The 121,896-nt window shown below is 45.3% G+C and overlaps 1 protein-coding gene and 4 long non-coding RNA genes across 5 annotated transcripts; all 5 read right to left on the bottom strand.

Annotated features, from left to right (window-relative positions):
• Positions 1–1,301: 1,301 nt before the first annotated feature.
• On the bottom strand, positions 1,302–68,468 carry LOC121143308. Its single transcript, XR_005880518.1, has 3 exons — positions 68,322–68,468; positions 68,116–68,200; positions 1,302–1,409 (listed from the first exon to the last, which is right to left on the bottom strand). It is a non-coding gene; the product is annotated as an uncharacterized LOC121143308 (long non-coding RNA).
• On the bottom strand, positions 50,081–54,383 carry LOC121143305. The gene is made up of 2 exons (XR_005880514.1): positions 53,288–54,383; positions 50,081–50,451 (listed from the first exon to the last, which is right to left on the bottom strand). It is a non-coding gene; the product is annotated as an uncharacterized LOC121143305 (long non-coding RNA).
• A 4,059-nt stretch (positions 68,469–72,527) lies between the features above and the next one.
• Positions 72,528–78,163, bottom strand: Socs2 (suppressor of cytokine signaling 2). Its single transcript, XM_005068014.4, has 3 exons — positions 77,964–78,163; positions 76,181–76,541; positions 72,528–74,384 (listed from the first exon to the last, which is right to left on the bottom strand). The coding sequence occupies exons 2-3, from the start codon at positions 76,317–76,319 to the stop codon at positions 73,927–73,929; spliced, it is 597 nt and encodes a 198-aa protein (XP_005068071.1). The 5' UTR covers positions 76,320–76,541; positions 77,964–78,163; the 3' UTR covers positions 72,528–73,926.
• Positions 78,164–86,233: 8,070 nt separating this feature from the next.
• On the bottom strand, positions 86,234–92,915 carry LOC121143106. The gene is made up of 2 exons (XR_005880217.1): positions 92,690–92,915; positions 86,234–86,924 (listed from the first exon to the last, which is right to left on the bottom strand). It is a non-coding gene; the product is annotated as an uncharacterized LOC121143106 (long non-coding RNA).
• Positions 92,916–96,117: 3,202 nt separating this feature from the next.
• Positions 96,118–101,577, bottom strand: LOC121143105. Its single transcript, XR_005880216.1, has 3 exons — positions 101,435–101,577; positions 100,984–101,345; positions 96,118–96,380 (listed from the first exon to the last, which is right to left on the bottom strand). It is a non-coding gene; the product is annotated as an uncharacterized LOC121143105 (long non-coding RNA).
• Positions 101,578–121,896: the final 20,319 nt, after the last annotated feature.

The following is a 121,896-nucleotide window of genomic DNA, read 5'->3' as shown; positions in this document are numbered from 1 at the left end:
TTTTTTCCAGGTTCATATCCATTTTTATTTATGTGTTTGTGTATGTGTGCGTGAATGCCCCATGCATGTAGGTACCCACAGGAGCTAGAAGATAGGATCAGATCCCTGGAGACACCTAACATGGGTGTTAGATCAGATATTGGGTGTTCTGGACAAGCAGCAAGCACTCTTTACGGTTGAGCCATCTCTCAAGTCCCAGACGATGCTAACCTGATCTTGTACGAATCCTCTGCATGAAGTACCAGTTGTTGGAAGTCCACATGTGCAGCTGGTCTAGCTCCACCCCCTGATCTCCAGGCAAACTTTATTTGTCAGAACACAAGCAAAATATCACACAACAAAAATCCCTGACAAATTCAATTTCTAAGTCTGCAATACTGCCATAGAAGATGTTTACTGTGAACTGGATAGCTCAGTTTGGAGGCCTTTGAGTTCAAGATCAAGGTACTCTATCAGTTCAATTCTTGGCAAGGGCTCCTGGCTTGTAGAGGGCTGACTTCTCACTATAGCTTTATGAGGCAGAGAGGGAGAGTGGCGTATGATGCATTTTCCTTTTCAGTACACTAACCCCTTGGGAAGGGCTTAATCTAGCAGGAGTTACTACCCCAAGGCCCCATCTCCAAATACCACTGCACCTGGAGCTAGGATTTAACACACAAATCTGGGGTTCAGAGGACATGAGCATTCAGTCTATAACATCAGTTTAAACTTATACTTAATTTGAATGTTATTATAAATGAGCAAGCAAGGCCAGAAACATCAGAGGATGGAGGAGGCTGGGGTTATGAAATATGATGATTTCTTTTATCAGCATATTTCTAGAATCTCTTCATTCACATGCATGCCAGGGGAAATGAATATTTTTCATCCCTAAGCACTTTGTAACTCTCCTCAGGTTGTCATTGCTGGCTCTCCTGTCAAGATGACACACGATTAAGGATGTCTGCAATTGATTAGGGAAGGTAGTAATCAATTCACAGTCCCGGCCTGGAATAGTTCACATATCTTTTATGTAAGTGCCATGCCAAGGTTTTAATTATTGCCACGTGTGCCGTGGGGAGGGGGTACTGATGCATCTACCACCCAAGCTGAAGAAAAAGGGATGAGGCTCGCTTGAGTTACCTGTTCACAAGCATGGGCTGTGAGAGGGGGACCTGGATACATTATTGTAAAGGTCAATGTAATCACACCATCAGTTCTTCCAAGTCCAAATAATCATGCCCATGGTGGCCATTATGTTAGCACAGTCAAGAAATTACTTATTGGCAGAGCAAAGAGTGAGTAATTATTTGTTACCTGAACGGCATACTGATGCATGTCTGTACTGACGAGGATTACTAGTCAGATAAAAAGAGACAGCACATTCATTCACTCCAGGCTTCCAGGAAGGCTGTTCTTAGTTTTCATCCCTAAGCCAAAAAAAAGTTTTCAACATTTTTATCACAAAATAAAAATCTGTCCACTTTCCTCATTCAGAACTTGAAGCTCAAGCCGGGTGGTGGTAGTGCATGCCTTTAATCCCAGCACTTGGGAGGCAGAAGCATGTGGATCTTTGTGAGTTCGAGGCCAGCCTGGTCTGCAAGCTAGTTCCAGGACAGCAAGGGCTATACAGAGAAACCCTGTCTCAAAACCAAACAAAACCTAACAAAATAAAAACAAAAAAGAAAGGAAGGAAGGAAGGAAGGCAGGCAAACAGACAGACAGACAGGAAGAAGAGAAAAGAAAGAAAGAAAGAAAGAAAGAAAGAAAGAAAGAAAGAAAGAAAGAAAGAAAGAAAGGAACAAGAGGAAAGAAAGAAAGAAAGAAAGAAAGAAAGAAAGAAAGAAAGAAAGAAAGAAAACTTGAAGCTCTTAGGTTTGTAAGATGAATTCCTCTGCTTCTCAAAGAAAATTTGAGACGCTTTTCTGAGGTCCAGTAAAATGCTAGATTCCAGCCAGTGACTCACCATATTAGCTCTCTGGCAACAAACTGATATTTCTTGCCCGTGTTCTCTAGCATTCTGTAATTTTATTCTTAAGAGACCATGGCAATTTCTCTTGAGAACTCACACTTGGTGTAAAAAAAACTTGGGTGATAATTATATGAGGGCTCATTAACAAAGGCATCACCCTGGTCCAGGTGAGCAATTCTCTAATTAATGTCTGGGTTCTAGTTTTACGAAGTGATAGGTTTTATTTTTTCCTCTGTGGTTCTAAAGGATGACCCAATAGAGGTTGTGCCAAAGGTGATTTAAACACTGGCCAATGGAGAATGCTTTGAAGAGAGGGGGAAGGCTAGGTTTGGGCATGACTTCCTGGCTCGCCCTTAGAAAGTCTCGATTTCTTTTTCTGGGCTACTTTGTCAGTTCCCCAGAACCTGTCAGTCCCTGGAGGTCAAGTGCATTTGGAACCACAATTCCATCTATTCTTATTACTAGAAAACACACTCTGAACTCTGTGTATGTATATGCAAGTACAGACATCAATCAATTCATGTGAAAAGTTTCCCTTGTGCTGTCTGGCTGATGGAGTCTGATGTTTTTTACAGAATTAAAAAAAAAAGAAAGGATACTTTCGAAAGTCATGATGCCTCATATTTGAGTCACAACAGCAAATCATACAAGAAATACAATGACCAGTGGAGATTTGGAGAGGAAACGTTTATATCTACTAGTAATCACAGAAATGCAAACAAATGCAACAGAGAGAGTAATTGTCTCCTAACAAGTTAACTGTCTGATTACATTTAATCAGGGGAGGGGCAGTGAGCACCACAGCACATGTATGGAGGTCAGAGTACAACTTTCAGGAGTCGGCCCTGTCCTTCCTCCTTGCGGGTACAGGAGTCAAACTTAGGTCATGAAGCTTGTTGGCAAGCCCCTTTCCCCTTGGAGCCACCTCAGCAACTCACCCACCTAAACTAGACAAGGGTTTCGTGGGAGAAATAGGGGGGAGAGGAAAAACATGATCAATGTATGGTGTATAAAAATAGTTTTTTTCAATTAAACAAAAGGAAGGAGTTTCATCTGTGAGTCATAATCCGGATGTATAGTCTCCCACTTTTGCCACAATCTGGACGCTATAAATGCACGTGATGTAATTCTGTGCTGTGGTGGTATCTTGCTTGTACAGATAAAGCCTGTCTGACAGTCAGAGAATGGAGCTTGCCACTAGCAAACCATAGAGGTCTGGAGGTCTGTACAGACAGGAACTGAAGTAGCTGGGCGGAAACAGGATATAAGCAGGGAGAATCAGGAACTTGCTCTCTTGTCTGCTGAGCTAAGGTGTGTCGTGGCTTGCTCCTTCTCTCTAATCTCTCAGCATTTCCGTCTATATCCGACTCTGGGTTTTTATTACTTAGACCAATGAAGAGCTCCATTTACACAGGAGGCATTAGAAGAGAACCACTAGAAAGGAAAAGGCAGGTTCTGGAGAGGTTTTCCACTCTTCCTTCCTCGCTTTTGGATCCTTTTGTACCCCCCTTGACTCTGAAATTTTACTCCTCAGAGTTTATCCTAAGAAGTAAAAGAACTGGGGAGACGGTTCAGAAGTTAAGAGTCTGTGCTGCTCCTGCAGAGGGCTTGAGTTTGGCTTCCAGCAGCCAGCTCACAGCTGCCCGCAACTCCAGCTCCCGGGGGATCCGATGCCTCCAGCCTCTGAGAGCACTGCACTCACACACAAACCCACAGTCGGGCACACATGCATACACCTAACTGAAAACAAAACAATAATAATCTTTCAAAATTACATCATCAGAAATGTAGGCAAAGATTTACATTCAAGGTTGTTCATCTCAGAATCATTTACTATAAGGAGATTTTCATTATAGTAAAATCATAACAAGAAGGCTTCATTCTTTGGTATGCTTAATAGTGGGATATCTACAAACAATTGCATACTTCAATTCCTATGGGCAAATAGAAAATCCTTCAAGACCTATAGTAAAAGGGAAAAGCAAGTATGAAAATTAAAGGGAAACTAAGTTGTGTGTGTGTGTGTGAAAATACCCCTTAGGTGACAAAATAATGGAAGATTGTGTTTTGTTTTGTTTTGAATACCTGAACATTCCAAAGTCTATAGCAGTGCATTAGTCAGTATTTACTACAACAAAATACTCGAGGCAAAATAGCTCTCAAGAAAAATGGCTCATTTAGCTTGCAGTTCTGGAAGTTCAGGGGTATGGTACCAGAATCAACCCAGGCCTGGTGAGGACCTCACGGCATAAGGACAGAGAGATCACACAGCAAGACAGAAAGCCAGAGAAGGGGGGTTCCCTCTTAAGGGAGCGACCAGCTCTCATCAATACAAGTTGGGGGAGCAAGCTCCCAGCCTACATACTCTTGGGGACACATTGAAACCATATCCAAACCCTGGGAATCGATTGTTTGCAGCTGAAGAAAGAAATGTTACTTTTCAAAGGAAGCATGTTTGTGTATTAGAATACAGCACAAAGGTCTAACCCTGAGTCTGAGCGCATTCCTAGAAGGCGCGTTGAATTGAGTTCTGAAATCATCCAGGATTAGCTGTTGAAGGGTAGTTGTCACTTCAGGCAGAAAGGGGAGGAGACATGCAAAGAAGTACACTCTGCCAGAGAACCTGGCTCCTATTTTGTTTGTCATACATTGTAGCTCGATCCTGGGGGTTATAGTGTAGACTTTCTTGTGCCTACCTTTCAATCAATGAAAGGGCATCACAAATCTTCCCACATAGACTCTTACCAGATCATGACAGTTCAACTCCAACTTCATGGTGGTATAAAAGGGACACATTCTGTGAAATGGTTTTTTTGTTTTGTTTTTTTTAAAGCTGGCTCTTTTCCTTGACCAGCAATACGGGGAATAAAAGTACCTTGGGATCTCTCGGTGACATTGAAGCAGACAATTACAGAAGTAACTAGTACTTCAGTGTACTATGATGCTCAGTAGGTTTGGTACTAACCTAACCAGACCCATAGGGGACATACACTACCTGCTTTCACAGTCCATTTGCCAAACTTCAGTTACATAGTTCCTCATCAACACAAAAATGGTGAGATGGCTCAGCAGTTAAAAACATGGACTGATCTTGCAGAAGACATGAGTTTGATTCCCAGCACCCACACCAGATGGCTCAAAACCACCTGGAATGCTAGAGAGATACAGCGCCTCTAGCCTCAGTGGGTGCCTGCACTCCTCTGCATGTACAGACACACAAACATCCACATAATTTAAAATAAAAATATTTTTTAAAAAAGACTAGGAAATCATTTCAAGTATTTTAGTTTTTGAGATTATAAGACGATTATATATTTCTTCCTTTCCCTTTCCTTCCTCCAAGCCCTCCCATATATCCGTATTCCTCCCTCCTAAATACATATACTTGTATGATATTTTCAAGGATGAGCATTTGGTATCGGCTAAGTAATTGATGTCTGCTTCCTCAGGTAAGTCCCACTCTCGGCGTCCTTTAGTTGTCTATAGCTCTCTGTGTAGGGTTGAGGCTCCAGACAACTGAGGTTAATGCTACAGGCACTTCCCTGTCCATATTGCACGTCTATTGTTGACCTTGTTCAGTTCGTGTTTAAGCAGTCATGTTGGTAATGGGTATAGCATCTGACATGAGGCTATGAAATCTTAACTTTCTGTGTGCCTACATGAGTAAGAACCAGATAGTAAACTCTGGAAGGATATGTTGTTTGTAGGGAGAGAACTTCTTGAGACTTCATTAGTCACAACCCATGTCTTTGCTGGCTCATGGACATGTCTGGTATCTACAACCCCTATAAAAATGTTAAGAAGTGACAAGAACCCCTTTCCAGCTACAAACATTTGATAAACTCATTTAATTTCTACATCAGTCCCATGAGGCTGATCTCACTACTTTCATTCTCATTTTGCCCAAGCTCCCCAGCAGCAAGTAGAGTCATGGCTGGAGTGAAATCTTCTGGGTTCCAAAGCTGTCCTCTTTCTACTTTATTGTATTCAGGAACTTTGCAGGGATGGGGAAATTAAAGTCCTGACCCCTAGTATACATCGTTTATTTGATCACTTGCAATTTGGAGAAAGAGAGAGTTACAGTGTGAAGCTACCAGTTCTTAGAATGAACTCCATGAAAGATCAGGGTAGGAGAGAGAAGGGAAGGGCAGGAGAAGAAAAGGAAGGAAAGGGAAAGGAAGGGAAGGGAAGGAAAAGGAAGGGAAGTGGGAGAGAGCAAAGGAACATCCAAGCACACCAGACACCTCATCTTCCTCTGGATTTTGTAGATGCTGTGGCTGAGATCAAGAGAATCTGAAAAAGGCATGTTGACTCAACTCCTGTAATCCCAGGATTTGGGAGGAGAAAGTAGGACCAGAATCTCAAGGCCAGCCTGGGCTACATAGAAAGTTTGAGGCTAGCCTGAGCTATATGAGATCCTGCCTCAAAATATCAACAAAAGCTGGGAGGTGGTATATACCATCCCGGGAAAGGTAGGTTGATCAGGAGTTCAAGGGCATCCTTGACTACTTAGAGTTTCATGCTACCTTAGCAATATAAAACCTAGCCTAAAAAAAAAAAAGAGCTCTGTGTGGCCCTGCATTTTGTGTGTGACATTGGGCCATATGCCAGAATCTGATGTAAAGACCTGAAAAAAGGCCCCTAAAGAGAATAAGACAAATGGCACCAAGATGAAAGGTTCTAGGTTCCCTCCGCCTAGGTGAAGAATAGGACAAGGATGAAGGAGGACACCATGGCGACCCTTGTGCACGATAAATGACATGAGAGTCCTGGATGACAATGCGCAGCTGCTCTGTTTCCTCAGAGCTCACAGCTGCTGCCGCTGCTGCCTTTCCATCACCAGCTCCTTTGACACTCAGGCTCGCAGAATTGATGGCCAAGGCTCGAGTGGCATTGATGCCTTTGCCAGGAGAAAGGTCTGTAAATGCTGCTAAAGCAAGATGGGAAAGTGCCCGTAGGAGCAACCTTGACCCAGTAAAGACAACCTCAGGAAAGAGGGCTCACGGGAAACTGGTGAGAGGATGTAGAGGGATCCCTTCCCTCAGCGGGTGGCTTTGTAGAGCTTTTCACTAGTCTTGGGCAGAGCAGGGAAAAAGCACTACATCTCTAGTTTCTCTTTTAAATGCACTCTGGTGGAAAGATGTTCCTTTATTCTAGGATGATTCCCTTCTTAGTTTGGATGTAAGCTATTCTTCTATGACACTGGGCTGTTAAAAGATGGTATCCCCTCACCCCACCTTTCTTTTACCCACCACAAAATGAAATGTAAGTTATGTTACTACCCAAGTTTTTTGTTGTTGTTTTGAGCATTTGGTCCATGAGATTTCGAGTTTGATACCCATTCAAAAGTCTGGAACTCTTTAAGAATTATTTACAAAGAAATAAAAACAAAAGACAACTTAGAAAACAACTGCATGTTATTTTCTAAAAACGCATGGATAAATTGAGTGGATTTCAAGAACAACTCAGGATCCAGAGGTGGAGTAGACACGAGCATCTTTGGGACAAGTCATTACACCAATCAGAAAAGAACTAAGCGGTCCATTTTTGTCTGTCTTAGGAGTTTGAACTCTCTGTCCCTTTTAAAGACATGATTAAAGGGAGGGAGTGACTCACAGAGCCCTGAGCATGCCCCATGACTATCTGGTACAGAAAGCACAGCTGATGTGAAAAACTAGGGACTGTAAAACTTTTCAGTTTTGCAAAATACTAGCCAAGAGCCAGCTGGGAAGACTTTGGACCAAAGAACCGTTCTCAGTGTTCACAAGAATAATAATGGCAGAGGCCAACAACAGCAGCTGCTCGGGAGGGGGAAGTACAAACAAAGGGCAGAGGAATATGAGATACAAACAAATACTGAAAACTCACCAGCAACTCCTAGGCTGGGAGTCAGGGATGCTCCTACACAGAGGAACATCCCTCACCCTCTGCCTGTGCTCTAGGACCCAGGCAGGAAACGAAGTGAGATCACTTAGAAAAAACAGAAAGTTTGTGCTTGAGTATATAAGAATAGGGTGAAAGATGTCTTGAAGGTCAGATAGGCATGATTTCAGACTTAGAAAAACCTAAGCATGAATAAAAAACTAACAAATGAATTTTAAAGTTATTCATGGTCCCTGAAGATTGATAATATTCATTTATTTGTCCTATATATATGATTTCCTGTGGGGGGAAAATGGTTGTGGAATAGTTAGGGGAATTAACTATAAATTATTAAACACCAATTATGGAGGCCAAGTAAGGTGGTACACACCACCTTTAATCCCAGCACTCAGAAGGCAGAGGCAAGCAGATCTCTGTGAGTTTGAGACCAATTTGGAGTATGTAGAGAGTTCCAGGCCTGTCAGAATTACCTGGTGACCCTGTCTAAAAATAAAAATCCAACTGTTGTCCACAAATCATGTCTGAAATCTGCATATTACCTCCTTGGTTTTAAACAACTGCATTCAGGGGCGGGGCTCTATTTTCCAGGTGACAGTACTGAAACTGAGTGACAGTGAGATTTTCTGTAGTTCCAATCTCAAATTCCCATGCATTGAGACCTCCAAAGTAAGTCACAGAGAAACCCTGTCTCGAAAAACCAAGCAAACAAACATTTCAGAGTGACACTACTGGAATGGGGAGGAAAGTTTAAGAGATAGGGCACAATGAGAGCTCTTTGGGCCATTGGAGGTGTGTCCCCAAAGTGGACTGCTGGTCTCACGCCCATCCTCCTCCTTTTCACTTCCCAGCCTTGAGATGAGCAGTGCTGCACTATGGACCATAGTGCACTGCCTCGCCACAGGCCAGCACACAATGAACGAATTAACCATGGACTGGAGATTCCAAAACCGAAAGCCAAAAGAAAATTTTTGTTTCAATAAACTGATTGATTGTCTTGGGGTTTTTTGGCATGAGAGATATCTAATTAATGCACAATACTTACTCAAGATACTTGCAGCTATTGTCAAGAGCTAAGTATGGGATCTGGGGAGCTTACTTCCCTCGAAAGCATGAGGACTGACACGACAAGTCACGGTACCCGTGTAAACCCCCACCTGCAATCCCAGTGCTTGGGATGGAGGGAGCAGACAGGGGCTCCCTGACTTGTTAGACTACCTAGAATTGGTGAGCTCTGCCTGCCTCACACATACACACACACACACACACACACACACACACACACACACACACACAGATACACACGCATTGCACAAAAGGAAAAAAAGAATTAAATATATATTTAACCACTGCTTTCACCTACCGGTTATCCTCTGCCAGAGGCACACTGAATGACTCTAAGCCTGAAGTGAGAGTAAACAATAAACACTCCTCTAACAATTCCTCCTATTGGTGCCTGTTTCATCACCTGAGATGTTGATGCCAAAACCCTGGATCTGTTCTTCCTTGTTCATTCAAGTGAACTTACAAAGTCATTTCTGTGTTAAGCAACCTTGGAGTTGATCGGATCAAATAGTACATGGAGGACAAAATACTAACTCTCCTAGTTGGGCAGTGGTGGTGTGCTCCTTTGATTCCAGCACTTAGGAGGCAAAGGCAAGCAAATCTCTGAGTTTGTGACCAGCCTGGCCTACAGAGTGAGTTACAGACAGTCAAGGCTACACAGAGAAACTCTGTCTCAGAGGAGGAGGAGGAGGAGAAGGAAGGGGAGGGGGGAGGGGGAGGAGGAGAGGGGGAGGAAGAGATGAGGGGGAGGGGGATTACTCCCTGCCAGCCTCATCTTCATTAACAGCCTTCTAAAGGAAGCCCCATCCTCTCCCAGGACCTGTTTCACCACTACTGTATCTACTGTGCAGGCTGTTGCTGGACGTTGGAAGAGAGATGTGAATCAAAAAGAACTGCTAAAAGAAAGACAGCGAAAGAAGAGACAGCTGTACTGAATTTGGTCAATAACATACTAAACAAAAATTAGAAACAAGGGACAATACTGGTTAAAAAAACAGAAGAAGACCTAAGGTAGAAATGGAAAACAAGACTGATTATAGACCATATGAGAGTCAAAAAACTAACACCCCCTAGAACACAGCAGTGGGATAGCCTGCTGAGCTGGGAGACCAAGTCTGGGGAAGGAGTACGATGCTGATAGGGTTTAGTGCCTGTTAAGAGACCTGGAGTGTGTCCATGTCTGTAACAGCAGCCATGGAAGGAAAACAAACAAAATAAAATGACAGAGGTCATACAAATGTTTACCATTATCAGAGAATTAACAGAATTAAATAAACTTCTTTTCAACTTGAAAATCCATATAAAATGACGAGCAAAGGGAGGAGGGGCCAGACTGCGTTCGACTGAAATTTATACTCAGCTAAACTATCTTTCCTACATTACATATAATGTAGAAAGTGTAAGAGTTGGGTTTGTAAAACAAAGATCCTTCAAAAAGTTTAAATGATGTTACCAAACATAGGAAGGTAAATGGCTTAGGAATATTTCACAGACAAAGTGAAATTTAGTACCCAAAAGCACTAGAAAAAGATACCAATCTTAATAACTATAGTAACTGTGTTTCACTAGATTAAGCACTATAAAATAATGGCAAAGCTATGATCATGAAGAGAAGACTAGAAAACCAAAGAGGGTCTGTTTGAAACAGTGAACAGAGCAAACACAACCTTCATGTATTAGCTTCTCATAACTGTGACAAATACTTGAAAAAAAATCTTCGTTCAGTGTGGGTGTCAGTGAGGAGGCCTAGGCAATCTATGGGGCCTTGGGTGGTAGATCAGTATTTATCCCTGGCACACAAATGGACTTTGGGTGCCCATCCCACAATGAGGGAGACTCTCTCAGCATGGATACTTGGGGGAGGGCCTAGGATCTGCCCTGAACAAAATGACAGACTCTGGGGATCCCCTGTGGATGGTCTCACCCTCCCTGGGGAATGGAGTAGGGATTGGGTGGGGGTTGGGGGAGGAGGGAAGGGAGAGGGAGCTGGGATTGACATGTGAAGCAAGCCTGTTTCTGATTTAAATTTTTTTTTAAATCCAAGTTCAGGGCTGGAGAAATGGCTCAGAGGCTAAGAGCACTGACTGCTTTCCCAAAGGTCCTGAGTTCAATTCCCAGCAACCACATGGCGGCTCACAACCATTTATAATGAGACCTGGTGCCTCTTCTGGCCAGCAAGCATACATGTAGGCAGAACACTGTATACATAATAAATAAATCTTTAAAAAAATCAAAGTTCAAAGGAAGAGAGGCTTATTTTAGCCCAGGGTTTTAGATGTGTCAGTGTACTGTTGTTCTGTCTTGCTTTGTGCCTTGGCAGTACACAGCATCATGGTGGCCTAACTCCCCCCCTCTGTTTCTTGAAGGTTCTACCACTCCCCTATAGAGCCACCATCTTGGGTTCAAGCCTTCATACACAGACCTTTGGGGGATACATAAGGTCCAAATTATAGAACCTAGTGAGACTGAGCAATAAGAAATAAGAGTGGAAATTACCTGTGGTCGAAGGAGATGGCTCAACCTAATTTTGATGCCCAGGACCCTCATCGTGTAAGTAAAAAACAGACCCCAGGAAGTTGTTCTCTGACCTTCATATGTGTGCCAAGGAACATGCAGTCTCACACACATGACACAAATAAATAAATAAATAAATAAATAAATAAATCATGATCTCCATGATTTTACCATTAAATGTCCATTTTATGCTTATTCTGTAGGGATCTATGCAGTTTTACCTGTACATTATTTAAGGACTCTCAACCATATTGATACGAGTGTCTACACTGTATACAAAAATGGGAGTGGGGTCTCTGAGAAAAGTAAGCCCTGTACATGAACGGCAGAGCCCCACACCAGTGGTGAATGGAGACAGACCACGGCGGTAGACAAAGGGTGACTTGTTCCATGATGTCTGTGACTGCGCCTTTAGGACAGATAATAAAGTCAAAGCTTTCTTTGCTCCCCGTAACACCTGTCATTTTGTTTTGATTACTTGTTGTTGCCAAGGAAGCCAGGGCTGGTGTGTGCTGAATTTCTGTATGCCTCACAGTCGGGAAGCAGAGGCAGGGAGGTTATGGGTTAGAGGCCAGCCTGGGTTGTGAAGGGAGACCTCATTTCATGAAGCAGCGGGAGAAAGGGGCTGGGGGGGGGGGGCTGGAGGGAAGAAAAGAAACAGATAACTAGGTAAACAGATGGCGACTAGTCTTGATTGATTCCAGGAAGAATTTTGTAGTAAAAATGTAATAAAAGAAACAGCAATAGAGGAAACTCTGGATGCTTTGCCTTTATTAAAATGAAATTTAAAAAATATATCTGTCTATCAAAGATCCATGAAAATTAGCCAGGCATTGGCAGCGAACGCCTTTAATCAAAGCACTCAGGAGACAGAGGCAGGTGGATCTCTGTGAGTTTGAAGGCAGCCTGGTCTACAGAGCTAATTCCAGGACAGCCAGGGCTACATGTAGAAACCCTGTCTCAAAAAAAAAAACCAACAATTAATAATAATGATTAATGGAAAATATATACACAGAGGCTGGAGAGATGGCTCAGCAGCAAAGAACACTAACTGCTCCTCCAAAGGACCCAGGTTGATTCCCAGGACTCACACGGCGGCATCTCACAATTGTCTGTAGCTCTGGTCCTGAGAGATCTGATGCTCTCTCTAGTTTCTACAAGCACCAGGCTCACATGAGGTACATGGACAAAACACTCATATGCATAAAATAGTGATAAAATATTTTTAATTGAATCCACAAAGCACATACATAAGAATATTTTCAACTGAAACCATAAAAGAGAAATAGGTACAATATATTATTCATGCAAATAAATACAACACAAAATTGATCTTATCGAAAAGCTAGCAAAAGGACAAAAATTTCATAATACAGAAAGAAAATACAATTGTCTAATAAATGTGGTATTAGATAGGGTTCTCTAAAGGAACAAATGAAAAAGCACTCGATCTCAAAGTAATATAAAAATGCAAATTAAAACTAAAATGTCCCATCTACCATGTTAGTGAGCATTCTTACACATGCCTCCTGGGAAAATAAATCAGTCCCACTTCTTAGAAAACAATTTCATGTCAAGAGTCTTTTAACTCAGTAACTCCTCTTCTAAGCTTGTATTCTTGAGGGTAATAATTACATATTCATCAAAATGGGATGGCAAATTTTTTTTATCCTTATGGTGTTGGTGACCTCTACAAGAATACCACCTCTAAACACCAGGGCCTGACACATGGTAAGGACTCCCAAACATCTGTTAACTGGTCCTGGAACCCAGTGTGGCAGCTTAAAGAAGAATGAGCTTAAATTACGGCTTGGAAGGATGCTTAGATATCCTAGAAAGTAAGAATGACCTGAATGATGTAAGGCCAAAACCATGTCTGCCTCCTCCCTCCCCTTCTGTTTTCCCCTCCCCCTTCCCCTTCCCCTCCCCCTTCCCCTCCCCTCCCCTTCTCCCTCTCCCCTCCCCTTCTCCCTCTCCCCTCTCTCTTCGTGTAGGCAAACACATGGAAAGACAGATGAACTGTGATGGAATTTGAGAAGGAGGTGGGATGGGCAGGAAAAGCCACTTTGGAATGGGATTGTGGGATTGTAGGAATTGTTTCAGATGTAAATATCTTTTAAAATTACTTGTGCATCAGAAGGAAAAGAGGGCTGGCAAGATAGTTCAGCGGGCAAAGGAGCTGCTGCCAAGCCTGTGGTACCCAGAAACCACATGGAGGAAGGAGACAACTGACCTCAGCATGTGTGTTGTGCCATGCATGTACCCACATACATCATGGACACACACACACACACACACACACCATAATAATAATAATAAAAACACATTAAAAAGGCAGAGGAGAACAACGTCAGCTGAATAAAGTAACACACAACTATAGGCCAGTAGGGGGCTGCTTCTAGGAGTACAACAGGAGTCTGGGAAATATCTAGATAAATAAGAAAAAGACATATATGTAAACTTAGCTTGCATCATGTGTAATAATGGAGAACAATCTCATGAAGATATTAATTGGGGTTTTTGTTTGCTTGCTTTGCTTTTTGAGATAGGGTCTCTCTAGTAACTGTGCTAGAACTCTCTATGGTTCCAAATTCACTGAGATCCACCTAACTCTGCCTCCCAAATCCTGGGATTAAAGGCATGCATCACCATGCCCAGCTTTAACTCACTTTTGTAAGTTGAGAAGAAATATTAGAAGTTGTTAAATGGAACAAGACTCAATGCAAAAGTTGTATATTATCTTATAAGAAACATGAAAGAGAATGATTATTTCTGATGATCTGAAATCTGGGGTCTAGTGGCTATAGGGAGAGGCTACCAGTTTCTATACCTAACAAGTTTTGACATGTGCCAACTAAACAAATCCACATCCCATACTACCTTCAGCCAAACCCAGGGTCTTTGGCGCGCTAAGTAAGCACTCGACCCCTAAGCTACACATCCCTAGTCCTGGGCTATCTTCTTCAGTCGTAATCATGGCAGGCCCAGGTACCACACAATTGATAAACAAACCACAGGTCCCAAAGACCATGTCCTAAAATCATTCCTACCAGGAAATCCTAGCCCTGCTCACCCTTCATCAGCTATTCCTCCCTCAGAAGCTGCAGTAAAGCCTCGTGCCCGAGTTTTCCCCTTGACTCCTTTCTCCCTGACTGCCCTGATATCTCCCCATGTGGCCTTTGATGTTTCCCCATGGCTTGGCCCTCTTGGGAACCATAAATAACAAATTTTCCTGTCCTCAGGCTTATTTCTTAATTTGTTGAGCTCACAATATTTGAATAATAATAAAAAAACCTTCATTTCAAGACAATGAATAATTTAATTACCTATGGATTAAAAACAAGCAAACAAATAAAAACAGGCCCCAATAGTCTTACTGGCAAGCTATGCAGATTTTTAAAATAATACTAATTAATATTAATTCCTCAGCAACTCACAAAAGGTATAAATGTAGGGACTGCCTACTTTTCTATGAGGATAGTATGCTGTTGAGATCCAAACAAAACAGAGATATCCAATAAAAGAAAACTTTTGTATATAGTCACAAAATCCTCAGCAAGTATAAATAACACTAAACCAAGAACAAATAAAAGGACTCATTAACCAGATGTGGTGTCACCCACCTGTGCACCTGTGTTCTCACAAGGTTAAAGCAGGAGAAACACAAAGTCCAGATGTTTAATAATTCCATTTATATGAAATGTCCAAAGTAGGCAAGTCTATACAGGCAGAAAATAAGTCAGTGGTAGCCAAGGGTTGGCTAGGGATAGGGTACAAGGGAAACAGAAATTGCCAAAGGGTATGAGGCATAAATGTTCACAAAATAATTGTGTGGCTAAACAACTGTATAGTAAAATTCATCACATTTATTATATAATTTAAATGGGTGGTTGTATGTGATGTAAGCTATAATAATATACCTGGTGTTTTAAAATGCAGAAATAGAGACTTTTAAAAAAAACTGTTTGTTATGTTGCTCAGACCAGCCTCGGGCATGTGACAGACACCCCCGTTGCAGCTGGGTGTGCAGATACGCGCCAACGTGTATGCCAGCTCAGAAACAAAATGCTAACAGTATCAGACTCTAGTGAGACTGCACATAGCTTGGGAGGTTTTTCTCCACAGGCTTCCTACATTTTCTATTATTGCATCATGACATATCATGAAAACTATATAAATATTGCAAAAGAATTTCTTACCAGTAGATCATTTAACTGACATTGAGGTCAAGAGGGTTGTGTAATAGAATTGTACATTAGGTACAGGGTGGATCAGACATTCTGGGGCTGTTTGGAGAGATACAGGAGGAAAAAATGCGTGAGTTGGGCCATGAAGGATAAGTAGGAGTTCTCCGGGGAGAGGGGTTAAGAACATGTTGGGAGGGAACAGAGTGTTCAGAATCTCTGACATGAGAGCATCCTGGCTTGCTCGGCAGCTGTGTGATTAGGAGGTATGCCTAGACTGTAGTCTTTTAGAAGGGTGCAGCGAAGTGGAAAAAATCCCGCAAGATAAGGTTGGGTAAGTGTGCCAGGCTGAGGATGGAGGGTCTGGCCTGCTGTGAAGTTGGCAGTCTGTGGTACTCATACCAGCACACAGCAGAGACCAAAACATCGCCTTAAGAACCTCCCAGGTCAGTTCCTGCTGACCCAAATGGCAGCCACAAGATTCGAAAGGGCAACAGAGTGAGCAAAACGAGGTTTGTTTCATTTTGAATATGCCTTAAGAAGACCCAGGCAGTGATCTCCAGCTCACCAGAGCCAAGCCTTTGGCAGAAGCTAAAATCCAGGCATTAACTATTCTCAGGGACCCATCCTGCTCCCACCTCAGGCTAATTACCCCCCAGGCTATTACCGTGGGGTCTTGTTCTCCTGGTCTCAGAGACACTTTTCAGAACTGCTTTAAGTCATAAAAGGGTTGTCCTGCTGCCTCTGTTAGTCTCATTATTGCAGGGTTTCGGATGCAAGCTTCGGATGTGAGAGTCACTCAGGAGGCAGAGCCAGTGGCCCAGCATGCCAAGCGGCTGGCGGTTTTCCCTCTACCAAATCGGCGTACTACTCCTTTCTCATCCAGAAAGTCTCAAGCTTTGGAGGGTCGAGCCCGGGGAGCTGCTTAAGGATGAAATAATTAGACCTTTGCTTCAATTGTATGGGAGAAAACTAACGTTCATGTGAAGGCATGCACAGGGAAAATTGTGTATTCTATGACTTTTTTGGTGGTGGTGGTGGTGGTGGTGTGTGCGTGTGTGTAACATCAACAAAAAAATAAATAAATAGAAGAACTACTAAGGACACATGAGTCACTGAGAATGTTTGAAACTATTTGTCTCCCCCAGGAGATGGCCAGATAGTCAGAGTGATTCAGCCTGGGAAATTACCAGCAGGAGAGAGGGCCAAAGAGGTCTAAGGAGCTCAGAGGTGGGGTGGGGGGCGGGGAACGGGGCCTTCACTCACAGCTGGGAGTTTTAAAAGATTATCTCAGGGGAGAGTGTAGGGTGGGGCTCCAACCTGCTTGCTCTAAGAGCAACCCAGAAAGTTGAGCTGGGAGGAAGAGCCGTAAGTGCTGGCCAGGACATTCAACAGCCAAACCAAGGCTTAGCCACCAGCAAACTCGTTGGGTCCAGTTCTGGGGTCTTGTACTTGGTTAGGACTGGCAACGACCTTGCTGGCCGGTGGAAGGCACTGTGCTCTTCAGCTCCACTGGGACTCTTCACCCCTTGCCTGTCCACTGTGGGCAGAAGGGCGGGATGGGGAGGTACGGGTTGCAAGTCCTGGGAGGAGGGTCCAAACCCGTCCATCTGCTGCCGGCAGTGTACACATACTCCACCACTGGTCTGCTTCTTCAAAAACAGCTCCAGGGTGGTTAGCAACAATATCGCCTGAGAAGATTGTCTTGGTTTATGTGCTGCTATAATAAAATACCTGAGCATGAATAATCTATAATAAAAAGTTATTGTTCAAAGTTCCAGAGGCTGGGAAGTCCAGATGAAGACCTGGTCTTCTTTTCCCAGCTGGCATTTGAGCTGTCACATGGTGGAAGGGACACAAGTACAAAAAAGGAACAAGCGTCAGTTCCCTTCAGCCCTTTTTAAAGTCACCAATCCTCTCCCGGGGACTCCGCCCTCATGGCTGGCTCGATACCTGTTGGTGGTCCCATCCCTCAATACGCTCACGCTGGCGACTAAGTTCCAGCACAGGAATTTGGGGAACATGCTCTGACCACAGTGAGGACCTAGAGGGTCATGCTGTGTCCCACTACACAAAGTCTTAGAGGGCATCCCCCATGAGCTCCTGCAGCCACCATAAAAAACTACCAGGTAACAGTGTTTGCTGTGCAAGCCCGATGACCTGAGTTCTACCCCTGGATCCACATGGTAGAAGAGAGAGTGATTCCCATAAGATGACACCACCCTCCCATCCACCCCACCCCACCCCCGAAAGCGTGCCCTGTGGTACCCACACGCCCATGTCCACAAGCAAGAATGAAAGATTCCAATGAATATCTTTTCTTTCTTCCTTCTCTACTTCTCTGCTTCCTTCCTTCCTTCCTTTGTTTTTGTTTTTGTATTTTCAAGACAGGGTTTCTCTATGTAGCCGTAGTTGTCCTGGTACTCATTCTGTTGACCAGGCTGGCCTTGAACTCAGAGAGATCATCCTGCCACTGCCCTCCCGAGTGCTGGGATTAAAGATATGTGCCTCCACCACCGACAAGCTCAAATGAATCTCAAACTCTAAACAGTGAAGTTCCCATAGCACTTCACCCTTTCTAAGGAACTCAAAGTGATTTTGGAAAAAAAAATCATTCCTCAAATTGCCTGTAAGCGAGAATTGGGAACTGCCATGTGTTAAAAGGTTACTGTGTGGCAAGCATTCTTCTTAAGCAATTATGTGTTGGCTTGAACAAATTATGTATCTTCTATGGCTTTTAATCTGGTTTAAAAATAGAGACAACTTCTCTCTTAGAAGCTGTATGTCCCCAGATAGCTAAGAAGCAGGAGCTGAGTGTGTCCACACTGGCTGAGAAGTGCCTGGCAATTGGAAGTCTATCCACCCGACTTGCTCCTTCTTGCCCATGGGCAGACCTTGTGTCTCCTCTTAAAGCAACAGAGAATAGGAGGCAAGATTGTCTCTTGCAAGTAGGGTGTTGACAGATGAGAGTAGGATGTGTGTATGTATGTATTTGTGTGTGTGTGTGTGTGTGTGTGTGTGTGTGTGTGTGTGTCCTTTAGGTGAGAGAGAGAGACAGACAGAGAGACAGAGACAGAGGCTTCTGTGGAACTGTTTCCAGTCAGGGCCTCACTATGTAACCTCTGCTGTCCTGGAACTCCTAGAGCTCTACCTGCCTCTGCCTACTGAGTGCTAGGACTAATACACCATAACTGGCATGTTTGTTTCCAGACAGTCTTATAATGTAGTCCATGATGTTCCTCCTTCAATCCCACCCAACACCAGTGTTGGGATTACAGAACTACTCAGGCTACTTCGCCTGGCAAAGTTTTATTGTCGTTTGTTTTGCATAAAGGTTTTCTTTCTTAGGGAAATGCATGTCTGCAGAAAACAAACACAAAACACATCATCAAGAAGGTATACCTTATCAGAAAGACATATAGTATGTACTCATAAATGGATACCAGGCATAAAGCAAAAGATACCCAGCCTACAATCAATAACACCAGAGAAGCTCGAACCCTCTTCCAGAAACAGTTAGGAGTAGATGCAGAAATCCACAACTAACCAATGGGTCAAGCTCCTGGAGTGCAATGGAAGTGAGGGAGGAAAAATAATATGAAAAAGGAGTCAAGACCATGATGGGAAAACCCTCAGAATCAGCTGACCCCAGCTAGTGAGAGATCACTGACTCAGGTCTGACAAATGGGGAACCTGCATAAGACCAAACTAGACTCCCTTAATACAGGTGACAGTGGTATGGCTGGAACAATATGTGAGGCCTCTGGCAATGGGTCCAAGATCTAACACTAATGCACAAACTGACTTAGTGGAGCCCATTCTATATGGAGAGATACCTTGCTCAGCCTAGACACAGGGGCATAGGGGTGGGGAGGTGCCTTGGTCCTGCCTAAACTAGATGATGAGACAGACTTAGTAGACTTCCTAGGGGAGGCCTTACCCTCTCCAGAGAAGCAGATGGGAGGGGGGATGAAGGGGAAGAGAGAGGAGAGGGGGGAGGGGGAACTGAGATTGGAATGTTAAAAAATAAATTAATAAAAAAGTGTAAAAAATAAAAACATAAAAATAAAAATAAAAGAATAGGAACAACAACAAAAAAGAAGATATGCCTTTCTTCACTTCTTATTGCTGTATGTGTGTGTGCCCTGTATGCATGTGAGTGTGAGCCTGTGTGTGTGTGTGTGTGTGTGTGTATGTGTGTGTGTGTAAGTATATGATATATGAGCCTGTGGATGCATTTTGCCTAACCAGTGAACAAAGTGGTAGCTACAGAGAAGTTCTGGGCTGACACCCTGTAGTGATCGGGGCAGCGTCATGGGATATTTGTACACTGTGTGAAGGTGTGTTGCTGTGACTGGTTTAAGAAAAAGCTGAGCAGCCAATAGCTAAGCAGGAGAGACTAGGCGGGACTTCTGGGCAGAGAGAGAGAAACTGGGAGGAGGAACCTAGGCCTATGACTTCACCAGCAGGCTTGGGGCAAAGTGGATGTGCAGAACAAAGAAGGGGTAACTGAGCCGTGTGGGAGAACATAGTTTTTTTAAATGGGTTAATTTAAGGCTACGCTTTCATAAGTAATAATAAGCCTCTGGATCATTATTCGAGGGCTGGCAGTCCATAGATAATATGACAAGAAACCTTGCTATAGAGCAGACAGTCGAACAGCGCTGATGAGGAGGCAACAGTTCTCAAACACACACTGTTGTTTTAATCCTACCCCACCTTGGGCATCTTAATCAAGATGGGAGTCATTGCCTCAAGCGATTGCTACAGTTTCTGTCACTCACCACTGATGTGATTTCCATGTGTTTGCTCGCTTGAAATGTAATATGGACCCGAGAGCCTTGCACATGCTAAGCAAACCCATCTCTTACCATTCTGCAGCACGCTGACAAGGAAGACTCCCATGTAAAGAAGTCAGTGGCATTTACCTCAGGATGGTTGCTTCCACCTGAGATTTTAGTTTTTTTCAAGAAAAGGCAGAAATCTGGGTCTTTTATTTAAAACTTCAGAAATTCAAGCATGAGATCTAACTGAAGGAAGATCTGCAGGCTGAGTTGAACATATACTTTTCCAATACCTGATCTGCCTCATAGTTACAAGGAAAAAGTAAAAACATTTAAAATAAGATGAGTGCTATGTTGGTGTTTTATGTCAACTTGACACAAGCTGGAGCTCTCTGGGAAAAGGGACTCTCAATTGAGAAAATGCTTCTATAAGACTGGCTTGTAGGCAACTCTGTGAGACGTAAAGACATTTCCTGTCCCAACCACTCTGTCCCAAATAACTGACTCAGAGGTTGAATATGAATTATAAATGCTCGGCCAATACTCAGGCTTATTACTAACTAACTCTTACAACTTAAACTAACCCATTTCTATTAAACTATGCATTGTCACGTGGCTCGTAGCTTTACCTGTCCTTTAGCATGTCTTGCTTCCTGGGCAGCTGGCTATCATCTCCCTCGACTCCACCTTCCTTCTTCCCATCATTCTCAGTTTGGCTTTCCTGCCTAACTTCCTGCCCAGCTACCAGTCTGTCAGCTTTGTATAAACCAATGAGAGTACTACATATTCATAGTGTAGGAAAGTCCCACAGCAATGAGGCCTTTTCTTGATTAATGACTGATGGGGTGGGCCCAGCCTATTGTGGGTGGCGCCATCCCTGGGTTGGTGGTCCTGGATTCAATGAGAGAGCAGGCTGAGCAGGTCATGGGGAGCAAGCCAATAAGCTGGCCTCCGCATCAGCTCCTGCCTCCAGGTTCCAGCCCTGTTTGAGTTCCTGCCCTGGCTTCCTTCAATGATGGACTATGATGTGGATGAGTAAGCCAAATAAGCCATTCCCCCCCCCAAATAGCTTTTGACCATGATGTTGTATCACAGCAATTAATCCTAAGCCAAGTGGTATATCGGATACTCACACTGCCTAATGTGCCCCAGACACTGATCTCCTTGAATTGTGTCCTCCTGTACAAATGGGTCATTTAGAGCTCATGGGGCTGTAAAGGGGATGGAAATTTTCCTTATTTTGCAGATAACGAAAGTAAGGAAGAGAAACTAAGGAATCTGCTCTGCTCATGCAGCAGGAAGTGGAGTCAAATCTCAAGCAGCGGCAGGGCCGACGGCCTCAGGCTTCACCACCCTCTGCCAGTGCGAGGTGCCTGCGAAACAAAGGGTACAGTCCCCAGCCACACTGACACTGATGCTCCACCAATGCAGTTCCTCTCTCACATCCCCTCCTGTGCCTTAAGGCATTTTCAGGGGACTTTCTGATGTAACAGGGGCAGTTTGGTATTTTAAATACAATGAAAGTTGACATTTCAATTTGACACCTCAGAAACTTCTGCAGTGTCCCACATAATAATGAAATTTACTGGTCTTGGCTGGGACTTCAGGCAGTTATAATGACATCTGGGCTTAGCTCTTGGTCACCAACAAACAAGGCTACACTAGAGATGGTGAAATGGTATATCTTTAGAGAAGACCATAGCCTCCAGGGAGATGGCACACCCACACCAAGGTGAATGGTGAGTGGGTGGGCAGATGGATGGGTGGAGGGATCAGGGGAGAAACACATGAATGGGTTTTACAAAGGTATTCTGCCACCTGTGTACACCAGGTGACACTGCTCTTTTGACTCTACCACAAGATGGATTAGATTACAAAACAAATTAGATTCTCAAAGCTGGGTCTATTTGATGTAATTACAGCTGTTGAGCCTAATCATGTTTTCTAGGTATTCCCTGGAGACAGAAGCTATCATAGAAGTAATTCCGCTGGAAGGAATCCAACTCCAAAATGTTGTTCCTGACTGAGTTGGTATGAGTGGAATGAGGGTACCATATATATATATATCCATCCAAGTTTCCAGCAACAGAACAAAACTTGAAGTGACTTAGATCCGAGGGTTACTATTGGAGTACCAATAGTAAGCTGGGTAGTATGGCAATACTCACAGCAGCCAGGTTGAAGAATCCACCTGGGTTCCCATCAATGAATGAAGAGATACAGAAAGTGCACTGTGTACATTATGGAGTATTATTCAGCCATGAAGAAAAACAATCGTGCCATTTGCAGGATAATGGATGAAACAGAAATCATCACCTTAAGTGAAGCAGTTCAGCCTCAGAGCCACAAACGTCACACATTTCCCCTCATGTGTGGAATCTAGACGCTATTTTAAAAGGCATAAAGGTAAAAGGAGTGTTATGTGGGAAGAATATGGACACTAGTGTCAGAGGAAAAGAGGGAATAAAAATGATCCAGGTACATTATAGACATGTACTCATTACTATGGACATATGCTAATAATTTTGGAAACACTGTTTATATAACTTGGGTAAAAAAAAATTGCTCGTGATCCAATATTAAATGGAAAAAAGGGTACAGGTTTGTGAAAGACACTGATGAACTGACGGTATTGATGGGTACCTGACAAGGGACAAAGTCTCTCTGAAGATTTAAAGAGATGGGACGCTCTCAAGTAATTGCATCATAAAGATACAGACGGTTTGTAATTAAAATACACTGCATCCCATCTTACTCCAGTCTGAATGACAGACATCAAGAAAATAAACAACAAACACTGGCCAGGATATGGACAAAAGTGAGCCCTTCCACACTGCTGGTAGGAATGTAAGCTGGTCTAGTCACTAACAAAACCAGTATAGGTTTCTCCAAAATCTAACAGCAGACCTAGCATGTGACGCACTTCAAGGTGTCTCCCTGAAGGACTTGAATCAACACACCACAGGGTAGATACTTTCACATCAGATTATTGCAGCTCTATTTTACTCTGCAATGGCTGACTATGGAACCCACCTAGGTTTCCAACATGGCCGCATGAATAAAGAGAATACGGCCTATATATACAATGAAACAACGAAGTTATGCTGTTTGTGGGGAAATGACTGTCTCCAGTTGCATCCAGCTTACATTCCTACCAGCAGTGGGGGGTGGGGTGCACCATGTTTCCTTTCATTTGTGTGGTCCCTGGATTTTATATAGATATATGAAATCGCAGATGTATGACCTGAGAGCAGAGGTAAAACTGTCTTGGGGAAGAAATGAAACTAACAGGAGGCAAGAGGTAGGAGAGAAGGGGGGGAGGTTAGAGGATATGCTCAACATACAATACATATTTATATGAAATTTCTATTGAAAAGATAAAAACTAAGGGCTTGAGAGATTTCCCAGTGGTTAAAATCATGGGCCGCTCTTGTAGAGGACGCAGGTTAGGCTCCCAGTGCCCACATAGAGTGACTTATATTGCCTAGAGCTCCAGTTCCTGGGAATCCAAAGCCTCTGGTCTCCATGGGCATCTGTATTCACGTGCACATATCTACACAGAGACAGAGACACACCATTATAGATAACAAAAATGAATTCAGACCCACACAAAGGAGATGAAGGAAAGCAATCGACGGAGCTAGAAGCGTGAATGGCATTAGGCTGGCATTACTGTCACTGTAATATCCAGCTGGGGGGAGCCGTCTTCCTCTGTGGACCCTGACCAGGCTAAGAGCCACAGACACCGCAGCAGAGGTGTCCTAGGATTCAGAAGCCTGGGGGACATTTCCCACCAAGACCGGTGCAGGCTCTCCGCTCACCTTGGCAGTATACAAACGTGTTTAACTTGATGCAGAGATAAAACTGAGCCTCAGCCAGGCAGTGGTGGTGCACACATTTAATCCCAGCAGATTTAATCGGGAGGCAGAAGCAGCCGGATCTCAGTGAGTTCGAGGCCAGCCTGCTCTACAAAGCTACACAGAGAAACCCTGTCTCAAAAACAAAACAAAACAAAGACCTCTGGGCCTCATTTGTAATCTCGGCTCCATGATTCCTCTTAGTGGTGTCTGTTAGCCTCTGAGGCCTCAGGATCTTTAACTACCCACAGGGTTGATGTCTCTCGAAGGTTTCCTGTGAGGATTAAAAATTACTATGCTTCCCCTTTTGTTTTTGAGATAGTTTGTAACCTAGTCAGTTCTAAAACTCAATCTGAGCCCAGGTTGGCCTCAAATTCATGGCAATCCTCCTTTCTTAGCACCCTGAGTGCTGAGAGTACAGCTTCCAGTCACTGCGCCTGACTGAAGATTTGTAGAGGATGCTAGCCTGCACAGTACAGACAATTGCGTAACGCTTCCTGAGGTATCTCTTTTCTCTTCGGCTTTGTTTCCTCAGTGGACATTTGCCCACGCGGGAAATGGCTGGTTCTGCTGGTCTGCTTCCATCCAGCTCCATTCGGGATTCTCCCGGCCCACTTGTACCCTAAGAAACTGGAGGCCATTGGCATTTATGAGCCATCCTCCCCCTGCACCCTTATTCCCTGGATTCCTAGAAACTGACGGGAGGGTGAGTAAACCAAGAAGCCTCTTCTTGCTCACTCCCTGCCACAGCCCCTCAGTGCCAGCATCCCTCATCCTAGACACGGTCTTGCTTCAACATGATTTAATATGATTTGAGTCGCACTCGAATGTATACACACACACACACACACACACACACTAGAATTTAATCCCCGTAGTGAGGTATTAAAATAACTTGGTCCCCCAAGCGTGCTCACAGGTGGGGCCTTCCCTTATGATACTCAGCACCATCTCTGGACTCGCCCAGCAAAAAGGCTATCAACTTGTGCAACCTTTCAGCCTTGGACTTCTTTCCCCTGTAAAGTTATCCGCCCTCGGGTGTTTTGTTATAGTAATGAAAAGCAGACTAATATGGCTGCCTTCTCTAGATCTTTCAGGCCTAGGGATGGGATGACTTCCAATAGCTACTTTGTTCTTCACTATGCCCCACTGGTTCCCTTCAGACTGCTGTCTCTGTACACAGTTCTTTTTCTAATTTCCTTTCAGTTAAGGTATTTTGAAAATGTTATCTGCTGCTTGTTGGGGCTCTGACTGATACACATCTTGTACAAGGTAGGCAAGGTTCATTTCCTGGGGTTCTCTATACTAGTGTTCTCTCTCTCTCTCTCTCTCTCTCTCTCTCTCTCAAACACACACATCTTGGATATAGTGAAAAATAAAATAAGGTCATGGAACCACTAACAGCTTGGGAGAGGCTGCTTAGGGTGACATTTGAGCTGCGTACTAAAAGGACAAGAGGCAGCTGTCTGTGCAAAGATCGGGAGAGCCGTTGTTCACGAGCACAGGTTAATCCTGAAGGCATGGATGCACGGGAAGCAGGAAGAGGCTGGGGGTGGGGCACAGGGGCTGGACATGGGTGGGACTGAGAAAGTAAGTGGCAGGAAAGGAGCAGGAACTGACCAATGGTGGGCTTTACGTGGGCTTCAGGAGGCTGTGGAGCAGGCCTTGGACTTTAACTTGCAGTGCTAGGAAAAAAATTTGAAGAGATTCAGGCTGGGAATATTGGAGCCAGGTTCTGTGTTCGGTTGATTTTGGTTTTGGTTTTGGTTTTTGGTTCCTGAAGACAGGGTTTCTGTGTGTAGCTGTCCTGGCTGTCCTAAAACTGGTTCTGTAGATCAAGCTGGTCTTGAACCCACCTGCCTCTGCCTCCCGAGTGTTGGAATCAAAGGTTTGCACCACCACTCCTGGCCTCCATGTTTTAAATCTATATTTTTTTACTGTGTGGACAATGGATTATACAAAGTGAAACCATGGAGGATGTTTACAGTTGGAGCCAGGATTACTGGCGTTTAGACTCCTCGGGAGGCCGTGAAGTGAGGGGTGGGAAGCTACATAACCTTCTTACACTGTGCACTGGTTACTTTTCTGTTGTGGTGATGGAATGTCCCAATGAAAAGCAACCCAGAGCCCCAAGAAAAGGATTTATTTTGCCTTATAGCTCCAGAGGGAAAAGCCTCACGACAGGCACATGAGGCCAGCCAATCACATTTCATCTGGACAGGAAGTAGGACAACACTATAAAACCCCAACCCCCACTCCCATGAATGTCTTCCTTCAGCAAGGCTCCACCTCCTAGAGGTCCCACAACCTTCCCAAACAGTATCACCAACTGGGGACCAAGTGTTCAAATCCATGGACCTATGGGGACATTAATATTCAAATCACCACCCCTGGGCTGGCCCAAGACTTCACGTGTGTGTGTGTGTGTGTGTGTGTGTGTGTGTGTGTGTGTGTCTGTGCTATGTGCATGCCTAGTGAGATGCCTGAAACTGGAGTTACAGGATGGTGGTGAGCCACCATGTAGGTTCTGGGAATTGAACCCAGGTCCTCTGAAGGAGCGGTGCACGCTCCTAACTACTGGGCCATCTCTGCAGCCTCTACTTTAGGTTTTGTTTCTTTTTAACCAATGTCTAAAACTCCTGGAGAGTTGTGAACATACCACTATATATTTAAACTTTTATATTTTCATTGTGATCATTATTTTCTTAAATACAGTCTTGCTTCATTTTGTTTCTAAGCCCTCCACGGTAACAAATGATTGCCTGTGGTGATAGCATTTAACACACTGTGATGTTTGTATTGAAACACAGAGAGAAAGGAAACCACTCACGGATGTGGAACTTAACTGCTTCTCCCAAACTAAACACCTCCATGGAACCTTCACAGTGTTGGAGAACTCAGCATTGCCAAGACCTGAGCCCTCTCTTACCCTCCCCATTTCCTGCTTACACTAATAAGGGGTAGCCCATGTCCTAAGTTTGGTCTTGCTTGATTTTGAGCTTTACAGGAAGGCATTGAGGACAGAGGACCCCGGGCTCCAGAGGGATTATAAATTCCCATCCGCACATGTGATCAGGATAGAATCGCCATCCGGGACAGACCCCCCAGTTTCACACTTCCTGCATATCACGATGGAGGACTGAACTAGTAAAGCAGTCATCCCCAAAGCATGAACAAGTCATGCCGATATGATGGCCTGCCCCGTCCCCAGCGCTGGCCCCGGCCTCATTCAGCTGTATCAAGAGCACCCAAGTGTACAGCATGTTTGTTTACTGTGGCTATGGCTGATCACCGAGCCTTAGTTGACTCATAAAATGTCAAGAACACAATGATGTCTTGGCTTTTGGCTTTGTTTTCCTAATCTGCCTTCCAGCACTTTCACCAATCCAGGCAAAGGGTGTTTTTATGAATCTAGAAAAACAAAAGCAACAACAAAAACACCACTGCAGTTTCTGGTTTCATGTACATACCCCCACTCTCTCTCTCTCTCTCTCTCTCTCTCTCTCTCTCTCTCTCTCTCTCTCTCTCTCACACACACACACACACACATACACACACACACACACACACACACATTCATTATGCTGCTAGGATCAAACAAGGAAGCAGGAAAAATTTGATCTTGATACTGTTCCCTTCTTCATACCAACTCTAACCCTTGTCCTTACCCCTCTCTCTGAGACCTCAGAGCTGGTCCCTAGAACGTCTTCCCTTGAAACACACATCCCTACCTATCAAGATGCAACCCCTTGGCCCTCACCCCAATTCTACTTTCTGTTAGGGCACAAAGTATGGCATTAGGCTAATCAAAGGACTTTCCAGCATACTTCAGCGGGAATGGGGGACTGGAACTGGGAGGGGAGGGGCCGGTTCAACTGTCAGTAAATTGAAGATGGCAGAACTTAATTTGGGCATCCAGAAGATTCCTTCCAGAAAATCCAGTGTGATGGTTAAGCGCACTTTAATTTGACCTAGAATCAACTAAGAGATGCTCTAGGCCACTCTGATAGAGGATTTCCTAGGTTTACTTGGTGGGGGGGGGACTCTCCCACTGAGAGGCAGCACTATAAACAAACGGGGGGGGGGGCAGGACTGCTTTTGCCTGCTCACCTTCACTCCGAGCTGGTGAATGCATCTACTACTTTGCTGCCACTTCAGCTGCTCTTCACTGCCTTCAAACTCCAGCGTCTTCAGACTTCTGACGTGGAATGAAGGCCAGCAGCTCTCCAGGAATATTCCAGCCTTCAATACCAGATTGGGACTACTGAGGCATCTGGTCTCATAGATGGAGCAGCTGTGGGGTTCTTTAGTGGGAGATGTATATATGTTTCTCTTATTGGTTGATGAATAAAACACTGATTGGCTGATTGGCCAGGCAGGAAGTATAGGCAGGGCTAGGAGATGAGAATTCTGGGAAACGTAGGCAGACTGAGCTGCCATGTAGGCCACCAAAAGAGTAACAGGTCCAGACCCTTCTCCGGTAAGATAAGACCACATGGAAATACTTACATTAATAGAAATGGGTTAATAATTAAGACAGAGCTAGCCAATAAGAAGTCCAAGTCACTGGCCAACAATTTTTATAACTAATGTAGCATCCGTGTGTTCATTTGGGACGGCAGGACCAGCTGGGACAAAGAACCTCTCATTACAGTTCTTAGTGTTTCCAGATTACAGCCAGACATTACTAGACCGCTGATACCATGCCACGTAGCTCAATCTAATAAAGAATATGTGTTCTATTTGCCTTATTCTAGAAAACCCTGGCTAATCCACCTAGTGATGAATGAGTTCTCATTGGAATCAGGGGTCAGCCATGACTGGATGATGTCACTTAGAGTGACTGCTTACCCTTCACGGCATGGCATGGCTTGTCACCACCTGCAGTGACAAGGTGGCTGTCAGACCCTGGTTTGTATCCTACCTCTCTGCAACCCTCTCGGTATTTATAAACTCTTCTTTCCCAGTGTTCTGAAATCAAACTGTGCCTGATCGCTCAGGACAAATTCATACGCTTATTCTGGAATTAAGGGTGAAACTGGCACAACCCAAAACACCAGGGCTGACTCACGCCACAGCCAAATGAGAAGGCTGGTGTCCTACTTTCACTTCTGTTGCTGTGGTTAAAAAAAGAATCCTGATGAAGATCAACTCAGGGGAGAAAGGGTTATTTCAGTTTACAATTCTAGGTTAGAGTCACCGCAGAGTAGTCACAGCAGCAGGACCTGAAGCAGTTTGTCACGTCACATCCACCAGAGCCGAGAGAAACGAATGTGCTAAGTCTGATGCTCAGCTAACTTTCTCCTACATAGTTCAGGACCCCAATCCAAGGAATGATGCTAGCCACTTTCAGGCTGGGGCCTCCCACATCAGTGAAGACCATTAGAGTAATCTGTCACAGACATGCCCACAGGTCAGACTGATCTAAACCACCCCTCATTGAGTCTCCCCCAAGAGATTCTAGGTTGTGTCAAGTCTACAGAACAACCATCACAGCTGATTTTATGTAGGGGTTACCAGAGAGATATGGAAGGATTTTGAGCAGGGGGATAACAGCGTTTCACATTTACTAAGGTGTGTGCTCCGTTTAAAGAAGGAGTGTCATCCCAGAATATAATTTTAGACTCTCTGGCAGCAGGAGGAACACTTTCTGTGAACGGAACCTCAAATCTCCATTCAGAAGCAAATTTATTGATTATACACAGAGGCTGTGTTTGGGGTACAACAAGTTTCTCATACCAAAGCCCCTTTGATCTATTCTATACATTCTCTGGAGGAAATCATTACACTCTACCTAATAATTCAAGACCTCCAAGTGTGCCTGGATGGTCTTGTGACCAAAGTCATGCAATGGATGGAAAACCTCCTTAGAAAAACCACTCTATAAATCATAGAAAACAATCATTGTTCTCTACTATGATTTCTTCAAGGTCTAGGTACCTTCAACAAACACTAATGCATTCCACCATTACCCTAGATGCAATGACTCTGCTGGACCCAATACACTGGGATCAATTGGAAGTACGGTAGCTAAGTAGAAAACTAAGACTAGAGCTAGGGATGGAGAGATGGCTCACATGCATGAAAATCGTGTTCAGATCCCTAACACCCATATAAAAACTGGGCAGACATTTTAACCCACCTGGAACCTAAGCTCTTGGGAAGAGATGACAAGGGATCCCCTTTGAGGCTGGCCAGATAGACTAGCCAGAATCGGTGTGCTCCAAGTTGAGTGAGAGACCTTGCCTCAAGTAAGTAAAGTGGAGAACAGTGGAAGAAGACATCCAAAGACAACCTCTGGCCTCCACATGTACCCACACACCTGTGTAGGCAGGTAAATGAACACACATACACACAAACATACAACAAAGTGCTCTAAGCCTTATTGTCTTCTTACCATCTTCATGGTAGAAGCATCACACAGTGTCCATCTCTTTGTTTTAGTGATGTTGGTGTCATGTGCCTCTGTGTGTGTGTGTGTGTGTGTGTGTGTGTGTGTGTGCATGCATGTCACAGGTCACTGTTTCACATAGAATATAAGGCTTAAATGCTGCAGGAAAATGGCGGTAGCTATTACAGTTTTATGACAAGTCCATCCCTGTTCCAAAACTCTTTACCATGATCTATAATCTCTGCTGAGAAATTGGCCACATACTCAAGTTGTCACATTTGATTATAAAGCAATTATAAGACCTCTGCAAACCATAAATATGATATTGCCACTAAGAGGGCAGCCCCTCAGGGCCTCTTCTGGCCCCTCATCCATTGGAAAGAGAATGGTCTGTTTGCTGCAGAAATCTGCTCTGTGCTGAGGACACATGACTTCCTCTACACTAGGATGGGAAGATGAGAGACTTTCCCTGTTGGTGTCAGTTCTCAGAGCATCACGTGTTTGGAGAAATCAGGGATGCCTCAGACAGAGTAACAGGAAAAAGACCAGTTGGTCCCGCACAATAACCAAGGCCACCATTCAGAGAGCAGGAATGTCCCCAGGCCCGCCATGTATCAGTGAAGATATGAGAAAGATGAGATTGACACAGAAGCCTGACATTTTAGGCATGACAAGGACATCTGACTCTTAGTTGTACTGCGAACAGGGACCTTAGCCAAACATCCATCCAAAACAAAAAATACTTTCTAGAGCTTTATATTGAAGTATATTTCTTTTTTTTCTTTGTTTTTTATATCAGCTTTAACTTTCAAGCTCTGTTTAACTGAAGATCAAGTGACAATTTTTTTCAGCATCTTTTGAAGTACTCAAAGGGTGCTCACACGCAGAGTGTGTCATGTGGACTCCATGGAGTGGTTAGCAAATGCCTTCCTTGGCCGATGGGGATACAGTCTCCCAGGCACCAGAGCCACGCTCCCTAACTCCAGAATGCCCAGGTGAGCCTGGTGCTTTCTCTGAGATGGACAGAAGGAGCCTTCAGAAAAAGACCCGAAGGGCTGGACTGACCACAGGAGGCTGTTCTCAGGATGAGACATTAACAAAGAGGCCATTTTTCACAGGAACTCAAAATGAGAGCTCTCTCCCCTCTATTTATACAGGAGCTTTGTTGCTTTCAAAGGCTCTTTCTTCTTATTCAGAATGGGAAACTACCTTCTGATGCCGTGCAATTAGCAGCACCTTGGGATATTGATTTCTTTGGAGCACAGCTTTGCACAAAGGCTCACACTGGCTTCAGAGGGAAGGTGCTGCAGTTACCAACGCCCAAACTTACTGAGCTGTCCCCCACTCGTTTCTCCACTTTCCTCAACTGCCTGAGAGCCAGAGCCAGAGCCAGAGCCACAGAAAGGGGCCTGGAGAAGAAAGCGGGGGAGGGAGGAAGAGGAAAGTCGTGCATATATATGTAACATGTATATATTTACATATGCATATATATGATAGCTGGCTTTCCAGATCTGTGATTCAACCATTGAAAGGAGGTGTGATCCTGGGCAGGGCAGTTCTCTTCAGTACAGGAGGCGCGATGGCAGCCTAAGATGCTGTAGCAACCAAGGCAACAACAGTATTCCATGTGAGGGTGGGACCAGCTGGCTACTGAGAGTCTACCCCACTTGCAGTCTGGTAGAGGAAACTGCCATAAACTAAACAGTGAAAAGATGCAGATGAGCTGTGTGACTGGTGTTACAAAGGAGGTAAACAGAACTGAAAAACAAAAGAACAGGAGTCCACACTGAGACCGGAAGGAAGGATTGGGGATAAGGCAGGGTTTGGGGTGAATTTGAGTGCGTTAGCATCTTGCAAAGCTCCTTTCCATCTAAGACGGGCAGGTCTTGGTTGACCACCTGTGGCATACACAGCAGCAGACGAATGCTCAGAATTTGAGCTACATTTCTTCACTGACTTTGCCACCCCACCAGGTAGGTGCTATTCCCAGGGTCTCATAGCAACTCCGGCATGTCACAGAATCAAGGACCATGTGGGAAAGTGACTACAGTGTGAAGTTTTGCTCTTTTGGCTTTTTGAGGGGCCCGCCACCCTGATTCAAATCACACACACACACACACAGGCATGTTCTTACTTATGAATGCCTGGCCTTAGCTTCGCTTGTTTCTAGCCCTTTTCCCTCTGGATTCTTACTTCTGTGTATCTTTCTTTCTGACTCCATGACTGGGTGGCTGGGTGGCTGGGTGGCTGGGTGGCTGGGTGGCTGGGTGGCTGGGTGGCTGACCCCTGACATCCTCCTCTCTTTGTTTTCTTGCTGCTCTTCCTTCTTTCTTCTTTTATTTCTCCTCTCTGCCTGCCAGCCCCGCCTATCCTTGCTCCTGCCTTGCTATTGGCCGTTCAGCGCTTTATTAGGACCACCAGGTATCTTAGACAGGCACAGTAACACAGCTTCACAGAGTTAAACAAATACAGCATAAAAAGTCACACAGCTTAAAATAATATTCCCCACGCTGGGCGGTGGTGTTGCACGCCTTAAATCCCAGAACTCGGGAGGCAGAGGCAGATGGATCTCTGTGAGTTCGAGGTCAGCCTGGTCTACAGAGAGAGTTCCAAGACAGCCTCCAAAACTACACAGAAAAACCCTGTCTCAAAAAAACAAAATAATAATAATAATAATCTCCAACAAGCTACCATCCCAGAAATGGCAATGCCTGGCCAGGCATTGAATTAGAAGGGTAACTTGTTGCTGGTGACCAGATGGTAGCAATTCTCTGAGCAGAGGAATAGCTTTAAAGAGGGTGGAGAAACCAGCTGACCTGGGTCTCCCCTATGGAAAAGAAAAAGGAAGATAATCACTACAAACTGCTTATCAAAGCAAATTTCAAATCTACCCAAGTTTGTGAAAGCCACTGCAACAAAACTGAATAAAACTTTAGGATGGTTTTATTCCTATGTTCATTTAGCAATGCTGCATTTGGTGCACTATAAAAATCAAGTAAAACTGTAAACAAACAAAATCATAATAAAATATGGCTCCTGGGCAGTTAACAATTACACAGTCATAAAAGAAGACTCAAAGAAATATTTTTGATAGACAATTAGGTGGCTTGGGTTTGTACATCTGATAATACAAAATTTGCTAAAATAACACAATCTGCAAAGCAAAAAACCTATCTTGACCTTTTCTTGTTTTTTAAGCTCTGAAGTTACTTTCCCGCAACTCTGTTGTGCCCACTTTAGGTTGGTTTAATGTATGGCCTGAAGCCTGTCTCCCTGGGGAACTGGGGCACCTCCCCACTAGGAAGAGAACTCATCCAAAACAAACTGAGCCAGCTCCTTTGTGAGTTCACAGGGGAGGGTGGAGCGGGGAGCTGCTGCTGGTATCACCTGGGTTAGAAACACTTCCTAGCTATGTGACATCAAGGAAACCACTAATCCCTCCTGAGTCCCCATTTTCTTGTCTAGAGTGCCAGCTTCACAGTGTGATGAGACACTCTGGGACTGACAGCTGAGTGTCCTTTGACCTTGAGAAAACCGAACCTGCCTTAGTTAGGGTGACTATCGCTGGGATGAAGCACCACTGTGGCAGACTATTTCTTTACACCGTGTGAAGATGTGTCACTGCGACTGGGTTAATAAACAGCTGACCGGTCATTAGCTAGGCAGGAAGAGGGTAGGCGGGACTTCTGGGGACAGAGAGCTCTGGGAAGAAGAAAGGAGAAGTCTACAGCCAGGCAAAGAGGAAGCAGGATGGGCAAATGGAGATGTACGGAGCACATGGAAGAAAGCAGATTAAAAAATACGGGTTAATTTAAGTTGTGAGAGCTGGTTAGAAACGAGCCTAAGCTAAGGTCAAGCTTTCATAATTAATAGTAAGTCTCAGTATCATTATTGTGAGCTGGCAGGTCCCAATGAAAAAATTCATCTGCACACCACAACCAAAGCAAGTTGGGGAGGAAAGGGTTTATTTGGCTTACATTTCCACAGCACTGTTCATCATCCAAAGAAGTCAGGACAGGAACTCAGACAGGGCAGTGTTGGGGAAGTCCTGTGTATATGTCAATAAAGCACTGTCTGGCCAATAGGAATCTAGATAGGAGGGGCTAGGAATCCAGGAGGATTCTGGGAAGGAGAAACACAAGAGAGTCGACATGTAACGCCATGGCGTAGGAAGCCCGGAACTATTCTCCGGTAAGAGAAATACTTAGATTAACAATTATGGGGTAATTACTTAAGTCAGAGCTAGCCAGTAAGAAACAAGCAAGGCCAACAGCTTCATAATTAATACAGCGTCTTGTGTGTTATTTGGGGACTACAATGTGGCAGAGCCCAGGCGACTGGCGGGTGATAAACCAAAGCAGCTAACAAGGAAAGCTTCTCATAACAGGGCAGGAACCTGAGGCAGGAGCTGAAGAAGAGGCCATGGAGAGGAGATGCTTACTGGCTTGCTTCCTATGACTTGCTCAGCCTGCTTTCTTACAGAATCCAAAACCACTGGCCCAGGGGTAGCAATACCCACTATTGGCTGGACCCTCCCATATCAATCACTAATCAAGAAAATGTTCTACAGGCTTGCCTATAGTCCATCTTATGGAGGCATTTTCTCAAACGAGGCTCCTTCCTCTCTAGTGACTTTACCTTGCGTCAAGTTGATATAAAAATTAACCAGCAGCCAGGCAGTGCTGGCACACACCTTTAATCCCAGCACTTGGGAGGCAGAGGCAGGTGGATCTCTGCGAGTTCAAGGCCAGCCTGGTCTACAGATCCAGGACAGGCTTCAAAGCTACACAGAGAAACCCTGTCTCAAAACAAACAAACAAAAATTTAGCCAGCACAGAGCCCAAGTATGAGCATCCATAGGACGCTACAAAACTGTTCCAACTAGGTGACTCATGCCATCCTGCTGCTAAAACAAAACTCTTTAGATTATAAACAACAAAATGTTCTAGGGGGAGGGGAGGGACCTATGAAACCTCATTCCTCTCTGAACTTCAGGTAGTTAATGTTTGCTGCAGGGAGGGAGGGTTATTTTCGGTGGCAGTGGCTGCTGGGAAGGTGCCTAGAAGCAACCCTAATTAAACTCATTGAGTCTCATACACTCAACAGAAGACATGGAAATATCTGAGGGACTGGCTGGGAAGAGAGAGACCAATGGTAATGGAAGGGAGACGGGTGAGGGTAACGAGAGTGGGCATGATCCAAATACATTATATACATGCACACACATATACATACCTGCACGTATATACATGATGCTGCAACGATAAATGGCATACTTGTTGAGGGTATAGGTAATTGTTTATTGTAGAAATTACTCACAAGAGAAAAACGAGCAACTCAGATGAGTCGAGTAGTTTTCCACCACCAAACTGGAAGCCGAAAAAAAGTGAGCGCTCTGCATTCAGTCTTTTATTCCTTCCTTGGCCTGGCTATAGTTCTGCGGCTCTGTCTCTAGTCATGCCCAAAGTGGGTGTGGTTAGCGGCGCAGTTCCGCCCTTTCATTACCACATCCGTATGCGTCTTCAAAGCGCCACATGACTAATGGCGGAGTCCTAACTTTCTCCCTACATATACACCCATTGTCATGTATAATTAATATATGCTAATAAAATATATTCTTAAAAGAACACAATTGTGCTGTTCCAGAGAGTCTGGAAGGGTCGAGATCAAGGTGGCAGCAGATTTGGTATCTGATGTGGGCTGGCTTTCTGCTCCAAAGATTGTTCGGGCAAAAAGAACTAATGCTGAGTCCTCACTAAGTGGGAGGGACGACGGCAAAGCACAGGCTGCCCTGCTCCCCAACCTTCGACAAGGACACCGATCGTGATGTCAAGATGGAGAACTCGCGTAACTTAATCACTTCCCAGAAGGCCTAATGGTAGTCTCTGGATACAAGGTTCCAACATGCCGGTTTGGGAGGGGCACATACATTCCAGCCACAGAACGTTACCAAAACCTGGCTGACCACCGAGGAGCTTTGCTAGGCGTGGAGATATCAGGCTCTACTTTGGCCAGATAGGCTGGTGAAGCATTTCCAGTCATGGGAGCCCAGAAATCTGTGCTGGAACACACGCAGCAGGTGGAGGGACAATTATCAAAGCTACTAAAACTGCAGTGCTTCTGGCAACCTGAAATCAGCCGATTCTCACATGGGCTGAGGTCCAAGAACCTCGGCTGTCATGTATGTGCATATGCATTTAAATTAACCTAACACACTGGGCAACATGCTTGCAGATATTTTTTAAGTATTCCTTCCAGACCAAAGGTTTGACAAGATGCTATTTTTGTCTCTGATCTTACAGCAGTTCCTGGAAGGTAGATATTTTTATCATTATAAAGAGCCCTGAGGCTTAGAGAGAAAAAAAAAACTGTCTGCCTAAAGCAGTGTTTCTCAACCTGCCAGTTATGACCCTTTCACAAGGGTTGCATATCAGATATCCTGCCTATAAGATATTTACATTATGGTTAATAGCACTAGCAAAATTATAGTTATGAAGTAAGTAGCAATGAAAATAGTTTTATGGTTGGGGGCCACTACAACGTGAGGAACTATACTAAAGGGTCACAGCACTAGGAAGGTGGAGAGCCACTGGCCTGATGGATCACAGACCACCCTGAAGACACCAGGGCCCAGGAGTGTCACCCTCCAGATTCTGGTTTTGTAAAACTCATTATTTCTCCAAAAGTAGCATGAATCTCAATAGGGGCTAGAGCATGGTTGTGTGTAGTGTAGAAAGTGATTTAAATTTTTATATCTTTTACTTATCTGGGAGAGGTGAGCATGCACATGTCATAGCACACATGTGGCAGTCAGAGGACGACTTACAGGAGCCAGCTCTCTCTACCACGATAGTCCTAGGAACTGAACTCAGGTTGTACAGTTTGGGTACAGGCAGTTTTACTCGCTGAGTCATCTAGCCATCCCAGGAATGGTTTGAAGGCAGAGCATACAGTATTAAACGAGGCATCGATTAATTGTGAGAAACAACACAGAAATCACTAACACACAGTTCTAGAATGAAACGTGGGCTTCCTGGGGGTTTGCTTTTGATTTTGCTTTACTGTTCTGGGACAGTGGGTCAAACCCAGGGCCTTTTGCTTACTTAGGCAAGTGTTCTAGCACTGAACTATATCCCTAGCCCCACAAAGGTCTTGAACCTTTGTGGACCCTGCATAGTTGTGGGATATTTGTACATGGTGTGGAGGTGTATTGCTGTGGTTGGTATAATAAAAAGCTGAATGGCCAATAGCTAGGCAGGGGATATGGGCAGGATTTTTTGGGCACAGAGAGAGGAAGTAGGAGGAGATAATCATGAGGCCAAGGAGACATGGAGGGATTCGGACGTACAGAATGAAATAAAGGAGGAAAAAAACCAAAAGATTAATATAAATGGGTTAATTTAAGTTATAAGATCTAGCAGGACAAGTCTAAGCTAAGGCTGAGCCTTCATCATTAATAATAAGTCTCCCTGTTGTTTTTTGGGAGCTGGCAGCCCAAAGAAAAGTACAACTACACTGCATTGGAGCCCCCAAAAAGTGAAAACTGTGTATTACAGATATACTCCTCCAAATAGCTTCCTTTATTTTGAACTTGGTGGGAAAAAATAAGAAAAGCTCTATCAAAAGAGTGACTCTGTAGAAAGCCCCCATACCAACCAATTCACACAACTGTCATTGCTCTAGTCCAGCCAGCAGAAAGAGGTGGAATCTGGGGACCAGAACTTGGGGACTCATGAGAAGTTAATATTTCCATCGCATGAAAACATAGGGCAGCAAAGCAAAAACAAACAGTTTGATTTCATTTAAAATCTTGGTATTTTCAAAGTCCATGGCTAGGGAGGCCACCAGGTCTGGGATAGGACCCGCTATTGTTAGTTTGCTATGTTCTTATTGTCAAAATGCTTTCTAAATAATTGCCTTTTACCCATAGACCTGGGCTATTCTCACCTGTGGTGGGAGAAGCTTCTTTTTTCCATAGGCATCAGTCAGTGTTGAAATGCATAACTGGTCCAAGTGTTTAGAATAAGAGACTGTGCACTCATCCTAAATGGGACATCTCTCTCAGCACACCGCTTATTGTAGAATATTAGTTTAAGATGTGTTACATTTGTTTATGTTGTGGAACACTTGTTTAATGATGCAAAGATGTGTTGCATTCTTTTATGTGGCATTTGCTTAGCTCTGTGAAGCTGTGTTCCTTTGCCTGCCAAAGACACCTGATTGGTCTACTAAAGAGCTACTTGACCAATAGAGAGGCAGGAGGAAGGTTAAGATGGGCTGTCAGGCAGAGAGAACAAATAGAATGAGAGATCTGGGGAGAGAAGATCTAGGAGCAAAAAAAGGAGAAAGAGAGGGGACAGCCACCAGCTACACAACCAGCCACGGAATAATAAGTGAAGAAAAGCATACAGAAAAAGGAAATATAAAAGCCCAGAGGCTCCCACTCCCCGCCAGCCCCCGCCGTGTTCCCAATCTATTCAGATCTTGCCTCATTCTTCTCTGGGGTACCATGCATATCTCTCTCATGTTTCCCAGACTCTCTGTCAGTGGAAGTGCAGACTGGCACTATCCTGATCCATGTCTAAAATCCATATATGAGAGAGTACATGCCATGTTTGTCTTTTTGTGTCAGGTTGGTTTCTTCTAGTACCATCCATTTACCTGCGAATTTCAAGATTCCATTGTTTTTTTCTGCTGAGTAGTACTCCATTGTGTAAATATACCACATTTTCTCTATCCACTCTTCAGTTGAGGGGCATCTAGGTTGCTTCCAGGTTCTGGCTATTACAAATAATGCTGTTATGAACATAGTGGAGCAGATGCCCTTGTTGTATGAATTTGCCTCTTTTGGATATATGCCTAAGAGTGGAATTGCTGGGTCTTGTGGTAGATTGATTCCCATTTTCCTGAGGAATCTCCATACTGCTTTCCAAAGTGGCTGTACGGAGTTGGCATTCCCACCAGCAATGGAGGAGTGTTCCCCTCTCTCCACATCCTCTCCAGCATAAATTGTCTTCAGTGTTTTTTATTTTAGCTATTCCATGAGGGAACAGGAAGGTTGAGTGGGGGGTAGAATAGGGGGAAGAGGGAATCATAGGTTAGAAGACAGATCTGGCACCAGTGAGACCTCTAGTGATCTAAAGGGATGACACCAACTGGCAAGCTAAGCAATAGTGGAGAGACCACCTCGAATGCCCATTCCTGATAATGAACTTGATGTCTATAACTATCCAGGAGCCTTCATCCAGTGACTGATGGAAGCAGAGGCAAACACCCATAGTTAAACACTGAACTGAACCCAAGGAACCCAGTGACAGAGAGAGAGGATCGATGAGCAAATTGGCAAAGAATGGGCTGGCAAAACCAGCAGAGACAGCTGATCTGAACAGGGGAGAGCTCTTGGACCCCAGACCGACAGTGGGGAGGCCAGCGTGAGACTGATCCAGACCCCCTGAATGTGAGAGTCAGTGAGGAGGCCTGGGAAACCTATGGGGCCCTGAGCAGTGGATCAGTGTTCATCCCTGGAATACAAACAGACATCGTGTGTCCATAACACAAAGAGGGATGTTCTCTCAGCCTGGACTCTGAGGGGAGTGCCTGGGCTCTGCCCTGAGTGAATTGACAGACTCTAGATATCCCCTATGTGGAAGGAAGTGGTGGTAAGCTGGGAGGCTGGGGGGGGTGCGGGAGGAGGGGAGGGAGAGGGAACTGGGATTGACATGTGAAACAAGCTATTTAAAATTAAAATAATAAAATAAAAAAAATAAAAATAAAAAATAAATGAAAACAAAGTCCAGAGGCAAAAGGTAGACGGGATATTTTAAGTTATGAAAAGCTGGCTAGAAATAAGACAAGCTAAGGCTGGGCATTCATAAGTAAGAATAAGTCTCCTTGTGATTTATGTGGGAGCTAGGTAGCAGGTCCCCAAAGAGTAAAGAACCAAAAAAGTTTAAAAAACAAAAACAAAAAGCCACCACACCCATCACCACCACCACCAAGAGGCTCAGGGAACATTGTGGAAGAAAGGTAGGAAGATCGTAAGAGCCAGGGGATGGGTGCAGGCTGTGCTGGGGGCTGGGGGCCGTAGGAGGGAAAGGTGGAAGTGAATATGATCGTGTTTCATTGTACACATGTATGAAACATTTAAGAATAAATTTAAAAATGAGTTATGATGTTTGCTCATTGTGACTTTTTTAACATTTGTTAAATGAAGCATTTAAATTAGCTTTTTGTTGTTGTTGTTACAAATGCTTTTTTGCCATCTTGGAGGTTTCTGCTACCAAAGGTGAGTGGCTCACCTGACTCCTGGCTGGATGATGCAAACGTGAGTTCTACCATTTCCAAAGGCAGATACCTATGGCATGTGTGGCCAGGGCCTCTTTCTGGGGTGTGTCCTTTGGATCTGGTACGCTAGCTTGGGAAACCTCAGACGCGGACTTTGAGGAACCAGGTTTCCCTGTGTAAGTATTGTTTCCAGTGCATATCATCTGTTGGGAATTGTGCTCTGGGTGGAGCAAAGGGTCACCCTCCTGCCAAGTTTTGTTGCACGGGAGATGCCAGTGGCTGGACGGTGTAGAAGGACATCTGCCTTAGATGGTGCTTCTTTTCCCCTTAAAACAAAATTCTTTCCAGAAAATCTGCCACCTTTTATTTAACTTTTTTTAGGGATTGTCTCTTTGTCAACATTGGTCTCTGGAAAAAAAATATTATGGAAACGGTGAATGTTTTATTTTATTAAAGGTTTTCTTCTCTTCCTTTTTGAAGTTGGGGTGGGTCGGTCTCATGTAGCCCAGGCTGGCCTCAAAGTTCCTATGTACCCAAGGATGACCCTAAGCTCTTGCTCATCCTGAAACCAGCTTCCAAGTATTTAGAGAGTGTTTCCTTCTTAGCTAAAAAGATTCTGCGGCCAGGTGGTAAATACCTGTAATGGCAATACTTGGGAAATGGAGGACAAAGGGTCAGGATTCAGATCTCTTTGGGATACCTGGTGAGTTCAAGGCCAGCCTGGGCTATATGGAACTTCGTACCAAAAAAAAAAAAAAGAGAAAGGAGAACATACAGAGGAAGGAAAAGAAGGAGGAAGGAAGGAAGGGAAGGAGATAAGGGATGAGGGAAGAATTGGAGAACAGGTTTTCTAGCCTGACTACAAGCCAGGTATAATCTGATTCAAACCAAAGAATGGTGTTCCCTTGGTCTAGTTCCAGGTTTTGATTAAGCAACACTCAAATGTACTACCCATTGCTCAACAAGCGTCACAGAATTCCTTGAACAAAATTAAACATGTGCTTGCTTTCAGCTGTAAAGGACCGGCCATGGGGCACCTTCCTGGATGCCTGTCTTAAGTGGTGTGTGTGGTGAAATCAGTACCGGTGTGCTGTGGCAATCCCAAGAAGGTAGAGATGTCCCCACCCCGATTCTAGTGCTGGAATGCAGCAAAGTAGACACAAATACAAAAGGGAACAAAAATAAAGTCACACCCAAAAGCCACACAAAGAACTAGCTGTTTCCTCAGGAAGGAACTTGATCTCTCTTTTTCTCAAATACTGAATGGGTTCATTTGTGCCCGTCTCCTAGTGCTGGAAAAATAAAGAGAAATCCATCCACAGACATCCAATTGACCCCAAATAGCCACCTCTTCTACTAGAATAGAAATGTAAAGGTGTGTGTGTGTGTGTGTGTGTGTGCTGTACTGTACCTAGTCAAGCGCAGCGTGTGCACACATATGGCCCAGACGTTAGCAGTGTGTATCTTCCTCAAAGGCTTCCTACCTTAATTTTTGAGACCACTGCACCTGGGCCTGATCTTATTCAACAGGCACTTCACTAACCAAGCCATCTCTCCAGCCCTGGAAACTTCGTTCTACAGTTGTCGAAACATGACTGTGCAGAATGAAGACTGAATTTCCCAGCTTTCCTTGCAGGCTGATGTGTTCTGGTGCTCCCATTCCGTCCAATGAAACGTGAGTGAAATCCAAAGGCTATGGCTGGCTAAGTGTGATGGTTGCTCTCCATCAAACCCATCAGTGAAGTGGGTGTGTTTATGACAGTGTTTCCAGAAAGGCTTAGCTGAGCAGAGAAAGGCCCATTCCCAGATGCGGATGCCATCAACCCCTGGACTGAGGCCCTAGACTGGACGAAGAGGAGAGCATGAGTAGAGAGGCCCGGCATTCCCCTTCCTCGGCCCCCTGACTGAGGCCACACTCTGACCAGCTGCCTCATGCTCCTGTGAATGATGAGACGAGACAGGAGGACCCTGGATCTTGACCCAGGTAAATCCAGGTATATTTTGCAGTTATAACTGTAAATTTTTGTTTGTTTGTTTTTACGAGACAGGGTTTCTCTGTATTGTTTCGGAGGCTATCGGTCCAGCCCGGCCTCGAACTCACAGAGATCCGCCTGCCTCTGCCTCCCGAGTGCTGGGATTAAAGGCGTGCGCCACCACCACCACCCGGCCTGTAATTTTTTTTTTTAAGTTTGTCTTTTTCAGTATTAGGGCTGAGCCTAGGGTTTCACACATGGTTAGACAAGAACACACAGCTACTTCTCCAGCCCTTTCCATACCTCTTATTTTCAGACATGGTGTCAGTAAGCTGCCCAGGCTGGACTTGAACTCACTCTGTAGCCCAGGCAAGCCTTGAACTTGTGACACTCCTGACTCAGCTTCCTGAGTAACTGGGATTATAGGCTCATGCCAGCAGCCCCAGCTAACACAACTTTCAATTATAGTCATTTTAATTGATTTTTGGTATGTGACCATTTAAAAACACTCAAGCATATAAATATTAGATTAGGTAAATCCTTTTTTTGTTGTTCTAGAGGATAAAAATGCAGATCACTGGGATATCGAATTTTTAAAGAGGCATGCCATCCTTCATGTGTACATATAGCTTATTCATGCAAGGACAGTATTAACTTCTCATGTTCCTATCCATCATGGGCAACCGTGACAGAAATTCAATTTCAGGTTTGGTTTTGGTTTTGGTTTTGGTTTTGGTTTTTTTTGGAATCTATCGGTTCAGAAGAACAGAAAGTAAAGAAAGTGCTTGGAAATTGAACTTCGAACAGGTACAGTCTCGGAGGCTGCTTGAGCCAACCCCTTCTGCATGCATTCTATGACCATGTTCCCTCCTTGCCACAAAGTAACAGAAGCTTTTAGAGGCAACAGGACCTCATGCAGAAACAGACAGCAACCATAATGTTTCCCCTCTGAGAGATGCCAAGTCCCACGTTGGTGTATTATGTCCACACGGGTGCTTTCTGTGTGTTTTATTTTGTTCTTCGAGACAGGGTTTCCCTGTGTAACAATCCTGGAACTAGATTTATAGACCAGGTTGACCTCGAACTCACAGAGATCCGCCTGCCTCTGCCTCCTGGGTGCTGGGATTAAAGGCGTGCGCCACCACTACTTGGTTGTTCTCTGTGATTTTATTCAGCAACTAAGCCATCAACAAGTGTTCTCCATATTCAATGTGCACAAGATCAGTAGCTCTGGTCAGCGATTTCCCAGATGGAGTTTCTCTGCTGGTGAGTGTCAATCATCTCAGCAAGCATGGGATTCTGTCCTAGGTCTTTGTGTTAAAGCAATCAGCAAGGATACTCTGTGGGTCTCACCTGTGCAGCGTGACCAGATTCTGCTAGGTTTCACTACCTGTTCTAAGACTATGCTCCACGTAACTGCTGGGAGACCTTTAAATTCTTTAGCAATTGCTACAAGCAATGCTGTGTTGGAAAAATACCTTGAGTCTCTCTGTAAAGAAATGGGGCATGATGAGATGAGCCGAGTAACTTATAGAGTCGATGACTTTTAAAAAAATCATATAAGAGGCAAAGAAGGATAAGTAACTTCTTGATTATGTAACTTGAATCTAATTTAGCAACTAAATACCTTTCAGGAAACTGGACCAGATCCCATGTAATAACAACCTCCCGTCACCAATGCCAAGATGGAATGTGGCAAGGTGGGAAAGAAATATGCTCAAAACGGAGAGCGATGAAGTCAGGCCGGTGACTGACAGAGCATCCTGGGCGCTGCTTGTGCAAGGCTGACTCGAGTAACCTTTTGTTTCTGAGCCTTCGTTTTCCCACATGAAAAAGGAACAGCATCAATGTGTACACTGTAAGACTAAACAAGGACCCCTGAGGAAATGCCAGTGTCGACTGGCATTGTCACCTCAGCATAGTGCCTTAAGCTGAAGGCTGTTGAGATTCAAACGTCTGGATTTCAAGCTATTTTTGCAAGCAACGATCTCCTAAAAATAGGACTGTTTACTCACATAGCTTTGGAGAACAGCTACGACTTGGTCTTTCCCCAAGCAGATTCAGTGGCCGAGAACTAAACAGTCTGGTAAGTGCCTCTCAGTTCAGACCACAACCTGGACCTCACTCACTCCAGCAATGTTTGAACGTCCTTGCAAAACAAGCCCCTCAGATGTAACCAGGCAGGCTCTCAGATGTTTGCCAGGAGGAACCAGTCTTGGGATCTTCCTGTTTTGACCTGGCTGGCACCCTGGCTATGAGCTGTAGGAACTTCCTGATTTCATGGGTCCCTCTCCTCACTATCACCACTGCCCATTCCTATATCACAGGTTTGGTGGAACCTACACTGTTCTGGAGGCTGAGCATCCATGGGGCTTTTGCCTTAGCTAGCCTCTATGGAGAGTCCTAGGCAGCAAGCACCATTCAAACTCCAACCAGGCTTCAGCTGAGGAATTTATCATCAGACATGCCCATCCCCTGAAATAATATCCTCCATGGTCTCTTACATAGCACATACCCTGGGACTCCAGCGCGGAATGGGTTCGTGAGCATGCCCAGTAGACAACCAGGAGTGCCCGAACATACACAGGACATGGAGCTGCTCCCAAATTTTGAGTTTTCATTTTCATGATGCATGTTTTCTTCATGGCAACAATTTATTTTTGTAGTAAAGCTGGTTTGTCATGAAGATAACACAAAAGTTGCTAAATAACTCATATTACCTTACACATCAACAAAGTGTGTGTGTGCATGAATGTGCTAATAGTATCGAGGACTATTATCCTTTACTCATTCTTCCCTGTCACATCTCCAGATTTATAATATGTCCAGTATGAGCCGGGCGGTGGTGGCGCACGCCTTTAATCCCAGCACTCGGGAGGCAGAGGCAGGCGGATCTCTGTGAGTCTGAGACCAGCCTGGACTACCAAGTGAGTTCCAGGACAGCCTCCAAAGCCACAGAGAAACCCTGTCTCGAAAAACCAAAAAAAAAAAAAAAAAAAAAAAGATGTCCAGTATGTGTGTGAGTCCACAGTCAGATACTGTCAGTGACTGGACAGTCGCACGCTAATTGGGACATCAGCAAGTGAGGGTTTCTAATTTTTAAAGATTTAAATTTTTACTATGTATTTTAAATTTTTGTTGTCAGGTGTTTAAATGTTAATAGTTAAAGAAAGTTTATAATGTACCAAGAATGAGTATCCATGTTTCACTTTTAACACTGCACATACAAAACAGTAAATAGAAACATAGATTCAAAAGTTTGGGAGGAACTTGCCATAAAACTGTTCACATTGTTTCTTTAAATCCAGCATTCTTCTAAACTATTAAGAGTTCAGCAAGTACCTAGATAAGAATAAATATCCCAAAATTAACAGTGATCTTATGTACAAGCAGAAAATTAAGAAAGGGTATGACTTTTAAAAAGTGTCTGTCTTAGTCAGGGTTCCTACTGCTGTGGAGAGACACTATGACCACAGCAACTCTTATGGACGAACATTTTTAACTGAGTGGCTTAGTAGTTCAGAGGGTTAGTCCGTTATCACCATGGTGGGGCACAATGCTGTGCAGGCAGACCCGGTGCTGGAGAAGGAGCTGAGAGTTCAGTTCACAGGAAGTGAACTGAAACACTGAGTGGTGTCTTGTGCATAGGAAACCTCAAAGTCTGCCCCACTAGTGACACACTTCCTCTAACAAGGCCACACCTAACTTCAATGAGGCCACACCTCCTAATAGTGCCACTTCCTATGAGCTTATGGGGACATTCAAACTACACATTTATGATAGCAATAAAAACTTTGCAGAGTTTGCAGATGGAGATAAAAAAAAAAAGGACTGATGAAAAGGACTCAAACTCAGTTGACACATAACACAGCTAAGTAAATGAAAAAAAAAACACCAACTTCACAAAGAGGGATGAGAAGACACAATGATAGGAATACTTTCTAGGAAATCTATAACTGTATTGTAGTTACAACCAACATCTACATTTCCCTGTGATATTTGACAAGTTAATTCTTAAGTTAATACCAAAGAATTAAGAACCAAAAGTCACCAAGATGACAGCATGACAAAGAAAGGCACCAGACAAAAAGGCTTATCATAAAGCTATGCCTTTGGCCAACACAACTCAGGACAGAGTAAAGGGCACATGACAAGCGTATGACTGTGGGAAAATGTGATTTACACCATCAGAGGAAGACGAGAATGTTCAATGAGTGATACTAGGTCAGCCACTTTTCCATTCGGAAAGAAAAGAGAAAAAGAAATCCACACTCTACCTCATTCACAAAACGATTTGTTGTATGGCCTCAGGGTAAGGAAAGAACAACATTGCTAAATCTGACATCAATGGGAACTTAAACGTAAGCCATGAAGACAGGGCTGGGGGAAGTGTAGGGGCGAATGTGCAGGGCCAGCATGGGCAACTACAGTCAGTACCTCACTGACAGAGAAGGTGGGAAAAGGGGACAGGACTGATAATTATGAAAAAAATTTCAGATGCCTGGTCCATGAAAGTGTTATTATCCTAAATGCATGAAGTTCCCCAAATTAATAAGAAAAAAAAATCAAGAGAATGAACACAAGCCAGGAGCAATGAATTCTCGGAAATAAAAATCTAAAGGGACAAAAGACATGGTAATCAGGAAATGCAAATTTAACATGATGTGATTTTTTTGTTTTTTTTGTTTGTTTCTTTGTTTTGTTTTGTTTTTTTTACAAGACAGGGTTTCTCTGTATTGTTTTGGAGGCTGTCGGTCCAGCCCGGCCTCGAACTCACAGAGATCTGCCTGCCTCTGCCTCCCGAGTGCTGGGATTAAAGACGTGCACCACCATCGCCTGGCCAATGATGTGATTTTTCAAGAGTTCATTTCATTTCTTTGATTGAGTCTCACTACATACCCCAGGCTGCCCTGTCTCAGCCTCCTGGGTACTGGAATTGCAGGCATGAGCCACCAATTTGAAATCTATCAGACAGGCAATGGTTAAACATGTGTAATTCTAACTGTTGAGAGTAAAGGAGATGAAGACTGTCATGTAGTTAGTGTCTATGAGTCTCTGTCTGTGAAGTACAGTTAGAGATTATCTGGAAAGTAGACAGAGTCTACTGAAAAGACCACAGCCACCCTAGTGCTAGGTGTACCCCAGTAGAACCCCACCCCACCTACAAACATCCAGATATAAGGGCAGTTCTGATAGAAATTTCTAATGTCTAATAGGAGCATAAACAGATAAAGAAACTTTGATATAGACTAGACTATCTTGAACAATAGTACAAATCATCCTAAAGCACAATATTTGACCCTGACGGTAAACTACAGGGTGATGAGACAACCCTCAGCCCTTTTGTTTGGTAGAAAGTGTCACCATGCCCTAGCTGATTTCATCCCTGGAAAACTGAAACTGACTCAGTACACCTCATTCTGGACCCTTCCCTACTCCATTCTTCATATAACAACTACCTCACATCCCACCTCTACCTTTCATTGGCTTCCCTCTGCAGCCTTATAAAGATCTAAACAGCTAGTGCTGTCTGATTGGCTCATCCTAATATCCCCCTCCCCCTACATGATATCTCTCTGACTTCCCCTCCCACCCCTGACCCGTGCCATCTTGTCTACAGCATTCCATCCACTTTGCCCTCCTCCTTGAATACACCAGACTCACTTCTGCTAGGGCATCAACACAGATTGTTCCTTCTCGTCACTAAGATTCATGTACCCTGTTGTATTAGTTACTTTTGAAACCTCAAAGCCTAGTGACACACCTCCGTCAACAGGGCCCCTTAATCCTTCTCAAACAGTTCCACCAACTGGGGACCAAGTAATTAAAGACATGAGTCTCTGAGGGCCATTGTCATTCAAAACACAACATTCTACTCTCTGGTCCTCATAGACTTGTGATTATAGCATAATGCAAAAATGCATTTAATCCAACTTCCACGGTTCCTATAGTTTTTTAGTCTCAACATCTTTTGAGACCCAAAGCGATCTCTTAATTATAGCATCCTATAAAATAAAAATCAAATCACATACTTCCAACATGCAATGGCACAGAATATACATTACCATTCCAAAAGAGAGACATGGGGGCATAGCGAGAAATTCCTAGTCCAAAGCAAGACTGAAGCCCAGCAGGGCAAACTCCAAATCCTGTAACTCTGTGTATGATGTTAAAGAGCTTAGCTTTGCCCTTTTAGCTTTGTTGCCTGCAAGATATATCTCCTTCTGTTTAGTGCTCCATCCTGTGTGCCGCTCCCCTTGGCAGATATCCTGGCACTGCCAACATTCTGGGGCCTACAATGCTATCCAGGCTTCATGCAATAGTCTCTGGGGCATCCATGCAGACTCCCCTGCCGCATGTCAGGCTTCAGTAGCTGTTTGAAGCCGTGAAGGAAGAAGCCACCAGTCCCTTACTCGTGTGTCCTTCATGACTCTAAATAGCACCACTTAGACAACCCCGTCAAGCTGGGTTGCCAATTTGAAAAGGACCCTGGTCCCCTTGAGTCAAATTTGCAGCAGCTTTGGCCATTCCTTTCTAGGAGTGGGAAATCCCTCAGGCCTGTCCCCTTCCCAGGCTGGAAGCTTGTCCTGAAGTCACCCTTCCCTTTATTCTACTGCAGATCCTCTGTCTCTTATCCCTTTCAGCACAAGACTAGGCTGCAAGATAACATTTCCTGGTGCTCTTCTTCTCTTCAAGCTGTATGTTCTGCATTTCCCTCTGTCACATTTGCTCTTTTTCATTGTAGACCTGCATCAGAGTCATTACTATTAACCATGACACAGAGTCAACATTAGGCTGTCTTGAACTGCCAAAGAATGGTTAGTCCATTGCTTTTTAAGTTAGCCTAGGTCAGATTCTTAGGACAAGGGCAGAAAGCAGCCACGTTCTTTGCCAAAACATCCCAGGAGAGGTCTCTAGCCCTGCTGCTGAGATTGCTCCCCTCCGGACGCTCTTAAGCCAAGCCTCCCCAGTCTGCATAGTTTCGGCACTACTGTCTTCCAAGCTTCTACTAGGATGGCCCATTCACCTCCACTTAGAGTGTCCAACCACTTTTCTAGTCCAAGGTCCCAAAGTCTGCCACATTCCTGCAAAAAGACACGATAAGTTCAGGCCCATCAGAAGAAATGCCCCTCCTTGTACCAACTTCCGCATTAGTTATTTTTTATTGCTGTGATAAAACACCATGACCATGGCAACTTACGGAAGGGAGGTTTTAATTTTGGCTTATGGTTCCTGAGGAACAAGAGTCCATCGCCATCTCAGCGGGAAGGGTGGCAGCAAGCAAACACAGTGGCCAGAGCTGGAAGCTGTGAGCTGAGCTCATCCGTTCATCCTTAACCACATTCAGGAAGCAGAGAGGATGAGCTCGGGATGGCATGAGGCTTTGAAATGCATTTGTGGGAGAAATGATACAATACTCTGGAGTGGGGATGTTTTATAAGAATCGTTGCAGTCTTCTTCGTATTCTCCAGGAAAGAAATTTCACAGAAGACTTGAAATTACAGGCGGTGCACACCTGTAATCCTGCTTCTCAGAAGGCTTCGATGGGAGGAGGAGCATGAGACTGTCTTGAAAATGAATGAATGAATAAATTAATTAGCAAGAAAGGGATTTAAGGGGCTGGAGAGATGGCTCGGCAGCTGAGAGTATTTGTTGCTCTTACAGAGAACCTAGGTCAGTTCCCAACCACTGTAACTCCCTGTAACTCCAGGCCCAGGGAATTTGACTACCTGGCCTCTTCCAGGTACCTGTAAGCATGTGGTACAGATAAATTCATGTAGGCACACGACAGACACAAAAATAAAAATAAATTAATATTTTTAAAAACAGGGGTTTGAAATGAGAAATTTAAGAAATATTAAATAAGTCATTGGTCACTAACGTTCAGGGACAGGAGGGTGACCCAAGTAGATTTTCGTGGTGACATCGGCCTGTGCTGAATTCAGCTGTTGTCACTGTGAGCTGTGGTGGGTAGAGCATTCTAGAACATTACACACGTTTTTATACCAGAGTCAAGATTCCAGTTTCCTTGTGCCCATAACATAAGCTGTGGCCATGGGGGAAACTGGACAAAGGGAGCACAAGCCAGGCCTTCTCTGTTGTATAACTTCATGGAAGATCTTAACTATTTAAAGTTAAAAAAGAAATGCAAAAAGATCACCTAAAATAACATCTCTAGTACACAAAAGAGATAAATAAGGACAAAAAAACATCATTTGTAGTGGGTGGGTTTTTTTTTCTTTCTGTTTGTTTTGTTTTAAAGAACACTGTCCTCTGATTGCAACATGGCAGGTGCCCATTTGAGCCCTCAAGTGCCATAATTACCCACAGGAGACCTGCACAAGACTGAGCCCATTAACTCTGTCATGGAGTGGAAAGGAGAATGTTCCTCCCTGGGGTTTTTAGCTGTTTGTGAGCAGGGCATGAGAGACATTTTCCTCGGTGGGGCAGCTTCCTGTAAGCTGCCTATGCCACTCTAAACAAACCTCATTAAACCCATTGGCTCACCAGTGGCTAGACTCACTCCTTTGGTCTGTTGTTAATGCCCTGTCTCTGTTGAAGAGACTCTTGCTGGTCTCTCCAAAAAACATTCCTAAAATGGTGGCATAGGGCAGAGCAGAGACGCCTCTGAAGTCTATAGTTGCTTTGAATGAGCCTGGTCAATAAATGTGTGGGTCACTGCCCTTTGACAGCCTTCTCAAAGGGCTCCCTAACAGAGACATTCTAGTTAGCTACCCCAGATGCAAGGCCTTGCTTAAGAGCCTAGATTTAATCTGATATTAAAATCGGATAACCTGGTTTCAAATCCCAGCTCCAAAACAGTAAATGGCTTTCTGTGTCACCTTCCCTTGAGCCCCAGTCTCCTTATCTTTGAGATAGTCATAATGCAATTATGTGCCGGAAATGGTGCTGTGGGGATGAGATCCAATAGTATATGGGACGCACTCTACAGAAAAGTTGGCAGGTAGGATGAGTTCTCCCAATGGCCACTTCTCCAAAAAAATCAAGCTGGAACGATGGCTCCATGGCCAAGAGCACTGGCAACTATCCCAGACGACCTGCATTTAATTCCCAGCACCCACACAGCAACTCATAACCGTCTATAACTCTAGATCCAGACGATCCATTGTTCTATTCTGGTCTCCACAGGCACCAGACCCAAAGCATAGGTGTGGTACACAGACATACATGCAGACAAAACACCCGTTTGTATAAAACCTTAAATTGAAGAAACAGCCTCAAACCAGGGAAATCAATTCAAATCTATCATTTGTCCCAACCTCCTCCACACGATGTAACTGAGGTTTTGTGCTGAGTTTAAGAAGTACTAAATCGTAAGGAGAGGGATAATCGTGGGGTGGGGGTTGGGGACAAACCCAGGGAAATCTCTACAATTGTCTGTGTCCTCTGCTGTTGGACAGCAGAGGAAGAACCATACTCCTCCAAAAGGAAAACAAACAAGAAAGGAAGACATTCAGAAAGAAACAAGCAAACAAGAGGCTTGTCTGGTCGTGTGGGCCTGCAAACTGTAAAGAGGTATAATCCCAAATGTCAAACGTAAAAGGGCCGGGGCTGGAGAGAAGGCTCAGTGGTTAAGAGCATCTGCTGTGGACAGTGGTTGTACATGCCTTTAGTCCCAGCATTCAGAAGGCAGAGGCAGGCAGATCTCTCTGAGTTCAAGGCCAGCCTGGTCTATAGAGCAAGTTCCAGGACAGCCAGAGCTACACAGAGAAACCCTGTCTCTATAAACAAAAACAAAACAACAAAAAGTACACCTGCTTCTCTGGCAGAGGACCCAAGTTTGGTTCCCAGCACCCAGGTCAGGAGCTCACAGTCACCTCTAGGGGACACACACTCACACACACACACACACACACACACACACACACACACACACATGCACGCACGCACGCACATACACACTCACACACTCTCACATGTATAAGTAAATAAAGATGGAGATAAATTTTTAAAAAGGAAGTAGACACCAGGTCTGGAATACAGCTCAGTGGGTAAAGTACTCACCCATGAAAGCATGAGGACCTGAGTTCAATCCCCCAAAAAACAGGTAAAGCCCAGTCATAATGTCATGACTATAATCCTGGTGCTAGGGAGACAGGGACAGGCAGGTCCCTTGAGTCACTGGCCAGGCTGGCTTAACCAAAGAGCATTGGGTCCCAGAGATACCTGTCTCAAAAAAAAAAAAAAAAACCTGGCCCCTGCATGCTGCACATTTACATACACACTCTCTCCACACAGAAAACCCCAGAACTCAAAAAAATAAAGTCACTGAATAAGAGGAAGGGGGACGGAGAAAAAGAAGAAAGGATGTGAGGGGAGAAGAGGAGGAGGAGAAAGCAGATTCTGTTAGACTAAGTCCAAAATTGCTGAGAGAAAGCCTACCGACTGTGGTTAGGGTTGGTTTTGACATTTTCTTTTCTTTCTGTCTTTCTTTTGAGCCACTTCTGGGTATGAAGCAGCCCAACTGCAGCCTTAATCTGGGGGAACAGGACAGCAGGCTCCACTTTCCATTGGCAGAAGAGCAGCATTCCATCTGGAGGGGCACAGGCAGGCAGGAAACGAGAGCCTCAGCTCATGCCTCTCAAGGTGCATTCGGGTTGACATCGAGCCTACTTCAAGTCTGGACCAGAACCACAAAGCATAGCAGAGGAGCTGAGCGTCCCTCTCGCCGGCACACAGCGACCGACAGAGCCGGCACTGGGTCTGCAGAGACACGGCATCACATTTCTAAATGGGGTGGGGGCAAAGGGATGCAACCCGTGTTTAAGTGACAACCAACTCACGCCATTAGTTGAAATATGTGAAACTGACTACTGGCTCGGAATCGGGAAGAACAAATGACTGCTGGAGAAAGGAAGGGTTGAGCATATTTTGTTTTCAGTAATGAGAGAGATTCCAAAGGCGAAGCCACCCCTCTTCACAGTGCTAACAGGAGACTCAGACCACAGAAAGGGCTTGTTTCGTTTTTGACAAGACCTTAAGAACCCCAGGAAATCTAAGCGTAATACCATCGCATATTTTCAAAAGTAATGAAGCCGAGGCAATGAAAGAAGTCTCAATAAATCTCACTTTCAGAGTATCGATGGCAAGACTCGGGATCCCGTGTTTCTGACTGGATTACTCAGCTTGACGTTTGAACAAAATGTAGTAAAACTTGTTTCAAGGACTGGTTATATAACCACGGAATTCTGTTTTGGAAATTCTTATTTAAAATGCAGAGATCAATGGCAAACAAGTTCAAGCCCTCCCCTTAGCGACCAATGTTCCGAGGCTAATTGATGGCGCCCTTCTTAAGTAGCCTGGTGACTGTGCATTTATGTTGTCAGGTGTTAGGACAGCAGACTTCTCAAGCAGATCAACTGGGTTTCTATTAAACCTCCAAGGGAAAGTGAAGGGTTGTCTCCAAAGAAATAAGAGTAACAAAGAAACTGGCATACTTAGGGAAAGGAAAAGTTTTAGTCATCCGCTGACTAAAGGAGATTTGGGGGCAAAGAATGCCCTCTAGAACAGTTCTCAGACTGTGGGTTGAGACCCCTTTGGGGTTGACCACCCCTTTCACAAGAGTCCCCTGTCAGAGATCCTGGGTATCACACATTTGCATTAAAATTCGTAACAGTGGCAAAATCGTAAAATAATTTTAAGGTTGGGAGTCACCACATCATGAGGAACTATACTAAAGGGTCAAGGCATTAGGAAGGTTGAGAACCACTGTTCTGAAGTCTTCACAGACATAGATAGATAGATAGACAGACAGACAGACAGACAGATGAGGTGGTAGAAGTTGTAATAATTAAGAAACATCTTGCTTTCACTTTTCAACAGACTATTGAAAAGAGCTGTAAAAATGAAAGTACTATAGATACTTGAAGTGCAGCTGCAGTGAAAACAAGAAGGAGATTCAGGGTTAAAGCTAAGTGCCCTGACTCCGTTTCCTAGCTTGACATCACCTGCCTGCCACCCCCATACACACACACAAGTTAAATACATCACTGACCTAAACTCGTGACCATTGTAATTCAGGTGCTAAAAGCATAAAATAAAATAAATGTGTGAAGACATTGAGACGCTGGCACCTAGACACCAGTTTGTTTCCCCTTATTTCGGAGGCAATTTCTGTCCAAGTTTCTAAAGCAGCCAAGCCCCCAGATGCTTCCTGAGAGTTCTACTTAAGGGCAGCCCGGGAAAATTCCTTTCACCCCTTGCTCTTGCAGGGCACTTTTCGCGTGTGAAGGACACTGGTTTGAAATCAAAGGCTTTCGAGAGGAAATGGTCCACGCCTGTTGATCTGCCTCCTTTATCTCAGGGCATAAATCTGTGGGGTGGTGAAGCCGTTTGAAAGCCACAGCTCAGACCTGGGCCGAAGGGTTACTCTCATTTTATTTGTTTTGGTTTGAGTCTTGTTGTTGTTTGTTTTCCTGTTGGCTGATACCCAATGTGACTGTGTTTTTGTTGGAGATGAGTTTGGCTTGGAAAGGACCAGTTTTCAGTAAAAATGGGTGGTTTGGGAAATAATACGACTGTCAAATTTCTATCCCCCCCAAAAAAAGTTGACTTTAAAAGACAATTGGGGTGCTGCTAGTATCATTTATAAAACAATTTAACAGCGGCTTGAATCCCAGGTTCTAAAAGTTGACTTACACCTTTGATTTCACCTGCAATGTTTCTACCTATACAACTCAAGTGGGGAAGACGATGGAATCCTTGATGCAGGTGGAACACTTTAAGTCCCTGAACTCAGAAGCAGGCCAAATATCCCTTTGGGGGTAAGATCTCGATTATAATGCAGAGCCACCAGGGTGACATCCAAGGTAAAGCTAATCCCCTTGCTGGGTCACCTTTCACTGGCAGGAGATTAATTTTGTGGTTCCTAGAACTGGGCTCCTGCCTGGTATCAGGAGGCTGCTATGGAGAGAGGTAGGGAGGGGGAGGGGAAACTTTGACTCATGGTGGTATTTAATCTGTATTTTTGGACTGAACTAATCAGAGATGACACTCTTACACATGAAACAGATGCTTGGCCGATTCGACCCTAGAGTTTCTCAAAGCAGTCAGTTTTCTGGGGCCACAGTAAAGGCATGGAGCCCCCATGCCACAGGCCTGAATGTCCCTGGACAGTGGGATGGGTTTGTCAAGGCTGGCTTCTTGCTAGTTCTAAAGGCTCTGGCAGAGCACCACACACTCCTAAGACCTCTATTTGGGATAGAGGTTTAACTTTAAAGATATTTAATCGGCAGCTAAACACAAACGTACTTGCGCTCAATACCAAATGTGTTGTTTAAATATCATCTTTTAAAGAAAGTCTTGTAAGTGCTTGAAATGTGCACGATGCTAATTTAAGATTGGGGCTTCGGTAGGACTATGTGCTTTTAACATGTCTCGTGTGGGTACCCCTTCATCCAAAAGTTCTGCGGCCGGAACCAACTACACGCATCCTCTCCCATAAGTACACAGGGTTTTCCTGAGCTTTGCTACACTCTAGTTTGTGACAGCAGAGAGTGGGAGACAACCTAACTGTCCAGTGATGGGGGTGCCGAGCCCGTCAACAACAGTGCATTCATGGGCTGGAATGTGCTGCAGCTGTTGAGAAGAATGACGAAGGGCCTGAGGCTACACACAAACATGGAAATCTAGGCAGACCCCCAAACAGCAAACCTGGGAAGCAAATTAAAGAACAGAGTGTGTGCATGGTACTGTTTGTGGGTACTTTAAAAAAAAACTGATTAAAAATAGATGCTTCTCTGGTATTAGAACATTCCGGAAAAAAATTAACAAATAAATAACAGTACCCCGAGGGAGTGGAGTGGGGAAGGGGGTGAACAACCCCCCCCCCCGCTTTAGTGGCCTGCTGAGCTGGCTAGATTTTTTTTAACCATGAGTTTGTTGCTTTTAGACTAATTGAGAAACTGGTTAATAAAAGATTATATTTACTCTGGATTAACAGACACATTCCCGAACCCCGTTTGTAGGAGGGTAAGTGGGGCTGGAGGAAGGTGTTAACCCATTCTCTGTAAGAGGAAAGCGTCAAAGACGGCAGGGTGCGCTTAGCGCCACGCGCACTTGGTGACGTCGCCTCTGGAGCAGCGGCTTTACATAAGGACCCCAGAGACCCGCGGGGCGCCGGACGCCAGCATCAGCTGCCACGCCACCGCAGACCCACTGGGCTCCGCACTCCCGGATGGGGATGGTTGCAGACAAAGAACGCTGCTGCGTCACCCGGTGGCACCTCAGCCCTTCCCTCTCCAGGGCCAGGGTGCGCCCCAGACAGTGTCAGTCCCCGCGGAAAGAATGCATAGTGGAAAGGCGATGCCCCCTCCGCGGTCACACACACCTCTCTCCCCGCTGATGTCCTGATCCTTCTTCCTTATCCAGTTCCTCGAAATAGCCCCAGCCGGCCTAGTCCTCGCTTCTGTGTATGTAAATCAAGGTCCAGTTGCTTCCAGGCTCTCGCTGAGCCAGTTTTGTAGGAGCTTTTAAGAAACCAAGTTCTCTCTCTCCCCCGGCCTCATTAACTTACTAATTAAATGCCAAGTCTTTCGGAAGATCTGTAGTTTTTTTTTTTTTAAATCTTGTTCCAAATCTAAAATATTTACTCCCCGCTCCCAGGCCGAAGCGTATCTCATCAGGCTGTTTTTTGTTGTTGTTGTTGTTTTTGTTGTTTTCAATCCTCATTTTGTTCCCAGAGTATTCTGAGGCTTAACTGCACTGCCAACAAGCAAAGACTTGTTATCCATCCGCTGGGGAAAGGAAAGAGCCAGGGAGTTTAAAGAAAAAGTAACTCTTGTATCGTCAGGTACTCGCTCGCTCTCTCTCATTTCCTCATAACAACCTCTTAACTTGCTCCGGTGCTTAGGATTTAAATGAAGAAAAAGGCTGTGATTTGCATGCCTGGACTGGGAAGCTACGGCTTCAATAGTCCGTTTCTCCTAAACCTAGCTCTCCTTGCCAAAAAAAAAAAAAAAAGCAAGAACAGCAAGCAGTAATCAAAACTTTCAAGACTAACCCAAGGCGCCTCTGGTTGCCAAACTGAGGCACATTATTAGAAAATAGAGAGGAAAAGGTGTCCTGTTTTTCCTAAACGGTAGGACTAATCTGGTGTCGGTAACTAATCTGTTATTTTCCTTACTGGAAAAGGTCCAAATAGTGGGTTATTTTTTGAAGAAAGGCAGTCTAAACAATCCAGGACTTTGTCAACCTTTCAGCTTCAGCATTCACAGGACCGCGGTGTGAACAGCCCTCAGACTGAAGTCCCTTTATTTTTTTCAGCCACTTGAGAAAAAGTTTTGCCACAAAGTTCTAATGACACGAAGTCCTACAAATCAGCTTGGACACGTCTAAATGTGTTTTTCCTAGAAAAGGGGGCCAGGCATCGATTTTATCTGGCAACCATCAAAATATATCAGACCGCAAAAGCTATACATTCCTGGACCTCACATGGTGCATGGCTAGGAACTGCAGCGAGTCAACCCTGGAGCCCAGCTGCTATAGTGGCATCTGCAGTCCACACAGCCCAGGCAGCCGAGCTGACACTAACCACTGCTACCCAGAACTCACCACAGCAAAAGAAAATCAAATCAAAGTGAAAAATGTAAAGCGCAGTGGGAGGGGCACTTAAAAAAAATAACCTACCTGTCCTTATTTTATGTACGTTGGTATTTTGCCTGCATGCATGTGTGCAGGAATCAGATCTCAGAGTTATAAACTGTTGTAAGCTGCCATATGAGTGCTGGGAATTGAACCCTGGCCCTCTGGAAGAGCAGCCAGTGCTGTTAACCACTGAGTCATCTCTCCAGCCCCAGGAAAGTGCACTTCTAACCCACCTTTTCTATTTCTGATTTGAGATTACATGAAATGCATTCAGCTCATTACACAGAAAACAACAAGAAGCTCATGTAAATGTATTTTATTTGCAGCTGCATCTTCTAAAACTGATATTGAGAATTGATAAGTAATACAGTGACCTTGAAACCAGAGCTGTCTTTGAAAGAACCAGCCTACCACACAGTCATTCAGCACTTACTGTGAAAACCGGTGGGGGCTACAGACCATGGGGCGCTGTCTGCACATGATTCGCACTCTAGTCAAGAGGTGCAGTAGGCTAGGGGCTCAAAGGCTGCAGGCCTGAACTGGACCAGGTCAATCTATGGAAACACTCAGGAAGTGATCAGGAGCTCATGGCCAGCTTCAGGGACATAAGATCAAAGCCAGCTTGGACTACATCAGAGTGTCTCAAGAATCATAAAACAAAACTCAGGACTGACAGACAGAGAGGAAGTGAGCCAAGGAGACTGTGTTTCAATGCAGCTTTCCATACGTGACTGTTGAAAACATGGCCCATATTTCACTAGGGTGAGATTTGAAAAGGTGGCAACAGGAGGAAGGAAAGGATGGAATAATCATAAAAGAAGGCTGCTGCCAGGAGGCCTTGACCCTACACAAAGAAAGAGCACAGGGGGCTAAGGAATGCTGAAGCCAGATGCACAGGGGACGAAGGAATGCTGAAGCCAGGTTAAGAGTCTATCCGGCCCCCCCATTCCCCTCATCCCATCCCCCCCCCCCGCCAGAGCACACCAACTGATTATCAAATGGTCAGTCCTGAGCACATATGTACAGACTAAGTGACCCTGCAGAGCCTAAGAAAGTGGTATTTATGTATTTAGGAATACATATGCATATAGATATACCTGTATGTACGTAACATAATTAATGAAAAAGGAGGCCACAAATTTGAATGGGAGCAAGGGGGATCTATGGGAGGGTTTGGAGGAAGGAATGAGAAAGGGAAATGACATAATTGTAATCTTTAAAAATAAGAGAAATGTTTTTTAAAAAAGAATGTTATTCCTGGCAGAAGCTTGAGGGGTACAGTGAGGTTCTTCTGGACCCTCCTTTGCCTCACATTCCTGAACCATCAGTAAACTCACTGTCTCCAAAATCTCCCACAAATCCATCCTCGCACTGCAGTGAGAGTTCTGCTCTCCAAAAGTATTGTGAAGACCACGGGGCCTTCTCAGAAAAATATACTTAAAATATACTTAAATGCCTCTCTCTCTCTCTCTCTCTCTCTCTCTCTCTCTCTCTCTCTCTCTCTCTCTCTCTCTCTCTCTCTCACACACACACACACACACACACACTCAATACAAAGATGAGTAAGACCAAGATATAAGTGTGAAATCTTTCTCTAAACTGTGACACAATAATTTGTGTGCTTCTTTATAGATTACTTAAATAACAGGATACAGCAATAGATCTAATATCTATATTAGCTTGTTTGTTTGTTTTTAAAGAGTATAAAAGGTATTTTTGCAGACCCCTAAGAGGGACACAAGCATCTACCTGGGAAGAGGAAATAGGTGAGATGTCCCGGGTAAATTGAAGGTGCACATAGTGGGGGGGGGGGGGGTAAGTAGAGGGGAGGGGATGGAGGGATGGGGGGATGGGAACATGAGAGATCTGGATGGCCCAGCTGGGAGCAGAACAGAGGGGGGAGAATAATAAAAGACATATCTTGATAGAGGAGGCCATTATGGAGTTAGAAAGAAACCTGGTGCCAGGGAAATTCCCAGGAACCCACAAGGATGACCCCAGCTAAGACTCCTAGCAATAGTGGAGAGGGTGTCTGAACTGGCCTTCCCCTGTAATCAGATTGCAGACTATCCTAATTGTCATCATAGAGCCTTCATCGAGTAACTGATAGAAGCAGATGCAGAGATCCACAGCCAAGCACTGGGCTGAGCTCCGGGAGAGAGGGAGGATGGATTATATGAGAAGGGGGCATCAAGATCATGATGGGAAAACCCACAGAGACAGCTGACCTAAGCTTGTGGATGCTCACATCTGGACCCACAAGCTAGGAAGCCTGCATGAGACTGACCTAGGCCCTCTGCATCTGGGTGACAGTTTCATAACTTGGTCTGTTTGTGGGATCCCTGGCAGTAGAACCAGGACCTGTCTCTGGTGCATGAGCTGTCTCTTTAGAACCTATTCCCTGTAGTGGGATGCCTCACCCAGACTTGATACAAGGGGAGGAGCTTGACCTTGCCTTGTTGACTCCCATGGGAGGCCTTACACCTTCTGAATGGAGACAGAGGAGGAGTGAATGGGGGGGGGGGGGACTAGAAGGGAGTTGGGGGAAGAGATGGGAGGGAAAACTGTGGTTCGTATGTAAAACTAATTAATTTTTAAAAGAGAAAAAAACTATTTTTGTAGGGCTGGAGAGGTGGTTCAGCAGTTAAGAGTACTGGTTGCTCTTCCAAATTCCGGTTGCAAAGCCAAGGTTGAACAACTCAGATCCTATGTCTAGACTGTCACTCTGCACTCAAATGCCTGTAACAGTTTTCATTTCCCAGGTAAACATTAACATTCTGAAAGGCAGGCAAAAAGCCCTCAGTGCTGTGTGTCTAACCCATCTTCTAAGTCCAAAGACAAAAGTCACTTCCTCCTGATGTCTTCCTTGATTTCCTCAAACAAATCTAGGTGTCTCCTCCTAGGGTGCACTGCTCTTCTGTTTACAAGTATCTTTTTGTATTAGAGGGTGATTGGCTCCAGAACCTTGTACAGGACACCCTCAACCCTCAGATGTACAAATCCCTTGTGCAAAACGGCAGAGCATTTGCATCTAACTTATGTGCAGACTTTAAATCATTTCTAGATCATGTATGATGCCTCACACTTATATCAACAAGATGTTGCAATGTCCAGGTTCCATTGTCTGGCACCATGAATCAAAACATGCAGATACACAGATCGTTATGTAGTAGTCCCATCAGGACAGATTTCATTTCCCTTGGTTTCACTGGTCCACGGTTAACTGTGGTCTGAAAATACCAAGTAGCAAACTCCAGGAATAAAAATGCACAGCTTTTTTTCCGGGGATTATCTTGTTTGGGGTCTGATTGCTACTTGAGTGGGCTAGGAACTGAACCAGGGTCTTGTACACGCTAGACAAGTGAGTACTCTGCTACAAGTTTCGAATTACTTACTTATTTTTAAGACAGGGTCTCACTACATAGCCCTGACTGGCCTGGAACTTACTAGACCAGGCTAGCCTCAACCTCACAATGTTCTGCCTGCCACTGCAACCTGAATGCTGAGATTGATTGAAGGCATACATCACCACACCCTGCTGCTATATGTTTTAAAAAAGCTTTTCTTCTGGAACGTCATTATAATTATTGTTGTGGGACATCTGATTGCACTGTGACACTCCAAGACTGTTAATAAAGTTAAGCCTTGAATCAAGGGGCAGAGTCCACTACTAGATGACCGGAAATTAGTCGTAGAGATTTTGGAGGGCCCAGAGAGAGAGGCACAGCAAGAGACAGGGAGAGATTCAAGGTCCTTTTGATCCAGGAAGGTGGAGAGAGAGGGTCAGTTCATTGTTCCTCTGCTGTTTTCTTGATCTATCAGGTTTGTACCCCAATATCTGACTCCCACAATTTTATTAATAATAGAACAATTTAGGTAAATGCTTCAAATTATTCATTTCATTATTAGCTATAGTTAATCTTATACTGTGTCTTTAGTGAAACCTTCTTATAGGTGTGTGTGTGTGTGTGTGTGTGTGTGTGTGTGTGTGTGTATGTGATAGACTATATGCTCCATGACATCAAGTATCCCCTGGAGTCATCCATGGAACTCATGCCCCAAAGGCAGGAGTAGGATTTATCCTGTAACTGCTGCCAGAGATATCCAGGACCCTGCCTTACTTGTGATCCAAGTAGATGATTAGTAAATATTTGTGGGCTAACTGTGTGAATAAACAGATGGATGAATAAATAACTAAACAGAAGAGACAGATATGAAGAGGGAGAAGTCAATAGTGTGAAAGTCTCCAGTCCAGGTTAGTATAGAAAAACTGAGATGTAGCACTGAAGAAAACCCTGAATTCCCTTTGGAAAGCTATAAAGCAAAGGTACATGTTGCGTGTCCTAACCTTGTCAGACCTAACCAACAATCCAAGAATTCAGTAGAGGGTCATTGTTCATTGAAACACAGCCTGTTCTTCTGATTATACATCTGTTTTCTGTAGAAAAAGACCCCAATCTGTTTGTATGCCAAAACAGAGTGTGGAACTCAGTGACTGGAAATGAGAATACAGTCTTCTCAAAAGCAAATTAAAACCAGTGATTAGGTATCAATTTATCATGTGAAAATCATTTCATTTGTAATGTGCCTAAAAAAAGATTTCAGTTTTGGTTGAAAATTGATTTAAAAATACAAAAAGTTGGGCATAGTAGTAGATGCCTGTAATCCCAGCACTTGGAAGGTAAAGACAAGAGGATCAAGAGTTCAAAGCTAGCCTCAGCTACACAGCAAGTGCAAGGTCAACCTGTGCCATATGAAACTATTTCTAAAAAAAAAAGAAAGAACTTAAAAAAAAGATACTACTATTCAGTTTATTGCTAAGTATGTAAAAGAGTAAACATTGAAAGTGGATGAGCTGCCGGGCGGTGGTGGTGCATGCCTTTAATCCCAGCACTCAGGAGGCAGAGGCAGGCAGATCTCTGTGAGTTTGAGGCTGGGCTAGACCGACAGCCTCCAAAACAATACAGAGAAACCCTGTCTCGTAAAACCAAAAAAAAAAAAAAAAAAAAAAGAAAGTGGATGAGCATACAATTTATTTGTGTTGAATTATTCGCACTGAAGAGAAAGACAGGCTTAATTCCAACAGGGTAAAGAAACCCAGACAGACTTTGGTAAAGAGCTCCATTCTTTACGATGCATGGTTCCACCTCAAGGCTGCAGACCTTTTGCTCACAAACCACTCAAAGAAAAGAAGGGATTTTGCACTACTTGCAAAGGCTTTGAAATACCAAAAGGAAGGTAGGTACACAACTAACAAACCCATGCGTGTCCTGTGAATCTCACCCAGGGCCAATGTAGCCTTGTGCGAGAGAAAAGAAAAGTTGTCCAATATGCGGCATGATGTCTGTGTGGTTGCTGCCATTCACCAAGCATTTGTTCTCTCCTCTGGAGACCAGGGAGGCTTGCTTGCACTGCCTGACCCTTAGGGTTGAGGGGCGCCATTTACAGCATCCCAGCCCACATGCTGAGAGTGGTTAAGGAATTGGTAAGAGTGTGTGCTGAAAGGAGATGTTCTGATTTTTCTCATCCCATTGGCTGAGCATTCCAGAACCATCCAAGGGGTGGCTGCTGCCTCAGACTGGGGTTTTCAGTGATTAAGAAGAGCCTTGTTGTGGACCTGACAGACTCAGATGTAGGACTGTTATTTTTAAGATGTAAACCTCGGCTGTTTTAACCCATCAAGCATCTTGAGCTGCTCCTCTAAGAGCAGAACCCAACCTACTGTGGACTGTGGTGGTTTGGATGAGATTGGCCCCCATAGACTCAGATATTTGCATGCTTGGTTCCCAGTTGGCTGTTGGGAAGGATTAGGAGGTGTGGCCTTGCTGGAGGAGGTGTGTGACTGGGGGTAGACTTTGAGGCTTCCCCCTCTCTTCCTGCTTCCTGTTGGTCAGGATGTAAAGCTCTCAGCGCCAGGACCATGTCTGCCATGCTCTTCTCTATGATGAAAATGAACTAAACCTCTGAAACTTTAAGCGAGCCCCCAATTAAATGTTTTCCTTTATAAGAGTTGCCTTGGTCATGGTGACTTTTCACAGCAATAGAACAGTGACTGACAGTGTCTTCACAGAATTTTCCTCCAAACACAACAAAGGAATAATTGCAACGAGATGGATGTGGTTTCAATGGCTAGGAATGAAAAGTACAGATGCGGAGGAAAGTCGGAGAGTCTCCTAGAGTCAGTGCCTGGGATTCAGGCCGACTCTGTGAAGTACTAATAATACTGTATTTAGACATCGGTCAGAGTCATGCTAAGTATTAGCTACACCCGATTGTCATACAGTGTTGAGTAGAAGTATACTACAAAAAGGACAAAAGGTAAGTAAAGTCATTGGGGGTTTTTTTGTTGTTTTGTTGTTGTTGGTTTTGTTTTTTGATTCAGGTGATTTTGAGTTAAAATCCCACCTCTGTTTTAATACTCTTACTTACTACCCTTCAGCCTCCTTATCGCTAAGTAGAGCTCAGTGGTTTGTTGTGTACCCTCAATGAGGTCATATGTGGTGAGCAGCAAGGGCAATGCCTGGCATTACTAAATTTTTCCCCAGTCCTTGGGAACCCAAGAGTTGGTCTGTTTTAGAATCCCTGCCTTGTTCCCATGCTTTGAACTTAATGAGTTCCACGACCTACCCAACACAGCTTCAACCTGGTTCTCCCGGCAGCTTTTAGTGATTGTCAGGCCCACACCTCTATTCTCCCTGACTGCTACACCAGTCTGTTTTCCACTGGCTTAACAGATGACCCGAGTGGGGGTGACTTATAAATAAAGGAGATGAGGTGAGCCCACAGAGAGCCAGATGTACAACTCACTCTTCATCTGGCTAACTTCCTGCCACAAGGCAAGACTTAACCAGTGAGAAAAACAATGGAGGCTCTACCACTTTTCATTTCTATCATATTAGCAAGTCCATTTCAACCTGACGCTTGCCGGGAGCAAAGGGTACCTAAACAATGGTGGCTGTCAAGAGCAGATCAACACCCCTGGTTAAAGACATATGCAGGAGCAACCACGCATGATAGTGCATACCTATGGTCCCAGGTCTGCAGGAGGCCGAGACCAAAAGCATCAGGGGAAGAGCAAACCTAAAAGATGGCTCAGTGACTAAGAGTGCTTGCTGCCTTTTCCTGAAGAACAGAACCAGAGCTCAATTCCCAGCACCCATATCAAGTTGTAACTCCAGTTCCAGGTGAACTGAAGCCATCTTCTGATCCCCACAGTCACACATATATACACATTCATAATAAAAATAAAAGTTAAAAAGAAAGATGGATAGACTGGCAAAAATGCTCACACTCAAAGCTGTTTTCAGTGTGGCTGGGGTGTGGCTCGGCGGTAAAACACTTGCCTAGCATGAGCAAAGCCCAGGGGTTGGTGACGAGGGAAAAGAGAAATTCTTTTAGTTTTACCAAAGAATCTAAGGATCTCCTTAATATGTTACACAGGGTGGTGGCGGTTTTTCCATAACTTTTGTAACAAATTGCTTGACACGTGAACACGACCACCTGTCCTTTAAGGATCAATAGAAAATTAGAATAATCTAGAATTGGAGAAATTATCTTCTGCCCACATTTTTCAGAGAGACTAGAGAGCAGTAAAGACAGCCCTCTGTGCCCCTCCATGATGGAAATTCACCTTCAGGGTTAGTAGGCTAACAGCAGATGTACGTGAGCGCCTCCTCCATCACAACCAAGATCTAAAAACCCAAGTCTAAACTCTGAATACACACCAGGGCTCACAGATCCACAGCTCAGAGAAAAACACAAAATTCTTCTTACCGGGCTAAAAACAGGGTCTACTGACTCTATGAAGACACATGTATATATTAGAGAAATTCTTTCCCCAAATAAACCAGGGTTTATTATAGTATAGAAGTAAAAATCTGTGCTAAAACTATGTCAACCTGAGGCTCCAACAAAATGTGGAGTTCGTCTCTCCTGTCTCCTCCCATCACACAGTGTGCTCACAGGAAAGCATCGGGGCTCCAAATCTGCATGCTACAAATGTAGTGACTGAGACTACAAGTTCAATGTCTGATCTCAGACAAAGCAAGTAGATAGAAATAGTCTCTGTGCCTTTCCAGTCCCCGTTCAGAATGGCACCCACCCTGCTTTCCTGAGGATGCAGCTATCCCAACTCGCCCACGGTGGGAGCCAGTATCCAATGGAAAGCTGACAGACCCAAAGCTCCAAGCTCTGGTACAAACCTGAGCCTGGTAGCAAGCGAAGTCATTGGCACATCTCCACTCCTCATGGGTACCTACTGCCAGCCTTCATGCCTGCCACATACCCATCACTCTCCTGAAGTCCACTCTCCGGGATTCCAGAAGGACAGTACCCAGCACAAACCAAAGTCAGTTGTTCTCTCATTTAAAGAGCTTTTAGATCAGACCAAGACAGGAGAAAGGGGTACGATATTATCAGCTGTATTATATATGTGGATTAAAATACCATAGCGAAGTCCTTACTGTGTGCAGTGATTTTTTGGCAAGATAGAGAAACCCTATTGGAACAGTCTGAAAGAGGGAAAGGAGGAAGAGGAGGAGAACAAGAAGTTCTTTGTCAGTTCCCTGCTGCCCTCAGGATACTTGGAAAATTCTCATCAAGGTAAGGTCAGTCCCAACTCTCTCTGACAGCACATCCCCACTAGCCTTGACTCTACAGCCCCATGGCCAGAAGATCTACACTGAAGATACATACCTCTTCTGAAGACCTCTTCCTGCCTTAACACCTCAGTATTAACACCTAAGTAGTAGGTATTAAGGTACCTACTCAGAGGCCTTCCCTAGCCCTCAAGGCAGGTTGGGGGCACTGTCCACATGGTAGCTATTATGACTCTATCTCTGCATACATGTTAAAATATCTGGTCACAATTACTGGGCAATATGTTTTCCATCTTCAAGCTTCCATTGTACTTTCAATAAAAGGAGTATGTAAATGTCTTCCTGGGTTGTTGTGGAGATAAAATGGAATGGCGCCATGGGGCATGAGGCAGATCAAACTATTGAATCGTATCTTCCCCATCTCTACCCACAAGGTAAAAGGACTCCTTTAATGTGAGAGTATTACTCTTCTCTGGGTTCTTTATAGTTAATACAACAGGGCCCAATAAATGTTGCCAGGGAGGAGAGAGGCAGGGAGGCCCTCAGTTGAGGAAGAAGGTTGGAGGGGGAGTTATGGAATAAATGAATATAAATAGAAACCAGAGAAAAGGCCCTGATTTATTAGACCTGAGTATAAACATTGGTCACAAGACCTTGAGGATGGGGGCTGGAGAGATGGCTCGGACAGCATGAGCATTCGCTTGCTCTTCCAGAGGACCTGAGCTCGGTGGTTCACACTTATAATCTGACATCTGGCCTTTCTTGGGTAACCATGCACACAGATACACATGCATACACATGAATGAAAATAAAATATTCTCCCCAACTCTAAACTCGACAGATAACACTGAGGGAAGAGGGAAAGATGCCGAGTCATAAAATGGCTGGCCCACCGTAACGTTCCCCAACACAAAGGGGGAGCAAGGTTTTTAATAAGACAACTCCCGTTTCGGAGAAAGTAGCTCCCTTGGTACAGGAAGCCCTGTTTCACTCCCCAGCACTGAACCAACCAGGCCCGATGGCTCTTACCTGCAATCCCAGCAACTGGAAGGTGACGGCCTCGGGAGAATTTTTCTCTTGAATTTCCTCACTCCTACCCCACCTTCAGAAAGAACTAGGGTTGGTACAAAGGGCGGCAGAAATAAGCTGGTCATTATTTTAGGAGAGCTAACAGGGTGCCTAGTGAGGGACTCAAGAGAGTCCCTCACCACCCCAGTGAGGCGTCGTCCCCTTACTTGCTCCGGTCCTTTGGCTGCTATCAATGTCCTTCAGAAGAGGGACGAGGAGGATAAGAAGCTGTTTCCCTGCCGGTGGGTCGTGAGTGAGAATGAATGGAGAGGAAGCAGAGACTGCTGAGAACTATTGCCTGGCTACTTCCCTGGGCTTGGCCTACCCCCACTTTCTCCGCCCATTATCACCGCAGACAATGGAGAGCAGATGAGCGAATAAAGGGTTTGCAGGCCCACTTTCTGACCAAAGCCAGGGCAGATGTCTACTACCTGGAAATGCAGAGGAAAGGAGCCAGGCCGGAAACCCAAGAGAGTGACATCATCGAGGTGGCAGAAGTTAAAATAGGAAAGTAACTTCCCTGGGCAGAAACAACAGAGAGATGGTTTTCCTGAAAGACGAAGATCACGGAGACACAAGATCAAAATCTAAACAGGAAAGGTGCAGCCAGATGAACAGAAGGGGAAAACCATTTGGCAACAAGACTATCTTTTTATCTTAACACCGCTGGAAACTGGGACAACCTAGGAAAATCTATGAAGGCCTGTGATCATTTAACTGGCAAACTTGTCTCGCTTTGCCACAGCAAAGGGGCTCCCTGGGAGGAATGCGTGCTTTGACGGAGAGGGAGGCAGCTGGCAGAATTTTCTTAGCTCTCACCAAGACTCTGGCTTGGCTCTCCCTTCCCTCTGTTCCTAACAGAGATGAGGCCACAGAAGCACTGTAATCCATTCCCAAATGTGCCCCTGCTCTAGGGCAACGCTGTTTCTCTAAGTGAAGGATGGAGTTCAAATGAGACTCGTCTATAAAAGCCGTTTTATTTTTATGGATCAGTAAATGTTTATTGAAGTGAGCGAGTCCCTGTCCCTGTGGTAGCACTTGGCAGATCTGACCTCCCTCGTGGACGGAGCTGGGGAAGGGGCAGGAAGACAGAACTTCAGCTGACCAACTAGCCAAGTATTTGGGACAACAAGGCTTTTAGAGGCTGACTCTAGCAACAGCTGTCACTTACGCTGAGTTTGAGCTAAAATGACTTAGACTGAACCCACACAGAAGAAAAACTGGGAAAAAAAACTTTTAAGACCGGTGAAGATGAACAAGCCGAAGCTAGAAGGATCTCATTCAACAACTCAAGAAGGGTCCTCTTCCTTCCTTCCCAACAGAGCTAAACTAGCAAGGAGCCTCTGATTACTTAAATAAACAAGTGGAAAAAATGTGTGAAGTGTGGTGTTGGGGACTATTTGGTTTTAAATCCTGAAACAGACAGACTTAATCCTGAGGATCCTAAATCTGTCAGTTACCTAACTCAAGCAGACAACCGTTTCTCTCTTTCACTGGCCAATAATACAGTCACCAAGGATTTATCTAATGGGCTAAATGGACAGCACTGTGATAAGAAAATGAAAAGGCTAGGCAAGAGCTGTGCCCAAGAGGAGACAGGAGCCAAAGCAGACTCTGCTGAAGCACAGAAAAACAGTCAAGTCACCTGGCACCATGACTGAGTGGCAGAGGCATCAGGAAACCACCAGACAGCATGGATGAGAGGACAGCGATTTTAAAACAGCAAACAGATTAGAAACATCGAGATGGACTGGAGCTGTGGCTCAGTGGTAGAATGCTTGCCAAGCACTGAGGAAAGACCTATGTTCAATCCCAAAATTACAAGAAAAAAAAGGCCAGAACTTCAAATTAATGCAAAATACTACAGTGGTTCAAGGCATGTTGAAATCCAGCAGAGTAGCTAATTCTTGAGAGTGAGGCAGAAGGAGCCAAGAATTGAAAGCATCCCACTGTGGTGTTATTCCAAAGCCTGATTTTACATGTCAGAGGAAGAAAATTTTGAGTTGCATTAACTGTAGCAGAGAAGAGCACAGTTACTTTTAACCAAGGGTAGATGTGTGCAGTGTTTGCTGCTACAGAACCCAAGAAGTGTGTCTGAATGTCTTTGCTGGCTGTGGCAGGGGCAGAAATGTAATCTATGAATCTGAAAGTTCTGGCGGAATAAGGGACCTAATCTATGTGATCCAAATAGTGTGTCCAAACGTCAGGCTTCTAGGGAGTTAACAACTGGAAGAGGCGAACACAGGCCTCTAAGGAAGGGACAGGCTCGGAGCCACATTCCTTCACTGGGAGGGTAGAAAGGACCCGAGGATGGACAGGACTACTGGAAGCCAGGGAGGCTTCAGCCCAGCTGTTAGAGCCACAGTTACACACCCGCTCCTGCCCTGTGCCCAAACCCACAACCAGAAGGGCACAGTCTGCTCTCAGGACATTCCATCCCTTGGATTACTTGATGACGTCTCTGTCTCCTACCATCCGTCAAACAGGGTGCAATTTTCTAAAAGCAGGGAAAACCCTTCCCAAGAAAATAAACAGCATGGAACAACCAACAGTCCCTTTCTGTCACCTATTCGGATTATGTAATTAACGATGAGGCCAAACTTTCACACTGACAACACGAAGCGGGCCCTCCGAGCTCATACAAGTCAGAGTACTGTCCTGAAAAAGCTGTTGTCATCGCCCACTGGAAGAGGCATGATATTCACCTCCCTCACTCAGAGCAGTCATTTAAGTCCAGGGCGGGGTGTGTGTGTGTGTGGGTGGGGGTTGATGATACAAACCCTGCACAGGACATCCCACCCAACAGTAACAATCAGAATAACAATAAGAAACGGCCTTACTAATATGTTACACTACCCCACATAGAAAGGCAACACTGAAAATTTTTGCAGCCTCTGTTGACGATAATTTAGGTGAACAAGTTGTTTTACTGGATGTGAAACGGGGCAATCAACGGTAGCTGGCATCACTTAGCAGCTACCCAGTGAAGGGGCAAACTTCCTCCCCTCTTATCCCTTCACCACTTAACCATGAGTTCCCCTTTCAGGGGTGTTCAAGAAAAAAGCCACTGACAAGACAGACTGGAGGACCAGCAAATGTCTCGGTGGTGAGGAGCTTGCCGGCAAGCTTGACGACCCGAGTTCCATCCTTGAGACAACAGGCTCCTGAGAGTTGTCCTGTATCTTCCACATATATGACATGGCACATGTGTACACATACACACATGCATAAGGACAAATAAGACATTTCTTTAATTTTTTTTAAAGATTGACTAGAAAGCAGGGCAGTCGTGGCGTACACCTTTAGTCCTAGCACTTGGGAGGCAGAGGCAGGCAGATCTCTGAGTTCGAGGCCAGCCTGGTCTACGTAGCAAGGTCCAGGACAAGTTCCAAAACTACACAGAAAAATCCTGTCTCAAAATATCCCCCCCCCCAAAAAAAGATTTGACTAGAACCTCACACAGAGAAAGCACACCAGCAGCTAGCTAATCCAGCTATACTAGTCTGACTGAGGCAAGAGTAAAAAGGCTGAGGGTTGCTATACAGCCTGCTTTAAATGGTTACCTGGATCAGTGTAGAATAGTCACCTCCCATAAGAACTGTACTTCGTTCTTTTAGCCCTTGTGAGGATAAATGAGATGATATGGATAAGGTACCTGGCACACGAGGAACTCAATAAATAAATATTAGAAACTATAAAGCAAAAAGCACTGTTCCCTGATGCCTATCAACTTCCTTTGAATCGGGAGGATTGGAAAAATAAAGTGATGAGTTTTGCAGCCTAATGCAGAGAAGTCTGGACTATCCCCAACTGCAAGTCACTTGCTGCAATCATGTGGAACCTGTCATAACTCCACAAGCACTCATGCCTCCCGACTGCAGGGGACCTGTGCAAGAATTCCACAAAGCCTCTTGCTACTGATCATAGGAGAGATCTGCCAGTGGTCAAGCATTCTGCCAGAGGGATGTCCACGTGTGAAAGGGAGTCCTGAAGAAAACCACAGCATCTAAATAACCTAAATGAAAATGTTATTGCCCAACATGGACCAGACTCTGTAAAACCAGCTCTTATTGAAATATTAACTGCAGAGGCTCTTCCTAAGCCCCACCCAGCAATCCTTTGTGTTTGGATAGGCTTACTAATTCTTCCAGGTGTTTGGGAGTTTCAAAAACGGCCAGGTAAGACACGTGAGTAGCAAGCTCTGTTACTATGCACTTGATAATTTTCTATTCACCAGAGTGCATACACGGTACGCCAGGTTCACATTTCACCTGGAACACTGCAGTCTCATGGGTTGGCAGGGGAAATGTAAAGGGTAGCAGGAAGAACACACGTCCAGACTCCAGAAAGAAATGACACATTTACAGCAGTCGTGAGACCGTGTGGCCAAAGACAGTGGCCAGACGACTGGTTATTTTTATTTAGTATTGCAACTGCTCAGCTTGCTAAGAGATCAGACCATGACATAATTTCAATGGTTGCTGAACCATTCCTTCTGAAAACATGAAAAGCATGAGGATTATGCCTGTCCACCTTGCACAGGACCAGACTTTCTGACAATTCCTAGTCGGCAAACTACGCACTCTGAAACAGGAAGCGCAGGTGCAGCCCTTATTTGAAGGCGAGCGAGTTAATGTTCTACCCTGCTGATTGCTCAGTTTACTTCACTTGATACAAGTTTTTATGACAACCTTTTATTACCATGGAAATGTACATCTATAACTCAAAGTAATAAAGGCAACTTGTAAAAGTCAGAGGTTTTTTATTATTTAATACATTCTAATCAAATAGTAACAGCAGTAAATAAACACTCTGAAAAACAGGCAGGTACCCCCTATATTTGGAAGAAAAGTAAGTCAGTATTCTACATGGTAGAAGGGAGACAGCTGTTGATGTCCGTGGTCAGACAATTCAAGGACAACTTGGAAACTTCTGGAGCCATTTCCAAAAATCAATGGCAATAGGTTAGGACTCACAGCTACTTCAAGGGGTAAAATGTCTCTATCTACATTGGGTTTTATTATCGAGGATTGAGTTGCACCTGTATAGCATGACATTCTTGTCTTTAGCCTTAAAGGAAAAGAGAGAAGTCTTTTCTGTTTGCACCAGTTTGAAATGTTTCTGTAAGTAAGGCTGCCTTGAAATGGATTTACTACAGTACTCGTTCACGGGAGAGTTCATTATGTGTAGTAAAAAGACAGATACAGGATCTCATGGTGACTGTTTTTGGTTGATTTGGTTAATTGCATAAAATGAGGGGTAAATACAAGCATGAGCAGTTTAACAAAACTCCTACTAGATACATCAGAATGCAAAACATACCATGTTCTAACACAGACTGATCACCAGGCATCTAGAAGTGAAGCTAAGCCTGGGTCAGCCAGGGTCTTTTCATCCTTCAGTAATCCACACGGAACTGTCTCTCCTATGGAGCTTGGACTTCTGACCCCGTGCATAGGAACCCGAAAAAGGCAAGTCGTTCTGGTAGCAATTTTCCCTCGCCTTTACTTGGGACATTTCGTTTTTTTATTTTAAAGGGCCATTCAGTCTTGATCAGCCATAGGAAAGGAGGCATCACTCAGCTGAAACTACCTAGGGGGATTTAAAAAAAATACCTAGCTACATCTTCACACCTTTAAATTAGATTGAGCTCAGTTGCCCTTAGTAAAGAATTCTGCGCCATTATCCAGAGAAGGGGCCTCCGGGTTCTCATTTACATAGCTGCATTCAGAGATATTCTATATGAGGCATGTGTTCAAAGGAGAGAAATACTTATACCTGGAATTTATATTCTTCCAAGTAATCTTTTAGTCTTGTTGGTAAAGGCAGTCCCCAGATGGCACCGGTACATTTGTTAATGGTGAGTCGACAGAAGTGCTGCAGAGAGGGTGCTGCAGTGTACAGAGGTTTGGTCAGATACAAGTGGACAGTCCCATTCCGGGGAGCTTCCGGGCCTGTCCGTTTGTCCTTGCACATCTGAACATAGTAGTCAATCAGATGAACCACACTGTCAAACTGTTTAAGCTTGGACTTGACACATATGATAGAATCCAATCGGAATTTCCCATCTTGGTACTCAATCCGCAGGTTAGTCGGTCCAGCTGACGTCTTAACAGATATAGTTAGTAGGTAGTCTGAGTGCGAACTATCTCTAATCAAGAAAGTTCCTTCTGGCGCCTCTTTTAATTTCTCTTTGGCTTCATTAACAGTCATACTTCCCCAGTACCATCCTGGGGGTTTTCATTCAAAAAGAAAAAAAGAAAAGAAAACGAAACAGTTATTATAAGGGTTTTTAGAATACGGTCTGTACTTGACAGTGATTTTTTTTCTAGTTTTGTTTTGTTTGAGACAGGGCCTCCTGTAGCACAGGCTGGCCTCAGTTTTACTTTGTAGCCAAGGATAGCCTTGCTTCTGGTTCTTCTGCATGCACCTCTCAAGTCATGGAGCTTACAGGCCTGCACCACCAGGCTCAACTCCGTTTTCTTGTTATACCTCCTTTTCAAAAATGCCCGTGACTGAAAGTGTTCCGGGGACCATCACAAATCTTTTGGTAGGCATTTAATAATAACTTAAGTCCATTCTAGGCACAACTGTAAGCCAATATTTTTTCTTTTTTAAATGATTTTCTGTAGCTCTTCTTTAAACTATGTTAAGATTTCCTTCTAATGAGCCAAAAGAACTTTTGCAATATGATAGACATATTGGCTGAGGAGAAAAATGACACTTTCAATATAGTTTAATTGAGACAAAAAAAAACCTACTAAGTAAGTTAGAAAAAAAGTTAGGGAGAAAAGTGAAAACATATCTCCAATATTTGCAATAAAATCAAAAGCAAGTTTTTTTGAATGGTTGGTACCCCCTTCCCCAGACCTGCCCCCAAAGAACTTGTAATGTTGATTCTCTTTTGGAAGCTCTAGATAGCACTACTGTTGACTGCTTTGATTAAAACTAGTTACGTTTGGGGAAAGAGAGCGCAGATACCTGGCACTTAAAAGTTTACAGCCTTCACTATATTCTTTTGGACTTTGCCCTAGTTCAAATTGTGTTACAACCCCAGTTCTCTGAAATCTCTATTTGATTGTTTTGGTCATATCCAGAATCTCGCTAACAAAAGTGACACAAGACACTTCATTTAATAACTTTGGACAATGTGCTATCCATTTCGGCCGACACCCCCCTCATGCACACACACCGCCAGCCAATACATGATATACCCGGGAAACTTTCCCGAGGAGGAAAAGCCCGGGGCACCGAGAAAAGACTGGAACTTCCCCCCTCCACCCCAGTCCTTACTGCTACCAAAAGTTGTCTTGCCTCATGACAGACTTTAATCACAAGGATTGTTTTCGGAACAAAAATAATATATATATATATATATATACTTTTTTTCATTTCTTTTCCTTCTGATGCTGGGAGCCGCTTCCGCACTGCACAGAGTGGCGCCCGAGACAAGGGGTACCTGGAGGCCGTCCTGGGCAAGGCCCTTGCTGGCTGCTCTGGGCCATGCTATCCCGCAGCTGCGCTCCACGCAGACTGTCTGTCTCCGAACTTGGCTGCCACCGTCCCGGGTTGCGGCGGCGGCTGAGCCCAGGAGCGCACGCAGCCCAGCCGAGAGGCAGCACAGCCCACTGGCCGCCCGCTCGCCCTGCGTTAAGGGAGGCGCCCGCCGCTTTTCTCCCACGCGGGTGCGAGCCGGAGCGCCTAAGCCCGAACCCCGGCCGAAAGCAGCCCAGGGTCACCGCACCGAGAGACCATTCCCAAGGAGCCCAGCTCGCGCTCAGTCCTCCGCCCGAGCCCCAGCGTCCCTCCACTTTGCTTTTGTCGTCACCTAAGATCCCGCCGAGCCGGCGGGCATCCCTTCCCGCGGCTCCCGGGCTCTGGAGCCCGGACCGGGCGAGAGGAGACAGAGTCCCATCGCCTTCAGTGATCCCCACCTGGGCCCGCGTCCCAGCCGCAGTCCCAGCCACTGCCTTGGGGAAGGCGCCCGGTCTCTCCGGGCACTCCGCGCCAGCCGCCAGCTTCCTACCTGTTTGACTGAGCTCGCGCAGGGCCTTGGCCAGACGCGCCGCCTCTGGGGACTGCTCCTCCGCCGACCCCGCGGTCCCCCACTGGCTCCGCGTCCTGTCCGCGCCATTCCCGGAGGGCTCCAGGCACCGCAGGGTCATGGGAGATGAGTCAACACGCCAGGGACAGGTGGTCGCCCGAGCTGGGGCCAGCGGACCTCGCGTCCTCCTGGGAAGTCACAAGGTATCCCAAAACGAGTCTCTGCGGGGTGTCCGAAATGGTGGCGGAGGGGGAAGGGGTTGGAAGCAGCCGGTTCCTTCTCTCCAAATCCCGGCAGAATGGTGTGGCAAAGTCTCTCGCAGTCACGGTCACCCACAGATGGCCTGTGAAGAGACAATGGGCAGAGATTGGGTCAGTCTGGACTGGACCCCTAGGGCCGAGGTGGGGGTGGGGAAACAGACACGTGGAAAATCCCAGGGACTCCTCCGCCTGCGTGCTTCTGTACCATTTAACCCCAAGCATCCAGTTAACGCCCTGCCCAGCTCTGGGGGAAAGAAGACTAAAAAGAGAGCAGAGGCGCAAGGCACTGACTAGAGTTGGCCTGAGTGGAGGGGTGCGGTGGGAGACAGGGTGAGGGTAAACAAGGTGCTTTCCCGCCCGAGAACTGTGCTGGAATCACACACAAGCAGCTTAGGAGACAGTCACCTGCGGGTCGGGATAGGCCTTTGTCACGAGCAAGTCTGAAAAAAACATAATAAATGCAAACAACATGGCAGTTCTCTGCACTTGGCTTTTCCATCCTACATTTCGAGCAGCCCTAGGGCCCTTGGGAGGATGCATCCGGCAAAACCTGGTTCCACGCCCTAAAGCGCCGCAGGGCTCCTGGGTCGCCAGCCGAGGGTGCTGCGGTGCGCTAGCGTTGCGCCAGCCGCTGCAACCCCGCCGCGGACGCGGCCTCGTCCCCACTCCTGCTGCTTCCCGGAGCACGCTCCGGACAAGGACGGGGGGCGCGGCGGCGGTCGCTGCCAAATGCGGAACGCTGCTTCTGCAGCTGCCGCCGCGGGCGCTGTCGAGGAATCCGCCCGAGCGGGCAGCCCCCGCCCGAGCTCCAGACGAGGCCGGGGTTGAGCCCGCAGCGGCGAGCGCAGCGGGACGTGCCATCAACCGGCACCGAGGTCTTACCTCCTCCGCGGCGACTGCCGCCTCCGCACCAGGAAGCCTCCCCAGCGGACATGGGGCGGGGGGAGGGAGAGCCGGGGAAAGGAGGGGTGCCCGTCTGAGTTCTCCCCTTGACGTTTATTTCAAGAACCAGATGCCTGGGGATGCAACCGGCTCTGCGCTCGGTAGAGGCAGGCGGATTCTGCGGCGCCAAAGGCAGACAAAAATCCCAGAGATCGTCGCCCCGCGCACCCACCCCTCGCCACCCAGGCTGACACCCTTGCTCGCTAGTGCCGGGTTTCCCTCCAGCTGTGGCGGAGGAGATGGGCGAAAGAGGGGGGAGCAAGGGCGGAGGCTGGCGAGGAGGAGCGGGAGATCAGGTTATTAGGATTATAAATTTGGATAGCAGTTGTTTGGGGGTGGGGGCTCTGAAGACTTCTCATGGCCGAGAATGAACCCGGGAGAGGAGGCAGTTGCGTCCCAATGCGGCAGAGCCGCGACTCGAACTCTCCCCGGGAGCCCTAAACTCAGGAAGCCCAGGCTGTCCGCCCGCTCCAGGGCTCGCACCCCGCCGCCCTCTCGCCCCCCCCTCCCCGCCCCGCTGCCACTGTCCCCCGGGCGGAGCCTTCGGGCTTCGCGAGCGGTACCTGCCGCAAGCTTCCGGGCTCGGGGCACAAGGGATCTGGAGTCCGCGCGCCCGGAGCCCCGGCGCGCACTGTCCGCGCCCCGCGCAGCGTTGGCGGCTGCGGGAGGGAAGGCTCATGCTTCAAGGGAAGCCCAAGGCCCGCGAGCCGCAGCGGCGGCGAGACTTGGCAAGAGTTAAACGTCTGTCCCCGGAGCAGAGTGTGCGCGCGACTTCCCAGCCCCACGCGCCTCCCTCCCTCCCTCGCTCCCCGCCTCCCGCCCCTCGCGCCCCGCCCGCTCGCCCGGCCGCTGCGGAGGCCGCTTTCCAGGAACTTTCCAGGAATCCGCCTCACGTGACCGCAGCCCCCGCCAGCGCTTTAAAGAGGCTCGGGCGCTAATGCGCAGGCTTCAAGGGAGCCGGCGTGAGAGCCGGTGCGGGTGCCGGTGGTGGCTGCGGGGTGGAAGCCTGGGACTGACTGCGCCCTCCTCTGACCCTGCACCTCGGGGTGCTCGGGGACAAGTGGGAGAAGTGCCCAGCCAATGCCTTTTAGGTGGCCAGAGCCTGCCCCCATCCGCATCAGCTCAGCACCTTGGTTCCCCCCCCCTCCCCGAATAGCAGTAGCCCCTGTCTCCAGCCCGCCAAGGAGGAGGGGACCTTTTCTCCAGCCACCGGCCTGCCAGACGCCAGCCTCTGCCGTACAGGGTGCATTGACAAGCGGGAGGCGGGACAGGGGTGGGGGTCCCTCCCGCTCTAAGACACACGGAGACGGGGCAAGCAGGCTACTGCCCAGGTCAACGACCACTCCCGGGGGCCTCAGGAAGCGAACCAGAAGCGGTCCCTCCACCACTGTCCTAGAAGAGCGAGCAGAGACCAGCGCCTCCTTAAAGCCATGCAGACTGCTCTCAATCCCTCCCCCTGGAGCTCGGGCGGGTAGTCCCCTGCACCAGCCTTGCCCAGCTCCTCCCATCCTCTGCAGTTCAGCTCAACGTGTCCTTCCGGAGGCTCGGAGAGGTCCACCGGCCCACCTGCTTGGCCTACAGAGGAGTTGCCCTTACCTGTGCCCCGGTGGGTTGCGGGATGACCGGCCCAGTGCGTCTGTCTCTGTGATGCCCTGCAAAGCTGAGGACACGCAATTCTGATGGAGCCCAGCACCTTTTCCTATTGGGACCCTCACCTTGCACTCTGTCGGAGGCCACTTGGCCTCCAAGCCCACATTCAGGCACGCTGGGTCCTGAAACGTGACCCACTTTAAATGTGACTTACTTTTTTTTTTTTTACAGAAAACAAACAAACATAAAAACCCCACTCATGTGTCTTGAAACAGCAAATAAATAAATAAATAAATAAATAAATAAATAAATAAATAAATAAATAACACTCATGGGAAAACCGGACTCAAAATTTCGATAACCATTTTTCTTTGAAATACTATTCTGTTGCATCACTGCTCAAAAGCTTGAAAGGGCAATGGCCAGTTTTAGTTGAAGCTGTGGCTGTGGGGAAGTTGGGCAAGGGAGGCCAGGAGAGGGTGGGGGAGGCGCAGTTCCCAAGCCTTGCCTGGTGCCCCGCCTGCCGGCCCTGGAAGGAAACACACCCAACCATCACCAGGGCCAGGAGCCCTGGACCAATTTTTATCCTCAGTGATTTTTTTCTCTTAAATAATTCTATACACGTGACAGATCGGGGAATGAGGGGACATAGCGCAGCTTCCAAGGACTAGGTCACCGACAGATTCGTATGCTTAGGGCTGTGTTCTTGGAATCTTTGATAAGAAGGGTGGAGCTTCCTGAAGTTTTAAAAAACCAGTGCAAAGCAGTTGAGTAACCGGACAAGGTGCTCACCTACTTCACACCCCTAACGTTTTCTGTAAAATTAAAAGCTAGATGCAAGCTGTTGGTGAAAGGTTAGCATGAATGACCAAATCAGATCCCCCATGGGGTCTCTGTGGAGCTGGAGAACCAAATGAAACTTTCTAAACCACTAAAATGTCTGAGGTTCACTAAGGTCAGCATTTTCTGTATTGATGATTTTTTCTTGGTAGAGAACCTCAGAGAAAGTGCATACCTATGCTTCTGCGCTCCTAAAAGTGTGTGTGTGTGTGTGTGTGTGTGTGTGTGTGTGTGTAGAAATTACACTAATTCCTATTTACTTGGCAATTGGAATAAATAGTCTAGCTGTGTTACTTTACTGATTGCTATGACCAAACACCTGGCAGAGGCAGTTTAGGGGAGGAGGGACTGGTTTTGACTCATGGTTTACAGGACTCGAGCCAGCACAGACAAGGAAGGCCTGGGAGCTGGAGCACCCCCTCCACAGAGGCAGGAGTTGGTGGTGCAGTCTGCTGGAGAAGAGGGCCAGGAAACAGGAATAATTGGTTACTTCTACCACTACTCCAGGGCCCCACTCAAGCAACCCACTTCCTTCAGCAAAGCCCCAGCTCCTAAGACAGAAGTTCTCAACCTTCCTAATGCTGCAACCCTTTAATACAGTTCCTCATGCTGTGCTGATCCCCCCACTCCACCCATAAGTTTATTTTGTTGCTGCTTCATAACTGTAATTTTGGTACTGTTATGGATGCTTACTGTTACATAAGCATTTTTGGAGACAGAGGGCCGACAATGGGGTCACGGCCCACAGGTTGAGAACCACTCTCCTAAAGGGTTTACAGCCTTCCAAATCAGTATTGACAGTCAGGAAGCAGGGTTAGTACACATAAACCTGTAGGGGATATTTTTGCATGTTTGCCTCCGGGCCTTTGCACAGACTCGTTTCTAGAATGTAGATACAATGCAGAGCAGACGGCCACCATTCACATCATAGCTCAGTCACCTCAACAGGGAGTCACTGACCACCCACAAGACCACTGAGGGCACACAGCTGACTGTCGGGACACCAAGCTATGTAGGAGTTTTCAACTTTTGTTTCTAGAATATTTCATGCCCAGCATTTTGTCAGCCTCTTTAATCCTCCAGAAACACTGTTAGAGTCATGTAGCAAATGTCTATGAGATCCTGGTAAGCAAAAAGGGAAGAACAAAATTATGCAATTATGCAATTTGCATGTGGGCAAAACCAGGAGGATATGTGGAGAAAGGAGAAGTAAGTATTTGGGGATAACAGACTAGGGCTGAATTTTAAAATCTGACATTCTTTCATCTAGTAGTTTTGACAGTCATTATTTTGCCAAAGTCACTTGTAAATCAATGTCACCAATTTCCCTGAAGCAGGGTCTATCTTATTGACCTTGAACTTCAGCATTGAAGGACCCACCTCCTGAGCTCTCACCCTGACCATCAGCATCACTTCTGGAGATGTCTAGTAGATATTGAATATCCCAGACTGAGCCCTGATGACCCCCACTCAGAACAGAAACACACCCTTCCTTTGCACTATCCTTGCCTCTCAGGCCTCAGAGTTTCATTCGCTCAGGTCAAAAGCCTCAGAGCATTGCCCAGCTGATTGCCTTCATACACACCTGCTGGCCAATCTTTCCATTCTGATCTCACAATAAACTTAGACTTGAAGTGCTGGCCGCACGTCTGATGCACGTCAGGACAAACTGCCCAGATCACTGTCATATCTCCTGAGTGCCTTCCTTGCCCCCTTCGCAGCTTCTTGACAGAGAATCAAGTGTAAATATGTTGAAACTGGGTGGTTTCACTTTTTCCTCTGGCCCAAGCCAAATGACTACATGGCACCCAAGTAAAAGACTAAGTCCTGTCATTTGCAAGGTCTTATTAGACCCATTCCCACTTGACTTTTGTATCTTAGCTCCTGGTGCTTTGAGCCCCAGTCAGTCAGCTTCAGTCATACTGGACCCCTTGTCATTTAGAAAATACTCCAGGCTTGCCTCTTCTTCGAGTCTTGCTGTCTCCTCCTCTTCTTGGGCTTTTTCATTTATCTGTGTGGATGCTTCCAGTTTCTTTAGATCTTTATTTAATGTACCTTTCTTATCAAGACTTGCCACCCAATTCAAAATTTTACACACACACACCCAACTTAGGCCATGTTTTGTGTATCTTTCCAACTTACTGTATTTCTTCTCTTCTAGAATGTGAGCATCGTGTGTTTTTTCTTTCCTTGCATTGTTCACAGCTGTGGCTGCTGTCTCAGTACCTAGAATCATCCTCAACATGTAGGAGGCATTGGGCATCACTGATTAAGGAATGTAAGTAGGAATGAATGAACGAATATATTGTCAACTTGACTTTAAGGTGTGACTTCCAGGTGTGAACCCTCAACCTGTTACATATGTGATCTTTGGCAAACTAACCTGTTACAGAGACAATGATAGAGCCTACCTTATAGGGATGGTGTGCCTGATGCCCCACTGAAGAAACATCTTGCCAACGTCTTGCCCCACAAGATGGTGTGAAATTGAAATAATCCATGGAAAGAACATTGACACTTCACATACTGTTTCTACGGAGTACTTCTTCACATTTTATCATCATTGCACCTTCAGAGAGTTTACCTCGTCCTCTGTACGGATAAGACTGTCCTACTTTTGCCTACATGAAATGGTCACCCACATTCTCACCACGAACTTCCATGTGCGGCTGCTCCAGAACTTCATGGAGTTTCATTCCCCGGAGTTATGGTTCAACTTTAAAATTTGTAGGGTGAGCAGCTGGAAAATAGGTCAGTGCTTAAGAGCACCAGCTGCTCTTCCAAAGGTCTTAAGTTCAATTCTCAGCACCCACATGGCAGCTCCCAACCATTTGTAACACCAGTTCCAGGGGACCAAAGCCTTCTTCTGGCCTCTGAGGTCACTAGGCACGCACACAATGCACAGACATACATGCAGGCAAAACTCTCCACACATAAAAAGAAAACCACACACACAATTTTAAAATAAAATTTATAGGGGATCGCCGGGCGTTGGTGGCGCACGCCTTTAATCCCAGCACTCGGGAGGCAGAGGCAGGCGGATCTCTGTGAGTTCGAGGCCAGCCTAGTCTACAAGAGCTAGTTCCAGGACAGCCTCCAAAGCCACAGAGAAACCCTGTCTCGAAAAAAAAAATTTATAGGGGATCAAAACATGACATCATTCTGTTACTGATACTTAAGAACACGCCAGTTCATCTGGGCAAGATACTGACTATGCCAAGATCCCTAGTGTGGTTCCACACGAGGGGATGGGAGTGCTGTTCACAAAACTGAAGAGCTCCTTCCATTGCCTGCATTGAGGAATAACCTGGACTCGAACACCCCTTCAAAGCACACCAAACTGAACATGTTTGTTCTGCAATGAGGATTTGCTAATACTGGAATTGACAGGTTTCTATCAATTTACAGCAGTTGGGTGAACAATGAGTGAATGGGTGATCTTTGGCAACTAACTCTGATAGGAGTTTCATGTACTTATAGGCTGAAAGTACGTGTTTAAGTGTCCACTATTCCTGCATCTGTACAACCACCACACAGAGCCCCCTCAGCCCCCTCTGATTATGGGACCACGCCGTAGTGGGTATTTACCCCGCCCACGACCTTGGGCTACCCGGCCTGATAGAGATGGAGCTCCTTGTTTGCCGCTGTGACTGCTTTAAAAGTAAGAGGAGAGTAGTCTCACTCTCTCTTGTGGTGGTCAGAGATCTGATCACAGCTTCCAGCGCCCCTGGGCAGAATACCGTGGTGGCCGTCTGTCTTACTGTTATTCATGAGTGTTCTCCAATAAAAATATTTGATATCCTTTTATTCGGGCTCTCAATGAACTCCCTTAGTTCTGCCTACACCATTCATTCTTCTAGACCACATGTAAGCCTGGTTTGTCCACAGGAGTGACTCATGCCCTGGGGCACAAGGCATTGTCTAGTATCACAACCCCCTCAGGCAACTAGATCCTGGTCTTCAAGACTGAGTATAAAAGCTCCAGGAGAAACCGCAATGATGACCAAATAGGACAACCATCTTAGGCCACATAAAAGAATGAAGACACCGCGGAAATAAAGCTGAGGCAGGAGGGACAGAAAGAGATCCCTGGGCATTGGCATCCAACCCACATGAAGCTGCGCTTCCCTCGGGATTCTTGGGTATGTGAGCGGATGACTTTACTTTTCCCTGGCCTGGTTTGTTTGGGTTTCTGGAACTGTAAACCAGGGCATTCTCATGCTGTGGCTGGGCTAAGTGTGGAGGGATCCAGGGGAGGGAGTGGAGAAGTCCTAAGAAGACAAAGACAGGATGCTAAGAAGCATCTCCCACTTTTCAACAGGGGTTTCTTAGTGCCACATCCCTTTCATGATGCCCTACTTGGCCATCCCCATAACAGAGGACTCACTGGAGGGCAAAGGAAGGGGAAGAAGATGGTACCACTGGACTCAGTGCCCCGAGACAGGGTTGGGAGTCAGGAGAAGTGAAGTAGATGGAAGCCAACCTCCAAACCTCTGAGGCCTAAGAACGTAGCAGGTGGCCATACCCTCAGATTTTCCCACATATGTGTATATGGATGGGTGGAGGTTGTTGATGCTATTTAAATCAAAGCTTTCTCAGAAAGTCTTTTAAATGTAGAAACCACAAACCACATGCCCATGGGCTGACTTCTTCATATTGGCTGCAGGGTGCACCAGCATTCAAAACCAGAAAGATTAAAAAGCTATAGATTTCATTCCCTCAATATTTCCAGATTAACTCCCTCTCTTGCCCAGGCATATGATCTGTCAGCATGGGGTCCCATTCCCTCAAGACAGCATCAGCCGAAGTAGAGTAGTGGCTGCCTTCTTTGGCCAGCACATGGCCCTCCCATTGGCCACAGGCCTCACCCATTATGTGACCACGACAGCACTGCACATGGATTGCCTTTTATGGGAAACCCCTGTGTTTTTATCTAATGGTGGAGAAATAACTCTCTATACCTAAGTGTTTATCCATAGTGGGGAAATAAAAGAGCTCCCCCAACATACTGAATAGAACCAGTGAGACGGCTCGGTGTGTGAAGGTACCTGCCATGGAGCCTAACAACCCTGAGTCCCACACAGTGGAGGTAGAGAACTAACTCCCACAAGTTGTCCTCTGGCCTCCAAAGATATCCTTTGGCAGGTTCATGCCAAGGCACACACTCACACACACAAATGTAATTTAAAGATATTTTTAAAGACTGGTTGTATCATGACAAGTGGGAGAAAGCATGTTTGTCCATGGAAGTGAAGTAACTCTCTTGTGTTTAAGAAACGGAATTCTTGCTGGGGCAGTGGTGGCGCACGCCTTTAATCCCAGCACTTAGGAGGCAGAAGCAGGCAGATCTCTGTGAGTTTGAAGTCAGCCTGGTCTACAGAGCAAGTGCCAGGACAGCCAGAACTGTTACACAGAGAAACCATGTCTCAAAATAAGGAGAGAGAAAGAGAGAGAGAGAGAGAGAGAGAGAGAGAGAGAGAGAGAGAGAGAGAGAGAGAGAGAGAGAGTAGTAGTAGTAGTAGTAGTAGTAGTCTTAGAGGCTTTAGGGTACAAGTTACAGCTAAGCTAAGATTTTCTCTGGGGAAAAAAAAAGTTCTGCTGGGCATGATGGCAGGCATCTTCAATCCCAGCCCTCAGAAGACAGGAGGCAAAAAGATCTCTTTGAGTTTGAAGTCAGCCTGCTCTACATAGTGAGTTCCAGGCCAGCTAGGGCTAATGAGACCCTGGTTTGTTTGTTTGTTTTTTTTTTAAGAAAAAGAAAAAAGAAAACCTCTTCATGGTTTCCTATGAATCTCAGGCCTGTTAGCCTCAGGTGAGAACCCTGATTGCAAGAGCTGTGCAGATCTCTCTGTTTAAGTACTTCTGAGAAATAGAGGTTGCCTTGAGCGCTGTAGGGACTCTGTAACAGGATTGGACTGTGCAGTCAGAGGCATCGATCACAAGATTTCAATTCTGGGAAAGACACCATTTCACCTGTGCAAGACAGCGTTTATCTCCTTTCTCCTCCCCCATGGTGCTCTGACCTCGTGTCTCTTTTTTTCTCAATACACCAAGCCTGCCTCGGGGCCATTACTCCTTCTCAAGCGCACTTTCCCCAATATCCATAAGGCATTCTCTAAGTCCAGGCCTTTGTTCTGAAACACCTCCTTCCCCACTCCTTACGCCCGTCCGCGATCATCTGTTTGTGGTTAACTTTCACTTATGCCTATGCTGACACCTGTCATCACAGCAGTGGTGTATTTGCTGTGTTTACTATTTTTCCCCGTAGAAATGCAAGTAGAGACTCAGTCTGTGTCCCCACTGCTGTGTCTCTAATACTCTCAACAGCCTCTCCCTCCCCCATCCTCAGCTATGGTAGGCCCCACCCACCAGAACTCAGAAAATGAGACAACAGATGAACAAATTTGATCTTTTTTTATCCCCTTCTTTCCAGCTCGGGTCCCTTTAACTTTTTCGTTTTACCCATCGATGTGCTTTTTGGCTTGCTCTTGTGATAAGCGTCTCTCCTGGGATGAGCATCTCTCTTGGGATGAGCATCTCTCTTGGGATGAACCTCTCTCCTGGGATGAGCATCTCTCCTGGGATGAACATCTCTCCTGGGATGAACATCTCTCCTGGGATGAACATCTCTCCTGGGATGAGCATCTCTCTTAGGATGAGCATCTCTCTTGGGATGAACCTCTCTCCTGGGATGAGCATCTCTCTTGGGATGAGCATCTCTCCTGGGATGAACATCTCTCCTGGGATGAACATCTCTCCTGGGATGAACATCTCTCCTGGGATGAACATCTCTCCTGGGATGAACATCTCTCCTGGGATGAGCATCTCTCTTAGGATGAGCATCTCTCTCTTGGAATGAACATCTCTCTTGGGATGAGCATCTCTCTTGGGATGAACATCTCTCCTGGGATGAGCATCTCTCTTGGGATGAACATCTCTCCTGGGATGAGCATCTCTCCTGGGATGAACATCTCTCCTGGGATGAACATCTCTCTTTGGATGAATATCTCTCTTGGGATGAGCATCTCTCTCTTGGGATGAATATCTCTCTTGGGATGAGCATCTCTCTCTTGGGATGAGCATCTCTCTTGGGCCTACAACCAAGAGGAGCTCAGCTTTCATGAAGCTTTTCCTCAATCCCTTGTGAGTCTTACCTCCTAAAAATAGTATCTAGTAAAGAGCTTGGACAAGACTCACCTAATCAACAAACACATTCTTCCAATGTTCTGTGCCTTTGGGTTCACCTCCTTAAGAATGTCTTAGTGCAGTGATAATTCAAATAGTTCCAACGGGGGTAAGACCTCATGGGAGAATGCACAGAGAAGTTTTGCACATACCAGGAAAGATTAATTAGGGCCATCTTGGAAGATCCCAGCTAGCCTCATGGAAGAGAGGACCTTGATCAAGACCCTTAGTGGATATTAATATTTTTGTTGTTCAGAGTGACACCAGTGCACATGCCCAGGTGTATGTGTGGGGGTCAGAGGAGTCAACTGATGCATATGTGAGGGTCAAAGGACTCAGTTCCACCTTTACATGGTGTTGTGGTTTGGAAGAAAAATGACCCCCAAAGGGAGTGGCACTATTAGGAACTGTGGCCTTGTTGGAGTAGGTGTGGCCTTGTTAGAGAAATGCTCAAGCTACACTCAGTTCACTTCCTGTTGTCTGTGAATCAAGATGTAGAACTCTCAGCTCCTTCTCAAGCACCATATTTGCCTGCACTCCACCATGCTCTCCACCATGATGGTAGTGGACTAAGCCTCTGAAACTATAAGCCACCCAAATGAAATGTTTTCCTTTATAAGAGTTGCTGAGGTCATGGTGTCTCTTCACAGCATTGGACACCCTAACTAAGACGTGTGGGCTCCACAGTGGAGTCAGTTCTTTCCTTCCGCCTTTATGTGGATCCCAGAGATCAAACCCTGCTTGTCAGGTTTGTACAGCAAGGACTTTACCCACTGAGCCATCTGTCTAGACTCCTCTAAACTTTTGTTTTCTCATTAGTACCATGAAAAAGAAAATGGGTTGAATGCTCTACTAAGTTTCCTTTTCAGGTTAGAGGACTAGTTCAGTTAGTAAAGTGCTTGCCTTGTAAACACAAAGACCTGGGTTTGATCCCCAGAACCTGTATAAAAAGGAGGCAGGCATGATGGCACCCACAACAACTGCAGTGCCAGGAGGCAAAAACAGGTCCATCCTTGGGCCTCACTGGCCACCCAGAGTAGTCTAATTGGTGAGCTCCATGCCAGTGAGGAACCCCGTCTCAAAACAGCAAGGCTGACAGTGTTCAAGGAATGACAGCAGAGGTCATCCTCTGGCCTCCACACACATGTGCCTTGGCATGCATACAAATTTGTACACACACACATACACACCACAAGTTTTCTTCACATTTGAATTACCTCCAGCTTCTGCTCCATAACCTCCCAAAGAACAGTTGGTGGTGTCATTGGCCCTAGGCTTCTAAATGTATTTGACTTTCCAGACATGTTCACAAGGGTCAAAGTCTGCTGTGATAGTGTGGTAATCCAGACAGGCAAAATAAATGGGTATCAATAAACAACAAATTCCATTCCTGGCTTAGTCATAGAATTCTGAGAAACAACAGAACCAGATCAACCAATCAAGGGTGAGACTAACTTTAGACAAAAACATGTGGCAGAGCAAAAAAAGCAAGTGTCGCAAACCACAGCTCCCTCCACATACCATAGGAAAAGCAGCGTAAACCTTCTGAGAGGAGAGCCATCTGATCACATATGAACATTTTCTACACCTTAGCGAGCTAAAGTTATACTGGGCCAGCCTCACCATAAAGGAAGTCTAGCTGGGCTGGTAGTGGTGTGCACACCTTTAATCCCAGCACTTGGGAGGCAGAGGCAAGAGGATCTCTGAGAGTTCAAGACCAGCCTGGCCTACAGAGAGAGTTCCAGGACAGTCAGGGTTACACAGAGAAACCTGTTTTGCAAAACCAAAAAAGAAGGAGGAGGAGAAATATAGTCTATGAACATGCACTTACCCTTATATAATGACTGCAATCACCCCCCCCCCAGTACATTAGAGTATATATACCTGTTTTGGTAACCACCCTTTGATGATAATTGAAAAAAAAAACCCAACTTCGCATGTAAGCAAAACTAAGCTAAAATACCTTACCTAGATGGTTCTGTAGTTGCGAGCAGATCGACTTAGACACAATAGAGTGATGTGCACAAGGGTAACACTTAACACGGAAATGAAGTTGGTAGAGAAGGTTGCTTTTAAAGTAAGGCATTCAAATCATGTGAGTGCTAATCCAAAAGGTTTTAAAGATGTACTTATTTATGTGCGTGAATGTTTCAAATAACTGTGAGTGCTAATCAAAAAGGTTTTAAAGATGTACTTATTTATGTGCGTGAGTGTTTTGTCTGCATATGTGTCTGCAATACAGCATGAAGGCCTAGTGCCTGCAGGTATCAGAGGAGGGCATCGAATCCTCTGGAACTGGAGGAATAAATGGGAGGTAGGCCCTGGGAACTGAACCTGGGTCCTCTGCAAGAGCAAGTGCTCTTACCCATGGAGCCGTCTCTGCGGTCCCTTCCAGGTTGTTTGTTTTCTGAGACAGGATCTGACATTGTAGCTCTGGTTGACCTGGAACTCACAGCAGTCCTCCTGCATCAGCCTCCACAATGTTGAGATTACAGCCTAAATTACAACACCTGGCTTTCTCAGACATTATCAGGACTACTCTAGGGAAAAGTCATATTTTTCCTGTTTTGTTTTAATATGCTCCCAGACAAGAAGTATGTATTTGTATGCCAAAAATTCTAAAATAAACATTAAAGTCTTGTTTCTTATGAAACACACACGCACAGCGCACACAAATCTCTTTAGAATTTGGCTCCCAGCACCCATGGGCAATGACTCACAACTACCTGAAGCTCCAGCTCCAGGGGATTCAACACCCTCTTTTGGCCTCTATGGTCTCCTGCACACACACACACACACACACACACACACACACACACACACATACATGTACACATGCACACACATAATTAAAAATAAATCTTTGCAAATAGCTCTCTAGACATCATGGTCATAAATCCTGCCTTTTCCTTTGGCTTTTCCAGTACTTACTGGGAAGATTTTTTATTGCAAATTCCTCAGAACAAGTTTCTCTCTCTCTCTCTCTCTCTCTCTCTCTCTCTCTCTCTCTCTCTCTCTCTCTCTCTCTCTCTCTCTCTCTCTCTCTCTCTCTCCCATTAAAAAGCACATTCTTCCAAGAGGCAAATTTGTCTAGCAAAGTCATTGGGCAATTACTTGTCATTGTCGACATAATATTTTAAGCTCATGGTCTACAATGCATTCTACTCTGCCACGGCTCCCAGGCTTTACCCAGCCACACACTTATTGTCAGCTAGATTAATTGTATTGTGCTCTGTGGACTCCAGCTGCAGAATTACAAGAATAAGAATGGGCATAAGGAGCAGGGGAAGTGGCTCAGTTGGTGAGTTCTTGCCATACAAGTGTGAGGATCCTAGTGCGGGTGTCAGCACCCACATAAAAGCTAGACACACCCATGCTAGGCAAGGAGTGAGACACACAGAAAGAGGGGTCCCTGGAATGTGGTGGCCATGCATGCAGCCAGCCCAAACTGGTAAGCTTTGGGATCAGTGAGTGTATTTGTCACTTTTCTGTTGCTGTGACAGAACACCATGAACACCACAACTTTCAGAAGGAAGAGTTTATTTGGGGTTACAGTGCCAGAGGAGAAGACATGGCATCAGGAGAGCAGAGCAGGAAGCTAAGAAGGCACATCATCTTCAACTGTAAACACAACACAGTAGAAGCGGAGTGGGACGAGGCTATGAAGCTTTAAAACTGTCTCCAGCGGCATGCTTCTTCCAACAAGGCTTCACCACCTTACCAAATAACACTACAGCCAAGCGTGCAAATACCTGAGCCACTGGGGGCCACTCTCATTCAAACACCACAGTGTGAGAGACTGTCTCACAAACTAAGATGGAGAGCAACTAAGGAAACTTGACCTCAGCCTCTGCACATGCACACACACACACACACACAGGCACACACACGCACACACACGCACACACACGTGTGTATGCAAGCATGTGAACATTTGCACATCTATACAAAATCCACACACACCACAAAATAGCATTGAAAATTATTAATAGGATGATCACTGTAGCAGCTGGAAAATTAAGAGATAGTTCTAGGACAACAACCTACAAAAGACCACAAAATAATAAAATGCAAAGTACCAATGTTTACTCAAGAAGAAATGGACAATTTGTATAGCCCTGTTTCTATTAAAGAAAAAAATCAGGTTCAAAAGACTTGGGTGAATTCTGCCAAATACCTACTGAATAATACCCACTGTACATAAACTCTGTAAATACAAAATACAAAATATCTGACAGTTTTTTATCATAGTAAACATACACTTATTTTCAGACCCAGTGATACATATATTCCATTTCCTAGAAATGTCTAATCTGTCTTGCAAAATGTTATAAAATGAAATAATATAGTATGTAGTCTTTTATATAGTTACTAGCATACTGCTTTCTAGAATAACTTATGTTTTAACAAGCATTATTTGATGACTAGGATGTAATATAATTTGTTTATGGATTCTATTAGTTAACTTACAGTGTTTTTAGTAGTATGAAAAAGCTACCAGCATTCATATATGAATCTTTTTGTGGACATACAAGTTTGTTCCTCTTGCATATGAATCTGGGAGTGGTATACTGGGTCAGAAAATAAGTGTACGTTTACGGTGATAAGAACTTACCAGATATTTTGTTAAAATAGAATTTTAGAAAGCTCAGGTAGAATGGATATTATTTCTTCACTAGGTGTTTGACAGAACTCACCCATGAAATCCCTCCTTCCTATACATATAATATTATATTTTAAAGAACAACAACAAATGATCTATTGTTTTCCATTTCTCCTGCTTGACTCAAAGTTCAACAGAAAAGCCTATGCTTTTTCCACCTGCAGAGTAAATCTGCTGTCTCTTTCATGATCTGTCCTTCTCTCCTCTTCACCTTTCTCCTTCTCCAGTCCTTTGTCATCTACAAACTACACAATATTTTTCCCTCTGCCTAGAATGACCTCTCTCCTCCAAATTCCTCCCATATCTAATAATCGTATTAGTCATTTCTTTGTCTTATCTAAGCCATTATTTCCTTTGAATAACTCCCTGTCTTAGCTACTGTTCTGTTGCTATGAAGAGACAGTATGCCCAAAGAGACTTACAGAAGAGAAAGTTTAATTGGAGGCGTGGCTACAGCTTCAGAGGGTGAGTCTACTGTCTGGGGCGCATGGCAGCAGGCAGGTAGGCGTGGTGCTGATTCACAGACAGCAGACACACAGAGAGGGACTGGGCCTGGTGCGAGCTTTTGAAACTTCGAAGTTCACCCCCAGTGACACACCTCCTCCATCAAGGTCAAACCTCCTAATCCTTCCCGACTGTCCACCAACTGAGAACCAAGTATGCAAACCTATGAAACTATGAAGGCCATTCTCATTCAAACCGCCACAGTCCCCAGCCCTGTCCAGCCCCCATCCCCAAATGTGTCCATAATGCCTCTGCATCCAGATCCGAGTGGATTAGCACCGACCATGCTATTCAAATAGCTTGTCTTCCCAGCTACCCTGTGCATTCCATCAGCTTGAAGGCTGCAGGTGTTTTGTTTACTTTGGCGGCAGTAGTAATAGTCATGACTTAGTCCATTCAGGCTGGAGAATAAAACTCCTTACCCTGGGACGTTCAGAAACTACAGAGATGTATGGCTCACACCTGTGGCCCTGGGAAAACAAGATCGTGTGTCTACAGATTCCTCACCTGCTGAGGGCTTGCTCTCGCCTTCAAAGGTGGCCCCTTCTGATTGTGATGCCACACAACACTAAGGGCAAACACACTCCCTCAGACTGCTTTACAAGGACGTTAATCTCATTTTGAGATTCACACCTTACTCATCACCGTGTCTCTCCATTGGAGAGTAGCGAACTGCAAGAGAACAGAGATATTTTTAAAAGAACATTGGCTATTATTGATTAGGTACCTCATGCAGGCCGTGATTCTCAACTTTCCAATGCTATGGCCCTTTAATATAATTCCTCATGTTCTGGTGACCACCCCTCACCATAACATTATTTCATTGCTCCTTATTAACTGTAATTTTACTACCATTATAAATCATAACATAAATATCTGTGTTTTCTGATGGTCTTAGGTGACCCCTGTGAAAGGGTTTTGACGCACTGGCATGCCACAATCTTTCCCCGTAGGCCTCATTAAGATCGGATTTTGCAGATCAAGAGCCTGAACTTCGAAGAAACTTTAACCTCAGCTGTATTAGCATTCCAAGAACAATACTGATAAACAAGACAATTATCACCATGCCTCCAGTTTCCTAGTATGACCCTTGTCGGTAAATAGACTTCCAACAATATTTGCAGAATTGATCTGAGGTTGTACCTGGAATAGCAGCTCGGCTGGGTAGAGGAGAGACGGCCAATGCTCATGAACTTGGCTCCATCTCAGGGTTAGGACCAGGTGATCCAGTGCTGGACACACCCCCAGCACTCCTCTTGTGGCTGTACCAGCCCACACAGTAGCTATTTTACATCCAGGGGGCAGCACCTAGACGCTGCTCCTGCCATGAGTCTTCCTTCTCAGGCTGACTTGGAGGTCCTCCCAGAGGGAAGGGGCTGATTCTATAGGCCAACCTCACTTTGTTCCTTGTCATCATCCTGGGCATTCTGAAGGCTGTCTTAGCTAGCTACTAAGGCAAGGATATGCCACCAAGGGATGGAAATGCCCCTGATAGTAGTCATCCCTACACACCTGCCCCTTAGAAGAGGGTCCTCAGAGAACAGCTCAGAACTGAGTGAACAAGACAGCACTGTTTCTAACCTTGGATCCCACGGTGACACCTGAGGAATACATGAAATCCTGATGCCTAAAATGCATCCTGAATTAATTCAGCCAGCATCTCTGGGGTAGGACCCATGTATAACATCTTTAATGCCAGGGAGATTCCACAGCAGGGCCCATGAAGAATCGTTCAGGCATGCTCTCCCTCAGGGCCTGGCCTTCCTTTAGTTTCGTTGCTGGCACAGCGGCTGAACCTACTGTTGCTGAACGCTGCTCCACAACCACTGGCCCACTGCTCAAGCCAAGGCCCAGCAGGACTTCAGGGTCCCACCAGAACTGCCTCTGCCTCTGCAGACAAACCAAGTTTTTAGCTCAGTCTCTATTGTCTTATTTTACCAATAAAGACTTGGGAGTCAGATACTGGGGTGAAAACCTGCTAGCTCAGAGGCTGGGAAGCAACCAGCTGGCTTTCCTCCTCAGCAGGGGACTCAGCAAGATGTTGTGGAATAATCTTTTTGTACACCATGAAGACATGTCACTCTGATTGGTTTATTAAAAAAGCTGAGCAGCCAATAGCTAGGCAGAATTTCCAGGCAGGGAGAACACTAGGAAGAAAAAGGCAGAGCCAGGCCGTCTCGGAGGAAGCAGGAAGAGCAAAATGGAGATGAGGTAATGAGTGCATGGAAGAATGTAGATTTAAAAGATGGGTTACGCCAGGCGGTGGTGGAACACGCCTTTAATCCCAGCACTCGGGAGGCAGAGGCAGGCAGGTCTCTGTGAGTTCGAGGCTGGGATGCTCCAACAGCCTCCAAAACAATACAGAGAAACCCTGTCTTGTAAAAACCAAAAAAAAAAAAAAAAAAAAAGATGGGTTAATTTAGTTATAAGAGCTAGTTAGGAACAAGCCTAAGTGAAGGCCAAGCTTTCATAATGAATAGTAAGTCTCTGTGTCATTTTTTTGTGAGTTGGCAGCCCAAAGGAAAGTCTGACTACAAGGAAGACTCTTGCGACATTGCAAATCAAAAAAGGACCATCACACTCAAAATCCCTCCCTACTACTTCCTGTGTGTTTCTCTATCCATTTTCTGGACTCCTTCTAACTCTCTATGACTACTTCCTGTCAACTAGTTGCTGGCTCTGCCTCTAGACCCAAGGTTTTATTTAATTAACAAAAAAAAAAATCCCGGGGTTCACAGTGTGATCAAATACCCCCACAGCATTTCCTGGCACAGAGCTAGAAAGCAGTTGACACTTCCTATAATGGATAGGATAGATGGCCCCAAGGAGCAAAGCATCTTGTAATCTTGCCTTGTATATGGTTATATAAGCCTCATGGAATCCAGGCAGCCCTTTGTGGCCAGCCGCCCTGAGCCCTGTGTCATTTAACATTCTTTGCCTTCTGTATATGGCCATAAGGAAATTCTCTGACCTTCTTCTGTGGTGGTAGATCAGAAGATCCTTCTAGAAAGGTCCTGTTCCATACACAGGAGGAAGGAAAGTCATACAGAGAAGCCAAGAAGAATCTGAACAAATAGGCCTTACTGGATTCTCACCCCCTCACACTATTCCCATTATATCATGTCCCTTAGTACAATTGTGACTCTGCAGATGTGCAGCCTTCCTAGAACCTATAGACCTGTCACGGGCTTTGGGGTTCTGGATTCTGAAGGATCGATCCCACATCAGGTAAAACCACGATTAGACCAACTTCATAGCTTTAGCCTCCTGACTTTAGCTAAGATAGTGTTGGCCTTGGCTCTTTGTGTGTGGAAGAAGTTACCTCCCTCTAAAGTTACATAGCTGAACAATTCTTTGATCTTTTTTAAAACAAGAGTTGATAGGTGGTGCTGTGAGTCAACTGGGAGCTTGTAAGAAATGCAGGTAACCTCTGGCAGGTTCACATATGGCTCAGTTTGGGTTTCTATTGCTTCGAAGAGACAGCATGACCACAACAACTCATATAAATAAAACATTTGGGGCTGGAAAGATAGCTCAGAGATCAAAAGCACCAGCTACTACATGGTGGCTCCCAGCATTCGTAATGAGATCTAATGCCTCTTCTGGTGTGTAGGCATACTTGCAGGCAGGACACTGTTTCCACAGTCAATCAATCAATCAATCAACCTTTAAAAAAAGAAAGGAAGGGAGGGAGGGAGGGAAGGAGGGAGGGAGGAAAGGAGGGAGGGAAGGAGGGAGGGAGGGAGGAAGGAAACATTTAATTGGGGTGGCCCATCATGATGGCCAGCAGCATGGCAGCAGGCAGTCCCGCATCTTACAGGAAACAGGAAGTCGACTGAGACACTGGATGGTATCCTGAGCATAGGAAACCTCAAAGCCCTTCCCCACAGTGACACACTTCCTCCAACAAGGCCATACTCACTCACCCACTCCAGCAAAGCCGCCTCTCCTAATAGTACCACTCCCTATGAGATTTTGAGGGCCAACTAAACTTAAACTACCACAGCGTCCTTGAGTGTACAAGCTGTGCTCACACATTTCCAATTTTATTTTATTTTTGGAATAGACATTTCATGAGGGAAGTCTGATGGGCTATTGAAATATGTCTTGGGGCTTCAGTTCATACCAGGTCCTACCTCCAACTGCATCTCAGCAGTCGTGCTGGCTTGTGGTGAGAACAGGCCCTTGCTTCTGGAGTCTGAACACAAACAAAGGGATGGTGATTAACGCACATCACATAGAGCCAAGTCTGTGCAGTCCCCACCCCAGGCTGTGGACCATTTCTCTGGAACCAGTTGCCATCCCCTCAGCCAGCTACCGAGCATGTCCTGGCATGAAGCTAAGATCCTGTGAGCAGGGGTGTTCATCTGCCACAGATGGACCACTGTATCTGTGGGAAGAAAGATTGGCCACCCCAAGCCAGGATAAGGCCAGTGTTTTCCTTTTGCCCAGAATCAGGCTCCCTCTCTTCATGCAAAATAGAGCAAAAGTGTCCAGCCACCCCAAGCATGTTAGTTGAGTCTGCTCTTAGCTTTAGATCTTCTCTCTCTCTCTCTCTCTCTCTCTCTCTCTCTCTCTCTCTCTCTCTCTCTCTCTCTCTCTCTCTCTCTCTCTCTCTCTCTTTATTTCTTTCTTTTTTTGGTTTTTCAAGACAGGGTTTCTCTGTGTAGCTTTAGAGACTACCCTGGAACTCACTCTGTAGACCAGGCTGACCTCAAATTCACTGAGATCCGCCTGCCTCTGCCTCCCGAGTGCTGGGATTAAAAGCATGTGCCACCACTACCCAGCTTTATCTCTCTTTTCAATAACATTTTATTCATTCTTTGAAAGTTTTATACATGTGTACTGTTGTAACTTTTTAAAAAGTGCAAGAGGGAAAGGTACCATGTGACAGAGTAAAAGTGGTTTGTTCGTTTGTTTGTTTAATTAGGGAAAGGGGACATAAAAAGGAAAGGGGAAAGGGAAGACCAACCTCTGGGGACAGGAACTGCAGGAGAGAGGAAAGAGAAAGAGAGACAGAGGGAGAGGGGGGATGGAGGGAAGGAGGGAGGGATGGGGAGAGAGAAAGGGAGGGAGGGGGAGGGAGGTGGGCAGGGTCCCTTTAAAAGGGAGCATAGTGAATCTGTACAGGTGGTCCTCTTAGTGGCTGCAGCTGAGGGCATATCCTGTCAGAACCCCAAGGACAGGCCACTACAGATGCCTGAATACTAACATATATAATGTATTTTGATGTTATTCCTCTACTACTCCCCCTTCCAGCCCCCAACCCCTAGGCCTCTGTGCCCAAATACATGTTCCTTCCAATTTCACACTCTCTTAAAAAATCATCCCAATAAATGTGATCTCTGGGGGAAAATAGACCTCAGGATAGGATGAAAACTTTGTGAGAGTGAGGTATATGCATTTTCTTTTTCTGTTTTCTTTCATCTTTTCTTTTGTTTTTGTTTGTGTTTGAGTGTGTTGTTGTTGTTGTTTTCTGAGATAGGCTGTCATTATGTAGCTCTGGCTGTTCTGGGACTCACTCTGTAGACTAGGCTGGCCTTGAACTCACAGAGATCTGTCTGACTCTTCCTCGCAGGTGCTGGGATTAAAGATGTTCACCACTACACTGGGTTGAGTGAGTTATTGTCATTAAAATCTTTTTAAACTTATTCCTTGAGAATTGCATACATGTATGCAATATATTCTTCCTCTTCTGATTACCCCCATAGCCAAAAAAATTCTCTGAATGGCCCACGGAATGATCTATGATCACCATATTTGGTGTTTTGAATGAGTGGATTTGTTAAATTTACAGCAAGCCAAAGTAAAAGAATGAACAAGTAATAGGAGATAGATAGATAGATAGATAGGATAAATCAATAGATAGGTAGATGATAGATTCACAGATGATAAATGGATGAATGATAGAGACGAGTAATAGATGGATAGATAAATGAATGAATGGATGGATGGAAGATAGATGGATGGATAATAGCAAAACATCATCTAATTGGACATACAAAGCTTCTAGCAGAAATCAAATGGGGAGCATGAACCTGTTGTTTTACCTGTGGCACAACAGCTGCACCTGATCCTACTGCTGACTGTGCCTCCTCAGCCACTGCTGCTGTCTTGCTGCTGGAACCTCGGCCCAGGGGTAGCCTTCTCATCCACTACCACCTCATCTGTCTCCATATAGAGAGGCAAATGTTGTTTTCACTAAGTCTTTATCTTTTTATTTTACTAATAAAGACTTGGGAACCAGATGCTGGGGTGAAAACCTACTATCTCAGAGTGGCAGAGAAAGCAGCCAGCTCACTTCCTCCTTGGTCATCATCTCAGAAAGAGAGCTTATTCCTAACCCATATGAAACAAAATTCCTCCAACTGGACTGTGCCTCTCTCTCTCTCCAACCTCCAGACTTCCTCTCACTCTCTATGGTTACTTCCAGTCAACTGGTTGCTTGCTCTGCTCCTTGACCTATGGATGATTTTATTTAAATAACTCTATCTCAGGGTTCACAGTGTGATCAAATATCCCTCAATGCAGGTCCACTTCCAGAGCCAGATTCTCAGTGAGCTCAAACAGTACATGGTAATTTCCCAATATAATGTGATATACAGTGTCCCCTTCCCAAGTTCACATCTCCTACCCCTCCCTTCCCCCTCCCTCCTTCTCTCATCCTTTTTCCTTCAATGATGTACTACTATTCTAGTCTCCTTTCTGTTGCTATGAAAAAACACTTTGACCAAAACCAACTTGGGGGATGAAAAGATTTACTGGAGTTACACTTCCAGGTCATGGTTTACCATTGACAGAAGTCTAGAGAGGTGTTTCTCATAGGACTTTTTTGGACCACCAGCTCCCAAATAACAACACAGAGACTTCTTAATTATGAAAGCTTGGCCTTAGTTTAGGCTTGTTCCCAACTAGCTCTCATAACTTAACCTATTTTTATTAATCTACATTCTGCCACATTGGCATTTACCTCTCCTTTATTCTGTACATCTGACTTCTTAGGGTATTGCTGGTGTCTCTGGAATGCCTAGATTTCATCTTCAGTTCCCCTCTCCCTCCAGAAGACCCTACCTATTTTCTCCTTCCTAGTTATTGGCTCTTCAGCTCTTTATTAAACCAATCAATGCAACACAACTTTAACAGTGTACAAATGTCCTGCAACAGAAGTCATGGCAGGATTTTGAAGGCAAGCCTGCTCACTATTACACACAGCATTCCCTCTGACCAACCAAGTACAGCAGAAACCACGGAGGAGTGCAACATGATAGCTCCTTGCTGACTCATCCTTAGCTAGCTTTCTTACAGCTTTACAAGCCAGGACCACCTACTCAGGGAATGGTACTGTCCACAGTAGGCTGGGCCTTTCTATATCAATTAACGGACAAGAGAATCCTGCCCAAAAATGCCCACAGGCCAGTCTAGCCTAGACTATTACTTACTTAAGACTCCTTTCTCAGGGAACTCTAGGCTGTCAAGTTGACAGTTAAGGCTAACTAGGACAACCGCTGAATCCAGTTAGTGCTGGTCCCGTGTGCATGCTTGTGAGGCCTTCCACTGGAACATGGGCAACCTACCAGTCACCACGCTCCCAAAGCAAAATGACCCTCTATAGTCAGACTTTCCTTTATGCCACTAGCTCACAAATAACAACACAGAGATGTATTATGCCACTAGCTCTCATAACTTAACTAACCTGTTTCTATTTATCTACATTCTGCCATGTGGCTTGGCTTCCTCTCCTCTGTACCATATGTCCTGCTTCTTCAGTGTCTTGCTGGTATCTCTTGCATGCCTAGGTTTATCCTGAGTTCCTCTCTCTCTGCCAGGAAGTCCCACCTATTCTCTCCTGCCTAGCTATTGACCATTCATCTCTTTATTAAACCAACCACAGTATACACAAATATTCCACAACAACTCTCTCTCCTGCAACAGTCACCAACAGTCAATAGCACCAATGTTCCTTCCCTATCCATGCTGGAATTTTGACTGACTTGATCTTGTGCAAGTAACCACAGATGCTCTGAGTTGAGGAGGGCAATGGCCATGCCATGTCCAAATGATAGTACTTTGCAGTCCACTTTCCCATCCTTGGGCCTTTACATTCCTCCCAAGCCCTGTTCTGTGATGCTCCTGTAACCTAGGTGACAGGTATTCATACAGATGTCTCCTTTAGGGATGAGTACTCACAGTCCCTTATTCTCAGCACATGGATCAGTTACAAGTCTCTGTTAAAACCATTCCCACTGGAAACAAAGCTTCTGTGACTAAGGTTGAGAGAAACATCAATCTATGAGTATAAACAAATGTTTAAAGGTAACTTTGACAACATGACCAGAAACATCAATCTTTGAATATAAACAAGTACTTAGAAAACAATATCACCATTCAGCAAAACAGCAATAGCAGATTGGATCTACAGCCTCTCCAGGATAACCCTGGCCTTCCAATCCTCCTGCCTCCTCCTGCACACATGTGCACACAGCCATGCTAAGTTTTTTGAAGTGCTAAAAATCAAATCTAGTGCCTTATGCATTCTGGGCAGTTGCTGACTGAGCTACAACCCAGGAGGCTAATTTGTTTTATTCTAGAATTGGGCAACATTTTATTCCATGGAAGGATTTTAATAGACTTAGCAGAGGGGCTTGATCTTATAGGTTAAAAGATCTGAAATCAGTAAAAGTTGAAAAGAAAAAAAATAAAGGATGAATTTGTCGTGTCAGACTGCTCTCGTGATAAGGCATCAGGCTGAGAGATACAAGAGTAGAAAAATGTATGATTAGTATTGGATCACTTCAGATTACCTATTTTGGAGAAGGACTAAGGCTGAGAGAGAACCAGGATTAAGGCTGAAGGAGAACCAGTATTGTGCCAGCTGAAGCTGCCTCTGGGGAAATCCAGCTGTTATCTTTCTCCTGATTTCTTGGAATGTCAGATACCAGTCTAGTTTCTGTTTAGTGTGGCTTAGGAACCTGGTCCATGATGACCTGCAATTTTCACTTAACACTATACAGTCTGTCATACAGTGTGCAAATGAGCAGCCAGTTGAGGGGGCACTAGGAAGGGGCGCCCTGTGGGCTTGGGATGAGCCAGCCTCTTCCAGGGTAGATGTGTTCTCCACTCCAGAAGCTCTTCAAACCCTGTCACTGAGATTCTGCGGGCAGTCCTGTTAAACAGACAGGGTCAGTCATCGGTTATTGTGTTAGCTTTCTGTTGACGTAGCCAAACACTAGAAATAATGAATTTAATAGTTACATTTTCGGAGCCCACGGTCACGTGTTCCACATGGCTGTGAACGATGGTAACGTGATGACAGAGAAAAACTGTTGATCTGATGACAAACAGAAAGTAAGCAGAGAAGGACGGATGTTGGGGTGCAGGGGGGTTGATATCCCTTTCAAGGGCACATCCAGAAATGAACTGACTTCCTTCTACAAGGCCCCACCTCTTAAAGGTACAGCAACATGATTATGCCCGTCTTAGGACCAAGTCAGTATATGGCCTTTGGGGGGGGCATTTTAAATTCCAAACTATAATTGTCATTGAAGGTAGCCTGCAGCCCCTATCCCTCCCTAGGAACCAAGGAGCAGAACTTTCGTTTTCAGAGTGTGTGTGTGTGTGTGTGTGTGTGTGTGTGTGTGTGTAAGAACCACGGTGCATGTATGGGCAGAAGACAACTTTGAGTAGTTAGTCCTTTCCTTCTGCCTTTGCCTGGATTCCAGGTACAGAATTCAGATAATTTGGGCAATTAAAGAGAAGCTTCTCTTTGCGGTTGTCAGCAGTGTCCTCAGTTCAGCCACCTCCTCATCCAGCTTGCCCTCTGTCCCTCTGTCTTGTCCTTAAAGATAGAAAACGCTTACACTGATTTTATTTCTGTAGGGATGTGTCTGTACACACATGTGTCGCACTGCCCATGTAGAGGCCAGAGGACAATCTGGGAACTGGTTTTCTCCTTCCACCATGTGGGTCCTAGGGTTCCAACTCAGAGAAAGCATCAGGTTTAACCGATGCACTCTTACCCACTGAGTAACCCATCTCCCTAACCCTCCCTCCTCTGCTCTCTTCAGCCTCTCCCAAAGACTTTAAACCTTCCCCTGAGAGCCTGCCCTCAATATAGAACCTGTCTGGAAGCTTCCAGAGAGCCCAGCCACAGACTCACTGGAACTTCTGCTCCCCATGGGGACCAGTCACACAGAATGCCGTGGGTCTTAATGACACTGAGAATTTCCTGAAGTTTAACCTGTTACCATCGATTTCCTGTGACATCTAGCCCTGCACAGACAATGCCCTTCACAGACAATGCCTTGCACAAATTTCTCAATAGATGTAGAAAAAGTACCATATTTTAAGATTGTCTGCACAGCTAGGCTGGGACACATTATTCTTTTTTTCTTGAATTCATATTCTGTACTCCTGCCCCAAAAGCCTAGTGCAGCAACAGGTCAATTCTCAACTCAGAGGATGAAGGCAAAGGACTTGAGAGACTGTCTGAAGCCACCAGGGAATGCCACCAGGCCACTGGCATTTCAGCTAGTCATCAGAGACATGGAAGGCCTGGGGTATCTTGCTCTGCCCAATCAGGTTAAACAGTCCCTACGAGTGAACAAGTGTGGCAAGGTTAAACAACTGTTTTTTTCACAGCCGTGTTGTGTGGGTTCCTGTGGGGGAGAACCAGAACGTTTTGGTAATCAGCTGTTGCCATCAAACGCTGGCTTACAATGGGCTGTCTTATTTCCTGTCCTTATCAAGTCAGAGTTCTTGGTACTGTTGAAAGGAAGGATTACTCTCAACAGGAAACTCGAAAGGCTCCTTACCTAATGTTCTTGCCCAGTTACTACTAAGCGTGAAAGCGACAGGTCAGCCAGATACTTCCACTGGACTGCAGGGTGGAGGAAAACACATTGATTGTGCTCCTCATCCAAGTCCCACCCAGTGGGGTGTGTTTAGTGTACCGAACTTCCCACTGTCCTTTGCAGCGTGACAGGGTGCTACCACATCTTGCTTCCTGTTTGGAAGAAAGAGAACGCTGCTCCTCGAGGGAGTGACCATCGTGCTTCTTCCCGTCTGGAAAGGTCTTGGTGATTGTACGAGATGCTACCAAACCTTTCTGGGGTGCTTGTTGACTTATTAGGCATCCGGAGTGAGGGAACAGATGGTGGTGGAAAATGGCACGCATCCACTCTACCAAACACTAGCTGGTGCATTAGCTCTATTCATCCTGCTCTCCCCCACAGTTCTGTGAGCTAACACTCACAACATTTGCATTTTGCATAAGAACTAAACTGGGTTAAGAGATAATCAATCATTTGCCCTAACAGACATTCCAAGTGGCAAAGGTGAGTTTCACACCCAGCCAGACTGGCTCGGAGGACAGAGTTATACTACTTTACCTAATGTCACAATAATTACTAGTCACATTTCTTAAGTGTCCCCCACGCACCAGTAGTAAGGCAGAGTTCTTCATAGGTACGCCTTTAATCTTCATTAAAACAAAACCATCAGATAATTATCATCACCTTGCTGAAGCCTACAAAGATTGAGTAACTTGCTCCTGGCAAGCAGCAGTGAATGAAGGAAGCGGCTGTCCAGACTGTGCGGTGCACAGGCTTTTCTGCTCTTGCTCACGAGCTGTGAGCTTTTCTCTGGGCAACAGATGCACACAACTACGACTGTGACGGGAAGCAGATTTCTCCTCCCCTTAGCAAGCGCCTAACAAGATGATGGAGACTGATCTGTAGGATGCAGGGACTCTAGTCTATTTCCCCATCCAGCACCTCCTTCCTTCTGTAAAGAAGACTGTTTCTTTTTTCTGTTAGGGTGTGTTGTAGTTTTCAGGTGTTACTGTGATGACATTTTGTTTATGCTATGACAGATAAAACTTGCCTGAAGATCAGCGTGCAGAGCTAGCCACAGCCATAGAGGCCGGGCAGTGGTGACACACATCTTTAATCCCAGCACTCGGGAGACAGAGGCAGACGGATCTGTTAGTTCAAGGCCCCCCGGGACACACAAAATTGATTCAGTCTAAAAGAGAAACAGAGCTCACACAAAGGTGACCCTAGCACTTGTGATCTCATGCCTTTAATTCCAACACTGGGGAGGTAGAGGTAGGAGTGATATGGCAGGGTGGAGGCATGGTAAGGTAGGAGGAGACAGGAGCTCAGTGCACTCTGAGCAGCAATCAGTCTGAGATGCAGTCTGAGATGCAGTCTGAGGTGCAGTCTGGGGATGCAGTCTGAGATGCAGTCTGAGGACAGGATCACCCCTTTGGGCTGAGCATTGGTAGAGGTAAGAACTCTAGTGACTGGCTGCTCTGCCTCTCTGATCTTCAGCTTTCACCCCCTGATAGCTGAACACCAAGGTTTTATTATTATTAAGACCAAAGAGAATTCATGCTACATGTTACTATCACAAATGTCCTTCGAATCAGTGGCTCCAAACAACACAAATTTGGAAACTTATGGCTCCAGAACTCAGAAGTTCAAACTGAGCCTCACTAAAATAACATGAAGGTGTCAACAGGACTCTTCTCCTTCTAGAAGCCTGGTGTAATGTGTCTTCCCTTGCCCTCTTTACCATCTAGAAGCTTCTCACATTCCTTGGCGATAGAGCCTCCCTTCAAAGCTAACAACATCTAGGCATAGTCTTGTCTTATTCCCTTGTCTCTGTTTATTCCTCCCTTCTCCCTTCCCCTCTGAAGGACCCCTGGGGACTCCATTGTGCCTCCTGGGTGGTCCAGGACACTCTCCCCATTTTAAGGTAGCTGATTGGCAGCTTCATGTCCCTTTGCCATGTGACCCTCGAATAGGTTGGAGGGGTTGGGAAAATCTCTCTGGGGGAAAGTTGCTCAGCTTTTCACAAGGAACTTCCCTTCCCTCCGCTATTCTAATTCAGAGTGTCAACTCAGTGGGTACAATGGTGCACTCCTGCAGGCTTAGAACTTGGGAGGTTGGGTTCAGGGTTAGCATTGGATATGTCTTGGACAACAGCCTGAGCTATCTGAGATTCTGTCCTGGCTTGCCCCCTCTCTGTCCTCCTCTCCTTCCCCCTCCACCTCCCCCTATTCTCTCTCTCCCTTCCTCCCTCCCTCCCCATCTCTCTCTTTCTCTCTTCTTAAAGCAGACAACTCAATAACCTTGACTCAGAGAATGGACTTGTAACTTTGGCTAGAGTTCATGGGGAAGAGATACTTCCGTTCCCACGAATTGAGCTGACGGGGGAGGGGTGTGACCTCTTCCTTATCAGCTCAGAGTACCTCTGTGTAAAGTCAGTTACGAATGCTTGGGACTGTCCTTCCTGCTGGTAGCTGTTGTGTCCACCATCTCTCAAACATGGAATGAGTTTTCCTAAAATACAGGTTCTTCCTGCTATTTCTCCAAGAAGAGTCTACGGAGTCCTGGAAATTGCTTTTAAAAAAGAGATTATAATATATAGCACATTACATATTATATTTTATAACTAAATAATGTCTCCTTGGGTGGGCTACGATCATATTTCATTGTATACATGTATGGAATTCTCAAGAATAAAGAAAAATTATAATAAAAATAAAATAAGATCTCTTTAGTGGCGCCCCAAAAAGCCTTCTCTTGGCAGGCTTGTGAACAGCAAGCAAACTAGAATCTGGCTAGAAGTTTACATATTTTGTAAAAGTGATGAAGCTTTTCTTTAAAAAACAAAGCAAAACAAGACTTGCTTATATTTGTGGGTCCTAGATTTTTTTACAGATACATAAAGTATGCACACATATACATGTATACATATGTATGTACATATGTATATGTGACATGGAAGCAGAAGGGAAATGGGGGAAGGAAGGAGTCTGCAGGGAGGAAAGAGGAGAGGCATAATATAGTTAAATAGATATACACTTGAAAGAAATTGTCTTTATGAAATCTAACACTATAATATAGCAAGTATGTAACAGGGATAAAAAAAGGAAAATTTGAATTTTAATACATCTCTTCAAACTCTTTATACAACTCTAGCTAAGTTCTCTTGGCAGCCATTCTATAGCATTGTCAGAGACCTGCTCATCTGTACTGACCTAGACTTGATGGAAGATGACAAATGTCTAGGCTACTGACAGATTTTGATATATAGACCCTGTCAGAATGGCCTTCTGGATGCACAGAGAACCTGCTTGAGGGGGTGTTCAAGGCATTCAGACAAGTCCAGAAAGGCAGAAGCATGTCCAACTTGGCATTCTGTTACAATCTGCATTGCTCTTTGGCAAACCTCTCCACGTCCTTGAATGTCCTTGAAGCATAGATACAGCTCGAGATCTATGGATCCAGTTCAAGGACTGGGGATGACAGTTTCATCCCAGGAACTATGTCTCTAAGCTGTAGAAACACATAAGGTCTTTTCTCACTTTCCTTACATTCATCTCCCTCTACAAAGGGTGTCTTAGCTACTTTTTTGTTTTGTTTTGTTTTGGTTTGGTTTGTTTTTTCGAGACAGGGTTTCTCTGTTTAGCTTTGGAGCCCATCCTGGCACTCGCTCTGCTGAACTCGAACTCACAGGGATCCACCTGCCTGTGCCACCCGAGTGCTGGGATAAAAGGCGTGCGCCACCAATGCGCTGTTCTTACCTACTTTTCTGTTGGTGGGAAGAGACAGCATGACCAAGGCAACTTATGAAAGACGGCATTTAATTTGGGAGCTCTCAGTTCCTGAGGGTTGGAGTCTGTGACCATCTCGGCAGGGAGCTTGGCAGCAGGCGGGCAGGCATGGATCTGGGACAGTAGCTGAGAGCTTACGTCTGATCCACAAGGAAAAGAAAGAGCCAGCTGGGAATGGTTTTGAAACCTCAAAGCTGGCACCCAGTGACACACCTCCTCCATCAAGGACACACCTCCTGGTTATTCCCCAACAGTTCCATCAGCAGGGACCAAGCATTCAGATATATGGGTCTATTAGCATTCAAATCACCACAAGGGAGAGTGAAATTTGGGATTTGAAAGTTAGAAGCATCATCCAGCTGAGTGGCAAATTCAAGGAAGACAGAGAGGCGGAAGCAATGAAATGGTATTGGGTTTTTTAGGGTTTCTTTTTACATTTGCTTATGTGTTTCCTTTGAGTGGGATGGGGGCATGCGAGTGCAATCTCGGACAGGCAGAGGTCAAAGGACAACGTGCAGGAGTCGGCTCTCCCCTTCCACCATGCGCATCCCAAAATCAAACTCAGGTGCTCGGACCCAGCAGCAAGCGCCTTTCCTGCTAAGCCATCTCTCCAGGCCCAAATGGGTATTTTTAAGATGATTAGCAAGAGCAGAGGGGGCTGAGGTCAAGTCCAGGGCTGAGCTATGCACCTCCCATTTTCCTGGGGAAGCCTTTTCTTTCCTTCTCTTCCGCCTCTCCCTCTACACATCTTTCCTTTCAAATGTGTGTGTGTGTTCATATGTGTACACTTGTGTGCGTGTTCATATGTGTACACTTGTGTGTGTTCCTACGAGGCTGGAGGTCAACATCAGGTCTCTTCCTCTGTAAGTGTTCAGCTTGTGTTTTCAGACAGAGCCTCTCGCTGAGCCTAGAGCTGGCTGTTTAGGCAAGATGAGCTAGTAAGAATGTTCCAGGAGTCCTCCCCTGTCTCTGCTTCCTTGATGATAGGATTTCACATAACGCCACCACACCTGGCTTTTGGTGAGGGTAATGGGGATCCAAACTCACGTCCTTATGCTTGTATGGCAAGCCTTTAAACTCAAGTTAAACTTAAACTTTAAACTTTAAGCTGCTGAGGCTAAAGATGTGACTGAGTAATCGTCCTGCCTCTCTGCTTCTAAGAATTATTTACTCTCTCTGGATTTCTGTTCCCATGACTGGAAATGGGAATAATACTAACAAGTGAATGTATAGAGTTATTGAAAGAACTATTTGAAATAAAACATAGACTTTGTTTTACCCAGAGGCTAGCATCTAACAGTCTTAGCTCAACAAACACAGGCTCCGAAGTTCACTGCCCATTAGGGGCAGAACTTAGGACACAGCTGACTGGATGCAACTTTTAATCCTTATTTGGAAGCTTGGTGCTGGACTTATTTAATAACTGATAGCTTTATTTAAGCATCAGAGCCATCCATCAATATTTACCACTAATTTGGCATTTTCCTAGTGTCTTTACTCATTTCTCAACATCTGCTTGGGAGCCACCTGAAGAGCATCTTCCTTGGATTTCTATCTTGAGCACACTGTGTAAGAAAGGGCCCAGTGCCTCACCAGAGGCATCATATTCTTTCCTCAGAGATCTTCAGGTCCACTAGGAGAGCTCTGCTCTGGGCTTCCCTTGAGGTTTAGTCTACTCCATATTTCTCTGATTTTTCTTGAACCAGCAGCAACACAGGACATTCTCACAGCAGGGAAACAGAAGCACAAAAAGCTCAGATGGGCAGCAGGCACACTGCCTTTCTACCGAGTCCTTTTGTTGTTTTTGGTTTTAGAGACAGGGTTTTTCTGCATAGCCCTGGCTGTCCTGGAATTCACTCTGTAAGACCAGATTGGCCTCAGACTCACAGAGATCTGCCTGCCTCTGCCTCCCGGGTGCTGGGATCAAATGCATGCGTCACAGCCACCCTTACTGAGTCGTAATAGCTGGTCCAGCATTCATGGATGGGGAGACATACTCCAGCATCTCCAATAGAAGGCACCACAGAGGAACATGCCAAAGACCAGCCATGTTCAAGGCTAAAGAGACTGCAGCTAGTGAGGGTCATATCACAGATGCCTCCTTCCTGATGCTGTCTTCTCTTTCACAGGAGTACGGTTAGGAACTGGTTTTTTCCCCAAGGGCCCATGTATCGGAAGCTAGATCCTCAGCATGATAGTGTAGGGTGGTGGACCTTGAAGAGTTGATGCTTAGTGGGAGATCCTTTGGTCTATTGGAACTATGCCCTTGAAAGGAAAGAAAGCATTTCTTATAAGAGCCTGGGCAATTCTCTGAGGAGGTTTGTTGCAAAAGTCAGACTGGAGTCCCACTCTCTCTGACTTCTTGTTTGGCAGCGCAGCCCACCATTGCTATCTGCAGTCTTGTGACAGACCCTCACCAGAACCAAGATTATACGGTGCCATGCCTTTGAACCTCCGAGGGTGCTAAATAAGCCTCTTTTTCTTTATAAGGAGTCCATCTCATGTATTTCATTACAACAATTACATCTGAGTAGCACACATGGGAAAGGAAATAAGCATATAAAAATAAAGCTGTTTCTTGAAAGGTAGCAGGATCCATAAAATTTCATCCTATCTCCTGCACACCGAGCTATCACCATGGGTCATACCTGCTCAGATGCACAAGGCTCCACACACAGAAAGACCCCCTCACTTGCTCCAATGCTCCCCTGTCACCATCTCAAAGTAACTTTTACACAATGTACGTTTTTCATTTTGCATTGCCTCTCCCAATCATGGAGTCAATGCTGCCTACACTGGCTATGTTTATGGTCCCTGGTGGAAAGAAATGATGCTCAGAACAGAAGCCAGCAAGTTGCGTGCCCCTGGAGAATCTGAGGTGCAGATCAATTGAGATCTTTCCTTAAGTGCATTTAGCACATGCTGTTAGCATTCCAGGGCTTAGGGACAAAACACTGATCTAAGAATCCGTGTCTTTGTGTTTTCAACAATGTGCCACACTTCCTGCCACTGCCTACTCAGTAGCTGGCTTTCACGTGTCAGCTATGCATGGGACATGAACCACAGGCTAACAGACTGCGACGTGCCGCAGACAATGCCCCTCTGAGATCACACACAAATCCCAGAAGTCAGTGAGATCTCCCTGTGTCCTAGTCTTGTCTCTCAAATCAAATCAGACTCTGAGTCAGAGTAATTCATAGAGATCATAAATCTTCCCGAGATCTGCCCCCTAGGGTTATCCTGGTGTGTAAGTGACAAAGGGACAGGTCCATCTTAGAAGGGTTTCAACTGCAAAGGAACAAGTCAAGAAGCAAAACCAACCTCTGGTTAACATTTCCCAGGGGCTCAGCAAGTACTACGAGAAGTGCCACTCTGTGGCAGTTTTGGGAGTGTGCCAGGTCCGTCTCCTTAGAGACCCATGTTCTACTGTGTTGTTCAGAGGGGTGGAAAGACGCCAAATGGCTGACTCTCAGGCGGCAGAGACTGCCCTGGAGCAAACATCTTTTTCTCCTTGGCTTGCTTGATAGAAGTGTATGCCTTTGGCCCCTCCATGCTACCCCTCAGACAGGAAGACTGCTTGCTTCTGAAGTTTCCACTGGAGCACACACACATGCCTTCCTGGGGCAGATGGCACCACAGTCCAGCTCTGGAAAACTTGTTCCTCTCTGTATGCTCCTCAAATGTCAACCTGCATCTGGATCATCTGGAGGGCTTATTGAAATACAGATGACAAGGGCTGAGGCGGTGTCTTAGCTAAGCGATTGCTACACAAGCTCAGGGACCCGAGTGCAGTCCTCAGAGTCCATGTAAAAGGCCTGGCGCAGTGACAATGCACCTGTAACACCAGAACTCGGGAGGCAGACACAGGAAGAACCCTGCAGTTTGCTGGCTGCCAAGTCTAGCAGGATTGATAAGCTTCAGGTTGGGTGGGCGATCCTGTCTCAAAAAAATAAGGTGGTGATTGAGAAAGACACCCAATATCAACTTCTGGCTTCCTCACACATGTGGACACATATGCATGATAGGGGATGTTCTTCTGTATTTATGTTTCTCTTATTGGTTGATGAATAAAACACTGTTTGGCTAGTGGTCAGGCAGGAAAGGTAGGGGGACTAGGAGACCAGGAGAATTCTGGGAAAGGTAGACAGGGAACCCACCAGAATAGTCGCCATGTAGGCCACCAAAGGAGTAACAGATCTGGACCCTTCTCTGGTAAGATAAGATCATGTGGAAATACTTAGATTAATAGAAATGGGTTAATAATTAAGACAGAGCTAGCCAATAAGAAGCCCAAGCCACCAGTCAACAGTTTATAATATATATCTCTGTGTGTTCATTTGGGGCTGAAAAGTGGCAGGTCCAGCCAGGACAAAGAACCTCTTGTTACATATACACACACACATGAGCATGCATATACACACAGTGTGTGTACAAAACGTGATGAAACACTATGGCCAAAAGCTAGTTGGGGTGGAATGGGTTTATTTGACTTACACGTCCATATCCTAGTCCACCACTAAAGGAAATCAGGAGAAGAACTCAAACAGAGCAGGAACCTGGAGGCAGGAGCTGATGCAGAGGCTATGGATGGAGCTGCTTACTGACTTGTTCCTTGTGGCTTGCTCAGCCTGCTTTCTTATAGAACCCAGGACCACCTGCCCAGGGGTGGCCCCACCCACAGTGGGTTGGGCCCTCCCCTACCCATCCCTAGATAAGAAAATGCCCTACAGGCTTGCTTACAGCCCAACCTTATGGAGGCATTTTCTCAATTTCAGATGATTCTAACCTGTGTCAAGTTGACACAAAATTAGCCAGCACACCCCCAAAATGTGTTTTTGTCTCCCACGTTCTCGGTGCTGCCACTGCTGACTAGGGTGTCATCATTTAAGACTCCCGATCTAGGGGCCACGAAGGCTGAAAGCGTACCTCTGGCCTTCACGCAGTGTTCCTCACAAACCCTAATTCTCCTTGGTTTCTGACCACCCTCTCACTGGACCCACTTTTTCCTCATTCTTTCGCTCCTCTGTTGACTTTCAAGTCTACACTCCACCTGAAGCATTCTCTCTGAAGTGCCATGCTTAGGGCTGGTGAGGTGGAGTTCAGATAGAATCTCCAGTTGCTGGCCACAAGGATAATCATATTATCCCAGTTCTTGAATCACAGACATTAACTCAGGGACATTTCATTACTCCTAAGGACCCCATACTGAAGAGAAGCAGTGTGCCTAAGGATCCACTCTATTATGTTATGGTCACTGGGAAAAAGCACTGCTAATCAGAAAATCAAAAGACAAAGATGAAGCCAGGCTTGGTGGCCATATCTTTAATCCCAGGACTAGGGAGGCTGAACCAGGTAGACTTCTGTGAGTTTGAGGTCGGCCTGTCTACCCAGTGAGTTCTAGGCCAGCCCAGGCTATGTAGTGAGACCTTGTCATCTACCCCACAAAAAAAAGAAGAAGAATAACAAACCCCATCCTTGACACTTTGGGTCTTCTTTTCTAATATGCTAGCTAATTCCAGAGAGCCTGGCAAGGCCTTGCCTCTGCCATGTGGAACTATGACAGACGTGAGTGGGATTGTAGCACTTGAAGGACTTTCATGACAAAGTGCCACAGACTGACTAAAGCTGCAGCAAGTTGCATTGTCATGGTCTTGGAGGCTGGAAGCCTGAGGTCAGGTTCCCAGCAAAGATGATTACGCCTGAGACTTCTCTTTTAGCTTGCAGATAGCCATCTTTCCCGTGACCTCATTTCCCTTTCTGATAAAGACACCAGTCAGATTGCATTAGGGAACCACCCCCCAATGACTTCATTTAATCTAATCACATCTCTAAAGATGTAAAATCTTCAAATACGGGAATGGGGTGGGGGGGCGGAGGGGTTACAATTCTCCCCACAACAGCAGTTGGTGGTGTAACTTGTCAATGTGCTGCCACTGGAAGAATCCACCTCACATCCCCCTCTGGGGAAACTGGGTGATTGTGAAGTATTTTGTAGTGGGTTGAGTTGAGCCTCAAAAGATATGTCTGTCTGTGTTCCAGTCCCTGGAACCTGTGAATGTGACTTAATTTGTGCAGCCATCGCTATTTAAGTTCAGGGCTCTCTCCAGATAAGAGCACGCTGGCTTAGGTTGGGTCCCAAGTCCAAAGACAGTGTCAGGAGAAAGGGAAAGTGGAGGGAAGCGAGAGAGGGAAGAGGAAACCCTGGAGATGGGGTGGAATGATGCACTCGGAGAGCGGGACCCTGCCGGAAGAGCAAACGTAGGTTTTCCGCCCTTAAACTGTGAAGCCTGTGCCCACCACCGGGTTTCCCTCCTCCTTGTCAACAGTAGATGAAACATGCTTGTCACTGGTCCTTTATCCTGCTGCAAAAGATTCAAGATAGTGCCGGGATGTCTCCAAGGACAAACAACATGGATCTGCACAGGAAAGTCCCCTCAAACCAAGAAGAAACCTCATCATGACTAACAAACCCTCAGACCACTCCAGAAACCAGACACAGGGCCTTTTGTTTCTCTGCAGACAGCTCAAACCTCCAGCAATCAGTGTGGCCCCTTTTCCTCACCCTGTTTTCTTTCCAACTAAAATGTTGCACAAGAATTCATGTTTCAGTCTTAGTTTTGATCCCTATGATCCCCAGAAGAAGTCCCAGTCCTGTATCACAAGTCTTGCAGCAGCCACCAGAAGCTCCGAGAGAGGCAGGGAACTGGTTATTCCTCTGAACCTGAGAATGGATCCTGTCTTGCTGGCACCTTATAGGCTCTTGATCTTTAGAACTGTGAGAAAATAGGTTTCTATGTTTCTAAGTTACCCAGTTTTGTGATGATCGCTGTGACAAAGAAAGCGAATGCTTCCAGTTTCCTTTCTGAAAGGATGAGGGTGAAGACTACCTGAGAGTTATAGAAAGCTGTGTGCCTCAAAGCTGCCTCTGGACAGGTCTTGGTGATGTAAAGAGTGGTCAAGTCCTCTTTTACTGGCTTTTGGGACCCTACGTCTCATACTGGGTCACCTTGCACAGCCTTAGTACATGAGAATGTGCATATTCTTACTGCCACTCGATATGCCATGTTTTATTGATGCTCATGGGAGACCTGTCCTTTCCTACATGGAAATGGAAGAGGAGGGGAATAGGGGTGGGAGGGGGGAAAACCGGGAGAGGGACTGGGAGGGGACGATGAGGGGGAGGCCACAGCTGGGATGTAAAATAAATAGATGATGGATAAAAAAACAGTGGCCAAGTCACCAGGCTGTCTAGCATGGAGATAGTTGTTATTTGAAGCAGATGACCCACAATGTGTCCACAAAGTAGAACTGTCTTTTACATTTCCCAGGGGGGTCAGACCCTTGAAGCCACCCTCTTTCAAGCAGATGGAGGATGGGATCTCATTGTGTAATAAGTTGAGAATACTGTTCTGGTTTCACTGAAGAGTCACTTTCCAAGAAAGCTTAAACTTGATCTGCACTGCAACATCCGGTAACCAACACTGATAGCAAATTTCCTTGCCCGCTTCTGTGATTCCCAGTGTCACCATGGGACCTCCATTACATCACAGCCACCCAGAACAGCTTCTTCCTGCCATTTCTCGGAGATAGAAAAGGGAAGAAAAAAAGGAAGAGAGAGGAAATTCTGCATTCAGCTGATAACAGAGGAGAAACACGTCCATAAGGCAAATCCCCAATACTTTCTGTATGCATTTAACATCTTTAATCTGCTCTAGCTCTTAACCAGAAAGACTCCTTGCTCTCAGAAAAGTAAGAAACATATGCCAGAGGCTTTCAGGAGGCCTCCAGATCGTACTTATGGCAGGGTTCAGACAGTCAAAAGGTGTGTGTGTGTGTGTGTGTGTGTGTAGAAAGAGAGAGAGAGCAGACAGCTGGTTAACATTTCAACTCAATGAACAATGAATTTTCTAGATACATCAAACAGGATATATATATATATTTATGTGATATATATGTACATATATATACCCACACATGTATGTATGTATATATGTATCTATGTATGGAGAGAGATTTACTTTAAGGAACTGGTTCAACAGTTGGGAGTTACAAGCCCATAATATACAGTATGTGAGTTACACAATTACGCACACGTACATATATACACACATACATGCATACATACATACATCATTGTGCATTTTCTATTGAGCAATATCACTTGCACCACCATAAAGTTAATTGTGTTTTCAGTCAAGCCTTTGTAAGTTAGGGACTCTGTGTATGATAATGAAAAACTGGGAGCTGCTTCAATGAACTGCTTAAAATTGCTCCCGTCCAACTCCTTACTGAGCCTTCACACCACACACAAACACACACACACACACACACACACAGAATCATAGAGTTGCACATATACAAACATACACATCACACACAGAATCACAGAGTCACACATACACACACTACACACATCACACACATATGCATACACATAGAGAATCACAAACCACATACATCACACACACACACACAGAATCATAGAGTCACACAAACACACACTGCACACCGCACACCCAGAGTCCATTCATTGCTGTTGGAGTGCTTTCTTTAGATTATTGTTGTGGAATTTTAGTATGGAGTGAGGGAGTGCTGTCATTGGATCAAATATCTACCCAAGTCCCCTTGTTAAATCATGGTTCCCAGCCTGTGTCACTGTTGGGAAGCAATGAAATCTTTAAAAGATGGGACCTGGTGGGAGGTCTTAAAAGCCACCTGGGCTTGTCACAAAAGTGTCAAGAAAAAACTTAAGAGAAGGGTTAATTTGGGCTTAAGAGTTTGAAGCTACTGGTCACCATGATGGGTGGCAAAATCATGGAATCAGGAGTTAAAACCAGCAAGTCACTTCAGATCCACAGCCAGCTAGCAGAAAGCCATTAATCCTGGCGGTCAGCCAGCTTCCTCCATTTAATGCAAGACACCAGCCTAGGGAATAGCACCACCCACATTTAAGTTCTGATTTTTCAACATTATTATACACAGAGTCCCTGATTTACAATGGCTTGACTAAAAAATGTTTTTAACATTTATGCTGGGACAAGTACGATTTGTTCCAAGTGTTCCCACACAGTGAACTGACTCCGCATGCATCCAGTACAGTGGGGTCATGACAGCAGGGACCGAGACTTCAGAACTTCGAGCAGGGGTTGGAGAGATGGCTTGGCCAGTAAAGATGCTTGCTGTCAAAGCTGATGAACACGGCTAGCATCCCAGGGCCCATGTGGTGGAGAGAGAAGACCAACTCCTGAAAGTTGTCCTCTGGCCTCCATATGTGTACCATAGCTCATGTGTGTACATGTACACACACACACACTCACACACACAAACACACACACTCACACAGGAGGGGTGTGCATTAGGCTTCTATATATAGTTCCTTTGCATCTCTTTTTAAAAATCAGACCCTGCGGCACACATTGGCCAGGAGCTACTTTCTTGAAAATGGTCTAAAATGTACAAGCAGAGACTTCTCAAGGAAAGCCCACAATTGCCGTCTTAAAAATAGGCAACCAGGCTGGAGTGGCGGGTGCCTCAAATGAGTCTTTGAATTGAGGCTAATGAGCTAGAAATGTGTCTATGTCCTCACCCATCAAAACAGTGAAAGAGAGAAACAGTTTGTAAAACACCCTGAAGTCACCCTCTCAGTTAAAAACACTCCCCAAATGCTCAACAACTACTATTAACAAACATCTTTGTACAAAAGCCTCCCTTGATACTAGAAACAGACCCGGCTTCCACTGAGAGTGTCCACGATGAGCTAGTCTCAAGGTCAAGTTTGGGGTTTCATGGGCTTGTCTTTATCTTCTTCCTTCTGTTTGCCTGTTCAGAAGTGTCAGCTTGACCTAGGATACTTTTTTAAAATGTTACCCTTTATTTCTCAGGCCAATTTAAAAAAAATAAATAAAATCTGGAGCTGGGAAGTGGTTTCCTCACCTCTAGTCCTCAGAAGCCAGGATTTCCAGACATCTGGGGACTTTGAGCCAACACCTCAGGAGAGGTAAGGGCCCAAGGTGGCTCTTAGCAGCAGAGTGGCAGAGCTTCTAGAGTGGGGGTGAGAGCCCACCCCTTTCCAGCCTGCTTAGCTACAGAATCCATCCTCCAAGGAAGGAGAAAGTGTGTACACTGGGATGTAGACCAACTTCAGGGCAGGCTGTAGCAGGGAGACACTTCAACCAGCCCAGTCAGGATGTCATAATCATCACTTTCTTTGCACTGGCAGAAGATACACAGTAGCCCTAGGAAAATGTCCCCCAGATTATAGTCATCCGGCAGTTCTGGCTGGAGAAACGCATCGTCTTCAGATTTTCCTGAGTAGGAGAGAAAGCACATTAGTTGGGATGTTTTTCTTTCTGGCCAGTGTATTAGAGTGCCTCATGGTCTTGTGGTCAAACACATGATTCCCATATCACATTTCTGCACTCCTATAGCACCCCTTCCCATCCTCATCTTCCTGCAAAGTGGCTCTCTCAAGGGGACCATGGCCTGAAGGTTTTTAATCACCAACTCATTAAGAGGCAGAACACCTGGCCCTTTGACATGTTTGGAAGGAACCATGGCCTGTAGCAGCAGAAGTGGGGTGGGGGTAGAACATGTAATCTTTCCAGTTAATCTTATATGGTTGTTTCTGATTACAAAGTGACACACATTCATGTTTTTATTGAGCAACTATTTATCGGCAATCTCAGGCCCTTTTCTAGGCATGCTTTTCACTGGGACCTCTTCTGTATCATTATATCAACTTTACCAACATTGAATTTAATGTATTTCATGGTAAACTTTCCCTGGAATATATCGTCATTCTCTTTTTGTTAAACATCAGGCCCATTTCCAATTTCCCTCTCATGTAAATAGTATAGCGATGACAATCCTTGAATATACTGCAGTTGTCCCCTTATTTGTGGTTTTAATTTCTATGTGTTTGGTCCCTTATAGTCAGTCGTAGTCCAAAAACATCCTAGAAGTAAACAATTGATAATGTTTAAATAACTTTTATTACAGTATATTACAATCATTCTCTTTATTAGTAGTTATTGTAGTTAATATCTTATTTTGCCTAATGTAGAAATTAAACTGTCATAGGTATGGATGGGTGAAAACAAGTGTAGTCTATATAGGACTTGGTATTGGAACATATCACCCTGTGGTGAGCAAGGACTGACTATTATAGACCCTTGCCTGTATTTATTATAATTCTTTAGAATAAACATGCAAGAATAGAATTACTGAGGCTGGACAGATGGCTCGATGGTTAAGAGCACTGACTGCTCTTCCAAAGGACCCAGGTTCAATTCCCAGCACCCACACAGCGGTTTGCAGCTGCGTGTAATTCCAGTTCCAGGAAATCTGACACCTTCACACCAATACACATAAAGTTAAGAAATTTTAAAAAAAATTCTGACGTGAGTCAAAGTAACTGAGGAGTGCTAAAGATTAACGCTAGTCTCTTTAACATCATAGTCCTTCCTCTACTTGAATTCTTATCAGAACGACATTCACAGCTAAAGAGGAAAGAATGTCCTTGTGTCCATTTGCTTTTTATGGAGTCAAGCTGGGAAGTGAACTGTGGGTGAGAATGCAAGATTAATCATTTTTTAAGTGTCTTATTTTGTTTTATAAGTATGAGCATTTTGCTGGCTTGTATGTGTGTGCCTGGTGCCCACTGAGGCCAGAAGAGGGTGTTGGGTCCCCTGGGACTGGAGGTACAGATGGTTGGGAGCCACCATGAGGGCTCTGGGGATCTAACCCAGGTCCTCTGGAAATACTGCCAGTGCTCTTAACAACTGAGCCGTCTCTCCAGATCCTAGATCAGTCATCTTCATTGTGGCATAGGCATGGAGCTTTGGAGGGAGAGCATAGCTGAAACATCCCTGAACAGTGCTACTTATTAAACAAACCCTGAGTGCCCCACTCTGGCCACTCAAGTGGTGAAATGCCTCACAGTGCTGCTTTCCGTTACAGAAGCCAATTTTATTGCAGAGTGTCCCCCCACTTTTTTCCTTTGTGTGCGTGCGTGCGTGCGTGCGTGTGTGTGTGTGAAGTGCATGGTGTCTGCACACATCGGTCAGGTGAGAATGAAGACCAGAGGACGTCAGATGTCCTGCTCTGTCATGGTCTGCCTTATTCCTTTGAAACAGGATATCTTACCTGGAGCTATGCTAGCAACCAGGAAGTCCCAGGGATCTTCTCCTGCTCAGCTCCCTACACACTGGAGTTACAGACACCTGCAAGGCCATGCCCAGCTTTTTATGTGGGTGGTGGGGGTTTGAACTCAGGTCCTCATGCTTGCATAGCAAGTGTCCTTTCCCACAGAATCATCTACCCAGCCCGTATTACATTGCATTTTCTCTTCTAGCTTCTCCTTCCCCTTCTCCTTCCCTTTATCCTTCTCCTTCTCTTCCTCCTCCTCCTCCTTCTCCTCCTCCTTCTTCTTCTTTTCTGAAACAATTCTCAGAAAGATTTCCACTTGCCAAGAAACCCAGAGCGTCAATCTTGGCAGTACTATCAGTGCAGTGGGCTCGAAGGAAACGGCTCCTTGGCCTAGTTCCGGGTGGAGGTTTCTGGGTGCATTAGATTGTTTGGATGTCATGTCCGGGTGGAGGTTTCTGGGTGCATTAGATTGTTTGGATGTCATGTCCGGGTGGAGGTTTCTGGGTGCATTAGATTGCTTGGATGTCATGTTCGGATTGGTAGCTAGTTCAGCAGGACTTCTCTTTTCACAACAGTCTGATTTAGGAGAGAAGTATTAAGAATGGAATGACTTTTTCCCTTTCCACAAAGCTAAGCAAAACAGACTGTCTGGTCTTTTCTCAGGACTACATCCAGCCTGGAGAAATACGTAACGAAAGCATACCAAGGTTCCTTTCTGGGTGACTAACAGAGATTTGACCAGAGCAAAGAGTAGAATCTACATGGAGATGCGGTGTGTCTGTGTCAGCAGTCTCTGGATATAGAGGCAGGCTTGTCTCAGAGAGGATGTGCCTGCCACGCACGTGCACGCTCACTCGTGCTGGCCTGGGCACCTGCGGCTTGGGTAGGTTGGCCGCAGCTTCTACTACATGTATGTTATCAGGGCTGATTGTTTGTTATTGGATCTTTTAAGATTTTTTTATTGTTTTTATTGATGTGGGGTGTGTGTGCGTGTTTGTGTGCATGTTTGTGTGTGTGTCTGTGTGTGTGTCTGTGTCTGTGAATGTATGTCATATGAGTGCAGGTCTATGAAGGCCAGCAGAGGATATCAGATCCCCTGGAGCTGAAGTTACTGGTGGCTGTGAGCCAACAGATGTGGGCACTGGGAACCAATCTTCGGTTGACTAGAAGAGCAGCAAATTCTTGTAACTGCTAAGCTGTCTCTCTAGCCCCAACAGGGAACATTCTAGAAGAGGATAACAGAATCTTCTCTCTTTTTCCTTTTCATTCCCTTGCTACAAGGGAAGTGATTTCGCTCTGCTGCAATCTCCTTCCATGAGCCTACCATAGTCTTCCAACCTGGGAGCCAAAATAATCCTTTTCCTGGGTTGAGGAGATGGCTCGATGGTTAAAGTGTTTGTTGTGCAGACATGAACTGAATTCCATCACTGGTACCCACGTAAAAGCTGGGCATCATGGGACATGCCCACCCTTCCAGAGCTAAGGTGGATCCCAATGGGTAGTTAGCCAGCCAGTGTGGTTGAATTGGTGAGATCCAGATTAATACGCAAATGAAATATACAGTATCACTTTGAGTGAATGAATAGACTGCCCCACATCTTGCTGTAGATTGCACTGACCAAATCTCTTTTAGTCATCCAGAAAGAAACCTTGTATGGTTGGGGTCACCACAACATGAGGAACTGTGCTGGGGCATAATCTTTTTGTACACTGTGAATATGTATTACTGTCATTGGTTTAATAAAGAGCTGATTGGCCAATAGCTAGGCTGAAAGAGGTTAGGTGGGAGAGCCGAACTTAGAGAATGCTGGGAAGAAGAAGGGTGGAGTCGTGGGCAGACACAGAGGAAGCAGGAGATGAACGTGCCATGCCGGAAAAAAAGGTACCACCTTTTAACTAACCAAAGGACCCAAGACTTGGCCCTTCCACTCACAGGTGTCTACTACCCAAGACAAAGGAAAGGTGATGCCTACAAAGGACTTAAACACGAATAGGCACAGCAGCCTTGAAAAAGTTCCTACTGGAACCAACCCAAATGTCCAGCAACAGAAGAAAGGACAAAGAAATTTGCCACAAATCCATAGAAATTCCTACACAACCATTCAAAGGCACAGACCCCTTCCACATCAGGACAGAAGAATCTTCAAAAGATCAAGGAAGGTAACTTAGTCCATGCCATTTGACTATATTGGCATGAAACCTAGAAATAGAACAATCTAATTTCTGGTGACAAAAGCCAATGCAGAGGAAGGGTTGGGCAAAAGTGATGAGTAGGAGGCAGAACAGAAGCTTCTGAGCTGCTGGGATACGGGGTATATCTTGTTGGAGCTGATGGCTTCACGGGTATATCTAGCTATTGAAACTCATCAAAATGTGCTGAAGGTCTGTAAAGTTTTTATTAGTATATTATTCATCAATGGGTTTTTAAAACCATTTCTTTTTATTCCTACTTATGTTTATGTATGCTATAGTAGTTTGAATGTAATTGGCCCCCATAAGATCATAGGGAGTGGCACTATTAGGAGGTGTGACCTTATTGGAGTAGGTGTTGCCTCATAGGAGGAAATGTGTCACTGTGGGAGCCGGCTTTGATGTCTGCTATGCTCGAGCTATGCCCTGTAATGCAGTTCACTTCCTGTTGCCTTTGGATCAAGATGTAGAGCTCCCAGCTCCTTCTCCAGCACCATGAATTCCTGCACACTGCCATACTCCCAGCCACCATGTTCCCCACCATGACAATAATGGACTAAACTTCTAAATTGTAAGATGCCACTTCAATTAAATGTTTTCCTTTACAAGAGTTACTGTGGTCATGGTGTCTCTTCACAGCAATAGAAACCCTAAGACATGTGTGGTTTATGTGTGCCCATATATTGTTCGTGTGTGCAGGTGTCCTTAGAGGATAGAAAAGGGGTCAGTTATAAGTCACCTGTCGCAAGTCCTCTGC

This window comes from Mesocricetus auratus, unplaced genomic scaffold, assembly GCF_017639785.1.
Source record: "Mesocricetus auratus isolate SY011 unplaced genomic scaffold, BCM_Maur_2.0 Super-Scaffold_100011, whole genome shotgun sequence".
NCBI lineage: Eukaryota > Metazoa > Chordata > Mammalia > Rodentia > Cricetidae > Mesocricetus > Mesocricetus auratus.
Note: the sequence above shows the minus strand (reverse complement) of the source record. Positions and strands in the feature narration are given on the sequence as shown.

Bases quoted from the DNA above. Each gene is read 5' to 3' on its own strand.
- Socs2 (XM_005068014.4), bottom strand. From the start codon at position 76,319: ATGACCCTGCGGTGCCTGGAGCCCTCCGGGAATGGCGCGGACAGGACG. The intron at 74,385-76,180 runs GTAGGAAGCTGG...GAAAACCCCCAG, and splicing joins GCGCGAGCTCAGTCAAACAG to GATGGTACTGGGGAAGTATG.